The sequence below is a fragment of the Homo sapiens genome, chromosome 4 (genome assembly GCF_000001405.40).
Source record: "Homo sapiens chromosome 4, GRCh38.p14 Primary Assembly".
NCBI lineage: Eukaryota > Metazoa > Chordata > Mammalia > Primates > Hominidae > Homo > Homo sapiens.
This window is the reverse complement of record NC_000004.12, coordinates 164,807,924-164,917,418: the sequence shown is the minus strand read 5'-3', so window position 1 is coordinate 164,917,418 and position 109,495 is coordinate 164,807,924. Positions and strand designations below refer to the sequence as shown.

Below are 109,495 nucleotides of genomic sequence, written 5' to 3'. Positions count from 1 at the left end.
GAGTGCAATGGCGCAGTCTTGGTTCACTGCAACCTCTGTCTCCCAGGTTCAAGTGATTCTCCTGCCTCAGTCTCCCAAGTAGCTGGCATTACAGGTATGCACCACCACGACTGGCCAATTTAGTATTTTTAGTAGAGGCGGGTTTTTTCCATATTGATCAGGCTGGTCTCGAACTCCCAACCTCAGGTGATCCACCCGCCTCGGCCTCCCAAAGTGCTGGGATTACAGGCGTGAACCACCATGCCTGGCTGACCCCATAATTTATTATAAAGTAGGTCCTATAATCACATTTTTTAGAAGTTGCTGAAACTGAGATATAAACTATTCTTTTTTTTTGTGGGGAAAACTAGACAAATTACAGAATTATCAAAACTATATTCACTGGCTCAGTTATGTCTAATAGTTGAAAGAAAATGACAGTTTTTTAACAGTTCTTCATTCAGAATCTGTTACTGTAGAAATTTTAAGAGGTTTTGAGTCAGTTCCAGTATAAAAATAAGGCCAAAGTGCTCCTGTAAAGTTATCATTAAAAGTATAGAGAAGAGATCTATCATTCAAATTATAAAAGGAAACTTCATTCATTTCATAGTCTAAAAAAATGCCAATCTTACTAGGAATTACTTGTGGCAGCAGAATAATTTCCTTGTGGCCCAATACAATATAATTATTCTGACTAGATCTCCAAATTCCCCATAATCCATCCTGTACTAATATTGGTTGACTCTTCCTCCTTCTGGGAAGACAGTCATTACAGACACCAAGAATCCATTCAGGCTTGTCTTTCACTTCTACTTCCCAGTACTGCCTGCCACAACTATATCCCTTAGAATCCAGAACAGCTGGGAAGAGATAAAATCTTCTTGGGTTATGAGGTACATTTTGTGTTGTATTTTCATATTGCACAGTTTTTCTATCTTCTGAGACTATAAGTTCAGGATGTGCTGTTTCAGGATCTAGTATTACATCTATACTTGAAATTGCTTGATAATTTTGTCTAGGCCAGAATATTGTGGAGGCAGATGGTAACCATATTCTTTTAATTTGAATGAAAAAGGTTCAGGGAATTTTAAATTTTTATATCTGTGACAGATATCCTTAACATTTGCCAGTGATTCCAGTTCTGACTTTACATACATGCTCTCTACCTCCTTTAGTAGATATTTTAATGAGGAGGTATAATCTGAAAATTTTGTTAGGCTTTCATTTAGTTGTGCTAAAATATCCATCTCTTCATCTTGTAATTACCTAAGAACAGTCTCTTGCTCATTTTGGAGAAATAACCTAAGTTGCTCAAATTCAGACTTGACTTCTTCTGCCCTATGTTTTACCTTTTTCTTCAGTTCCAGTGATTTCCTGGTTTGCATAGTTATGACTTTTTCAATTAGTTCCACTCTCTCCTTCCACGGTGCATTGTATTCCTCCAGTTTTTTCCTATGATAGGAGGCAGCCTTCTTTATGGGCCAAACACAGTGATGCTGGTGATCAGTGGACAAACTGCACCTTGGACATAAAAGCTCTAGGTCTTTCTGACAGAAGAAAGTCAAAACCTGATTATGCTTCTTACACACATGCTTCTCTTCCTGCCTCTTCCTCTTCTTGCTTCTTATCTGGAGTTGCTTAGCAATTTCAGTCAAACTACCCAGCTGGGGATTGCTTATAAATTTCCTTTCTGGACAGCAAAAGTGGCAAAAAGGGCAGGGGAAACTATCATGTAGATCCTTCCAGGACATAATGATGCAGGAGAGACAGAAGTTATGCCCACAGCTGATGGTCACTGGGTCTTTCAAGTAGTCCAGACAGATGGGACAGCTAGCCTCTGCTCGGAGGTCAGCCAGGGCCGTAACAAATTCCACTGAGACTTGAACAAAGATGGTAGGTAAGGTAATTCTTTTATTTTAGCAAGGCCTAGCTCTCTAGAGCTCAAGACCCAGTACACAGTGGATATACTCCCCAGACCTTGAAATCTGATCAACTATCAGTTTTACTGACTTGGCATGTTGATGGCAGCTTCTAGAAACTTGTTAAGCCCTCAGCTCCTTAGCTTCAGAGTCTACTGCCACGAACACTTCACAGCCTGCAGCCTATTGCATATTAGAACTTAATAGCTGGGCTGCTGCTCTTCCCACTAAATGAAATAAAGTCAAGTTTTCTTCAAGAAAGCAGCCTCAGGTCCAAGATAGGGAATCCTTCCTATGAGTAAGAAAAGACACCACGTTAAAATTCCATAATCACAAATGTATTAAACGTTCACACAAGAATCATCAATGAATGCTAAAATCACGGGGTGGAAGTTCTTGGAAAAACAAGATATTCATATTGCAGCGATTCACCCCATACATTACTTATTTAAAAAAAAAAAACTAAAAAATATGGGACAAACTTATGTGCTTCCTGATAGGATGCTATGGCAAGTATACAACATTGCCTATATAATATTCTTTCCAAAAATATTGCCATTCAAGCTAACCATTAGAGAAAATTACTCTAATTCAGATTGTGGAGCATTCTTACAAGACAACTGGTATGCATTCTTCAAAAATGTCAATGTCAGGAAAAACAAGCATAAAAAAAAGGTTTTGATTTAAGGAGAGGAAAGAAACATGATAAATACAATGTGTGATCCCTGATTGAATCTGAGATCTTGAAATTAAAAAACAAAGAAACAAAAAAACTAAAAAATGCTGGGAACAGGCTAGGTGTGGTGGCTCACACCTGTAATCCTAGCACTTTGCGGGGCCAAGGCATGTGGCTCCCTTGAGTCCAGGAGTTCGAGACCAGCCTAGCCAACGTGGCAAAACCCCATCTCTACTAAAAACATAAAAAATTATCTGGGCATGGTGGCATGCGCCTGTAATCCCAGCTGCTTGGGAAGCTGAGGCAGGAGAATCGCTGGAACCCGGGTGGGGGAGGTTGCAGTGAGCCAAGATTGTTCGACAGAGCAAAACTCCGTCTTAAAAAAAAACAAAAACAAACAAACAAAAAAACACGTTGGCAACAAATAAATGTGAGAATCTTAGTATGGACTGTATATCACATACTGTTGTACCAATGTTAAATTGGGCACAATAAAATTATCATAGTAAGTAAAATGTGCTTGTTCTTAGGAGATATATATTGATGCACGGGGGAAGCCATTTGGAAGCCTGAAGCTTTCAGAAGGTTCAACAATTTAAAAAAATGTAAACAGAGAAAATGTGAACGTAGCAGAAAGGTAACAACTGGAGTGAGTCCAGAGAAAAGGTATAATCATGCATACCCTTTCAGTCTTTTTTTTTAAGTTTGACACTTTCAAAACAAAAGTGAGGCAGAAAAACTTCCTGGCTTGCTTTCAAGACACCCACAGGTACCTGATTTTAAGCAAGTCAAATTCCTCCATCAAAGCTTGCAAGCCACCTAACCATCAATATAGTATTTTTTCCCCTTCGCCTTCTTTCCCTAGACACTTTCTCAACTCTTCTTCTTCCTCTCGCTTTCCTCATAACCCAACAACAGTGAGAGTAATACTATGCGCATGGCTTTGATATGTGAAATTGGCTCTGTCTTGGTGACCTAGCAAGTTCTTTTACTATACAGAAATTCTCTTTAGACTAGCAGAATAGGAAAATATGCAGTAGCCCTAGAAAGTCACCATTTATCCATTGTTCCCAAACTTAAAGTTTTAACTCAGTGTCCTAGGACTGCACAAGCAAAAGCTATCACAGCAACATGCTACAGGAGGCAGTATTTCACAATGTAAGCACTAACATTACTGAGAGGACACCAGGTTTGAATCCTGGCTCAGCTATGTGCTGTGTATCTTTAGAAAACTGATGTGTTTTGAGGCACGCAGTCATTACTACTGCCATATTATGGCTGTCTTTTATTATTATTATTATTATTATTATTATTATACTTTAAGTTCTAGGGTACGTGTGCACAACATGCAGGTTTGTTACATATGTATACATGTGCCATGTACCATGTTGGTGGCTGCATCCATTAACTAGTCATTTAGCATTAGGTATATCTCCTAATGCTATCCCTCCCCCTCCCCCACCCCACAACAGGCCCCGGTGTGTGATGTTCCCCTTCCTGTGTCCAAGTGTTCTCATTGTTCAATTCCCACCTATGGGTGAGAACATGCGGTGTTTGGTTTTTTGCGCCTCATAGCCTGCTATGAATTAAAAAAAAAAAAGAAGGAAACTATATACTCAGACCTATGAACATGATTTTTCTATTTTACCTCTAAATGAATCATTTCAAGTTGAGGAATAGGAGGTAGGAAAAGTGATAAGGGCGTAGAAGAGTCTAAGCTTTTTACAAAGCATTTGGGCAATACATTTTATAAAGCATTTATAGTACTTTTTGTAAAGCATTTAGGAAAGCAATTCTTCTTATCCTTCAGGTCTTATTTGAAATGTCATCTTCTGAGGAAGTATTCCCTGATCATTTAAACCAAGTAACTCACCTGTCAGTCATACTCACTGTAAACTTCACTTTTATGTGTTTTATTACAATTGTAATAAAATTACTTTGTGAAAAAAAATTGATGTGTTTTTTTTTAAATCTCATTTCTTTGACCTGTAAAATGGGAAGTATAACAACCTCTTTTTATTATAAGAATATCATGTAAATGGTAGCTAATATGTGCCCATTCTTCTTCGCCAAAGGAGCTTTCTGTTAGATGTATTGGAATCTGGATCCAAACGAGAGCCACGTATTGGCATTTGCTTATTAGTTCTTTTAAATTTTTTTCAATCTAGAATAATGTTCCCTGCTTCCACTTTTGTCCATGTTGAACAGGCTGGACTTGAACTCCTGACCTCAGGTGATCTGCCCACCTTGGCTTCCCAAAGTGCTGGGGTTACAGGCGTGAGACTTCATGCCAGGCATGCTTATTGCTTCTTAATATCGTTTAACTTGTCCTTCAGGCCTTCACTTTTTTAACGAATTAAATATTTCCCCTCATTACAATCTGTTTATAACTCTGCATAAGTCAGGACAACATTTTTCACCCTTAGCTCACCCTTCAGAGCCCTTCATATTTCATTTTCTTCATCTGGCTACAGTCCCCTTAAAGTACTTGGCCAAAACAAACAAATCAACCAACCAACGTAGGTGCCATGCTTTCCCTCTTCACAAACCACTTGCTGCATAGATTACCCTGCCCTTACTTCTTTCCTAGGAATAAGTTTTGGTCCTTCTAGAGACTCAGCCCAAGAGAAATGTTCTCTAAGGTAATTTATTATATATCAGGCACTATGCTAAGGCTCTTCCACATAGTCACAGGTTCAACTAAACCATCAGAACAACTCCATAAGTTAGGAGCTATTATCCTCAATTAGAGCTATAAAAGCCTAGAGCTGTAAAAGCAGAGTCTACAAGAACCTGAACATACTTATCCAACGTTATGCTAATTGGCATAACTACTGGCATGATACTCAATTACTAAGTTGTACTGCTCCTTCTTTATACTCCCACATCATCCTGTGCATCCCTCTATATATCAAATCACCTTACATTTTTCATATTTGATATGTTCAGTTGTTCATATTTAATAACTTATCCCAATTTTTTTTCTGAGCTGGAGTTTCGCTCTTGTCACCCAGGCTGGAGTGCAATGGCTCAATCTTGGCAGAGTGTAGCCTCCGCCTCCGAGGTACAAACAATTCTCCTGCCTCAGCCTCCCAAGTAGCTGGGATTACAGGCATGCACCACCGTGCTTGGCTAATTTTTTCTATTTAGTAGAGATGGGGTTTCACCATGTTGGTCAGGCTGGTCTCAAACTCCTGATCTCAGGTGATCCACCCACCTTGGCCTCCCAAAGTGCTGGGATTACAGGCATGAGCCACCGCACCTGGCCAACATATCCCAAATATTTTAACAGGTTAAAATGGGCTTATTGATCCAACACTACAAAGGTGAAAAAAGAAAAAATACAAATTGAGAGATAGCAATACCTAACAGAATTGGGTATTCATCCAATGCTAACACTTAACTAGTTACATGCACTTAGTCAAGTTAATTTTGCTGAGTTTCACTTCTCAGAAAGTAGGAAAAAATACTGTTTTATGTTTTAAGCATAAATGAATAAATTAAGACACCTGCCACAGTCCTTGGCATTTAATACATATACAGTAAAAAGTATTATAGGCTGGGCACGGTGGCTCACACCTGTAATCCCAGCACTTTGGGAGGCCCAGGCAGGTGGATCACCTGAGGTCAATAGTTTGAGACCAGCCTGGCCAACATACTGAAACCCCGACTCTACTAAAAATACAAAAATTAGCTGAGCATGGTGGCAGGTGCCTGTAATCCCAGCTACTGAGGAGGCTGAGGCAGGAGAATCACTTCAACCTGGGAGGCGGAGGTTGCAGTGAGCTGAGATCATGCCATTGCACTCCAGCCTGGGTGACAAGAGCAAAACTGTCTCAAAAATAAAAATAAATAAAAAGTATTATAAGACTATCTCAGAAAATCTCAAGAGCTCATACAAATTTAGCTGAATCCATATACTTCTATTATCCCATGTTTTATTTTATTAAATGCAATATATACATATATCGAGATATGTATATTTACTTGCATATAAAGCACATTTGGCCAGGCGTGTGGTGCACACCTGTAATCCCAGCACTTTTGGAGGCCAAGGTAGCGGATCACTTGAGGTCAGGAGTTTGAGACCAGCCTGGCCTCATGGTAAAACCCTGTCTCTACTGAAAATACAAAAATTAGCTGGGTGTGGTGGCATACACCTATAATCCCAACTACTTGGAAGTCTGAGACAGGAGAATCACTTGAACCTGGGAGTTGGAGGTTGCAGTGAGCCGAGATTGTGTCACTGCACTCCAACCTGGGCAACAGAGCGAGACTCTGTTTCAAAAAAAAAAAAAAAAAAAAAAACCAGGCCAGGCACAGTGGCTCACGCCTGTAATCCCAGCACTTTGGGAGGCCAAGGCGGGTGGATCACGAGGTCAGGAGATCGAGACCATCCTGGCTAACACAGTGAAACCCTATCTCTACTAAAAATACAAAAACAAAATTAGCTGGGCGTGGTGGCGGGTGCCTGTAGTCCCAGCTACTAGGGAGGCTGAGGCGGGAGAATGGCGTGAACCTGGGAGGTGGAGCTTGCAGTGAGCCGAGATCGCGCCACTGCACTCCAGCCTGGGCAACAGAGCAAGACTCTGTCTCAAAAAAAAAAAAAAAAAAAAGATACATGCTCACGTATGTTTATTGCAGTATTGCAGCACTATTTACAATAGCAAAGACTTAGAACCAACCCAAATGCCAATCAATGATAGACTAGATAAAGAAAATCTGGCACATATACACCATGGAATACTATGCAGCCATAAAAAAGAATGAGATCATGTCCTTTGCAGGGACATGGATGAAGCTGGAAGCCATCATTCTCAGCAAACTAACACAGGAACAGAAAACCAAACGCTGTGTGTGTTCTCACTCATAAGTGGGAGTTGAACAGTGAGAACACATAGACACAGGGAGGGAAACAACATATACCAGGGCCTGTTGGGGGGCAGGGGGTGATGGGAGGGATAGTATTAGGTCAAATACCTAATGCATGCCTGTCTTAAAACCTAGATGACAGGTTGATAGGTGCAGCAAACCGCCATGGCACATGCATACCTATGTAACAAACCTGTACATTCTGCTCATGTATCCTGGAACATAAAGTAAAACTAAAAAAAAAACAAACAAAAACATCACTCAACAGGCCAGGCATGGTGGCTCACGCCTGTAATCCCAGCACTTTGGGAGGGCAAATCACTTGAGGTCAGAAGTTCCAGACCAGCCTGGCCAACATGGTGAAACCCTGTCTCTACTAAAAATACAAAAATTAGCCAGGCCTGGTGGTCGGTGCCTGTAATCCCAGCTACTCAGGAGGCTGAAGCAAGAGAATCACTTGAACCCAGGAGACAGAGGTTGCAGTGAGCTGCTATGGCGCCACTGCACTCCAGCCTGGGTGACAGAGAGACACTGTCTCAAAAAAAAAAAATATATATATACTTAAGATAGAAACCCTATCAGCCAGGCGTGGTGACTCATGCCTGTAACCCTGGCACTTGGGAGGCCGAGGCAGGCAGATCACCTGAGGTCAGGAGTTCGAGACCAGCCTGGCCGACATGATGAAACCCCGTTTCTACTAAAAATACAAAAATTAGCCGAGCGTGGTGGTGGGCGCCTGTACTCCCAGCTACTGGGGAGCCTGAGGCAGGAGAATCGCCTGAATCCGGGAGGCGGAGGTTGCAGTGAGCCTAGATGGCACCACTGCTTTTGTTTTTTTTGTTGTTGTTGTTTTTGTTTTGTTTTGGTTTTTTTTTTGAGACGGAGTCTTGCCCTGTTGCCCAGGCTGGAGTGCAATGGCACAATCTCGGCTCACTGCAACCTCTGCCTCCTGGGTTCAAACGATTCTCCTGCCTCAGCCTCGTGAGTAGCTGGGATTACAGGCACACGCTACCATGCCCAGTTTGCTTTTTTTATTTTATTTTTAGTAGAGACGGGGTTTTACCATGTTGGCCAGGCTGGTCTCGAACTCCTGACCTCGTGATCCACCCTCCTCGGACTCCCAAAGTGCTGGGATTACAGGCGTGAGCCACCGCACCCGGCCAAGATGGCGCCATTGCACTCCAGCCTGGGCGACAGAGCGAGACTTCGTCTCAAAAAAAAAAAAAAAAGATGAGAACCCCATCAATAGGAGTTCAACATACGCCAGGGCCTGTTGGCCTGTCGCCCAGAGCAAGACCTAATGCTATCCCTCCCATCACCCCCTGCCCCCCAACAGGCCCTGGTGTATGTCAGGAGGCACTGAATCCTCCTGCAAGGCTGAGCATACCTCATAGGGTACAGTGTAATTTAACAGGATGGAGCCCACCTGCTAGATGCTAATTAAATACCTGAAGCAATGTGATTCATTTAATTATTCTTCTGTACCAGTTGCTCTTAAGAATTATGTTCTTCCCTACAAAAAGAGGTCAGAAGCAATCTGGCTTTCTTTCTTTTTTTTTTTTTTTTTGAGACGGAGTCTCGCTCTGTCGCCCAGGCTGGAGTGCAGTGGTGCGATCTTGGCTCACTGCAAGCTCCACCTCCCAGGTTCACGCCATTCTCTTGCCTCAGCCTCTCGAGTAGCTGGGACTACAGGCACCCGCCACCACGCCTGGCTAATTTTTTTGTATTTTTAGTAGAGACGAGGTTTCACCGTGTTAGCCAGGATGGTCTCGATCTCCTGACCTCGTGATCCGCCCGCCTCAGCCTCCCAAAGTGCTGGGATTACAGGCGTGAGCCACCGCGCCCGGCCTGCAATTTGGCTTTCACCCTTACTCCTCCGCTGAGACTGTTCCAAGTTTATCAATGATCTAGTTTTTCAGCCAAGGAATATTTTTCATGCCTGTTAACATTCTAAGATGCTTTGTAGCCTTGCTCTGTGTCTGTTCAATCTGGATTTAGCAGATTACTCTCCCTCTTCTTGTCCATATGTATATGTAAAGGTCTGCAGGGACACATGACAGACTTTTTACAGGTAGTCTGAAATATATATGTATGTGTATATTAGTGTGCATACACATATGTGTGTCTGTACTTCTGCATGTTAGAGGAAGAAAATAGAGGTGGTGAAGGCTGAACTTTAAACGAGGCTTCTAGGAGTTCAAATCCATGCTCTGTCCTCTTCTACCTTGTGTGACCTTAGCAGGTTATCTTTTTCTGCCTTTCTCATCTAGTTAAAAAAAAAGAAGGGATGGGGCAAAAATAGTTCAACTTACTTCTTAGATTTGTTGAGTACTAAATGAGTTTTCATGAGTTAAAGCATTTTGAACAGTGACTGGCGTGGTAAATGTAGTGTAAAATATTCATAAAACATATTTTGTTAACATGAATACATACCAATTATCTATAAATTCTAAAGATTTTTTTTTCTGTTTCTGTCTGAGGGCAGAAGAAAGATTATAGAGGGAGGATGTTTGTGTACCATTTTGCTCTGTATCATTTTGAAGATTTTTTAAAGTATCAAAATGTGTGTATTTTCGTTTCTATTTGAAAATAATTTTTGAAAAAAAGTCAAGCTTTTTTGATGCAATTATTTCTAGAATAGATTGAAATATTCTGCTTAAATATGGTGCTAAACAAAAGGAAAAGGAAGAGCTGTGTCTGTGTGTGTGTGTGTGTGTATGTGTGTGTGTGTGTGTTTAATTGAGATGGAGTCTCACCCTGTCGCCCAGGCTGGAGTGCAACGGTGTGATCTCGGCTCACTACAACCTCCGCCTCCCGGGTTCAGGCGATTCTCCTGCCTCAGCCTCCTGAGTAGCTGGGATTACAGATGCGTGCCACCAAGCCCGGCTAATTTTTTGTATCTTTAGTAGAGATGAGGTTTTACCATGTTGGCCAGGCTGGTCTTGAACTCCTGACCTTGTGATCCACCCGCCTTGGCTCCCAAAGTGCTGGGATTACAGGTGTGAGCCACCAGTCCTGGCCAGAAGAGCTGTTTTTAGCAGATACTTCTTCTTTTTAAAAAGCAGTCAAAGCTACTAGGTGAGATGGCTCATGCCTGTAATCCCACATTTTGGGAGGCCAAAGCGGGAGGATTGCTTGAGCTCAGGGTTTTGAGATCAGCCTGGGCAACATCTCGAAACCTCATTTTGTATATATATATATATATATATATATATATATATATATATATATATAATATATATTTAAATAAACAAAAAATTTTTAAAAAAGAAAAAAATTGTTAAAACAAACAATAATGTTTACGTTTCCTTAAAAGGGAGAGAAGGAAAGTTGAAAGGGATTGAATCCAAACTTTGTTGAATTAAGTGTGAGTCATAGACAGAGAGATACACAGGTATCTGGCTAAACTATAGTGATCACTACACTGATGTGCCTCGTAGAGAAGTTATAAGTCTGTGTCCCAGAAAATAGCCTCCATTTTTTTAGTTGTGCGGGGAAAAGCAAGAGAGATCAGATTGTTACTGTGTCTGTGTAGAAAGAAGTAGACATAGGAGACTCCATTTTGTTCTGTATTAAGACAAATTCTTCTGCCTTGAGATTCTGTTAATCTATGACCTTACCCCCAACCCTGTGCTCTCTGAAACATGTGCTGTGTCAAACTCAGGGTTAAATGGATTAAGGGTTGTGCAAGATGTGCTTTGTTAAACAGATGCTTGAAGGCAGCATGCTCCTTAAGAGTCATCACCACTCCCTAATCTCAAGTACCCAGGGACACAAAACACTGCGGAAGGCCGCAGGGACCTCTGCCTAGGAAAGCCAGGTGTTGTCCAAGGTTTCTCCCCATGTGATAGTCTGAAATATGGCCTCGTGGGAAGGGAAAGACCTGACCGTCCCCCAGCCCGACACCCGTAAAGGGTCTGTGCTGAGGAGGATTAGTAAAAGAGGAAGGAATGCCTCTTTGCAGTTGAGACAAGGGAAGGCATCTGTCTCCTGCCCATCCCTGGGCAATGGAATGTCTCGGTATAAAACCCGATTGTACGTTCCATCTACTGAGATAGGGAAAAACCACCTTAGGGCTGGAGGTGGGACATGCGGGCAGCAATACTGCTTTGTAAAGCATTGAGATGTTTATGTGTATGCATATCTAAAAGCACAGCACTTCATTCTTTACCTTGTCTATGATGCAAAGACCTTTGTTCACGTGTTTGTCTGCTGACCCTCTCCCTACTATTGTCTTGTGACCCTGACACATCCCCCTCTCAGAGAAACACCCACGAATGATCAGTAAATACTAAGGGAACTCAGAGGCTGGCGGGATCCTCCACATGCTGAACGCTGGTTCCCCGGGTCCCCTTATTTCTTTCTCTATACTTTGTCTCTGTGTCCTTTTCTTTTCCAAGTCTCTCGTTCCACCTTACGAGAAACACCCACAGGTGTGGAGGGGCAACCCACCCCTTCAAGTTGCAGGTCACAAGACTATTTTTGTTTCATTACAAAATATGTGGCTTTAATAAATAATTTAAAACTCCCTCTTATATCTTAGAGCTTAAGCCCACAACCTGGCAGCCACTTGGGTTAGTATTCCAATTCTACCAGTATACTAACGTGTGATTTTAGGTTACCTCTTTTTTTTTTTTAAATTTCACTTATTTATTTATGTATTTATTTATTTTTTAAGAGACAGGGTCTCATTCTCATGTCTAGGCTGGAGTGCAGTTGCACAATCATAGCTCACTGCAGCCTGAATAACTACGTTCAGACCATCCTCCTTCCTTAACCTCCTGGACAGCTAGGACTGTAGGCACAGGCCAGCATGCCTGGCTAATTTTTTTTCCTTTTGTAGAGATAGGGGGCATCTCGCTATGTTGCCTAGACTGGTTTTGAACTCCTGGCCTTGAGCAATCCTCTCACCTTGGCCTCCTAAATTTCTGGGAATACAAGCATAAGCCACTGTGCCTGGCCACTTTTGTTTTCTAAGTTTCTATTTCTTCATCTAAAATGAGCAAAATAAGTCTTAATCTCACAGTTATTGCAAAACAGCTTTGCAGAGACTGAAGCCCTTCCTTCCTCCTTCCGTCTTTTTTTTCCTTCCTAACAAGTGCAATGACTTTTTTAATTAAACAAAATATCTTAAAATTTTTCCTAAAGGGCATAGACACTCTAAGAACCTAACTCCAAAAATTCTAATATGGAGAACAAAAACTATCTTCTACAATCCCATCATCTGGAAGAGCTTCTTAACAGAAAACATCATTTTTACTTTTTCCTTTTTCTTTGGGAGAGAGAGAGTCTCACTCTGTCGCCCAGCCTTCAGTGTAGTGGTGTGATCTTAGCACACTATAGCTTCGACCTCCCAGGCTCAAGTGATTCTCCCACCTCTGCCTCCCAAGTAGCAGGGACCACAGGAATGTGCCACCATGTCTGGCAATTTTTCTTTCTTTTTTTTTTGTAGAGACAGGCTTTTGCCATGTTGCCCAGGCTGGTCTCGAACTCCTGTGTTCAAGTGATCCACCCGCCTTGGCCTCCCACAGTGCTGGAATTACAGGCATGCACCACGGTGCCCAGCCTTAACACAAAACATCCTGATTTTCTGTGAAATTGCAAGTTAATCTTCAGAGGTAGCTACAGTAGGGAAAATAAAAAAGAAAAAAGTTTTTGTCTGGGCACGGTGGCTCATGCCTGTAATCTCAGCACTTTGGGAGGCCGAGTCAGGTGGATCACCTGAGGTCAGGAGTTTGAGATCAGCCTGGCCAGTGAAACCTTGTTTATACTGAAAATACAAAACTTAGCTTGGCCTGGTGGTGCGTGCCTGTAGTCCCAGCTACTCGGGAGGCTGAGGCAGGAGAATGGCTCAAACCCGGGGGCAGAGGTTGCAGTATGCCACTGCACTCCAGCCTGGATGACAGAGACTCCATCCCAAGAAAAGAAAAAAAGTTTTATTAAAGTTTTAAAAAGTTACAAGTTTAGAACTTTTTTCATTTTTCAAAGCTAATATTGTTAAAAGATTTTACCAAATGCTAAATAATTAGAAATATTTTTGCTTTTGATTTACTTGTAGTATTTGAACTCTTCATAACATTTATTATTCAGTTTATACAAGTCATATTTATGTATGCATAACTATTTGAGTTATGAAACACAAATGTTTTAGCCACCAAGTGGTATGTCAGTAAATTAAAAAAACAAAAAACAAACAATACAAACTCTTTGTTTACATCACATTGTAAGAGAAGAGAATAGTGCCGAAATAGACATAGTAACATAGCCTCCCAGGAAATGTTACATTAAAAATAGGAAAACTGAGAAATGGAGCTGGATTTGAACCTGGGCAATGGACTCAAATCCCATACTTCTAACACCAAGTTATGTCACTTCCCTTCTGGACATGAAAATAGTTGTGAACCACTCTACAAATAAGAAACACATTGGCCGGGCATGGTGGCTCACACCTGTAATCCTAGCACTTTCGGAGGCCGAGGCGGACGGATCACCTGAGGTCAGGAGTTCGAGACCAGCCTGGCTAACATGGTGAAACCCCATTTCTACAAAACATTAGCCAGGCATGGTGGCGCGCACCTGTAGTCCCAGCTACTTGGGAGGCTGAGGCAGGAGAATTGCTTGAACCCGGGAGGTGGAGGTTGCAGTGAGCCGAGATTGCATCATTGCACTCCAGCTAGGGCAAGAAGAATGAAACTCTAAAAAAAGAAAAAAAGAAAGAAACACAACAATTAGCAGTCATTGATAAGTACTATTTATTAATCAATAGTAAGACAAAAAAGTAGCAGGCAGAGTCCCTAACCCCACTCAGTGAGGCTGGGAAAGGTCCCTGTGGTGAATTTGGGAGGAGGAGGCAAGTGGGTGGAAAGGACATAGGAAGAGGTCTGTCTGGGGCAGAGAAGCAGGGGCAGCTGGCCAGTTCACTCCCCCACCACTTGACATTCCCATTTCTTGTCATGGCCCTTAAGAGGGGGAGCACCTGGACCCCACGAGACCACAGTTCCAGGGCAGGTGGGTACCTCGGGCTAGGCCAGTGAGTGGCCCTGCTCCCCAAAAATCCCTCCTGACCCTGTTCCCACTGCAGGAGGTATCATTGCACTAAATAACACCATGCCCTGCTGTCACCTCCTGCAGACAACCGATCAAGAGGATAGCACTGTAGGGTGTGCAGAGACCCCCTCTGGGGGGAAGGACTTACACTGGGTTCAGGTGATCTCCGACAGCAGAGAGAGACACCATCCATTGCTGAGCCAAGGCAGTGTGTGAGCAGTCTTCACGCATCAGCTCATTAATGCTCCCTAATGTCCCATGGGTTCCATGCTGTCTGACCCTGTTCATGGATGGGAACACTGAAATGGAGGCTCTGTGCCTTGCCTAAGATTTGAGCTGAGGTTTGAACCCGGGTGGACATCCTGAGCTGGGGCATCAGCTGTGGCATCCCTAACAAGCCAGGTCATCCACTTGCCGGTCTCTGCCGATGAAGCCCGGATTCAGGACGATGCACAGAGGACATCACCATTTGGACGAGGACCCCCTCCTGTTCCCAAATCTCTCCACTCCATCTTCACCTGCCTCATCTGAGGGATGAGGGGCACCTGCTGAGCTGCCTCTAGGAACTTCTTGGTCCTCACTATCCACACCCTCCCCTTGTTCCCTTCCTTAGAAGCACAGAATCTAAAGCTGCCACCTCTGTACCTAAAGACACTGAGATTAAGAAGGAAACAGCCTGGCCAAGACATCTTCCCACCAGTTACCTGTCCACTGCCTCAAGACTCCAGGCATGGAGCGGCGAGAGAGGCTCAGCAGGGGCTGGGATTGTTCATGGCCCTGGGAGCCAGGAGGGAGCAAGGGCTGCCCTGGGGTCAGGGGTAGGGGCTGCACTGAGGCACAGTGAGAGAAGTCACATGAGGGGCAGGGACTTTAGAAGACTCCTGAGGAGCCAAAGCTACATGGCAGAAGTAATAATAACTATAGTTATACCTTAGAAAACACCTATTGGGTGCTAACACTTGGTGGGGCTCTACACACTTTTTTTTTTTTTTTTTTTTTGGAGATGGAATTTCACTCTTGTTGCCCAGACTGGAGTGCAATGGCGTTAGCTTGGCTCACTGCAACCTCTGCCTCCTGGGTTCAAGCGATTCTCCTGCCTCAGCCTCCCAAGTAGCTGGGATTACAGGCATGCGCAACCATGCCCAGCTAATTTTGTATTTTTTGTAGAGATGGGATTTCACTACATGTCGGCCAGGCTGGTCTCAAACTCCTGACCTCAGGTGATCCACCCACCTCGGCCTCCCAAAGTGCTGGGATTATAGGAGTGAGCCACCGCACCCGACCTCTACACACTTTACAAACTGTTCATATCCCAGTTTAAAGAGGAGAAAACTGGGCCTTGATGAGGTTAGCAGCCCAAAGCCACAGAGTCAGCAGCAGAGCCCAGAACTGCTCAGTTGGCCACCAGGGCCATGTAGAGCCCAGGCAACAGCAGTAGCGTCAGATTCTGCCCACTCTCAACAATCCTGAAAGAACAGCCCCAGGCCTGCAGAGCTGTTAGGTGACCAGAGCAACACACTGGCTTGTCTCTAAGTGTGCCTCCTCAGACACATGCCCTTCAACAACCAAGTGTAGGCTGTCTGGCCCTGCTTGGTGTGACTGTAATTTGAGGCGTCACCAAAATTACAATCTAACACCACCAAAGAAGGACAGTTTTGGTGGATGGAGCAGCCAACCAAGGAAATCAAGTCTACAGGCCCTTCCAGAGCAAGAATGCAGCTAGTCAGGAAGGCAGATGGGTACCCAAGGCTCCTGGGGCAAGGGGACTACCGCTTTTCTTTTCCTGGTGGATGCCATCCCCAGCCTCGACCAGGCCTCCTCTTTCATCCCAGGAAGTTCACTCACCCTAAGTTCCACTCCCTAAGCCCAACAGCAGCTTCTAGGACTCCTTACTGGCCATAAAGCCTCTCTGAACTGGATTCAACAAGGCTTATACCCACTCCTGAGGTGTGGAAAGAGGAACATTTTTCCAATAGAGTGGCCAGAGATCAAAATTTCCAATCTTCCCAAAACGTCTGCCAATATAGACCTGCCCCACAAGCCCCTTTACAACGCAGCCCAGGGCTTTCTGAGATGCCCCGTGGCCGAGACGCACATTATTCATTCACCCACCCCGGAATGTAGAGTCCTCTATTCTCGCTATGAGCCCCAAGATCCCCAAAAGAAAGCTGTGCTTGTGCCCAGGGCCCACTGGACTACATCAACATGGGGACCTCGCCTTTGCCACTCCCAAGATGGCACCACCACCTCTCATGTCCCCCTATGAGCTTAGTCACTCCCACATCAGCACGACCCACAATATTCTTTTACTCTCACCTATTGAAGACTTTTTGTTTGTTTGTTTGAGACAAGGTGTTGCTCTGTCTCTCAGGCTGGAGCGCAGTGGCACAATTATGGCTCACTGCAGCCTCGAACTCCAGTAGCTTGGGACCATGGGTGTGTGTCACCACACCTGGCTAATTTTTTCTATTTTTCTACAGAGATAAGGTATTGCTATGTTGCCCAGGCTGGTCTTGAACTCCTGGACTCAAGTGATCCTCCTGCATCAGCCTCTCAAAGTGCTGGATTACAGGCACGAGCCACTGTGCCCAGCCTGAAGACTAGTATAAAGTTACTTACATGGTAAGTGCCACAAAACCAAGCTGATATGAGGTATTAAGAGAACACTTACAAAAATAGGGAGTGTTGTAGTAATTCTAAAAGTGTTCAGAATCAGGAGATGGTGTGGATAGTCCTTGTGAATTCCTAGTGTACAATCAGATGGCCGACTTCCAGATGGGATTAATAATACTTTTCTGCAGAGCAGTTGACAGGGGCCAGAGCCTCAAATCATCAACCTCACTTGACCTGTCTTACTCCTTGGAATCCAATAATATGATTTATAGTGAAATGAGAGTTTAGATATAAAAGAAGCCAGGGCTAGAATCTGGTCTTCTTTCCATGAACACTTTGGCAAGTGGAAGCCAAGAGTGGAAAATCATTTACAGACATGGAGTTTGGGGAGTGAGGTCATTTTGGGAAGTGAGAATGAAGGGAGGAAACAGAGGGCTGAAACTCGGGCCCAATATGCCTAGACAAGGCTCTTGTTACTGATGGGATTCAAATTAGTGATTTTTCCTTTTGCCAAAGACTCTAACATGGTTTAACTATTTTTCTTTTCTTTCCCTCTTCCTTTCCTTCTTTTTCTTTCTTTCTTTCTTTCTCTTTCTTTCTTTCTTTTCTTTCTTTCTTTCTTTTTCTTTCTTTCTTTCTTTTCTCTCTCTCTCTCTCTCTCTCTCTCTCTCTCTCTCTCTCCCTCCCTCCCTCCCTCTCTCTTTCTTTCTTTCTTTCTCTTTCTTGACAGAGTCTTGCTTTGTTGCCCAGGCCAGAGTGCAGTAGTGCAATCTTGGCTCACTGCAACCTCATCCTCCTGGGTTCAAGAGATTCTCCTGCCTCAGCCTCCTGAGTAGCTGGGACTGCAGGCACGCACCATCACGCCTGGCTAATTTTTGTGTTTTCAGTAGAAACGGAGTTTCACCATGTTGGCCAGACTGGTCTCGAATGCCTGATCTCAAGTGATCTACCTGCCTCGGCCTCCCAAAGTGCTGGGATTACAGGTGTGAGCCACTGCACCTGGTCCTCTCTCTTCCTTTCAACAGGGTCTTCCTGTTGCCCAGGCTAGAATGCAGTGGTGATCATAACTGACTGTAGCCTTCAACTCCTAGGCTCAAGTGATTCTCCCACTTCAACCTCCCTGGTAGCTTAGACTACAGGCATGCGCCACCATGCCTGGCTAATTATTTTGTTTTAGAGACGAAGACTTGCTATGTTGCAGAGGCTGGTCTGTAACTCTTTGCTTCAAGCAATCCTCCTGTCTTAGATTCCCAAAGTGCTGGGATTACACTTTGGGTGAGTGAGCCACCACACTCACTCCTGATATCCTGTGTTTATCTAAAATTTTGATGTTTTATTCATCATGTATTTTTCGTGGGTGTTAGTTTTTATTTTTTTCAAAAATGGAGTTCAAATGTTATCTTGATTGCTGAGATTTTCGGCACACTCTTCAGTTTTGTGCTCACTCGTTCTAGACCTGTCCCTAAACAGAGGGTAAAAATGATTCAGGACGGGACCGAAGACTTCACTGACTTCACTAATTTCAGTTTTTCTTTTTTCTTCTGATCAAATGTACAGCAAACAATGATTTTCATTCCTCAAAGGAAGCTGTAAGAAGGGCAAAACATGAAAGAAGGGATCAGCCTTTACAATTTGCTTTGGTCCACCACCCTCCATCTGGTCTATTCACTGACTCAACCCTGGGATCCAAATTGGGGTGGCACCATTACTACTGATCCCCTTAACCATCTTGATCAAGCTCTGTAAAGTCTTTTCCTTTGTGTTCTGAAAATGTTAGAAATTACAAATAACCTTTTTTTTTTTTTTTTTTGAGGCAGAGTTTTGCTCTTGTTGCCCAGGCTGGAGTGCAATGGCGTGATCTTGACTCACTGCAACCTCTTCCTCCCAGGTTCAAGCAATTCTCCTGCCTCAGCCTCCCGAGTAGCTGGGATTACAGGCACCCGACACCACGCCCAGCTAATTTTTGTATTTTTAGTAGAGATGGGGTTTCTCCATGTTGGTCAGGCTGGTCTCGAACTCCTGACCTCAGGTGATCCACCATCCTCGGCCTCCCAAAGTGCTGGGATTACAGGTGTGAGCCACCACGCCCGGCCACAAAGAACTTTTAATACAAAAATAATTAGGCTGGGTGCAGTGGCTCACGCCTGTAATCCCAGCATTTTGGGAGGCCGAGGCTGGCAAATCACTTGAGGTCAGGAGTTCGGGACCGGCCTGGCCAACGTGGTGAACCCCCGTCTCTAATAAAAATACAAAAATTAGCTGGACATGGTGGTGGGTGCCTGTAATCCCAGCTGCTCGGGAGGCTGAAGCACCAGAATCGCTTGAACCTGGGAGATGGAGTTTGCAGTGAGCTGGAAGCACGCCACTGAGCTCCTGCCTGGGCAACAGAGTGAGACTCTATCTCCAAGAAAGATAATTAAAAGAATACCAACCCATAAAAATTGTTGAGTTTAAAGAACACAGATTTGGCACCCCTCTGGTCTCATTTACCTCCCGGTGAATAAAAGATAGCTGTATGTCAAGGACCTGTTCTGGTAGGTCAACAAGCATATGTGCCACTGGTTATTGTGTTTTGGTAGACTTTGAGAGAATCTTTGCCCTTGCTCTGATCATCATGAATTATGTAAAAGATCTGCAGTGGTAAGGGCTGTATCGAGGCTGTTCAGTCTTAAATGCCTCAATTAATAGGAACAAACACTGGAAACAGAGACGGGCATCAGGAACATTTCTACCATGCTATACTCAACACTGAACATTTCTTATACAAAGTAAGGACAGCCAGACATGCAAATCATTGAGTGTTTTATTGAACAATTAAGAAATGTATAACCATTTCATTACTTTACAATAGTAAAACTGATTTGTAACTTTTTCTGTGAATATGCGAATTTGTATTTGAAAGAGTTTAGACTTGTATTGAATGAGATGTATCTTGACTATAAAGTGTTTTCTTTTTCAGTACAAAATATACAAACCAGTACATGTTTTAAACATAAATATAACTGAGAATAGGTTATGCTTCTACTCAAATGCACTTGTGGAAAGTACCATTCATCCGCAAAGACACTTTTAATAAGCTTTGACAGGAAGACAAACTCGACAGTGTTGTCAGATTTTCTATTTAAAATTACATTTATATTAACCCCAACCTTTCATTTTAGCAAAATGGTTTATGGTTTCTTCTACTTTATAATATTTACAAAGTAAAACTTCTACTCCAGATATGAACTTGTGGCCCAGCATGGTGGCACATGCCTGTAATCCCAGTATTTTGGGAGGCCAAGGAGGCGGATCACTTGAGCTCACCAGCCTGAGTTTGAGACCAACCTGGGCAACATGGCGATACTCCATCTCTACAAAAAAATACAAAAATTAGTCAGGTGTGGCCGTGAGTGCCTGTAGTCCCAGGTACTTGGGAGGCTGAGGTGGAAGGATCGCTTGAGCCAGGGAGTTAGCCTAGATCATGCCACTGCACTTTAGCCTGGGTGATAGAGCCAGATCTCATCTTAAAAAAAAGAAAAAAAAAGATATAAACTTGTAAATTTCTTATCTGGAATTAACATAAAGTAAGAAAAATTTTGTGGCACTAAGCTAACAATCCTTCAATAAATACAAATTAAGAACATCTTAGCATCTGGGGAACACCTAGTTATCAACACAATTCAAATTTAGACAGGATAGTTTCTTTTTTGAGTAATCATATCCCTAAATTCCTTCTGATTTTTTATTTCCATGTCTCAGCATCTCAGGATGAACACCACCAAGACAAAGCCTAATAGGATGATGAGCACTCATCTTTTAGATACAGATATCACCCTGAGTGGGACTTCATTGGCATAACTGTATTTTAGATGTCAACTTTAAGTAAGACTTTTAAAGAAATTATCCATACAAAATAATAAAGGACATAACAAAACTTCAAAGGAAATCAAACGTTGGGTTCCTATAATTACATGATGAGAAAGGTTAAAAAATGAATGGTTCCAGCCTGAGTTCAAGACCAGCCTGGGCAACAGGGTAAAACCTCATCTCTACAAAAAATACAAGAATTAGCTGGGTGTAGTGGTGCACACCTGTAATCCCAGCCTATAATTGGGAGGTTGAGGCACGAGAATCACTTGAACTCGGGAGGTGGAGGTTGCAGTGAGACAAAAGCGTGCCACTTCTCTCCACCTTGGGCAACAGAGTGAGACTCTGTTTCAAAACAAAAACAAAAACAATGGTTTCATTTGAACATAAAATGAACTACAATTAGGATTTCATGTTTTCTTTCAACTTCAAATGGACATTACTCATTAAATAAAAAAACATACTTTCATAAACCTTAAAGCTTATCATAAAATTGGTAGCAATTAATAGCTTTTCTTAGTCTTTCTCTCTATATAATCAATGAACCAATTATTTTCTCCCTATTGTGCGAAGCCAAATGGTCAATGCAATTGATTTCAGGTTGAGCAGTTTTTAGAAAATCACTCAAACATATACGAATTTAATACTTTTGGAGAATTATAGGAATATGAAAGCAACATTTTAAATTCTTGCACTTTTTACCATGAGAGAGTTCTAAAACACTAAAAGGTATTTTTCTTTTTAACCCATAAAAGAATAATAATGTGCAGGAAAAGATGAGATATTTTTGTTATGTAGGCAAACGATTTGGGCTTCAGATTGGAATCCTTTTGAATTTATGTTATTTTCCCTCCAAATAGAAGCCAAGAAGAATAAAATCCTGTGAAGCTAATAAACCATTCCAGGTGCTTTCAAATGATCCTTTTTTTGTGTAGGAACTTCTAAGCAATCACGCTGTTGGCATCATGAAGTTCTTTTGTGTGGCTGGGTGTCTTTCCTTCACTCCTCTTCTTCTTCTGATAGATCCAGTAAAGTTAGCTAGAGAGATCTATATTTGAGAGGCAAGGGAGAAACAAATACATCAAAGAAATACTATCCAGCACACCAATAAACACATGCCTAATTTTTTTTTTAATAATGAGTTATGGAAGTTTATCAGTGTTTATCAGTGCTGAAAGCAACTTTATATATTCTTACCTTCCAATAGAAATGCAGCACCTATGTGTCTTTAAAAGGCTGAATTTAAACTTTTATTTTATTTACTTTTTGAGACAGTCTCACTCTGTTGCCCAGGCTGGAGTGCAGTGGCACGGTCTCAGCTCACTGCAACCTCTGCCTCTGAGTTCAAGTGATTCTCATGCCCCAGCCTCCTGAATAGCTAGGATTACAGGTGTGCGCCACTGGTGTCAATGTTTCCCTAGGTAGTTTCTTTTGGGACCCCTCCTGAAGACATGAAGGCTGCTTCTTGCTTCATTTCTGGAAGCTTCCACCTCCTTCACATTTCACTTTCACTTCACATCTCACAGTCATAGTGGGGTGTTAACTATGACTAATTTAGCAATACAAATATAGAGATACCTCTTCTGGAATCATTTCTCTCAACTCGGATTGCCTAAATTTGAACATAAAAATGAAATGGGGCCAGGCATGATGGCTCACACCTACTGGGGAGGCTGAGGTGAGAGGAAGGCTTCAGCACAGAAGTTTAAAAACAGCCTGGAAAACATAGCAAGAGCTCATCTCGAAAAAATATATGTGTGGCTGGGTATGGTGGCTCACGCCTATAATCCTGGCACTTTGGGAAGCCGAGGCAGGTGGATTGCTTAAGCCCAGGAGTTTGAGACCAGCCTGGCCAACATGGTGAAACCCTGTCTCTACCAAAAATACAAAATTTAGCTGGGCATGGTGGTGCATGCCTATATTCCCCGCTGAGGCACGAGAATTGCTTGAACCTGGAAGAAAGAGGTTGCAGTGACCCCAGATCAAGCCACTGCACTCCAGCCTGGGTGACAGAGCAAGACTCTCTCAAAAAAATAAAAAAATAAAAAAATAAAGAAGAAAAGAAAAGAAAAAATATATATGTGTGTGTTTTGTAAAAAATAGATGAAAATGAGATGGATTTTTTTTGCTTATCAAACTTACAATATATACATGTTTGTCGCCCAGGTTGAAGCACAGTGGCACGATCTTGGCTCACCACAACCTTCACTTCCTGGGTTCAAATGATTCTCCTGCCTCAGCCTCCCAAGTAGCTGGGATTACAGGCGTGCGCCACGACACCTGGCTAATTTTTTTGTATTTTTAGTAGAGACAGGGTTTTGCCATGTTGGCCAGGCTAGTCTTGAACTCCTGATCTCAAGTGATCTGCCTGCCTCGGCCTCCCAAAGTGCTGAGATTATAGGTGTGAGCCACCACGCCCGGCCAAAAAATTGTTAAATAAATTAAAATGTTATACTGCACAATATTCTTATTTTTTCTTTCCTTTTATTATTTTTTTTTTCGGTGACCAAAATACAAACCCAAGAAAATATTCATTTAATGCAAAGAAAGCAGTAGAAGAGGAAGAGAGGAACAAAAAAAGACATGGGACATATAGAAAAGAAAAAATAAAATTGCGTAAGTTCAACCATATAAATAATAAAATTAAACATGAACTTACTAAATAATCCATTCAAAAGGCAGATTGTGTCAGACGGGGTAAAAAAACAAACAAACAAAAAACATGATTAACCATAGGTTCTTTGCAAAGGCATATTTCTGATTCAAAGCCAAAAATAGATTGAAAGTCAAAGGATGGAAAAAGAGATATCATGCAAGCAGCAAGTATAAGAGAGCTGAAGCGAATATACTAATAATGTCATAGTTTTAAAAATTAAGACAAAAATTATTACTAGAGACAAAGAATGACATTTATAATGCTAAAAGGGTCAACTGAGGAAGATAGAACAATTATGAAGATATATATACTTAGAGCCCTAAAATACATGAAGCAAAATCTGGCAGAATTGAAAGGAAAAATAGATGATTCAACAATGGAATCAAATTAGAAATCAATAACAAAAGAAATTTGAGAAATTCTCAAATATATGGAAATTAACAACACACTCCTAAACAACCAGTAACTCAAAGAAGACTCAGAAGGGAAATAAGAGAGTATTTTGAGATGACTGACAATGAATATTTAGGGAATACAGCTAAAGTAGCACTTGAAGAGAAATTTATACCTATAAACATCTATAGTAAAAGAGAAGAAAGATCCCAATTGAATACCTAACATTTCACTTAAGACCCTAAACATGGAAGAGCAAACAAAACCTAAATCAGGCAGAAGCAAGGAAATAATAATGATTACAGCAGAAACAAATGAACTGGAGAATGGAAAAACCATAGCAAAAATCAACAAAACCAAAGTTGTTTCTTTGGAAATAGCAACAAAATTGATGAACTTTATTTAGACTGACCAAGAATAAAAGAGAAAAGACTCAAACTACTACTCTGAAATGAAAGAGGGAACATCACTACTAACCTTACAGAAACAAAAAATAACTATAAGAAAATAGTATAAACAACTGTGTGCCAACAAATTTGATAACTTAGATAAAATAGACAAATTCCTAGAAAGACACAAATTACCAAAACTGACTCAAAAAGAAATAAAAATCTGAAATGGATATATAGCAAGAAAAAAGATCGAATTAGCAATTAAGAAACTTTCCAAAAAGAACCACATGGCTTCACTGGTGAATCCTATAAATGAATTAAAGAATAATTAGTATCAATTTTCCCCAAACTTTTCCAAAATTTAGAAGAGGAGAAAACACTTCCCACGTCATTTTATGGTTACCCAATACCAAAATCAGAAAAAGACATCATAAGAAAAGTGCAGACCAATATTTCTTATGAATGTAGCTGTAAAAATCCTCAGCAAAATACTAGCAATCTAAATTCAGCAACATATGAAGAACATTATGATTTAGTGGGATTTACCTCGGAAATACAATGTTAATTTAACATCTGAAAATCATTTAATGTGATGCATAGTATCAATAGAATAAGAGACAAAACACATAACACATGATAATATATATACATATATATGTGTGTGTGAATATATATTTGGTTTTCTGTATGTTTTTTTCTTTTGAGACAGGGTCACACTCCATTGCTCAGGCTAGAATGCAGTGGTTTGATCACAGCTCACTCAGCCTTGACTTCCTTGGCCTGGGATCAGGCGATTCTTTCACTTCAGCTTCCTGAGTAGCTGGGACCGTAGGTGCATGCCACCACACCTGCTTGGCTAATTATTTGTAATTTTTGCAGAGATGGGGTTTTGCTATATTGCCCAGGCTGGCCTCAAACTCCCTGACTCAAGCAATCTGCCCCCCTCAGCCTCCCGAAGTGCTGGAATTACAGGCATGAGCCACCACATCTGGCCACACATGATAATTTAGATACAGAAAAAGAAGGTGACCAAAACAAACATCCTCCCTTCATAATAACAACATTCATCAATCTTGCAATAGAAAAAGAACTTTCTCAATCTGATAAAGGTCATCTACAAAGACCCATAACTAACATAATACTTAATAGATGAAAGACTAAATCTGGGACCAAGAATAAGACAAACATGTTTGCTTGAACTACTTTGGAGGTTCTTATCAGGGCACTTAGGCAAGAAAAGAAAAAAGAAACCCAGATTAGAAAGGAAGAAGAAACTATCTCAATTTGCAGGTGATCTTGTACGTGAGCTTGTGCACAGCAAATCCTAAGGAACCTTCTGAAAAACCTATGAGAATGAATCAATAATTTTATTAAGATTTCAGGATATAAGATCAATAAAAAATCAATCATATGCCTATACATTAGCAATGGACAATTCAAAAATGAAATTAAGAAAATTCCGTTTGCAATAGCATCAAAAGAATAAAATACTTAGAATAAATTTAACAAAGGAAGTACAAACTTGTACTCTGAATACTACAAAAGCAATTAAAGTAGACCTGAACAAAGAGAAATACATTCCATTTCATGTATTGGAAGACTTAATTTTGTCAAAATGGCAATACTTGTTACATTGATCTATAGATTTAAAACTATCCCTATCCAAATACCAAATGGCTCTTTGCAGAAATTGACAAAGTAGATGTAAATCTTTGTGACCTTCGATTATTTTTTAAATATATAATATCTAAAGAACAAGCTACCAAAGAAAACATAGACTAATTTGATGTCAATAAAATTAAAAACTTTTTTGCTCCAAGGACAACACCAAAAAAAGACATCCACAGAATGGAAGAAAATATTTGCACATCATATTTCAGATAAGGGCCCTGTATTCAGAATATATACACACACATATATATATATCTTACAGCTCAACGATATAAAGACAAATAATCCAACTGAAAAATGGGCAAAGGATTTGAATAGCCATTTCTCCAAAGAGACACAAATATCCAATAAGCACATGAAAAGATGCTCAACATTTTAGTCATTATGGAAATGCAAATCAAAACCACAATAAGTTGTCACTTCACACCCTCTAGGACAGCTATAACAACAAGTGTTAGCAAGCATGTGGAGAAATTAAAACCCACGTATACTGCTGGTGGGAATGTGAAATGATGCCACTACTGTGAAAAACAGTTTGGCAGTTCCTCAATGAGTTACACATAGCATAACCATATGACCCAACAATTCCTCTCTTTTAATTCCCAGAGAACTGAAAACATATGTTCCAACAAAAACTTATACACTAATGTTCACAGCAGAATGATTCATATTAGCCAAACAGCCGGAATAACCCAAATGTTCATCAATAGGTGACTGGACAAACAAAATGTGATTTTTCCATATCATGGAATTGTATTCAGTCGTAAATTAGAGTGGAGTACTGATACATGCTACTACAGGGATGGGCCCTGAAAACATTAAGTGAAAAAAGCTAATTACAAAGACCACATATCACAAGAATTCATTTATATGGAATATCTAGAATAGGGAAATCTATAGAGACAGAAAGTAGGTTAGTGGCTGTCCAGGACTGAACAGCTGGGGAGAAATGGGGAGTGCCTGCTAATGAGAATGGGGTTTCTTTATGGGATGATGAAAATGTTCTAAAATTGATCATGGTGATGGTTGCACAACTTAGGAATATAGTAAAAGCCATTAAATTGTACACCTTAAATGGGTGAATTGTCGGGTGTATAAATGATAACTGAAAAAAATTAAACATGCATATCCTCATAATTCCACTTCTAGGAGTATTTTGCAAGAAAATAAGTGTACATATGTTCAAATACGTATGCATGCCATTCACTGCAGCGTTGTTCAAAATAGCATAAATAAATATTACAAAACATAAATATTGATCAATAAAGTCAAGATAAATAAATTAAGGCTATCCATACAGTGAAATGCAATCATCCCTCAGTATCCCTGGGAACTGGTTCTAGGATTTCCCTTGGATACCAAAATCCATGGATGCTGAAGTCCCTTATATAAAATGGTGTAGTATTTGCATATAAATTACACTTAGCCTTCCGTATACTTTAAATTGTTTGCAGATTACTTATAATACCTAATACAATATAAATGGTATGTAAATAGTTGTTATACTGTATTGTTTAGGGAATAAAGACAAGGAAAAAAGTTTGAACATGTTCAGTACAGATACTGCCATTCTGTTTTTTTTCCTGAATATTTTCAATCTGCCATTGGCTGATTTAATGAAAAACCCACAGATATGGAGGGCCGACTGGACTACAGTGTCATTCAAAGTGACCGTCTCTTAATGCCTAGGTGACGGTTGATAGGTGCAAGAAACCACCATGGCACACGTTTACCTATGTAACAAACCTGTGCGTTCTACACATGTATTCTGAAACTTAAAGTAAAATAAAAATAAAAATAACTTACTGTTTTCATATGTACAAATAAATACATCTAAGTAAAAGATAAACGTAGTAAATGGATTTCATATGTGTTTAAATAATGTGTATATATGTCATATTTATACAATATTAAAGTAAATTAGATTAAATGTCACTTAGATGCTAAGTAAAAGACAAAGCAGTAAATGGATTTCATATGTTTAAATAATGTGTATATATGTCATATTTATACACATATAATTTTCGTATATATAAAAATGTTGCTATTAGAAAAAAATGTGAAGACTAAGTATAAAATTGAACTAAACTCCAGCACAATTTTGACATAAATGAAATGTGATACCTAAAGAACTCCAAGCCCCCACATATCCCCCACCCTCATCCCCACTCCCACCCCACCCTCACCGAGGTTACTTTGGCCAGTGTAATAAAAGAAGTTATTGGGGGGCTGAGGCAGGAGAATCGCTTGAACCCGGGAGGCGGATCTAGCAGTGAGGCGAGATCACGTCATTGCACTCCAGCCTGGGCAACAAGAGCAAAACTCTGTCTCAAAAAAAAAGAAGTTATATATGGTACACACACACATACACACACACACTCTCAAGAGAAGTGACATTTAATCAAAATTTTCATTGAGTAGGAAAAAGGTGAAGAGTAGGAAAAAAGCACGTCTAGGCGGAGGAAATAATGTGTAAAAGCCCTGAAGTGGTAAGGAACATGACATATTTGACAAACTTACAGAGAAGTGCTTTTGTGGTTTACATTCAGAATTTTATTTCAATTGTAAGAGTAATGAGAAATCACTAAAGGACCTTAAGAAGTATAGAAGCCATAATACGAAGAATGGATAAAAGAGAAGCAAAAGTGGAGGTGTGAAGGTTGCTGCAAGGTAAACAGTCGTTGAGCTTGTGTAATGTGAACTGGTGACAAATTGGGAACTGGGAGACTGAATATGTACAAGTGTACAATGGCCAGCTCCTATATTAATGCTTTGACCCACAAACTGCAGCAACCAGCCCAGGAAGCCAAATCACAACCTCTGCAGCAGCTGGTCCCAGATGGTTAAGAACTACCAGTTTCCTTTTTATCCCTCCTCCCCTGATTCTAGCTTAGGACTAACTGAAGAAAACCACATATACTCCCCAAATTAAATAGGATATCATGCTTCTAGATAGCCTGCCTTCAGCTTTCCCATGCCAACAATCTCCAGTCACATCATACCTAAAGCCTTCTCTGTTTCTCACAATGAAGCTTTCCTGATTCTCTGCCTGTCTTGGTCCTCTGCCAAACTCAAGAGATGCTGGCTGACTCCCTTGCTATGTAAACTCTGAATAAATAGCCCTGGCTTGATTCATTTGAGTGGTTATCTTCTTTTTTTCTTTTTTTCCTCAGGAGTATGATACTTAAGGGTAAAGAGGTAATTGAGGCTAAAGGAATGGATAAAACAGAGCAGGAGAGAGTAGAGATACATTTTATTATACCTTGCAGGGTACAACAGCCTGTTTAGGAGGCAGAGGGTTGGCTGAGAACTTAGTGGAAATAAGTATGGTGCCCTGGAATTGAAGGGAAGGGACTTTTGCAGGCCAAGTAGCCAGCTGCTAAATTCTGCTGTGAAATCAGGAAGAAGACTAAAATTTGTCAATTAATTTAGAAAGATCAGACTGGGCACGGTGGCTCAAGCCTGTAATCCCAGTACTTTGGGAGGCCGAGGCAGATGGATCACCTGAGGTCAGGAGTTCGAGACCAGCCTGGCCAACATGGTGAAACCCTGTCTCTACTAAAAATACAAAAATTAGCTGGGCATGGTGGCGCATGCTTGTAATCCCAGCTACTCAGGAGGCTGAGGCAGGAGAATCGCTTAAACCCAGGAGGCAGAGGTTGCAGTGAGCTGAGATGGAACCATTGCAATCCAGCCTGGGTGACAAGAGAGAAACTCCATCTCAAAAAAAAAAAATTTAGTAAGATAAGGATAATTCTAATGGAGATGTAAGCAGATTAAAGTGGATTTAGATGTGAATACAAAATAATGAATCAGGGACAATGAGTACAGAAAAATCATGAGAGCATTGACTGAGGGGTATGTGGATGTGTATATGTGTGTTTTTTTTGTTTTAGGATATAGGCTTATCACCATTTAAACTTTCAAGTTGACACGATGATCCAGAGAGGTAAAGGTATAAGTACAGCTTGAAATTCCTAAGAAATCTTAGGGAGAGAAGGGGACCCACAGCACATATGAAGGATTGGCCATGTCTTCCGTAATACCAAGAAGGAAGAGGAAGATGGGGGTGGGTAAGGAGGGGAATGGATTAGATGGGATTTATGCTAAAAAGAAATTTTAGATTCCTGAACAACATGGTAGAGAGCAGCTAGTTTAGCTATCTATGGAAAGAATTATTACACATTTTGTAAGGAGAAATCAGTTTTTAAAATGAAGAAAACTGGCCGGGCGCAGTGGCTCATGCCTGTAATCCCAGCACTTTATGAGGCTGAGGTGGGAAGATCACCTGAGGTCAAGAGTTTGAGACCCGCTTGGCCAACATGGTGAAACCCCGTCTCTACTAAAAATACAAAAAAATTAGCCAGGCCTGGTGGCAGGTGCCTGTAATCCCAGCTACTTGGGAGGCTGAGCCAGGAGAACTGCTTGAACCTGGGAGGTGGAGGGTGCAGTGAGCCGAGATTGTGCCACTGCACTACACTCCAGCCTAGGCAACAAGAGTGGAACTCTGTCCCAAAAAAAAAAGAAAAGAAAAGAAAAGAAAACTTTGAAACTCTAGAACATTGTATACATACTTTGTTCAGAGGAATATACAATTATTGTAATAAATGTTTATAATATAAACATCACTATATTTATGCATTGATATATAAGTGTATAAGTAAATATATTCATCATTAAGGCATCATAATCTTTTTCTTTTTTTTTAGACGGAGTCTCACTCTGTCTCTCAGGCTGGAGTGCAGTGGTATGATCACAGCTCACTATAGCCTCAACCCCTCGGCTCAAGCAATCCTCCCACCTCAGCCTCCTGAGTAGCTGGAACTATAGGTATACACCATCATGCCAGCTAATGTATTTTTTGTAGAGACAGTGTCTTGCTGTGTTGCCCAGGCTGATCTCAAACTCCTGGTCTTAAAAGATCCTCCCACCTCAGGCTCCCAAAGTGCTGGGTTTACAAGTGTGAGCCACTGTGGCTGGCTGGCATCATAATCTTTACAGAAAAGTTTTATCTCATCAGTAAATTAGGGACATTAGGGATTTCCTCCAAGCATGACTTTTGGACACTGGGCTGTGATTAATTTAGAAAAGAGTAATTTTCAATATTTCATTTAGCTTTATGCAATATGTCCTGCAGATATTTCAGCCCACACAGGAATGCCCCATATTTAAGGCAGTTCTTGGGCCATTCACATTAAGCTTTAGGGGCTAAATCTTGTCTTCAAGGAGCTCATATTTCAATACTGATAAAAATCTAAAGAAACAAAGTCAAATGTGATAGATGGCTTTAAAAGCCTACTACTAAAAGTGCTGTGATTGTTAGGAGGATGAAGTTTATTTTAAACTAACTGAATTAGGGTGGTCGTCATGAGGAAAATAGGATTTATGAGAATTCTCAAGGAGGGAGAGAGTTTGGACTTGATGAGAGAAGAAATTCCTAGAAGAGGAAATATCTCCACCACAGAGATAGAAAATGATAGTTCCATCCTAGAAATATTAGAAAATAAATCTGAAAATGTGTGTGTGTCTAGTGAGAACAAGTCTTAAATTTATGATCTTAAATTGAAAGATAATGAATAAAAGCTTCATTTCATTTCATCTTTTTTTTTTTGAGACATGGTCTCACTCTGTCACCCAGGCTGGAGTGCAATGGCGTGATCTTGGCTCTCTGCAACCTCCGCCTCCTGGGTTCAAGTGATTCTCCTGCCTCAGCTTCCTGAGCAGCTGGGATTACAGGTGCCCACCATGAGACCTGGCTAATTTTTGTATTTTCAGTAGAGATGGCATTTCACTGTGTTGGTCAGGCTGGTCTCGAACTCCTGACCTCAAGCGATCTGCCCACCTTGACCTCCCAAAGTGCTGGGATTATAGGTGTGAGCCACCACGCCCAGCCTATTTTACATCTTTTAGCAACATTATGAGGCTGGGCACGATGGATCACACCTGTAACCCTAGCACTTTGGGAGGCCGAGGGGGGCAGATCACTTGAAGTCAGGAGTTCGAGACCAACCTGGCCAACATGGTGAAACCCCGTTTCTACTAAAAATACCCAAATTAGCTGAGTGTGGTGGCACAAACCTGTAATGCCAGCTACTTGAGAGGCTGAGGCAGGAGAATTGCTTGAGCCCAAAAGGCGGAGGCTGCAGTGAGCTGAGATCACACCACTGCACTCCAGCCTGGGCGACAGAGCAAGACTCTGTCTCAAAAACAAAACAAAACAAACAAACAAGCAAAAACACTTAGGCACTTTTTTTTTGGCTGAAAATACAAAGATAAATAAAACCTACCCTCGGCCTTCAGGGAATTTACAGCATGCAGAGGGAAGAGGGGAAGACTATAGTCAGTTAACACTTTCTAATGCCAGGCGTTAAGGACTTTAACAGAAGTATGTAACTAGTGCTCTGAGAGCAAAAGTGGGTATATCTATTGTAACTAATAGGGGTAATAAAATCAGAGAAGGTTTCCTAAAGGATGAATGATACTGAGAAAAAAAGTGAAAAAATTTGAGGCAAAAGCATAGCTTGAAGAACAGTTAAGAGGTGAAGAATGGACTGATTTTAAAGTAATAATAAGTCTAACTACTATTTATTTAGCACTTACTGTGTGCCAAGTATTGTTATGATAGGATAAGGGCCATAACAATTTCCATCTTACAGATCTGGAAGTGGAGGGAAGCTCAGAGAGAATAAATGACTTACCAACAATGATCACCAGAGAGTGAGCTGTGTGGCCAGAGCTTGAATCTAGTAGGTCCAAACACAGTCTTAACTCTTATCTCCTCTGGGACAGGCAAGGGGGAAAGAATAAGGTAACAGATGAAACTGGAAAGGTATATATTGTAAGGTGTTGTTTGTCAAATTATTGTTATTATTTTGTGTTCCATTTGACCTACAGCGGGATAACTGAGATCAGGACTGAAACACATTCACTGGATTCAGAAGAAGGAAGTCATAATGGACCTTCCGCAGAAGGAAAAGGGGAACAATGTGTTGAAAATAGTTGGGAGGAAAGAAAACAGCTGCCTTTTCAAAAAGTGTGGCTTTGAAGAGATGAAGAGAACATGGGCTGGTCGCTAGAGAGCACTATGGAGTCAATGGTGGAACTCTTCTTTCTTTCCTTCTCTTCCTTCCTCTTTTTCTTTCTTCTTTCCCTCTCTCTTTGTTTCTTTCTTCTCTCCTTTCTTTCTCTTCTCCTTTCTTTCTTTCTTTCTTTCTTTCTTTCTTTCTTTCTCTTTCTTTCTTTCTTTCATTCTTTCTTTCTTTTTTTCCTTCTTTCTTTCTCTCCTTCTTTCCCTGTTTCTTTCTTTCCTTTTTTCTTCCCTTCTCTTTCTTCTCTTCCTCTCTTTCTGTCTTCTTTCTCTCTTCTTTTTATTTCTTCTCCTCCTCTTTCTTTCTGTCTTTGTCTCTTTCGTCTTTCTGTCTTTTTTTTTTTTTTTAAGACAAAATAGATCAGTGTTGACATATTGAACATTCTGGGGGAGCAAGAGAGTATAATTGCTAGATCAAGGTCCTTGAGGTGTAGGGAGATTACCCATACTTGAGAGGTATTTTTTATTGAAAGACTAGGGGCCACACACAGTGGCTCATGCCTGTAATCCCAGCACTTTGGGAGGCCAAGGTAAGAGGATTGCTTGAGCCCAGAAGGTCAAGACCAGCCTGGAAACAAAGTTAGACCCTGTCTCTACAAAAAATCTTAAAATTAGCCAAGCACGTTGGCACACACCGGTACTGTCAGATACTTGGAAGGCTGAGGCAGGAGGATAACTTGAGCCTGAGACTTTGAGGCTACAGTGAACTATGATCATGCCATGGCACCCAGCCTGGGTGACAGAATGAGATCCTGTCTCAAAAAAAAAAAAAAAGAAAAAGAAAGACTAGAAAGGGAACATAAAAGAAGCATTGTAGATGTAGATGTCTGTAGTTTGAGGGCGAGGTTGGATTTTGAGGCTTAATGACCTCCTATTTCACTTGAAGTAAGAGGAGTTATCTTTTGCTGTGAGTTGGAAGAGGAGATTAAGAAGTGTAAAGAAACTAGAGGTTATTAGTTTGAAATAATAGTTGAATAGGAATATGAAGTGCAGAAGAGTTCTTCCCAGAGAGCCCAGCTAAAGTTGGAGATGAAGTGCTCCATGAAAGTAGAGATTCTATGCTGAAAGCAGAATTGGGTTTCACTTAAACCCAAGAGGTGGAGAGAATGGAGTGAGAAGGATGAAGATGCTAGGACAATTGCAGGAAGAGTTGGGAAGCAGGGCAGGTTTGGTTAAGGGGGTCAGATGCCCATGACTGCAAGGGGGTAAGAATAAGACAGAAAATAGGAAACTAGAAGCAAAGCTTGAATACCAAGTGAGGGTGACAAGAGAGTATCAGTTGGACTCAATTAAAAATAATGTATTAACACCATGGAATACCATGCAGCCATAAAAAATGATGAGTTCATGTCCTTTGTAGGGACATGGATGAAGCTGGAAACCATCATTCTCAGCAAACTATCGCAAGGGCAAAAAACCAAACACCGCATGTTCTCACAGGTGGGAATTGAACAATGAGAACCCATGGACACAGGAAGGGGAACATCACACACCAGGGACTGTTGTGGGGTGGGGGGAGTGGGGAGGGATAGCGTTAGGAGATATACCTAATGCTAAATGATGAGTTAATGGGTGCAGCACACTAACATAGCACATGTATACATATGTAACAAACCTGCACGTTGTGCACATGTACCCTAAAACTTTAAGTATAATAATAATGAAATTAATAATAATAATAATAATGTATTAAAAGACACTTTTTCCAAAAATATATTCATAGTCATTACCTCTGGAACATGAATATGGGCAATAGGGTAGGATGGGGAACTTGTACTTTTGACTTTACATTCTTCCATACTGTTAGAAATATATTCTACACCATGAAGATGTATTACAATTGTTATTAAAAAGCTAGCTAGACCAGGCGCAGTGGCTCATGCCTGTAATCCCAGCACTTTGGGAGTCTGAGGGGGGGCAGATCACCTGAGGTCGGGAGTTCGAGACCAACCTGACCAACATGGAGAAACCCTGTCTCTACTAAAAATACAAAATTAGCCGAGTATGGTGGTGCATGCCTGTAATCCCAGCTACTCGGGAGGCTGAGGCAGGAGAATCGCTAGAACCTGGAAGGTGGAGGCTCCGGTGAGCCGAGATGGCACCATTGCACTCCAGCCTGGGCAACATGAGTGAAAACTCTGTCTCAAAAAATAAAAATAAATTAAAAAAAAAAGCTAGTAGAGTATGTATTGACGGAGTATGTAGTTATCTAGAGTACATATTAAGTAAGTAATGTTTTAGAGACAGAGTCTAGGCTGGAGTGCATAATCATAGCTCACTGCAGCCTCAAACTCCTGGGCTCAAATGATCCTCCCTGGAGGCCTCAGCCCCCCAAATAGCTAGGACTAGAGGCACACGCCACCATGCCTGGCTAACTTTTTTTTTTTTTTTTGGTAGAGACAAGGTTAAATCATGTTGTCCAGGCTGGTCTTGAACTCCTGCACTCAAGCAATCCACCTACCTCTGCCTCCCAAAGTGCTGGGATTATAGGCATGAGCCACTGGACCTGGCCTTAGAGTACATACTTATAAATAAAAGCATTGATGTGCTGAGATTTTACTGTTGGAAGGGAGAAGTCATTCCAGCCTTAAGTCGCGACCTCATTTTCCACTCTAGGGCCCTCACATTAACCTGTAGACTTGCATTTCCTGACACCCCTTCCCTTGCTCTCCTTCACTCTAAATCACTTAGGACTGAAGGTGGTGCCAAAATATTTCTGAGAAAAAAAAATCAAGGAAATGAACGGCATACAGCATGTAATTTTCTGTGTAATTAATTCAGTTGCATAGGCTGGGATCATTGAGGATGACCCTAGGAGCTGGAAAAATTGACAGAGTAAAGATAATATGACATTTCTATTAAAAGAGCTAAAGGTCTGAACACTCTAATAAAGGGTTAATCTGGAAAACTTTCAAAGTCAATTGTTTACCTTACCTATCCTTTTACAAAGTCTTACTTGATCCTAACTGATCAAATAACCACATGTGATTTTATCTAAAGCATCCAAAAAATTAGAGGGGAAGAAGTGAAAGGGGTGTTTTGCCTTAGAGTCCACTACCTAGGTTTACAGTACATTTACCCAGTTATCAAAGTGCCTTTGTTGCAAAACATATAAAAAATGGGAAAGTATTTAGGACAGTGAGAATTATGTTATCAGATCTGAAGGTAGCACTTGTTATTATAGTGCTGGTTGAGCAAGGTCTTGAAAAATTTTCTAATGTTTATCTTACATTAACTCTTACAGTAGATTCCAACAGGTGACTTTTAAACATTCTTCAAAGAACAGTAGCTGAAATGTAGAACGAGTCTAAAACTGAGAAAATGGATGCTGTCACCCAAGCAGTTTTATAAGCTCTCAGCCAACTTTTGTAAAGAGTTGCTATTATTAAGTAGTTTGCATAGCTTTAATTAAATTTCCCTTTGGTTTACAAACTTGATTTGTAAGTCAAAATTCCCCTCAACTTTAAAAATTCAAATTTCACTATTCATGCTTACTTGTAACACTGGTTTTTATGGTATGTGATTTGAGGATAATATGTGGCTATCTAAAGACTTGTGTTTATATTTTGCAAGGTATCTTTCTTTGTATATGCAGGAATTCTCTTGCTATTGTGAAATGTGTCCTCTCCTCTTTGTTATTTATGAAGGAGTGCTGGAAAAATCTGGGGTGTCTCTATTCCTCTTAAGCACAGATTTTTACCATTATTTCATACATGACACTGAAATGCTCTGCTGGAAGCATTATCAACACACACCAAAGGATATTTTAACACAGAAAATCTTTTTAAAGCATGTTTCAATCACCATTAATTGGCTTCTCAGAAACCTCCTACTGTATCTTTCTGGATTCCTCCACCAAAGCTATTTTTCATATTTTGATAACAAAGATTAATTTGTTACAGATATAGACATAGAGAACTTGACATTTTTGTCTCAATCCTTTTGATAAATGTTTATTATGAAATTGCTCCTCCTTCATTTAATTTTCTACTACAGGGCTTTCCCCGGGTTTGGAAAGCATGCATTAAACAATAGATACAGCAACTGTTCTTTCCACTGAATGAATGGAACCGTAAAAGCTACTCTACAGGCCAACTGAATAAGCTAATTTTGCCATTGCCTGTGTATGTTAACCAGATGAGGGATATTTCTGTGGCATTTTTTAAGGAAGCTATATCTTAAATGAATTAATGAGCTTGAAATACTTACAATGGAATGCCAAACTGTGTATTTTTTAGTATGAAGTGACTTAAACTTGGACAGTGTTTGAAGTTAACTGATTCAAGCAGTATTACCAGTAATTGTGGTGGTCTAACATTATTTAACAAGTGTAAAAACAAGAAAAGGGAGGAGCAAAACTCTACCAGAATTTATCCTTAAGATGTGACTATCAAGATCACTACTATTGGTGAGGCTGGAAAGCTGCCATTTTATTAGTGTTAACTTTACTTTATCTATTAAAAGAAATATTTTCAGAAAAAATAAATAAACCCTGAGGGCAAATAATAGTTGAATAGGAATATGAAGTGTGGTGGCTTACATCTGAAATTCCAGCACTTTGGAAGGCCAAGGCGGGTGGATCACTTGAGGCTAGGAGTTCGAGACCAGCCTGCGCAAAATGGGGAACCCTCATCTCTACAAAAAATACAAAAATTACCCAGGAGTGGTGGCGCATGCCTGTAGTCCCAGCTACTTGGGGGGCTGAGGTGGGAGGATCACTTGAGCCCGGGAGGTTGAGGCTGCAATGAGCTGGGATCACATCATTACACTCCAGCCTGGGTGACAGAGCAAGACCCTGGGGGAGAGGGGAGAGGTAAGAGGAGAGAGGAGGAGAGGAGGAGAGGAGGAGAAGAAAAGAAACCCCGAAGTATTGATGGTAGTTCATTGCTGGTATGGGGCTGTTGGGTGAATACATCCAAATGCTTTCATACACACTGGTCTTAATAGGGGAATCGGCTCGTTCTGCATAACATCCGCAATAATATTAGCCCCCAAATAGCTGTTACTCAGATTCAACAGTTATCAAGATTTTCCTACATTGTCCTCATCTGTCTAATTTTCTTCCTTAACTATTAAAGCAATTCTCAAAAGTCATGTCATTCATTTAACTCTTTCATTTATTGGTATGCATCTCTTAAGTCTTGACATTGCCATAAGCCATTATCACATATTACAAACTGTGAAGAAACATTTCCTGGTATATCTAATTTGGAACACTGCCTAAATGTAGCGAATCTATTTTCTGTCAGAAATACCTCAGGGAAAGGGTACTCGTGAATGGAGAGGCATACATCTCCTCTGAAGGCAATTGTGTTTGCGCAGTTTTCTTCTCATGGTCAAATTAACTGAAGGAAAAAGAGAGAAGTATTAGGAGCATTTTTCAGAGGCTTAATTGTTGTTTAATCTAGACAATGCAAACATATTTTGGAGCCAAACTAGATTGTGGTTATTTGCCATTTGTTCAAATGTGATTATAAAATTAAAAACCAATGTGATGCATATACACAAGGGGTGTTCCTAACAGTTAATGTTAATAGCAAGATCTTCTTTTACTCCTATTTTTTTAACTCCATCGTTGAGCAACATAGCAACATCTTAATAGTAATATCCTCCTCCTTTTGAATGATTTTTTCCTAAATGCTCCTAGACCTTTTATTTTATGTAGTAAATTAATCACAAATATTTTGTAAGAACATTGTCAAAGCTACTGTGTATTTCTGAAAAGTATAAATGGTTTGAATAGTGACTGCTGTAAACAATGAGAAGGGATCAAGCTGCTTTCTCAGAGTTGCTGAATTGGAACTTTTTTCTTACTTATGTAAAAGCACAGACCAGGGGACATCATTCGAAATAAACTCACAGTGATCAAACTTCTAATTCACTAAAAAGCAAAGTCTGAATTTTTAACAAGTGATGCATCGTTTTCTGTTCTAACTGAAGAAGTATATTATCAAGTGAATAATTTAACATATTTGGATGTAAATATTACCACCTTTTTATTTAAAGTTGGGTTTGTGGTTCAGAAAACTTTAACTTTCTAATTTCTTTCTTTCTTTCTTTCTTTCTTTTTTCTGTTTCTTTCTTTCTTTCTTTCTCTCTTCTTTTCTCTCTTTTCTTTCTTTTTTTTTTCAAACTTACTGGTTCTTTGAAATCTTAGCTGTTTGGTTTTGAAGTAAAAGTACATTAGAATACTTTTGTGTACTAAATTTCTGTTGGTTAAGTACAATATACTTGATATCATCTTTGAAAACATGTCAAGTAAATTAATATTATGTATCTTTATCATACATATTTTTGATGCTTTTTAGCTGTATAAGCATAATAATAAAAACTGCACTTATTTGTTTTAAGTGACATGCCTAGTTACATAATTAGAAATGACAGCTATTGACCTGTTTTAAGATTTAATCTGCATTTTGTTGCATTATGCTTTTTGTATGTTAATTCAGCCCCTACTCTGGGCAGCAACATACTTTTTAAATAAACTGCTTTGGAGTTTGCATTTTACCTAAAAATCTATACATTTATTTACCTTTATAATGAATAGACGAACACTTCTGTTTCATTTTACTTGTAAAGACAACATAATCTGCAATAGCTTAGAGATCTATTTTCTTGGCATTTAGGAAAAATAGTGGTAAAATACTTATCATTTCAAAGTCCAGATGTTTTTAAAATATTGAAATAATAGACCCAACAGGATAGATAGCATACTTTCAAAATCCTACACATTTATCCCCAATACTACTAACTGCAAGCACACCTAAGTGGTTTTCAGATAAACACAATCATGCTCAGAGACCCAGGGATGCAAACAGGCAAAACAAGTTACTTGTACAAATGTATCAAAGGCCTACCTGGTCTCTGTCCGCTGATAAGGAGAAGACTCATAATAAAAATAAAAAATGCAAAAAGGAATTGCTGAAATCTCATTTTCCTACCGCACAAAAGTAGAGCAATGACTCTCAATGTAAACCAAACGATCTGTAAATAGTCTGTGCAATATCTGTGTGGCTGTCTTCACATTCTAGTGACAAACCTCAGAGAACTGCCAGCTGTGTTTTGCAGGAAGGTTAATGATCACATTAGACAAAGTTGCCGGTGCTCTGTGCTGTGGTCAGAGCCTCCCTCAGCCTCAAACCCCTCCTCCACTCCTCTTCTCCTTTCTCCTCGGCCACTCCCCTTTATTTCCATAAGCAAATATTGGTGAAATAAACCATTCAAGCATGCTATAACTTTAGTGGAAGTGTACTCCAAAAGCTCCAAGAAGAGAATGACTTAAATTCAATCTGGATATGAAGAAATACGTAAAACAAGACGTGACACTGCCTCCTCCCCTTACCATTTGCATCTGTTTAAACTTTGCCCATATTGGTCCCACATGCAGAAACCAGTGGAAATGACAGGAAGTCTCTCTTTTGTCTTTTTCAGAAGGAATTCTGAAGCTCTAACATAAGAGTCCCAAATGCTTTGTGGCAGAACATGTGCTGAAATGCTTTATCTTTACCAAACTTACTGCAAAGTAGTGCCTGTTTACACGAACTCTCCAAATTGCCTAATTCACTGGGTTTGTAACAGTAAAGATTTTTGGAATTTAGAATGTTTTGAAATAAATCTGCAAAACATATACATTTATATTAATATTTTGTAAAGTGCAGTTTTAAAAGTAACAGATTATTTTCATCTGCAAATGTCCAGGATTTTAAAAAAGGAAGTTCAGGCAAGCCACAAACTCATGAAATCTGTGTTCGGTTAAAAATTTATATGTGGTGGAATACCAGGCTAACATACCACAGTCACAGAAATTGGAGATGGAGAAAACAAGTCTTAGTTCATCTCCCAGTGAATTCAGAAAACACAAAAACAGTCTAGCCTTGTCTTTTACACACATGCACCAAGATCTCTTTTTGTTTCAAGTGCTCCCTTATATATCAGATACAGCTGTTATAAATGGAAATGACTATACTTATTATGTAAGTATAATAAATTCCATTTATAACATCCATATCGAACATATTTTAGGTAAAATGCAAAATGCCAAAAGAATAGTATAGGTATGCCTTGAAACACAAGTACAGCCAAAGTACTAGCTCTAAAGCATGTGTAATTTGTTTTGAACCATTAGGAATTTTGTTGTATTTGGCTTCTTTAGACTCAGGTAGTTGGTACATAACCTTGGGGCTTCCTGAGGTTTGAATTTAATGCACAATTTGTCTTGATTTTATAAGTCAATCTGTAAATTTCCCTGCCTGTCTAGTTAGGCATGAAGTTTATAATAGGCGATGGCATACAAAAATTCTTAAATTCACTTTATTGAAGTCTTGAGAATATATTGACCTGTTTGGGGACTGCAAGCATAGTGTTAAAGGGTCCTACTTTACCATGCTGTCCATTGCTTCATAAAATCAATGGAATACAATAGAGTTTGAACTCATGATATACAAGTGACTTAAGAATGGCAAAGAGTTTATTCAGATTTTTAAATCCCTCCCCATTTCCCGCCCCAGTCTTCTTAGTACAGCATTCAGGAAAACAGCATGCTAACAAAGTTGAATGTTAAATCAATAAGAGATCAATATAGATTTTGGCACTATATTTTCAGGCCAAGTTTTAAGTCTATTCAAAGGTTTAGTAGTGAGTCTTTATAGATAAGATAGAGACCTACCACAGAGAGCAAATATTGACTAAAATTTTTATATTTCATTACCAGGTGATCAACAATGAATTCCTAGAATATCACTAATATGCACCAGTGCTGTGGAAGATACATATCTCCACTGATCAGGACAGAGCAAACTGTTATATTTAAGTCATCTAACCACATAGAACATTATTTTTCTCATTAAAAGAAAAAAGATGTGATAAAATACCTGGTTTTCTACCTGAAAGAGTGATTATGTATTAAACTCATGAAAATTTACACATGATTTATTTACATGTTTTAAAATTAGTCTTTCAAAAAGACAAACAAAAAGATGTTGTTTAAATAGTTGACTTTTGGAGTATAGTAATAAAGTGATTATACAGTCAATGAGCAACTGAAATGTTAGACATGGAGGTACAATGAAAAGTGATCCAGCATTTCTGTGGAATGTGAGTCAACAATAGCAATAAATCATTCATCTTAGTACTGAATAACTAGGTATGGAGAAATATTGGTAGGAAAGTGTCAGAACAATGCAACTGGCTCTGCAAACAGCACTTTCAGCCTGCAAGTATAAGAGAACAAGGCATCTTCTTTGTTTACAGGAACACAAACCTAGACTTCTATCCTACAGACAGCCTTTGTGAGGGAGGCAAGGGCTGTGCCCCGGGCCAAATCCTATGTTAAGTGTGTTGCATATGTTACTTCGCATAATCCTCCCCAAAACACTCTGAAGTATCATGACTCCCTGTTTACCAGATGAGAAAACTGACAGCTAAAGAGGTGTAGCCTCCAAGGGCTAGATGACCGGAAGAGGAATAGATGGGATCCAAATTCCATAATCTCAGCCCTCAAACATTTCGCTATCCTCCCTTTTAAGGCCCCAATCCCAGTTCTTAAAAAAGAAAAAAAAAAAAAAAAAAAAAGCCTATTGAAGCTATTATAAAACAAAAGATAAGTTAGCAATATATTTCTTGTACGAGGTTGAATATTGTGCCCCATAAAATTTATGTCCATCTGGAACCCAGAATGTGGCCTTATTTTGAAATAGGGTCATTGCAAATGTAATCAGTTAAGATTGAGGTCATACTGGAGTAGGGTGGGTCCTAAATCCAATATGGCGGCTGTCCTTATAGCAAAAAGAAGAGACAGAGACACACAGGGACAGGTGGGGAGGAGCTCTGTGATGATAGAGGCAAAGATGAGAGTTATGCTACCGTGAACCAAGGAACCAATGCCAAAGATAGCCAGCAACCACCAGAAGTTAGGGGAGAGACATGGAACAAAATCATTCTCTGAGTTTCCAAAAATCAACACTACTGACACTTTGATTTTGGACTTCTAGCCTCCTGAATTTGAAAGAACAAATTTATGTTATTTTAAGCCACCCAGTCTGTGGCACTTTGTTATAACAGCCCTAGGAAATCAATACATTTCTGTACCTACATATATTCTATAAGGATATAAATATTCTCTGTATAATCCAATAAATATATACTTATTTTATAGTAGTATACTATATATGCCAGGTATTTAACAAATGTTATTTTGTTTACACATCATAATCTTATGATGTAAGCTCTATCTTCATTTTACAGAAAAGGCAACAAACTCAGAGGATTAAGTGATTTGCCCCAGATAAAATAGCTCATAGCAAAGTTAATATGAGGCCTGTGTCTCTCAGTCCTGGGCCTCTTATCTCTTTGATTTGGATCTTGTGCCCTAACTTTTCCTAGGATATCCTTCCCAATTGATTTCATCGTTGCCACTTGCATCTTCAGTCTTTCCTTCTTTTTTATTTTTTATTTTTTTGAGACAGAGTCTCACCCTGTCGCCCAGGCTGGAGTGCAGTGGCGCAATCTCGGCTCACTGCAAGCTCCGCCTCCCGGGTTCACGCCATTCTCCTGCCTCAGCCTCCTGAGTAGCTGGGACTACTCGCCACCGCGCCAGGCTAATTTTTTGTATTTTTGTAGAAACGGGGTTTCACCATGTTAACCAGGATGGTCTCGATCTCCTGACCTCGTGATCCACTCGCCTTGGCCTCCCAAAGTGCTGGGATTATAGGCGTGAGCCACCGCACCTGGCTTCAGTCTTTCCTTCTTTACTGCATCCCTCTCTCCCTATAAAAGTACTCTTTCCAACCTAAAATTTCTCTCCCTTTGCCCATTATCATTCAGCTAGATGTCTGAAATAGAGTCCAAGCATTAAACTAACCTCCCTTCCTTCCTTCCTTCCTTCCTTCCTTCCTTCCTTCCTTCCTTCCTTCCTTCCTTCCTTCTTCCTTCCTTTCTCCCTCCCTCCCTCCCTCTCTCCCTCCCTTCCTTCCTTCCTAGCCAGGCTGGTCTCGAACCCTTGACCTCAGGTGATCTACCCGCCTTGGCCCCCCAAAGTGCTAGGATTACAGGCATGAGCCACCATGCCTGGCCTAAACTTTCAAATGTGACTTTTTCTGTGGACACTGCACTGCATCCAAATTAGGCTACACTCCGCTCACCTTTTTCGCTTTTCTTGTTTTTGTCATGCTTTGTGTTTCTTTTCTCTTTTTCTTTTTTTTTTTGAGACGGAGTCTGGTTCTGTCACCCAGGCTGGAGTGCAGGGGCACAATCTTGGCTCACTGTAACCTCCGTCTCCTGGGTTCAAGCAATTCTCCTGCCTCAGCCTCCCGAGTAGCTGGGATTACAGGCATGTGCCGTCATGCCCAGCTAATTTTTCTGTTTTTAGTAGAGATGGGGGTTTCACCATGTTGGCCAGGCTGGTCTTGAACTCCTGACCTCAGGTGATCCACCCGTCTCAGCCTCCCAAAGTGCTGGGATTACAAATGGGAGCGACGGTGCCTGGCCTTGTGTTTCTTTTCTTTAGAAAAAAAATCTGCTGGGTTTGTTCCAATTTTCCTTAATTGAAGTCCTACAAGTTCTTCAGGGTTTAATCAATCATTCCAGATCAGTTCAACAAATATTTGTAGAGTACTTAAACTACTTTTGTGTCCCAGGCTTTGTTGTGCATACTAGGGATAAAATCAGGAACCAGACATGTCACTATATGATGAATATAATGCTCATTCATTAAATTTAATTAATTAAATTTTCTTATAAATTAATTGAATTTTCTCTATAAGCATTTCCTGATTCCTACCAACTGAAGTGATTTTAGTCATGTTTCAGGGATCTGGAAATTTTCCTGTTATCATAGCCTTTTCATCACCATAGCATTTAATGCGTCCCTCGTGGGCCATAATACATTCATCCTGGTCTGACAGTTTCTTGAGCACGTATGGAATCCTGCAGAAATAAAAACTCCTTGAATGAACAAACTTGTTCTTTCCCATTTTGGTGTCTTCTCCAGAGTCTAGAAATATTGAATCATATTCAATCGAGTATGAAAATCATGAGATATTAAAAAGAATGCATGGGTGAGAACTTAAAACCAGTATGGCTCCAGAAACGAAAGTTGTAATGAAGAAAAAGAATATGTGAAAAATATTTACCTGGAAAAGTGAAAAAGATAAAAAATGAGGTGAATTCAGGAATTAATTACAGCAAGTACTAAGATGGCCGTTTATGGAATTTATGGAACTTGACCTAAGTTAAGGGTAGAAACTAGGTTACCTTTCAAGTCTGAAAATCTGTGTCTTGTAACTACACTCTCTAACCTGGGATTTGTCTAACTCTATAGAATGTAAACTTCATGAGGGTAGGAAGTTTTAACTGCTTTCTTCACTGCTATATTTTCAATGTCGTACTTGATGAATCAGCAAAATTCCACGCTAACCACGCTAGTGTAGTAAAGAAGATCTTAATCTTATGAGGATCAGCTCATGATTCCTGGTTAGCACACCTGTCTCTATTTGTGGTGGGATTAGCTCCTGCCCTCAGATGGAAGCATTTAAAGCTAATCCTGGTGGAGACAGAATGTGGCTCAATTTAGAGTGTATCTTCTCAAGTGTGTTTCCTATTTGATTACTGATTGTTTGGATGGTGTTCACTACCCCTTGCCAATACTTTGTTTTAACCTCAGGTATCTGCCTGTGGCCTTCTTTCTTTCTGGCTTCCTATTTCTTCCATTTCTCTGCTTTCTGACCCTCGCTGGATTTCAGACCACTATGTTTTTCTGCTTTCTGACTCTTGCTGGACTGACCTGGTTTTGGTATGTATTTTTCTTTTGATCCTTTGTTCCATTTTGACCACTTCTTGGTATAGACCAATGTAATGCTTTTTAGTTTTCATTCTCTACATTAGTTCTTTTAGGCCTTCCTTAATTCTCCAATTAATTAACTAAGCATTTACTTAATTTTATTATTTAATTAATTCTTAATTAGTTCTCCTAGGCCTACCTAATCTACTGCCATTCTTGGAAGTGAAATAGCACCAAGTGGAAAGCTAACAGCCAAAGTTATAGAAAATAGCATCATAGTAAATCAAAAAATTGTTAGTTTTGAAAACTTGTGTGAGCAAAATTGGCATTCTCCTTGCTTAGAGGAAATGATGGATTAGATGTGTCGGACATATCAAATGTATAAAATTCAAATATTGAGTGTGGTAAAACATTTATTCAGTACAATGCTCATTCAAAAATTTTCCCAGGATCTCCTTGGGCACATGTGCTGGTTGAAAAAACATTACTGATCATAAATGCTGCATCAGCCTAATATCTGAGCCAAAACATATATTTTTGCAAGAACCCATAAGTCCAAAAAAGGCATACACTTTTGAGAGTATGAATACCTTCCTAACCCTCATATGTCTGGCAAACCTGAGAAAAATAACATAGGAGTACGAGTAATAGATTCTTTATATTGTGTACAAAAATAACAGAGGTAGCAACATATGCGGAATATTCAGACATCCCTATATTGTGGTGATTCTTACCCAGGCTACTTGACTGAAGTGATTGGCCAAATGGCATGAAGAAGACCTTCTGGTATTGTGAGAAATTAAAAGAGATAATGGTGATCTTTAGATGGTTTTCTAATGAAGAACAAATTATATATAAATAATTCAAGTGAATAAAAGAGATCCTATCTAGTAATACTTCTCTTTAAATAAAAAATGTGAGACACATTTGGGTTCATCCTCTCCATCCCCACTTTCAACATTGTTTAGGTGCTTATTTAGTCAAAAACAGTCTCAGGAATTTTCATAATAAACCCAAGTGATTCCTAAGCAACAATTATTGTTTACTGGATAAATTATATAAAATATAAAACTGCTAGTAAACTCTGGGCTGGAATTCTTTAAGTGCATATTTAAGACTTTGAAATACATGAAATTTTGAATCTTTTTTGAACTACACTGCTTGAATGGCCTAGTGTTTAGCATTAAACAAATAAATCAGAAATTTTGTATTTGAAATTAGGCTTGGTGATTTTGTTCATGAACAAAAGTGAAGGTAGTTTAGTATAATGGAAATAGGATGACTTGACTTTACAGGTAACACAACTTGAGTGTTTAGTCCTGGCTTCTGTCACTAAATCATTTGGCTTTGGTCAAATTATTTTATCAGATTCTTTATTTAAAAAGTGAGGCATTTAGACTTTAACTTTACAGATTTTTTTTTTTTTTTGAGACAGACTGTTACTCTGTTGCCCAGGCTGGAGTGCAGTGGTATGGTCTTGGTTCAATGCAACCTCTGCCTCCCAGGTTCAAGCGATTCTCCTTCCTCAGCCTCCCAAGTAGCTGGGATTACAGGCACTTGCCACCACACCTGGCTAATTTTTGTATATTTTTTGTAGAGATGGGGTTTCTCCATGTTGGCCAGGCTGGTCTCAAACTCCTGACCTCAGGTGATCCACCTACCTCAGCCTCCGAAAGTGCTGGAATTACAGGCATGAGCCACTGCAACAGGCTTTTTTTTTTTTTTTTTTTGAGACGGAGTCCCACTCTGTCATCCATACTAAAGTGCAGTGGTGTGATCTCTGCTCACTGCAACCTCCAACTCCCAGGTTCAAGCAATTCTCTTGCCTCAGCCTCCTACATAGCTGGGATTACAGGCGTCCACCACCACACCCAGCTAATTTTTTGTATGTTTTTAGTAGAGATGGGGTTTCTCCATCTTGGCCAGGCTGGTCTCGAACTCCTGACCTCAGGTGATCTGCCTGCCTTGGCCTCCCAAAGTGCTGGGATTACAGGCGTGAGCCACTGTGCCTGGCCTTGGCTGACTATTTAAGAGGGCTCATAAATTTATTTAATCAAAATGAAATGAATACTTAGTATATGCAGGGATTTTGTTGCACTTTATGAAAAAGAAAAATATAATACCAAAACATTATGTCCCAAACACATGAGGGTAATAGCATGCCAATTAATGTGTGATTAACAAAGTACAGAAAACCTTGTTGATCAGTATTCGAGACTTTCATTCTTTCTTTTTGGACCTTGATTTCACTCTCTAGTGAGATGCTGCAAAAATATCATTTCTCTTTTCCAGAGAATCTAGTCCAATTAATGTTATCCTGGGATACTCAGCCTGGTTGTCTAGCACTGCCATGCTTTGCCTGACTTTCATCCCGATAACTAGTCAAGAACGATTGCCAACTCTCTCCTTTTTTACAGTGAGTACCCACACAGGCTATTTTATAAGAATGTTGGATACAGTTCTCTGTTGTGCCTCCTGACCTGGCTAGAAGGTGTATTTTATTATTATTCATTATCCTATTACCTCTGCATTCCCCAAACTTGGTACCTAAACAAGAAATGTTTGTGATTAGTTACTCAATGACTATGAGGATTTTAGATTTGTTAAGCCCATATCACACACAACAATATTTAAACTATCTTGTGTACTTTTGAAGTCCAGTAAGGTCATAGAAAATATATATTATATATATGTATATATTATATATGTGTGTATATTATACATGTATTCTATCTATCTATCTATCTATCTATCTATCTATCTATCTATCTATCTATCTCTAGGAAGAATGTTAAAAATGAAGTCCAGGCCAGGCATGGTGGCTCAAGCCTGTAATCCTAGCACTTTGGGAGGACAAGGCAGATGGATCACTTGAGGTCAGGAGTTTGAAACCAGCCTGGCCAACATGGTGAAACCCTGTCTCTACTAAAAATACAAAAAAGTTAGCTGGGTGTGGTGGTGGGCACCTGTAATCCCAGGTACTTGGGAGGCTGAGGCAGGAGAATAGCTTGACCCCAGGAGGTGGAGGTCAAGTGAGCAGAGATCACGCCACTGCACTCCAGCCTGGGTTACAGAGGGAGACTTCATCTCAAAAAAAAAAAAAAAAAAAAAAAAATGAAGTCCAATCCGCATCCATTTTACAAATGAGAAAACTGGCATTAAGTGACTTATTGAAGTCCAAAGCAAGTTAGTGATAGAACAAAATGTGCCCCAGTAATAGGTTTTGTTAAAAGCAACCTTAATATGAAAGATCATCTCTATATCACCTGTTATGTACCAGGAATTGTTGTAGGAACTTTATTTGAATTATCTCATTTAATCCTCATAATATCCTCTTGTGCGTATTTTACAAATTAGGAAACTGGAGTATAGAGAAGAGAGATTTATCCAAGGTTACATATCTAGGAAACAACAGAGCTAGGATTTGAAACCAGTGAGACCCTAGAGTTCTTGTTGTTAGTTGCTTGCTACCTCTTCGCTGCTGCAGATATAAAACAATCCTTATTATACTTTAAGCCTTGTGTCGTTTCCTTTAATATTTATAGTGAAAATTATTTTATATTTTTATTGAAGCTTTATTTAAATTTTAAATTGTGTTCGTAGTTTTGTCTTCAAATATACATATCACATTGGATTTCTGACTCGGCTGAACTCCTAGTCAAATCCTATTTTGCAGAATATAGTAGTTATAGAGTTATAAAATATGTATGTACTAAATGAAAATTATCTAGGTTAGAATACTACTTTCTTGTAAATAGCTTTAAAACATGCAATTACTCTATAACACAAGTACAAACATCTATGGATACAAAATCTCCATTAAAGATTGGAGTACTTGTTCTGTGAGTTACTAGGAAAAAACTGAAAAAAAAAAGTGGTATACTAACTTGCCAAGAAGTAAATTAGATAAATAATTGTAGGTGTGTGCTTTTACATCTGCACCCTTTCTTACTAAAATCAGAGCTACGCGTTGAAGTTACTTCCTTTTTAAAAGCGTGTAAACCAGCACATATGGATCCAATTACTTCATTTTCTGTAGCGTTCTAATGACAGTTACTTCTACCAATTTCAGCCAGTCTGCCAGATCTTTGTATGCAAACTGAAGGATGGCTTCTCTAACTGACCCTTTGTCCTTTCAGAAGCAGCCAATCAGTAGCAGATGCAGTGGGGTGAGTGGTGCATGATGTGTGTGTGTGTGTCTTGTGTGTGCGTGTGAAGAAAAATGTCTATGGTAATCAACTCATTTGAAAAGTAAAAGAATAGAGTGGGAAGTAAAAAAAGGAAAAATGGGAAGATGTAGAAAGAGAATGAGAACTAGAGGGAGCAAGACAAAGGGAAAGCTATAAAGAGGGAGCTTGGGTGTGAAGGAATTTCAATGACTTCTTTTATTTGTTTACTTTTGGGAAGATCTGTTTTGCAAATTTAATTCCCACACAACAAAATTGCTCCTGGTAAAATGTAACACTAAAGTAATACCAATTTAAATGCATTTAAGGAAGTTGTAATGCTAGAATGACAATCTCATGGGAATAATTGAAATTTTGAAAATACTTTGCTAGTCATTTCATCACACCTCAGCATGAGAGGCAAAGAAGATAGTTAACATATCAATGTTTCTTCATGATTATAGCAAAGGACAACGGAATGTTATTTTTCTTTAAATCTCACCTTAAAGTTGACAAAGGAGATCAACCTCTTCCCTTGATGTTTTCTATTGAATCTCTGCTCTCTTTCGGATTCTTTTTTAGTCTCATTTATTTTTTTCATCTGATGCAGCATAATTTATATTAGAAAAGAGAATGGAAGGAAAACTTCAACACAAAGCTACTAAGGAGATGGCTGTATCCTCTACCCCTTTGGAGACGATATTCTTTTACTTTTGATAATTTTTCAATGCTACGTACAGGTTGAAGAAACTTTTCCTAAATTAGCAATGAAGCTCTATAACAACATAATTGTAATCAGAGAGGAGGTGCCCAAAGAAAAATAATGTGTACTCTACCTTAAGAATAAGATCAGAGGGAACCACATACTTATATTCTCTGAGGAGCATTTTTATGAGTTAAACAAGCACTAGAATTTTATAGTTGAAACCTGCAACATCGTAACATTATCCCAACAGATTGTCTATAACCTCGAAGTGTTTAGTTTGTATATATTCTTACAGGAAGTTATATGACATAATGGGTGCATTTGATTATAGGAATAGGACAAACTATTTTTATAGAGGCAAGTCTAGTAAGTAGAGTCCGCATTTAACAGAAGTAGTTTTATTACACATATTTAAAATTCAAGCATAAAATCCTTTCCACAGTCATAAGCATCTTTTCAACACTTGACTGTTTCCTGTGAAATGTATTTACCCTCATAATAGTTCTAGTAAACAGACCCTGTGATTTGGGTGGCTTGAGCCCATCCTGGCTCTTCAGCCAAGATGACAAATTTATAAATCCATTTTAATCACATCATCATTTAGCAAATGTTTTATTTCTGTATCTAAATTTACATGTCTACCTGAATCTAAGATTTTATGCTTATCACGGTTATGGAGAGAACATCTCTTCCTAAATTGTGAGCAAGTGATCCTAGAAGAATAAAGTGCTTGCTAAGGACCAGCCATGACTTACACTTCTGATGAGAGTAAAAGAGCTGATTTGGTTCCAAGTTATTCACTAAGGTGGCATTTTTATTTTAGGTATTCACCTTTGTTTACCTTAATACATTTAATGTATGGCGCACATAGTGGGTTTATAATTTAGTCTCTTTTTTGGAATGGATCAGACATAGTTTTTTGTTTTTTTTTTTTTTGTTTTTGAGATGGAGTAAGCCTGTTGCCCAGGCTGAGGTGCAGTGGTATGAACTTGGCTCACTGCAACTTCCACCTCCAGGGTTCAAGCAATTCTCCTGCCTCAGCCTCCCAAGTGACTGGGATTACAGGTGCCTACCACCGCGCCTCACTAATTTTTGTATTTTTCGTAAAGACAAGGTTTCACCATGTTGGCCAGACTAGTCTTGAACTCCTGACCTCAAGGGATCCATCCGCCTCGGCCTCCCAAAGTGCTAGGATTGCAGGGATGAGACACTGCATTGGGCCTAGACATAGTTCTTAATGTTCCATGTAACACCCCTTTAACCTTGAAAGAATCTTGGCCAGGTGCAGTGGTTCATGCCTGTAATCTCAGCACTTTGGGAGGCCGAGATGGGAGAATCACTTGAGTTCAAGAGGTTGAAACCAGCCTAGGCAACATGTTGAGACCTTATCTCTATTTAGATTAAAATAAAATTAAAAGAGAGCGAGAGAGAGAAAGAGACCTCATCTCTACAAAAAAATAAAAAAAATAAAAAATAGCCAAGAGTTGTGCCTTGTGCTTGTAGTCCCGGCTACTCAGGAGGCTGAGGCAGGAGGATGGCTTGAGCCCAGGAGGCAGAGGTTGCAGTGAGCCATGAACACACCACTGCACCACAGCCTGGGTGACAGAGCAAGACCCTGTCTCCAAAAAAAAAAAAAGTTTTCATTCTTGCTGTATACATTGTGATGAATACCACAAACATTAAAGAGCACTTTTTGTTCTTCATTGTTGTGGTTATTGTTTTTGGTGTGCTCCAAGTTATTTTTGGTGGCTTCATCCAAAAGTGGATGAAGATTCTTAGATAGATCTTTTTTTTCTCTCACAACTCTATTTCAGGCTTAAATTGTTCATTTCGGTGTCAAGTATAAGTCACTAATGAGGGAGGGAAAGTGATTGAAATTTGGATTGCTCTAAAAGAATGTTATTTAAATAATTTTAAACACTTTCTTTCATACATATTCAAGTGATTTATTTTAAAAAATAGGTAATCTTTTCAAGACCACTTTGCTTCAAACATTTCATAACCATCATAATATTTACCTTTTCTGCCATTTTACCGCCTTGCTTTATTTTTTCCCCTCTTACTTGAACTACCCTCTAAGTAGCATGGTAAATACTATACTTTCCATTCTTCTTCTTCTTCTTCTTCTTCTTCTTCTTCTTCTTCTTCTTCCTCTTCCTCTTCCTCTTCCTCTTCCTCCTCCTCCTCCTCCTCCTCCTCCTCCTCTTCTTCTTCTTCTTCCTCTTCCTCTTCCTCTTCCTCTTCTTCTTCTTCTTCTTCTTCTTCTTCTTCTTCTTCTTCGTCTTCTTCTTCTTCTTCTTCTTCTTTTCTTTGAGATAGAGTCTTGCTCTGTTGCCCAGGCTGGAGTGCAGTGGCACCATCTCAGCTCACTGCAACCTCCACCTCCCAGGTTCAAGCGATTCTTCTACTTCAGCCTCCCAAGTAACTGGGACTACAGCCGTGTGCCACCAAGCCTTGCTAATTTTGGTATTTTTAGTACAGACAGGGTTTCACCATATTGGCCAGGCTGGTCTTGAACTCCTGACCTTGTGATCCTCCAGCCTTGGCCTCCCAAAGTGCTGGGATTACAGGCATGGAATTACAGGTATTACCACCATACCTGGTCATATATTCCATTTTTCTTTTTTTTTTATACTTTAAGTTTTAGGGTAAATGTGCACAACATGCAGGTTTGTTACATAAGTATACATGTACCATGTTGGTGTGCTGCACCCATTAACTCGTCATTTAACATTAGGTATATCTCCTAATGCTATCCCTCCCCCCTCCCCCCACCCCACAACAGTCCCTGGTGTGTGATGTTCCCCTTCCTGTGTCCATGTGTTCTCATTGTTCAATTCCCACCTATGAGTGAGAACATGCGGTGTTTGTTTTTTTTGTCCTTGCGATAGTTTGCTGAGAATGATGGTTTCCAGCTTCGTCCATGTCCCTACAAAGGACATGAACTCGTCACTTTTTATGGCTGCATAGTATTCCATGGTGTATATGTGCCACATTTTCTTAATACAATCTATCATTGTTGGACATTTGGGTTGATTCCAAGTCTTTGCTATTGTGAATAGTGCTGCAATAAACATACGTGTGCAAGTGTCTTCATAGCAGCATGTTTTATAATCCTTTGGGTATATACCCAGTAATGGGATGGCTGGGTCAAATGGTATTTCTATTTCCAGATCCCTGAGGAATCGCCACACTGACTTCCACAATGGTTGAACTAGTTTACAGTCCCACCAACAGTGGAAAAGTGTTCCTATTTCTCCACATCCTCTCCAGCACCTGTTGTTTCCTGACTTTTTAATGATTGCTATTCTAACTGGTGGGATATGGTATCTCATTGTGGTTTTGATTTGCATTTCTCTGATGGCCAGTGATGATGAGCATTTTTTCATGTGTCTTTTGGCTGCATAAATGTCTTCTTTTGATAAGTGTCTGTTCGTATCCTTTGCCCACTTGTTGATGGGGTAGTTTGTTTTTTTCTTGTAAATTTGCTTGAGTTCATTGTAGTTTCTGGATATTAGCCCTTTGTCAGATGAGTAGATTGCAAAAATTTTCTCCCATTCTGTAGGTTGCCTGTTCACTCTGATGGTAGTTTCTTTTGCTGTGCAGAAGCTCTTTAGTTTAATTAGATCCCATTTGTCACTTTTGGCTTTTGTTGCCATTGCTTTTGGTGTTTTAGACATGAAGTCCTTGCCCATGCCTATGTCCTGAATGGTATTGCCTAGGTTTTCTTCTAGGGTTTTTATGGTTTTAGGTCTAACATTTAAGTCTTTAATCCATCTTGAATTAATTTTTGTATAAGGTGTAAGGAAGGGATCCAGTTTCAGCTTTCTGCATATGGCTAGACCGTTTTCCCAGCACCATTTATTAAATAGGGAATCCTTTCCCCATTTCTTATTTTTGTCAGGTTTGTCAAAGATCAGATAGTTGTAGATATGTGGTATTATTTCTGAGTGCTCTGTTCTGTTCCATAGGTCTATATCTCTGTTTTGGTACCAGTACCATGCTGCTTTGCTTACTGTAGCCTTGTAGTATAGTTTGAAGTCAGGTAGCATGATGCCTCCAGCTTTGTTCTTTTGGCTTTGGATTGACTTGGCAATGTGGGCTCTTTTTTGGTTCCATATGAAAACTTTAAAGTAGTTTTTTCCAATTCTGTGAAGAAAGTCATTGGTAGCTTGATGGGGATGGCATTGAATCTATAAATTACCTTGGGCAGTATGGCCATTTTCACAATATTGATTCTTCCTACCCATGAGCATGGAATGTTCTTCCATTTGTTTGTATCCTCTTTTATTTCATTGAGCAGTGGTTTGTAGTTCTCCTTGAAGAGGTCCTTCACATCCCTTGTAAGTTGGGTTCTGAGGTATTTTATTCTCTTTGAAGCAATTGTGAATGGGAGTTCACTCATGATTTGGCTCTCTGTTTGTCTGTTATTGGTGTATAAGAATGCTTGTGATTTTTGCACATTGATTTTGTATCCTGAGACATTGCTGAAGTTGCTTATCAGCTTAAGGAAATTTTGGGCTGAGACGATGGGGTTTTCTAAATATACAATCATGTCATCTGCAAACAGGGACAATTTGACTTCCTCTTTTCCTAATTGAATACCCTTTATTTCCTTCTCCTGCCTGATTGCCCTGGCCAGAACTTCCAACACTATGTTGAATAGGAGTGGTGAGAGAGGGCATCCCTGTCTTGTGCCAGTTTTCAAAGGGAATGCTTCCAGTTTTTGCCCATTCAGTATGATGTTGGCCGTGGGTTTGTCATAGATAGCTCTTATTATTTTGAGATACATCCCATCAATACCTAATTTATTGAGAGTTTTTAGCATGAAGGATTGTTGAATTTTGTCAAAGGCCTTTTCTGCATCTATTGAGATAATCATGTGGTTTTTGTCGTTGGTTCTGTTTATATGCTGGATTACGTTTATTGATTTTCCTATGTTGAACCAGCCTTGCATCCCAGGGATGAAGCCCACTTGATCATGGTGGATAAGCTTTTTGATGTGCTGCTGGATTCGGTTTGCCAGTATTTTATTGAGGATTTTTGCATTGATGTTTATCAGGGATATTGGTCTAAAATTCTTTTTTTTTGTTGTGACTCTGCCAGGCTGTGGTATCAGGATGATGCTGGCCCCATAAAATGAGTTAGGGAGGATTCCCTCTTTTTCTATTGATTGGAATAGTTTCAGAAGGAATGGTAACAGCTCCTCCTTGTCTCTGGTAGAATTCGGCTGTGAATCCATATGGTCCTGGACTTTTTTTGGTTGGTAAGCTATTAATTATTGCCTCAATTTCAGAGCCTGTCATACATTCCATTTTTCTAACTGGTGGTTAATATTAGGTCTCCCTGGCCGGGCACAGTGGCTCACGCCTGTAATCCCAGCACTTTGGGAGGCTGAGGCGGGCAGATCACCTGAGGTCAGGAGTTCAAGGTCATTCTGAACAGCATGGTGAAACCCCGTCTCTACTAAAGATACAAAGTTAGCCGGGCGTGGTGGCACATGCCTCTAATCCCAGCTACTCCGGAGGCTGAGGCAGGAGAATCGCTTGAACCTGGGAGGTGTAGGTTGCGGTGAGCTGAGATCGTGCCATTGCACTCCAGCCTGGGCAACAAGAGCAAAACTCCGTCTCAAAAAAAAAAAAAAAAAAAAAAAAAAAGATTAGGTTTCCCTAATGCCAAACATATGGATGAACACTGGAATTTTAATTTAAAAACAACCGGACATTTTATAGCTCTTAAAAGAACAGGGCAAACCTACTTCCTCTGTGAATCTAGATACTTGCTTTTGCATTGTTTCAGACCATGGCTGGCCTCATTAGTTTCTTTTGGTAGAATGATATAGAACTGCAGAATATTCTGCCACCTTTATTTTTATTTATTTATTATTATTTTTTCTTATTTATTTATTTATTTATTTATTTATTTTGAGACGGAGTCTCGCTCTGTCACCCAGGCTGGAGCGCAGTGGCGTGATCTCAGCTCACTGCAACCTCCGACTCCCTGGTTCAAGTGATTCTCCTGCCTCAGCCTCCCAAGCAGCCTGGACTACAGGCATACACCACCACGCCCAGTTAATTTTTGTATTTTTAGTAGAGACAGGGTTTCACCATGTTGGCCAGGATGATCTCAATCACCTGACCTCGTGATCCGCCCCCCTCGGCCTCCCAAAGTGCTGGGATTACAGGCGTGAGCCACCGCGCCCGGCCTATTTATTTATTTCTGAGGTAGAGTTTCACTCTTGTTGCCCAGGCTGGAGTGCAATGTCACGACCTCAGCTCACTGCAACCTCCACCTCCCTGGTTGAAGCGACTCTCCTGCCTCAGCCTCCTGGAGTAGCTGGGATTACAGGCGCCTGCCTCTATTCCCAATAATTTTGTATTTTCAGTATAGACGGGGTTTCACCAAGTTGGTCAGTCTGGTCTTTAACTCTTTCTTTTTCTTTTTTTTTTGTTTGAGACAGAGTCTCCCTCTGTCATCCAGGCTGGAGTGCAGTGGCAGATCTCGGCTCACTGCAACCTCCGCCCCTCAGGTGCAAGCGATTCTCCTGCTTCAGCCTCCCAAGTAGCTGGGGTTACAAGTGTTCACCACCACACCCAGCTAATTTTTTTTGTATTTTTAGTAGTGACGGGGTTTCACCATGTTGGCCAGGCTGATCTTGAACTCCTGACCTCAGGTGATCCACCCGCCTCGGCCTCCCAAAGTGCTGGGATTACAGGCTTCAGCCACTGTGCTCGGCCAGTCTTGAACTCTTGACCTCAGGTGATCAGCCCGCCTCGGCCCCCTGAAATGCTGGGATTACAGGCATGAGTCACTGCACCCGGCCTATTCTGCCACCTTTAGAGCCTCTTCCTCCTTAACAGTTCAGAAAATGAAGAGACAAGTTTTTTGAAGGGCGGTGGGCATTAAGATTGAGTGTAGTATATTCATATTCACAATGTTAATTTTACACATACCTTATGCTTCTTTATAATAAGGAGATTTTAGACATTCTGTTTGCAATCTTTGCTTTTGTTTTTATGGATTAACATATTTTATATCTTAAAAATTTTGAACTTGGTCTATCATGTGAAATTCTAGTCTCTGCTTTCAGAAGACTGTATGTTTAAAGTGACATGAAAAATTGCTAGTGAAAAAGTGGGCACTCTATCATTTAACATGATAACATTTAGAATTTTTTTTGTTGAGACAGGGTATCTCCTTGTCACCCAGGCTGGAATGCAATGGCATGATCATGGCTCACTGAAGCCTAGACCTCCTGGGTTCAAGCAATCCTCCTGCCTCAGCCTCTGGAGTAGCTAGGACGACAGGTACACACCACCACACACCTAAATAATTTTTATTTTATTTTATTTTATTTTTTTGAGACGGAGTCTCCCTTTGTCACCCAGGCTGGAGTGCAGTGGCACGATCTCGGCTCACTGCAATCTCCACCTCCCGGGTTCACGCCATCCTCCAGACTCAGCCTCCTGAGTAGCTGGGACTACAGGTGCCTGCCACCATGCCCGGCTCATTTTTTTGTATTTTTAGTAGAGATGAGGTTTCACCATGTTAGCCAGGATGGTCTCTATCTCCTGACATTGTGATCCGCCCGCCTCGGCCTCCCAAAGTGCTGGGATTACAGGCATGAGCCACCGCACCCGGCCACACCTAGCTAATTTTTAAATTTTTTGTAGAAATGAGGTTTCACTACACTGCCTAGGCTGATCTTGAACTCCTTAGCTCAAGTGATCCTCCTGCCTCTGCCTCCCAAAGTGCTGGGATCACAGGCATGAACCACTGCGCCTGGCCTCTTGCTTTATATTAATGAAATATTTTGCATCACTAAGGTTATCTAAACTAACTCAAAGTTGAATATATTACTTTCTAAAATAATTTTCTTATTAGTGATCATATTCTAACAGTATTTTTATATTACAAATAGTGGAATCGTATTAAAACATTCAGAAGAAGGCCATGAAAAACTTTTAATACTGTTAGAGAATTGTAAAATTTTGAAGTCTAAAGATTGATAGGGACCTGACAGGTTTCTAGATAAACATTCTTCTGATACTTGCATCTCATTACTAAGTAGTTTCGAAAACTGAACTCTTGCTATTCTACATAGAATGTTACACACATTGAGATTGGTTGTAAAACCTTTTAACCACTTGAAATTATAAAAGTCTAAATTTTTTTTATTTATGATTTTTACAAAGCTAAAACATGGTCTTATTTGTATCATGAATACTCAAATGTTTTATTGCAATTATAAGTCTAATTACATTTAAATTAATATATTATTTAAAAGCAAATTTAATTTCTATCAGTCTATCAGAATTTCAGTTTCAGATTTAGTCAATATTTATCCAATGAACAGAGATAATACTTTCATACTGATGATTTTTAAATTTCTGTAAATATTTCTATTGATAAATTTAGTTTACTTTTTTTTTTTTTTTTTTGAGACGGAGTCTCACTCTGTTGCCCAGGCTGGAGTGCAGTGGCACAGTTTCAGCTCACTGCAAACTCCACCTCCTGGGTTCCAGCCATTCTCCTGCCTCAGCCCCCTGAGTAGCTGGTATTACCAGAGCCCGCCACCATACTTGGCTAGTTTCTTTTGTATTTTTAGTAGAGACGGGGTTTCACCATGTTGGCCAGGCTGGTCTTGAACTCCTGACCTAAAGTGATCCGCCTGCCTCGGCCTCCCAAAGTGCTGGGATTACACGTGTGAGCCACCTCTCCCGGCCTAGTTTACCTATCTGCTTTAAAGAGTAGCTCAAGGATAGCTAGTTTGCACAAGAACTACTGTCTACCCCTACAGAGCCAAATAGGAAGGGAAAAAAGCTACTAAGTAGTTTACGAATAACTGTTGCCTGACTACTTGTACTACTAATACAGTTTGCAAAAATCACTATTCTGCATTCCTTCCCCAAATTATATATATATGTGTGTGTGTATATATATAGTTTGTATGTTTTTGAGATGGAGTTTTGCTCTAGTTGCCCAGGCTAGAGAGCAATGGCACCATCTCGTCTCACTGCAACCTCTGCCTCCCAGGTTCAAGTGATTCTCGGCTGCCTCAGCCTCCTGAGTAGCTGGGGTTACAGGCATGTGCCACCACACCCGGCTAATTTTTTTACTTTTAGTAGAGACGGGGTTTCTCCATGTTGGTCAGGCTGGTCTTGAACTCCTGACCTCAGGTGATCTGCCCACCTTGGCCTCCCAAAGTGCTGGGATTACAGGTGTGAGCAACAGTGCCTGGCCTCCCCAATATATTTAAGTGGACTTGTGCTAATATAATTAGTAATGTGCCAAGAACAGCGCATTGTCTCAGGTTAGGAGTGAAGCTCAGATGATTGCTAGGTATGGCCCAGATGACTGTTTCCCAAGTTCTCATATAGGTGGGTGGTAGCAAGATTCTTTCTGCTCTCAAATGCCCACAACTGTTGATTAATGAAAGGTGATAACTTTTTTTTATCTCCACACCAATGATTTTTCCATCTCCTTTCTGGGAGTGGGAATTGATCAAATACTAAGTAGTCCCTCTTGAACACAGATTAAGACCTAATATTTTCAACATCAATATACTATTAGTAAGTGCTGCTCTTCAAGTGGGATATTCCATGGGATACATTGATTGATAAATAAGAATGCCAACATGACATCATGGACTGACAGCAACCAAGGGCTTAACAAGCAAATGTACTTTCCTAATTATACAATTATAAGACAATGACTTACCAAAGATGCCACAGCTTTGTGGGCAGTTAAAGCAATGTCCCAGATATTATTTGGAGGGAAAATACACTTCATTGTTAACAAACATTTTAATTTAAAACATGGCAACCATTTACCAGGTCCATGGTATGTGAGAACACCTTGAAGGCATACATTCTTCTACAATATCCACCACATTAGGAGGTAGAAACTATTGTTGCTCCATTTTACTGGAGGAACAGTGCAATTGAACCACAGAAAGGTTAATAACTTGGCTGTCCTCAGAGGGATGAGTCAGAGTCAGAATTAGAACCTGGATTCCACATTGCTATCCACTGTACTAGCCTGCAGTTCCCAACTATGTAGGTGGTTTACCATAGGAACATTATTCTCAGCACACTTCCGCTATGCTAGACATGTACAAACAATGAATAAACATTAGAAATATCAAAATTTTAAAAAAAATGTGTCATGAGCTCAGATAAAATGGGGAATTCCTCAGGAGGTAGAAGGGTAAAGAAGAAAAAATGGCTTAAAGATTGCCTAAGCAAGGTGAAAAAACGGCACACACAGCATGAACTCAATTTGGTAACAAAAACAAGAAACAGACAAACGAAAACTCTCTCTCTATGTATTTATATACATTTTTGTTGTTGTTGTTTTGAGATGGAGTCACCTCACCTGGCCCTATATATTCTTAAAAATTGGAAGGAGATGTACCATTTTATTGTCATTATCAGTGGTTATCTCTATGTAGTAGAATTATAAGTGCTGTTTCTTCTTCGAGATTTTTGTGTTACCTGCAGACAGCATGTATTGCTTTTGTGATTTAAAATAATTAGTGGAGACTGGGCGCAGTGGCTCATGCCTGTAATCCCAGCATTTCAGGAGGCCAAGGTGGGCGGATCACCTGAGGTCAGGAGTTCGAGACCAGCTTGACCAACATGGTGAAATCCTGTTTCTACCAACAATACAAAAATTAGCTGGGTGTGGTAGTGGGCACCTGTAATCCCAGCTACTTGGGAGCTGAGGCAGGAGGATCGCTTGAACCCGGGAGGCAGATGTTGCAGTGAGCCAAGATTATGCCACTGCACTCCAGCCTGGGCGATAGAGCGAGACTTTGTCTCAAAAAAAAAAAAAAAAAAAAAATAGTGTATCATTGTTGAAACTTGGGATTTATTATACTAAATTTTGTTTGTTTATTTCAAAAACACTTATTAGTTTTGAAATAATTTTAGATAATACAAATTATTTGAAACACAGACCAAAACTATGGCTGGGGCTTGTTGGGGTATAAGTGTGGCTGAGTGAGCAGCAGGAATATGCTTATAGAAAAGAGTCTCTTCTCGAGAAAAGATTCTGTTGAGTCCCAGAAGCAAAGTCTTAAATGATGAGAAGTATTTTGGATAGATTTCCCACTCAAAGTCAAATATGGCACAAATTCCTTCTGAGTCCTTTGTAGTCTGTCTTTTGCCTATCTGTCTGTTGTAACCTCCTACTCCTCCTCTTCCTTTGCTATGTTCCAGTCTTGTGAAACCCACACATACAGTATTTGCACCTGTTCTTCCCACTTCATGGGATTATCTTCCCCAAATCTTCACATGGACAGATTTTCTTTCTGGTCTCAGCCACTCTCTCTTGTTAAATTCTCTCATATTATTGTTTTCTTCTTCTTCTTCCTTCTTCTTCTTCTCCTTCTCCTTCTTCTTCCTCTATTTTGAGACGGAGTTTCACTCTTCTTGCCCAGGCTGGAGTACAATGGTGCAATCTCAGCTCACTGCAACCTCTGTCTCCTGGGTTCAAGCGATTCTCCTGCCTCAGCCTCCCAAGTAGCTGGGACTACAGGCATGTGCCACCACGCCTGGCTAATTTTGTATTTTTAGTAGAGACGGGGTTTCTCCATGTTGGTCAGGCTGGTCTCGAACTCCCGACCAATGGTAATCCGCCCGCCTCAGCCTCCCAAAGTGCTGGGACTACAGGCGTAAGCCACCGCACCCAGCTGTTATTACTGTTTTCTTATCTTGGGAACATTTAATAAAGGTTACAATTCTTTGTATGTATTTGTTTAATGTTGGTGGTCTCTCTCCATTAGAATATAAACTCTGTGAAAGTGGAGATGTTGGCCAGGCATGGTGGCTCACACCTCTAATCCCAGCATTTTGGGAGGCTGAGGCGGGCGGATCATCTGAGGTCAGGAGTTGGAGACCAGCCTGGCCAACATGGTGAAAACTCGTTTCTACTAAAAATACAAAAATTAGCCCCATGTGGTGGCGGGCGCCTGTAACCCCAGCTGCTCGGAAGGCTGAGGCAGGAGAATCGTTTGAACCTGGGAGGCGGAGGTTGCAGTGAGCCAAGATAGCACTATTGCATTCCAGCCTGGGTGTTGCAGCAAGTCTCTTTCTCAAAAAAAAAAAAAAAAAAAAAAAAATGGAGATGTTGTCTCTTGTGCTCATCACTCTGTCCATAGACTCTAGAATACTGCCTGATACATAGCAAGCAGTCAAGAAATACTTGATGAATAATTGAATGAATGTAAAGATGGCCTCTGAATGAGCTGGACTTCAAAATGCATCTGGGTGTGAAGAAATGGGTTTGAAGACTTAGCTATCACTCAGGAAACCCTCCTACTTTTGCTATAATATTGAATGATAATACTTTACCCTTTGCTCATAAATACTAACCTTTGTAAGTTCAAAAAGCCTAACTCCAAATAACAAAATATAAATAAGTTATAGATGCATATGAAGGAACTAATGAACTTATAGTAGTCATAAGGCAAAGAAATGTTGAAGGGCAAAGAACAAATGGAAGATAATTTAACATTTCTGCAAAAACAGCTAATGTTTGGGAGCCTTTACCGTACTAGAAAATGATATTTTCCAGAATAACTTCAATCTGACTTGTATCTGCTTCTATATTTTGACTACCCATGCTACAAACCATTTTTATGGCTCAACTACATTAAGTTCAGGGGTGTTTATATTGTTATGTGGTTGAGAAGTTATTTTTCTTATTTGATGAAATAATCTAATTTGCACAGCCTCCAGACAAAGGTTAAGAGTTAAAATCCAAGAGGACACTGTCACTGTCCACACAGAACAGAAAATGTAGCCCAGGGCTGACTGGTAGGAAAGACCTGCCTGGTGGGTCACAAAATGCCACACAGATTGAACCATTCAAATGTCTTGTCCGCTCCCTTTATGTCCAGAGAACCAGAAAACAACCACCAACTGGCAAAGTTCACCTCAAGATTAATGACTGGTAGATTTAATTTATGCAAATGTATAAGCTTCAATCCATGTGCTTTACAAATTAGATTAATAGTATCTATTTTGGAGATTTTATAAACTCTGGGAAATTAAAACACCTTGGTCTGAAGGCATCAATTATTACTTTGAGTTAAAAACTATATCCAGGTTTTCAAGATAATAAACTCACAGAAGGGGTATTGAAAAGGCCAGCTCTTACATATTATTTTTATTTTCTTTGAAGTCTTAAACAGGAGGAAGGGTTTTAATTCAATTGCAGTTGGCCTTTAGAATCCCTGGGTTTCACATCCCCAGTTCAACCAATGGAAATATTTGGGAAAAAATTACAAAATAACAATAAAAATGATAATAATAATACAATGTAACTAATTTACATAGACTTTACATTGTGTTAGGTATTATAAGTAATCTAGAGATGATGTAAAGCATACAGGGGGGTGTGCATAGGTTATATAAAAATACTACATCATTTTTTCTATATTGCCCAGGTTGAACTTGAACTCCTGGGCTCAGCAATCCTCTCTCCTCAGCCTTCCAAATATCTGGAACTATGGGCCTGGCCCACCATGCCCAGCTTACTACCTCATTTTATATAAGAAACTTGAGGATCCACAGATTTTGGTATCCATGGGGGTCCTGGAACCGATTCCCCATGGATACCAAGAGACCATTGTATTACTGTGTCATGTTGGCAAAACTGCCTGTATTATCTTTCATGAAAGTTGCCTGAACCAAAAGAATAGTCAAATATGTGATGTATGACAGTTATTTACCTTAATAGTTTGGCACTACCACCCCCAACCAAGATCATTTGAGTCTTCTTTCAGATCTGGAAATTTTAAACCATAGATCCTTCCTTTCCTCTTTCCTTCCCTCCCTCCCTCCCTCTCTCCCTCCCTCTCTCCCTTCCTTCCTTTCCTCTTTCCTTCCTTTCTTCCTTCCTTCCCTCCTTCCTTCTTTCCTTTTTTTCCTTCCTTCATCCCTTCCTTCCTTCCTTTTATCCTTCCTTCCTTTTTTCCTTCCTTCCTTCCTTCCTTCCTTCCTTCCTTCCTTCCTTCCTTCCATTTTTTCAAGATAGGATCTCACTCTGTTGCCCAGGCTGGAGTGCAGTGGTGTTATCTTGGCTCACTGTGACCTCTGTCTCCCAGGCTCAAGTGATCCTCCCACCTGAGCCTCCCAAGTAGCTGGAACTACAGGTGTGCACCACCACACCCAACTAATTTTTGTATTTTTTTTTTTTTTTTTTTTTTTTGTAGAGATGGGGTTTCATTATGTTTCCCAGGCTGGTCCTGAACTCCTGGGCTCAAGTGATTCACCCGTCTTGGCTTCCTAAAGTGCTGGGATTACAGGTGTGAGCCACCACACCTAGCCAACCATAGATCTTTCTGCACCCACTCCAAATTTAAGTCTCATGTAGAAGAAGTATGAGGAAGAAGAAAAAGTGACTCATAATCCCACCACTTAAAGACAGCCACTGTAATTTTTTTTTTTTTGAGACAAAGTTTTGCTCTTGTTGCCCAGGCTGGAGCACAATGGCTCGATCTCTGCTCACTGCAACTTCCGCCTCCCAGATTCAAGCCATTCTCCTGTCTCAGCCTCCCAAGTAGCTGGGATTACAGGTGCCTGCCACCACACCTGGCTAATTTTTGTATTTTAGTAGAGATGGGTTTCATCATGTTGGTCAGGCTGGTCTCAAACTCCTGACCTCAGGTGATCTGCCTGCCTCGGCCTCCCAAAATGCTGGGATTACAGGTGTGAGCCACTGCGCCCAGACATGAATATCTATTGACTATCCCTTCTCTTCTTTAAAAATATTTTCTCCTATTCTTCTCATCCTAATGTTGCCCTTTATCTTCTAATAAAAATATCTCACTACACACTTTATGATTGATGTGTTAATCTATCATTTTATACACTAGAAAGGTGTCAGGCATAAGAATGTAGACATGAGACTCGGTTTCATCGGGGGGTGGGGAAGACTGGAAAATAAAGTGAAAGTAAGAAAATAACAACTAAATACAAGTGGAAAAAAGAATTAGGGATGTACCACTAATAAAAATATTTAAAAAAAATTGTGCCAAGCTTCTGGATGCTTCTCTTTTTTTAAATCATCAGTCAGAATTAATTTATAAAGTAAATATTCTTCTATGAAATTGTATACTCCAAATTAGGGCAACATGTCATATTCCTCTCTAGAGAGAGACACAAAAACTTGGGAAAGGTAAAAATATTCCCCCTAATTAATGGACTTGTTTTGGGAAGTAATCCACGTTTTGTGCACACTCTATGGTAAAGGAATTAAGAAAGGACATTTAATGGTTTCCAGCTAATCAAAAGTGGCACTTAGATTTATTATAGAGGACCAGTGTTCAACTTCTTACCAATTTTCACTTGTGTATAAAAATAGAAGCTGCAGCTGGGTGCAGTTGCTCACGCCTGTAATCCCAGCACTTTGGGAGACCGAGGATGGCGGATCACCTGAGGTCAGGAGTTTGAGATCAGCCTGGCCAACATGGTGAAACCCCATATCTACTAAAAATACAAAAATTAGCTGGGCTTGGTGGTGCGTGCCTGTAATCCCAGCTACTCAGGAGGCTGAGACAAGAGAATTGCTTGAACACGGGAGGCGGAGGTTGCAGTGAGCCAAGATAGAGCCACTGCACTCCAGCCTGGGCGACAGAGCGAGATTCCGTCTCAAAAAAAAAAAAAAAAAAAAAAAAAAAAAAAAAATATATATATATATATATATATATATATATATATATATATATATATATGTAAGTTGTGAATGAAACCTTACATCATGGAACATGAGTCTATGAGATTTGCCTTACTTAGCTCCACATCTTGTTTGATTGCAAAGCTGTTTCTAGTTTTCTTTGTCCTATCATATCCTAAGATAATCTAAGTGGCTTTTGGTGGTGTTGGTGTTCGTTTCATCCCTTGTCAAAGAAAAATTTTGAACCTGATCTTTTATCAGAATATGTTGACTACCCAGTGAGAATGGACAAGTCAATAGGGCTTAGGCAGTGTGTGTGTGTATGAATGTGTGTATGAATTTGTGTGTACAAGTATGTTTGTGTGAGTGTGCATGTGATTGTGTGTGAGTTTTGTGTGTGTGTGTGCTGTGAATGGGTATGGCAGGGGACAAATTAAGATTTCACAGAATTGTAGGCCTCCTTCTTTGACCATCACCCTCCTCAGCCATTTCCCAATATGGAGTTCACATATGAAATATTGAGTTAATTTGTAATTTAGATAATTTAAAAATTATAAGGTACTTATTTTTTAGGACTAAGGTAGATTTCTAGAGATGTAAGAAAAAGAAGAACCAATATCATCACTGAAAAAGAAGAACCAATATCTGTATGTTAAGGGACAAAGAAATGACAATGAAATGAAATGGTTCCACCATCACCTCTTGAATTACTATGGGGAAGGAGACGTAGTCAAGACCTGTATTGGAGAAGGGAAGTTTATTCCCCACTGTCATTCACCCCAGAGAATGTTAAAATTACATATCAGGCAAAGATCTGTTTTTAAAGGTGTTTTCATATTGAAGTCCTTATGACTATTTCAGTGTTTTCATGGCTGTACTTAAACTTATAGATTTGTAATTTCTCTTTTTTTGTTCCTTTTCTTTTTTTTTTTTGAGACAGAGTCTCACTCTATCTCTCAGGCTGGAGTGCAGTGGTGTGATTTCAGCTCACTGCAATCTCCGCCTCCCTGGTTCAAGCAATTCTCCTGCCTCAGGTTACTGAGTAGCTGGGATTACAGGCGCACGCCACCACACCTGGCTAATTTTTGTATTTTTAGTAGAGACAGGGTTTTGCCATGTTGGCCAGGCTGGTCTCGAACTCCTGACCTCAAGCAATCCACCCACCTCGGCCTCCCAAAGTGCTGGGATTACAGTCGTGAGCCGCCATGCCTGGGCTAATTTCTCTTTTAAAAGGCTTTTTAAATGAAATTGAGTAAAACATTTGAAATAGACTTAGCTATTGTCAGAGTAGCCAACAAACATACTGACTTTAAAAATAATTCAACAAATAACTTTATACATCTCTTAATTACTAAAATGCTTATTAAGGCCACCAACACTGTTTTGGCATCAGATGCTTTCAGGAAGCTCAACTCTTCTAAAAGCATTAGCATTTCATGACTTAGAATAATCCACACAAATTTAGCCATCCATTTGTGATTTTATTTCCAAAAGTTTTCCGTTTGATCAAATAGGCTTTAACAATCAATCTAGAAGTAGCTAATTGCACAATGGTAGTGGTCAAATTAAAGATTAGACATAAAACCACCTTTACTTTTGCAGACAATAAGGCCTTCTCTTTCTCTCTCTGCCATAGAATCAAATTATTCTTGCCAAAGAAGACTCTTATGCCCCATAAGTATTCTTCAAACAGTAGCGCTTTTCAGCTTTGGAATGTAGCTAATAATATATACTGATTTTCTCCCAAGAGGACGAAGCCCATACCTCTTTATTCCTTCTATGTACATTACATATTTTAACTCCTGCCACTAAATCAAGAAGAATTAAAACATTGCAATTTGCAGTGACATGACAGATATTTATTTTACCATGGATATCAGGTCAGAGGAGAGCACTAAAGACTCTCCATCCTCTCCAAACTATCTGTGTTAGCTGGTCCCAGGCACACACCCCATTTACCCAACTGCGCAGCATGCATGCCGTACAGAAAATGCTTTATTGATGTTATTTACAGTGACATTTTGAATGTGTCACAGGAAACATCATCTCCATGTTTCACATGGGAATGGAATTTGCCTTTTTGAAGGAATTTGGAGAACATAGCCTCATGCATTTCTTTCCTTTTTGATTTCCCTTTCTTTTCATTTATTTCAATTTTTAGGCATCTCATTTTATTTCAATAAAGACAGTATAATGTAGTAGTTAAGAGCCCTATATTCTGGGATCAGAAAGATCTGGGTGCAAATTTTAGCTCTACTACATGTTGACTGTGTCCTTTAATTTCTTCTCTGTAAATGGGAATAAAGTCTGATTGGAGAAGGATGAGGAATGAGTGAGAATGCATGTGCTGGGCCTGTGAGCAAAACGCTTGCTTTGATTATCAATGGCAGCCCTATTGCACTTAGAGTCACATTCAGGTTGAGACAACAATAGCAGGTGAATGACATACTCAGTGGAGGGTGATCATGCAGCATATCCAGTTTCTTTATTTTTAATAACGTGGCTCATTAGTCTCATTTCCTGCTGCCTGCTTCACCTGTCCTGCTGTAGGGTGTGTGGGGAAGAACAGAAGATTTGACTACAAGAAAAGGGAACAGAACAGTGGAATTTTTATTTGGTGGCAGAAGTTAGAGAGGCATCACATCACACATTGAATTGGGTACCTTTAAGTTTTTCATGATTTATGGGGTCCTTAACAATCTTAGTGCTTTGACTGTGTATATTAATGATTACCTTTGAAAGCTCTGACTTCAGTCCTCTACCAGAAATGCAGTGTGTTGGAGCATAGTGAAATCTCTGAAACTCAGTAGTGTGACTTCTGTTTCCTCAATCTTCTGTTCTCACAAACACTCAGGTTCTCTTGCTGCTTCCTAAAGTGATGGATTTTAATGTCTACCTTCACCATTTAGCAGGGATTTGACTTTGCAACAGCAAGCAGCATCTTAGCTCCTACATTTATTTTTTTACTTAAAATAATTTTTTTAAGTTAAAAAATTTATTTTTTGGAAACGGTCTCACTCTAACACCTAGGCTGGAGTGTAATGACACCATCGTAGCTTACTCTTGCCTTGAGCTTCTGGGCTCAAGTAATCCTTCCACTTCAGCCTCTTGAGCAGCTAGGACTATAGGTGCTGGCCATCACATCCACCTAAGGTTTAATTTTTTTTGTACAGATGGAGTCTTGCTATGTTGCCCAGGCTTGTCTATGACCTCCTGGCCTCTAGCAATCCACCTGCCTCAGCCTCCCAAAAGGCTGGGATTACAGGCATGAGCCACTGCACCCAGCCTACTTTTTTGATGAATCAGTAAAATGTGGAGAAGTCTTAAATGCAAGGAAAGAGTGTGGGTGAATGTAAGAGAATACACTCACCTACATCTCCTGTTGTATTTTAACATGCCTGGCTGGCTGGATTAAGCTGTCATGAATGCCTCATTGGATGAAAGGCAGTTATGGACTCCTGCCTCTCTCTCTGCTGTTACAACCAAACCTCTTGGTTCCAACAACTTGCTGATGATATAAATTCCAGGGCACAAAACCCCACAGTTTTTATAATGGGTTTCAGGCCCATTACTGGTAATAATTTTAAATTGTTTGAATTCGTGGCCCAAGAGAGAACTTTCTGCTTTTCATTAAATGTTGCTGAACAGGTGCTGAGCTCTGCAGAGTCTTTAATGTCTTCCAGTCTCTGCTAAGTCACACTTAAAAATAAAATATTTGAGTTTCTTCCAAATTTCAATAGTCACACTAGTGAAAGAGTTCAGACGAGCACACATTTTGCAACCTCTATTTTGCGTCATTTGGTTTGGATTTGAAGGACAAAATTATCTTCTGATGGAATAGTGAATGGAGATAAAAGGTTGGAAAAAATTACAAATTTGTCTGTATTACATATTTGGTTACACAAAATTTCTGGGAACACCATCTTTTCTTTCTTTCTTTTCTTTTTTTTCTTTCCTTTTTTTTAAAACTGCACCAAGATGTATTGAAAGGAAAGCTGCTCTGCTGGGAAATGTTTGAAGTAGATAAATTTGTGCCTAGGAGATGGGAGGTAATTACAAGACAAATGACTCGCACATCCGGTAGATTCATGGAGGGTTAAACTAAATATTTCAAGCTGTTATTTGGTCTGTTTACTCATGTTTATATGAGGCTAACAACTTCCACTACAGCCTTTCAGGCAGTTGTTCCCAGGTGTCTCCTGTTTAGCTGTTGGGTTCATTTGAATTACTTTATGAGGAATATTTAGAATAGAGAGAGACGGGATGATCAAGGGTGACGAGAGCTTCTCACCACCTAGGGAGAATTCCCTGGTTCTACTGATCTTCACTGCAGCTGTGGTGTGAAGTGGGGAGAATAAGACTGCCAGTGGCAAAAGTAAATTTCTTTTTTTAATGATTTCTATAGATTGTTACAGGCTTGCTAGAAAATTTAAATGAAGAATTGAGTCACTGAAAGCCATCTTCTTTGATTTTGGATACTAACAGACTTATTTATTTTAATGTTTTTATTGGTACATAATATTTGTTCATATTTGTGGGGTACATGTAATATTTTATTACACACATAGAATGTGTAAAGATGAAATCAAGGCACTTAGCATATCCATCACCATGAGCATGTATCGTTTCTATGTGTTGAGAACATTGCAAGTCCTTACTTCTAGCAATTTTTAAATGTACAATATATTATAGTTAACTATAGTCACCCTACTCTACTATCAAATATTAGAATGTATTCCTTCTATCTAGCTGTATGTTTTTACCCATCTAAATGCTTTAGATGGGTGCAAAGTTTTTAGTGAGACAACTAAAAACTTCTCTACATTCGTGGTAGATGATATTTGGGCAGGTGATGATTTTGTAGATATGTATGAGAATGTCTCGATCTTAGGAGATGCAGGTTGAGTGGCATGATGTCTAAAACATATTTTGAAAAGTTCCAGCCAAAAATATGGAGATAAAGGAAATAGGATAAATTGCTAAAATGTTGTTAAATCTAATTGTTTGATAAGTGTGTGTTCCATGTACTTTTCTTTAAACTTTTCTGTATTTGTAAATTTTTTTCTTTTTTGAGATAGAGTTTCACTCTTGTTGCCCAGGCTGGAGTGCAATGGCATGATCTCGGCTCACCACAACCTCTGCCTCCTGGGTTCAAGCTATTTTCCTGCCTCAGCCTCCCAAGTAGCTGGGATTATAGGCATGCGCCACCATGCCCAGCTAATTTTTATATTTTTAGTAGAGACAGGGTTTCTTCATGTTAGTTAGGCTGGTCTCAAACCCCCAACCTCAGGTGATCTGCCCACCTCGGCCTCCCAAAGTGTTGTGATTACAGGCATGAGCCACCACGCCTGGCTATAAATTTTTGTAATAAAAAGTTGAAAATAGGCCAGGTGTGGTGGCTCATGCCTGTAATCCTAGCACTTTGGGAGGCTGAAGCAGGTAGATCACTTGAGGCCAGGAGTTTTTTTTTTTTGAGATGGAGTCTGGCTCTGTCACCAGGCTGTAGTGCAGTGGTGAGATCCCGGCTCACTGCAACCTCCGCCTCCTTGGTTCAAGAGATTCTCCTGCCTCAGCCTCCTGAGTAGCTGGGACACAGGCATGTGCCACCACGCCCAGCTAATTTTTGTATTTTGAGTAGAGACAGGGTTTCACCGTGTTGGCCAGGATGGTCTCAATCTCTTGACCTCGTGATCTGCCTGCCTCGACCTCCCAAAGTGCTGGGATTACATGCGTGAGCCACCACACCCGGCTGAGGCCAGGAGTTTCAGACCAGCCTGGGCAACATGGCAAAACCCCATCTCTACTAAAAATACAAAAAATAACTGGGTGTGATAGCACACGCCTGTAATCCTAGCTACTCAGGAGGCTGAGGCAGGAGGATTGTTTGAGCCCGGGAGGTGGAGGTTGCAGTGACCCATGATTTTACCACTGCACTCCAACCTGGGTGACAGAGCGAGACTCTGTCTCAAAAATAAATAAATAAATAAACTTAACGTTATAGACATATGCTCAAGTCTTTTTCTCTCTTAAAAAAAAAAAAACTGAAACCAAACAACCAGAAAAACTCTAGCAAAAATTTTCTCTGTATTCTGTTTCCTCCTTCAACAAATCGTTTACCTTTTCTTTTTAAAATAGTTAAGTCAATTCCTACCAACTTTAGGTCCTTCTCTCCTGTTTGCTCTTCAATCTCCTGCAATATCATTTCTGTTTGAAATCAACCTGGCAAAGCTCTCTTATTCACAAATCGAATGGCCTTTTCTGACTTTTTCACTTATATCCCTTTTTAACTCAGTTAACTGACGTAGTCGAGTAAGACATCCTTGAGCTTTTTCCTTCCGTAGCCTCTACCATTTTTTTTCTGATTCCATTTATTACCCCTCCATTTCAGTTTTCTTTGTTGCTCTGTGTGGTGAGCTGATAATGGCCCTCAGATATATTCACATCCTAATCCCCAGAACCCGTGAATGTTACTTTCTATGGCAAAAGAAACTTTGCAGATGTGATTAAATTAACGCTCTTCAGAGGGGGAGATTAGTTTGGATTAACCAGTAGACAAGTTGCAATCACAGTGTTCTTTATAAAAGGGCTGCAGCCGTCATCAGAGTTGGAGTAGGAGAGGGCAATGTGACAGCATAGGCAGAAACTGGAGTAGGTGCTTTGAAGTTGAAGGCGGGGCCTCAAACTGAGGAATACAGGTATAGCCACCAGAAGCTGGAAAGGGCAAAGACGTGACTGTCTATTCAGAACCTCCAGAAGGAACAGGCTTTTTCCATACCTTGACTTTAGCCCAGTAATGCTCATTTTGGACTTCTGACCTACAGAACAGTAAGATAATACATATTTATTTTTTATTATTTATTTATTTGTTTTTTTTAAATTTTATTATTATTATACTTTAAGTTTTAGGGTACATGAAGTCTCACTCTGTTGCCCAGGCTAGAGTGCAGTGGCACAATCTCAGCTCACTGCAACCTCTGCCTCCCAGGTTCAAGTGATTCTCCTGCTTCAGCCTCCCGAGTAGCTGGGATTACAGGAGTGCACCACCACGCCTGGCTAATTTTTGTATTTTCAGTAGAGATGGGATTTCACCATGTTGGCCAGTTTGGTCTCAAACTCCTAGCCTCAGATGATCCACCCGTCTCGGTCTCCCAAAATGCTGGGATTACAGGGATGAGCCACCATGCCTGGCTGATATTTATTATTTTTAGCTACTTAATTTGTGTAATTTGTAACAGCAGCAGTAGGAAACTAACATACTGTACCTTTATCAGTTCTATCCTAAACCCTTGTGTTACCCCAGAGCTCCACATGGGACCCTCTTTTCTCCTTTCTCTACATTTTCTCACTTGGAGATTTCACCTTCTCTCAAGGTTTCAACCATGACCAATGATTCCCCGGGCTATCTTTCACAATCTACAGACTCACAACTTCAACTCTCCACATTACATTCTCCTTTGGTGTCTTGCAAGCAACTCAAACTCATTATCCCATATGTTATGCAAAGGAGGAGTCACCAGGAAGCTGATGAAGCTTAGTTAGGCTTCAGGTTTCTTCACTTGCACAGGTCTCTTTTAAGATTCTGGGAGGGTCCTAGAAATTTGCATTTGTAATTTTTAAATTATTTTTCTTTTCTTTTTTTCTTTTTTGAGACGGAGTCCCACTACTGCCCAGGCTGGATTGCAGTGGCGCGATCTCAGCTCACTGCAGCCTCCGCCTCCTGGGTTCAAGCGATTCTCTTGCCTCAGCCTCCCAAATAGCTGGGATTACAGGCATATGCCACCATGCCTGGCTAATTGTTTTGTATTTTTCATAGAGATGGGATTTTGTCATGTTGCCAGGCTGGTTTTGAACTCCTGACCTCAGGTGATCCACTTTCCTTGGCTTCCCAAAGTGTTGGGATTACAGGCATGAGCCATTGCACCTGCCCTTAAAATTATTTTTCATGGTAAAATTGGCCATGGTCATAAAGGCAGTAAGGTGCATTTTACTCCGTAATCCCAGAGACAAAACCAGCATTTGGGTATCCTAAAGTTTGTACAATTGCATGTACCTGACATGCAGTAGGTTGTCAACAAATCCTAGTAATGTTATCTTCAGATGCTGCATTTGGTTAATAGCATCACAATCTTGCCTTACAAAAGCTAGTGACCTCATAGTAATCCTTGATACTTCCCATATCCATTTCCTACATCCAAGCCAGAAAGTCCTATTGACTTTACCTTTCTCAATTTCCTTAATTTTGGTGTCACCATATCTTGTCACTTCAATCTTTGACTTTATTCAGGTTTTCATCATTTCTTGATGTATTCTAATAGTCATCTCTTTTGTTTCTGTGCTCCTCTACTTCATCCAGTGTAATCTGTTTGCTGCTGACAAATAGATCTTCCTAAAGCCAAAAAGGAATCAGACCTCAACAGCTTAGTGCTTTGCAATGTGGAATCTATTGTCCAATATAATTGACAATTAAGTCTCTAGAGATTAGCGAACTAACAAGCATGATAGTCACTGATTATTAGTGCTTCTGTTCCAGGCATTATGTTTTGCCTAGAGTGTACTTTCTCAATTTAAATTTTATTCCTTCAGATAAGAGTTTTCCTGATGCCACCAACCAAAACAGGCAGCCCCAATTATTGTCATATCACCTATGTTATACACATCATTGCTTATATCTCAATCTCTACTTATCCTGGTTATTGGTTAGTTTCTTAGTTTACTTGTTTATAATCTGTGTCCCAACTGGAATGTAGCTCTGTGAAGAGAAGGACCTTTTTTTTTTTTCTTTTTCCAACTCTTGTTCACTGATGTATCTCCAGTGCCTAGCACTGTACCTGGTAAAAAAGCAGAAGCTCACTGACTATTTGCTGAGTAAAAGTACTAGGCTGGGATATTAAAAACAAACAAACCAATCCATAACACTATTATTATTATATTTATTTAATAAAATAAGTGATATTATAATACCAACAATAGGAAGATCTTGATTGCACAGTAAATAACATTAAAAATTGAGTCAAATTTACTTTATTAAAAAATTCTGGTCAGGCACAGTGGCTCATGCCTGTGATCCCAGCACTTTGGGAGGCAAAGGCGAGCAGATCATTGGAGCTCAGGAGTTCGAGATCAGCCTGGGCAACATAGTGAGACCCTCATCTCTACTCAAAATACAAAAAAATAGCCAGGCGTGGTGGTGCATGCCTATGGTCCCAGCTACTTGGGAGGCTGAGGCAGGAGGATTGCTTGAGCCTGGTGGGTGGAGGTTGCAGTGAGCCGAGATTGCACCACAGCATTCCATCCTGGGTGCTTGGTGGCAGAGGAAGATCCTGTCTCCAAAAAATAAATAAATAAATAATAAAAATAAATAAATAAGATAAAATAAAATTTCTACATTGTTCTTATTTTTGAGCTTCACCTTTGATGAAAACATTTCACATTTGACAAAAACACTTCCTCATATCTAGCCCCATGGCTGTCATCAAGAAGAGCTTTTGAAAGTCCAGGACAGAACCCTTTGCTCTTTCCTGACAGTGTCATGTGCTAAAATAATTCTAGTAAGTGGCTGGTACAGAGGACACAGTAGGCCCATAATACGTGTTCACCGTTGCATTTATTTTACACATTTCTTTGCACTTGAGCACAAGCTTTGCCTCTCCACCTCTCTCCTCCAGCCTGCCTCAAAATTTGATTTTCAGCTCACATATCAGTTGCTCTACTAGGCTTTCCTGTGTATCCTTGGGTAACATGAGTCTATGACATGTTATTAATACCCTTGGTTTTTTGTCTTTTTTCAGAGACAGGGTCTAGCTCTGTTACCTTGTTGTCTAGGCTAGGGAGCAGTGGTGTGATCATAGCTCATTGCAGCCTTGAACTCCTGGGCTCAACCGATCCTTTTGCCTCAGCCTCCTGATTAGGTAGGACTACAGGTGTGTGCCGCCTCACCCCCTACTTTTTTATTTTTATATTTTTGTAGAGACGAGTCTTGCTATGTTGCTAAGGCTGGTCTCCAGCTGCTGGCCTCAAGCAGTCCTCCTGCCTTGACCTTACAAAGTGCTGGGATTACAGGTGTGAGCCATTGTGCTCCACAATACCCTTATTTTTACACTTACTGTGTTGAATTATTATTTGTATTTTAAAAATTTATTTCCCTAAATTGAGCGTTCTATTATAGGAGGAGAGTGTTTAAGTATTAGGAGTTCTGTCAATATTTGAGGAATGGACACCCCAAGCCACAAATTTAATCTGACTTTGTTTAGTTAAGAGATTTGACTAATCTGCATTGAGGAGTGTGTAATAACAACAGCTATATACCAGTTCTACTGTAAACAGTATATGCCAATTCTTTTTTTGCTCTGTCACCCAGGCTGGAGTGCAGTGGCGCAATCTTGGCTCACTGCAACCTCCACCTCCTGGGTTCAAGTGAATCTCCTGCCTCAGCCTCCCATGTAGCTGGGATTACAGGCGCCCACCACCACGCCTGGCTAATTTTTGTATTTTTAGTAAAGACGGGGGTTTCACCATGTTGGCCAGGCTGGTCTCGAACTCCTGACCTCAAGATCTGCCCACTTCAGCCTCCCAAAGTGCTGGGATTACAGGTGTGAGCCACCACGCCTGGCCAGTATATGTCAATTCTACTGTAAACACTTTATATACTTAATCTCATATAACACTCAATTCTGTAAGACTAGATACTGTTTTACTCACATATTAGAGTTGAAGATAAAAATGACTCGAAGTTTAAATTTAATTTGAATGAAGTCAAATCAGTGGCAAAGATGAGTTTAGAAACCAAATCTTTCTGACTCTTGCTTAGACACCATGATATAATATTGTGTAGACCTGCACTGTCTTAGCCAGACAACAGCTACTAGCCACATGTGCCTGTTCAGCACTTGAAATATGGCTACTTCCAACTGAGATATGCCATAAATATAAAATACATGCTAAATTTTGAAGATTGCATATTTTAAAAAGAATGTAAAATTCTCATATTTATTACTAGACAATTTTTCAATTTGATTACATGTTGAAATGATAATGCTTAGAATATATTACATTAATAAAATGTATTATTAAAGTTAATTTATTTTTTTTACTTTTTTAATGCAGATACTAGACAATTTTAAATTGCACATGTGGCTTGCATCATATTACTGTTGGGCAGCAGTGGCATAGACTGCTGCTTTTTAAACTGTGAGTTGGAACCCATTAGGAAATCTAAAATCAATATAATGCGCCACAATCAGAGGTTTAAAACTGGATGGATTAGAATAGAACAGAATGGACTAGAATAGAAAACTGAGTGTATCATGTGTAGTAAGGTAAGTACTATTTGGTGAAACTTGTTTCAGTGGTTGGGCATGGTGGCTCCTACCTGTAATCCCAACACTTTGGGAGGCAGAGGCAGGAAGATAACTTGAGCCCAGGGTTTTGAGACCAGTCTGGGCAATATAGCAAGACCCCATCTCCACCAAAACAAAAAAACAAAAAAACAAAAAAACACAACTTGTTTTCATTATAGACATGTATTTGTAATAGCCATAATGCAAAATGTATTTCTAACCTTCTCTCCTTTCATAAAACACTATGTGAAATGTATTTCTTAGTGTGAATCTCTGTCATGAAAGTTGGAAAATAACTGGTATAGATAGCCATAGTCTGTTTTGTTCATATATAGAGTCCTCTTCCATTAGAAAAAATTTTCAATTTTCTCAAAATTATTTATTTTCTTTTTCAGAATCACTCTAGGATTCTGGATGGAATAGGTCCCTGTGGTTTTGCTGTCAATCCTTCAGCCTCCATCATAGTTTTTACAGACTGTCACTCATCATTTTTTTACTTTCCTTCTTATGCAGCTGATATTCCATGGTTCATCACTTTAATAGCTCCTTTGCACACAGTCCATTGCCTCTCTTGCTTTGACATATAGCCCTGGCAAAACACTAACTCCAGTTAAAGCCTCTCATCTACTCATGCAGCTGCATGTCATTGGAGACGAACACAACTTTGTTGCATGGTCTCACTTGCTCTTCACACTCCTCTGCAATTCTACTGTGTCTCCCTATCCAGTGGCTGTCTAACATGCATCAGAATCTCGTGTGTTTTATACAGATTGCTGGACTCTACCTTGAGTTTCTGATTCAGTAGGCATATTGGCTATCTAGTACTGTGTAATAAATTAACTGAAAACTTAGCACTTTACAATGAACTTTAAAAAGAAAAATCTCACCATTTCTGAGGGTCAAGAATCTGGGAGAAACTCACCCTGGTAGTTGTGGCTTAGGATACCTGGTGAAGTAGCAGTGAAGATGTTGGCTGGGGCTGTAGTCATCAAAAGGCCTGGGGATGCACTCCAAGGCTCACAGGAATGGCTGTTGGCCAAAGGCTACAGTTCCTTGCCACGTGGGCCTCTCTAGGCCAGCTGGTTTTGTATAGAACAAGTGATAAGAGAGAGAAACATACAGAGAGAAAGAGGTGTAAAGGCAGAGGCCTCAAGCTTTTTTTTTTTTTTTTTTTTTTTTTTTTTTTTTTTGAGACGGAGTTTCGCTCTGTCGCCCAGGCTGGAGTGCAGTGGCGCGATCTCGACTCACTGCAAGCTCCGCCTCCCGGGTTCACGCCATTCTCCTGCCTCAGCCTCCCGTGTAGCTGGGACTACAGGCGCGCGCCACCATGCCCGGCTAAGTTTTGTATTTTTAGTAGAGACGGGGTTTCACCGTGTTAGCCAGGATGGTCTCGATCTCCTGACCTCGTGATCCGCCCGTCTCGGCCTCCCAAAGTGCTGGGATTACAGGCGTGAGCCACCGCGCCCGGCCACAAGCTTTTAAACCTCTGTCTTACTCTGTTGGTTACACAGACCAACCCTGGTACGATGCAGGATGGGACTACACAAGGGTGTGAATACCAGGAGGCAGGGACCATTAGGGACCATCCACCACAGCAGTCTAAGGTGGGGACTGAGAACTTGCATTTTTTAGCAAGTTTCGAGGGGATGCTGATGCAGTTGGTCTAGGGATCACACTTTGAGATTTACTAACCTAGTCCATTCACTCTCCTACTCTAAAGACTGATGGTTTCAAACTGCTATCCATTAAGACTTGGAAGCTTGAGTTTCCATATCCTCAATTTCTATATTTTATATCTATATACACACACACATATATACATATATTTGCACACACACATGTACATATATTTGCACACACACATATATACACATACATATGCGCGCACACACACACATATATATACATATCTTTCCTAAAATCCATCTGCTTCAGAATGTTCCTGTGCAAGAGGAATGACAGTCCCCTTTTCCTGCTTTTTTTTTCCAGATTTTACGTTGTTTTTATTCATTGTGTACTGATAATAGTTAGCAAACTTAATATAGAAGAATAGTTTTTTTTAAACTTATGAGCCTATGACCAGAAAATAATCTGATTTAAATACCAGTTATTATTGCAGAGAATAATGGAATGATCAATAAAAGACAGTCAAACATAAAAATATATAAAATTATTTGTTTAGAGACAGGGTCTTTTTCCTGTTGGCCAGGCTGGAGTGCAGTGGCATGATCGTGGCTCACTGTATCCTCGAATTCCCGTGCTCTGGTAATCCTCCCACCTCAGCCTCCACAGTAGCTGGGACTATAGGCATGTGCTACTATGCCCGGCTAATTTTTTTGGTATTTTTTGTAGAGATGGAGTTTCGCTCTATTGCCCAGGCTAGTCTTGAACTCCTTAGCTCAAACAATCTGTCCATCTCGGCCTCCCTTGGGATTACAGGTATGAGCCACTGTCCTGGGATTACAGGTATGAGCCACTGTGCCTTGGCAAAAATATGCTAAATTAAAATAAATTCTTTGGTGAAGGTGAATAGAAATACCATTTCAAGTAGAAAAAGGAATAATGTAAATTATTCTGTTGATGAGTCTTGTATTTTCTGTATTTTCTTTTGATGAGTCTTGTATTTTCTTGTATTATTCTGTTGATGAGCCTTGTATTCTTAAAATGAATGATTCTGGGTGTCAGATTATTATGCTGTTTTGATTTGCTAAGAAATAAAATATGTAAAATGTGAACAGGTAGAAGAATGATCACTTTTTTTTTTTAACTTTTTTTTTAAACAGAGTCTTGGTCTGTCACCCAGGCTGGAGTGCAGTGGTGTGACCTCGGCTCACTGCAACTCTGCCTCCTGGGTTCAAGGGATTCTCCTGCCTCAGCCTGCCAAGTAGCTGGGATTACAGGCGTGCACCACCACACCCAGCTAATTTTTTTCTTGTTTTTTTTTTTTTAGTAGAGATGGGGTTTCACCATGTTGTCCAGGCTAGTCTCAAACTTCTGACCTCAAGTGAGCTGCCCACCTCAGCTTCCCAAAGTGCTGGGATTACAGGCATGAGCTACCGTGCCCGGCTGATCACATGGTTTTTTAATATATTGGAACATTTTCTAACAGACTTACACATGAATTATCTAATTTTCTGGGGATACATACCTCTTTTAACTTACTATTTCCTATTGATCAAATATATATATATACATATACATATATTTATGTATATATATATATACACATATACATATATTTATGTATATATATACAAATATATATACACATATATATTTTTTTATGTGTGTGTGTATATATATATATTTTTTTTTTTTTTTTTTTTTTTTTTTGAGACGGAGTTTCACTCTTGTTGCCCGGGCTGGAGTGCAACAGCACGATCTCAGCTCGCTGCAACCTCCTCCTCCTGGGTTCAAGTGATTCTCCTGCCTCAGCCTCCTGAGTAGCTGGGATTACAGGCATGTGCCACCATGCCCAGCTAATTTTGTATTTTTAGTAGACACAGTTTTCTCCATGCTGGTCAGGCTGGTCTCGAACTCCTGACCTCAGGTGATCCACCTGCCTTGGCCTCCGAAAGTGCTGTGATTACAGATGTGAGCCACTGCACCCGCCCAAAATATTTTATAATTTAAAAAATTTACCAATTCTCTAAGGGTAGATGCAGAATTTTAAAAGACTAATAGCACTATAAAGATTCTTGTCCAATACAATTTTGTCCAGTAGATATGTGAATGATTTCTGTCCTATAGAAAAAATAACTCAAAGGTTGCATGTGTATTGCCCTGTAGGGCATTAACTCATTTTATATCTAATTTAGCGGTTTTATTCATCACACTTCCTTTCAGGAGCTATACACATGGCCTCTCCTATCACCCTTTGGGTTTGCTTTACCACCTTGCTAATTCCCGCATTAATGGTTTCCTCTTTAAATACATCTTTGGCACCTGCTCACTTTATATTTGTATGAGCCATATTTTTAGTTTTTGTAAAGTAGACTTTGTCAAATTCCAATGACTACCCTTTTAAAAGTCTTATTTAAAATATCTATATTTAGAATATACCAGGCGTTACATCCTTAGCAACTTTAAGAAGTCACAATGAAACATTTTAAATGTCAATTGAAAAATGTGTAGGCCGGGCATGGTGGCTCACGCCTGTAATCCCAGCACTTTCGGAGGCCAAGGCAGGCAATCACTTGAGATCCTTTGGGAGGCTGAGGCAGGTGGATCACTTGGGCAGGCTAGGAGTTGAAGACTAGCCTGGCCAACATGGCAAAACCCTGTCTCTACAAAAAATATAAAAAATTAACTGGACAGGGTGGTGCGTGCCTGTAGTCCCAGCTACTCGGGAGGCTGAGACACGAGAATTGCTTGATCCAGGGAGGTGGAGGTTTCAGTGAGCTAAGATCATGCCACAGCACTGCAGCCTGTGTGACAGAGCGAGACCTTGTCTCAAAAAAAAAAAAAAAAGTAAAGACATAATTTAAAAAAATTATCTTAGAGTGTATTTTAGGAAAAAAAAATGTCCTGGGTGATTATTTCATTACTTCTTATGCCTTAAGCTTTCAACACCTTCTTCCCTTCCTCTTAATCATTCTCAGTTTTGACTTTGCTTCTTTATTATTTCACTGATTAAAATGGGAGCACTCACAGAGAAAATCTGCCACATCTCTTCGCCGTCCACCTCAGTCTGTGTAGACTGTTCTTTTCTGATGCTCCTAGCCTGTTGCTACGCTCCCGCCTGTCAGTCTGGTGCTGTTCATTATTGTGTTCACGCAATGATGGTCTTCCGAATCTAGAGCCAACACTTTCCGTGTCTGTCTACTGTAGCTTTCATAGTTAAAATTTTCATTTATGTAACAATCCTCATTTATTAACATATCTTCATAATATTAACATTTTTAGAGATGACAAATAAAAGGTCATGAGTTGAAAGAATCAGAGTGTATGTGTGTTTGTGTGTATTTGTGTATATATGTGTGAAAAAGAGATTTTGCTAGGGAAAGAGCAAATGACAGAAAATATTTATTCATTTCTTAATTATTATTTTATTTTTATTATTTTTTAATTTTTTGTTTGCTTGTTTTATGAGACAGTGTCTCACTCTGTCACCCAGGCTGAAGTGCAGTGGCATGATCTTAGCTCACTGCAACCTCCGCCTCCTGGGTTCAGGAGATCCTCCTGCCTCAGCCTCCTGAGTAGCTGGGACTACAGGTGCACGCCACCATGCCTGGCTAATTTTTGTATATATTTTTTTGGTAGAGATGGGGTTTTGCCAGGTTGTCCAGGAGGGTCTCCAACTCCTGGGCTCAAGCAATCCACCTGCCTCCACCTCCCAACGTGCTGGGATTACAGGCGTGAGACACTGCACCAGGCCAGTATTTATTCATTTCCGAAGATTGGGACAGAGACATAGAAGTCAACTTTTATTTCAGATTTCACTCTTTCTACTAAATGTTTATATTCTAATTATAAAAGCAAATTGAAAGGAAAATTGGCATAAATAAATAAATTTTCCCATCATCCTTTGTACCCCGACCCCATTCTGCCCTTAGGTCCATCAGACTATGAAATTCCCTCGCCAGGTACCTTGTCTTATTACTCTTGCTCTATTGCTCAGGCTGGAATCTTGCCTTGTCACCCAGGCTGGAGTGCAGTGGTGTGATCTTGGCTCACTCCTGGGTTCAAGCAATTCTCCTGTCTCAGGATCCCGAGTAGCTGGGATTACAAGCCCGCACCATCACGTCCAGCTAATTTTTGTTTTAGTAGAGACGGGGTTTCACCATGTTGGCCAGGCTGGTCTCGAACTCCTGACCTCAGGTGATCCACTCACCTCGGCCTTCCAAAGTGCTGGGATTACAGGCGTGAGCCACTGTGCCCAGCCTCCTTGTCTTATTACTCTTGGTGTCTGCCCAGTTTCTGTGCCTAACACACAGTTGTTGTTCAGAAAATATTTGCTAAATGAATAAATGTATTAACTTATTTCAATCACTTTTTATACATTATCTTGTAAAGTGAGGAAATTTGTATTTTTAAAATTTATTCAACACATTTATTATATTTTTACTATATTTTAGCCATTTGGATAGATCCTGGGATTGGATTCAATGGTGAACAAAGACAAACATGGCTTAGTAATGGTCTGCATATTCAGGGCTCATAAATTCCAAGATACAGGCTAGATGAATTATTTTATGCTGTAACTCAATAGACGTGATGAAAACTCACAGCTGGAAGGAAGTTTAGGTAGAATCTAATCTAATGGGCTTATTTCATAGATGAGGTAACTGAAGTCAAGAAAGTTTAAGTGATTTGCTCTTATATCATACAATTGCAGCTCATATCATAGCTGTGAACTCCCTTCCATGGCTTTATCCACCAACATTCATCTTGTTGCCAAGCATTCGAATATGTAGGCAAGCTTTTTGTTGTTGTTAATAAATGGATTCTTGTGAATTGTGAATTGTTTGCATCTGAATTTAATACAACCTTTAACTTTCAGGTTCACGTGGTCATCTGTTCTTTGCAACTTGTCATTTATAGAGTATTTATGATAATATCTTCATTTGGGAAATTAGATGAGCTGTGTTCCTTGGAAGTGCTTCAGAAATGCTGATTCATTTCAAAAAGAAACACTTGATTAATCTGTTGCAGCAGCAGTGGGCAAACTATAGACCACAGGCCAAATCTGGCCTGATACTTATTTTTGTACAATTCAAGAGCTAAGAATGATTTTTATGTTTTTGAATAGTTAAACATGAAAAGAAGAGTAGTATTTTCTGACATTTGAAAATAACATGAAATGCAAATTTTAGAATCCATTATTACAGTTTTATCAGAATGCAGCCATGTGCATCTGTTTAAGTGTTGTCTATGGCTGCCTTCTGAGTACAACAGCAAAGTGAAATAGTTGCAACAGAAACTATATGGCACTCAAAGCTTAAAATATTTATCATGGTGGGCGCACTGGCTCACGCCTGTAATCCCAGCACTCTGGGAGGCCGAGGTGGGCAGATCACTGAGGCCAGGAATTTGAGACCAGCCTGGCCAACATGGCAAAACCCTGTCTCTACTAAGAATACAAAAATTAGCTGGGTGTGGTGGCACATGCCTGTGGTCTCAGTTACTCGGGAGGCTGAGGTAGGAGAATCGCTTGAATTCAGGAGGTGGAGGTTGCAGTGAGCCAAGATGACACTACTGCACTCCAGCCTGGGCAACAGAGCCAGACTCTGTCTCAAAAAAAAAAAAAAAAATAGCCAGGTGCAGTGGCTCACGCCTCTAATCCCAGCACTTTGGGAAGCTGAAGTGGGCAGATCACCTGAGGTCTGAAGTTTGAGAGCAGCCTGACCAACATGGAGAAACCCCGTCTCTACTAAAAACACAAAATTAGCCAGGCGTGGTGGTACATGCCTGTAATCCCAGCTACTCAGGAGGCTGAGTCAGGAGAATTGCTTGAACCCAGGAGGTGGAGGTTGTGTGAGCTGAGATCGCGCCATTGCACTCCAGCCTGGGCAACAAGAACAAAACTTGGTCTCAAAAAAAAAACATATATATATATACACACACACACACACACACACATATATATGTGTGTATATATACATATATATGTGTGTGTATATGTACATATATGTGTGTGTATATGTACATATATGTGTGTATGTGTGTATATGTGTGTGTGTGTATATATATATATATAGACCTTTACTGAAAAAGTTTTCTCACCCCTGCATTACAGCAACAAATACCATACTATACTTCCCACTCACTCCCAATGCTTAAGAGACATTTAGACAGATATTTAATAGGAACCAGTGATTTCCATATCTTTGAGGAGTAATCCAAAGGTTTATCCCTAAATTGCAAGTAACCCAAAATTAGTCTAGATTTATTTTTACTTTCTCTTCTTCCTTAATACTGTGCGTAATGTCTGTGTTTCTTTTCCTTGAAAAATTAAAGCTTACAAGCAATGTTTACATCTATCTGTCAGACATAAAAAGCTTTCTGCAGCATACCAACAGAAGGTATGTATTGATGTAATCTGTAAAAAGACAGCAAAGAACAGACTTGCCATGGGATGTGACTGTGTTGTCTGCAATAGGTATGTTTCTTTGTGATTACTGTGTCTCCAGCTTCTTACACTCAATGCCTAGAAAGTTAAAACTAAATATTTCACATGGGTTTAAAAGCTTAAGGTTCTTTGAGAAAGGAGTTCTGGGCTGATAATAGAAACAGCCAGATACAGTTTCTTCTTAGACTTACAGAGACTTCTTCTGTTACTAACACACACTGAACAACAACTTCACCTTAGAAACTTCACCAATAAAGTTTACTAACAGTCCAAATACTGAAAGTGAATATACATATGGAAGTGTTTACCCTCATTGGATGTTAAATAAAAGCAATCTAAAACAGTGATGAGATACCAGTTTTTATATATTGAATTACAAAGAATAGGAGATTATACTTTCTTTTTTAAGATAGGTTTTCACCGTGTTGCCGAGGCTGGTCTCTAATTCCTGGGCTCAAGTGATCCTCCTGCCTTGGCCTCCCAAAGTGGGGATTATAGGTGTGAGCTACCACACCTGGCCAAAGATTACACTTTCTGATATTGGCTGTTATATAGTGACATCATGAATGTTGATATTCTTTTCTGAGACAAAGTTTACTTTTTGACACTCAAAGGATTTCCAAAAAAGATGTAAAATGCCATCAAAATAATTCACTCGAACACTGAAGGTTTTGGTACAATAAACAAATACCAGGCCAGGGGCAGTGGTGCACACCTGTAGTCCTAGTCACTCAGGAGGGCCAGGTGGAAGGATTGCGTGAACCCAGGAGGTTGAGGTCAGCCTGGGCAACATAGTGAAATCACATCTCTAAAAAAAAAAAAAAAACAGCGACAACAACAAAAAATCAAGAGTAGATGGAAATTCACAGTCTAACTTAAATCCCATTTTGGATATGCTGTCGTTTAATCAAAACACAAATCTACCATGCCACTCGTCTGCTTAAAATTCTTTGAAGGTTTCCAGTAACCGGTTGAGTAAATCCAGTTTCTCTATAGAGGGATTTAAAGTCTCTGTCATATTGTCCTGGACCTCTCTCCTCTTATGTCTTGCCATTCTACCTGCCCAATAAATTCTCTTCCCTCTTACCTGTGTAAACTCATCACTGCAGCAATTGTACCCCCAATCACTTCTGCATTTTTCTTTAAATTGTTTCCTGGATCACTTGCAAATGCTGTACTTTCTCCTATCTTAAAACCAAATTCTCTCTGGATAGTCTCCAGCTATCATCCTATTTCTCACCTTTAAAAAAAAAATAATCTTTTGAAAAAGTTGACTATACATTTTGATGATTTGTCTCCAATTTTACTCCTCTCATTTTCTCTTTAGCCCACTCATTTTTTATTGTTTATTATAGAAAAATTTAAGCATAAGCAAAAAAAGAGAGACAATTTGTAAAATGAATACTCCAACACCCATCAATTAGCCTCTACCAGCTTATTTCAAAGCCAATCACAAATATGTGAACACATTTAAACAAAATTTCAGACTCATCACCCTACCAAACTGTTCTTGTCGAAGTTAAAAATGACCTTCATATCATTTACTTGATGGAGTAAAATGCACACGTATATAGTGTTCTGTAAAGCAATAGTTTGGATTAAAAATATACATATTTATTAAAAATAGAAAATACAGAAATTCTATCACTTAGAGATAATTGACTGAGATTTTGTAATGCAAATTCACATGTATTTAAAAGATAAGATTATACTGTTTGTATCTTAAAAAAATTTTTTTTGAGACGGAGTCTTGTTCTGTCGCCCAGGCTGGAGTGCAGCGGCACAATCTTGGCTCACTGCAATCTCTGCCCCCTGAGTTCAAGCGATTCTCCTGCCTCATCCTCCTGAGTAGCTGGGAGTACAGGCATCTGCCACTGCACCCAGCTAATTTTTGTACTTTTAGTAGACACAGGGTTTCACTATGTTGGTCAGGGTGGTCTTAAACTCCTGACCTCAAGTGATCTGCCCACCTCGGCCTCCCAAAGTGCTGGGATTACAGGCGTGAGCCACTACATCCAGCATTAAATGTACCTTTTATCTTTTAATGTTCAATGTTACAAGTCTAAATAGTCATTTTGCAGAGCTGTTTAGCACTCCATCACTTTTATGTTGCAAATAATCTTCTCCATTTGTACATTTTGTGTTTCCAATTTTAACTTTCATAAATATTACATGCATATCAACCTTTTAAAGATCTGTATGCACATGTGCTCTATTTCTTCAGGATAAATTTCTGTAATAGAAGTGGAATTTTGAGTAATGCATATTTTTAAAGCTATAAGGCAGTATTTTTTCAAAACTATACACATTTAATCCACAATGTACTAGCCAGCTGGCAAAAGAAGTGTTCTTACTGGTAACAGTTGGTCATGGGGAAAATAAAAAAAACAGATGTGAAAATGGCGTGATTCTTTCAGTGTCATGCCGTTTACCAAGAAGGCTCTGTGGTGCCTGGGTGATGAGCCTGAGTTAGAGGGTTTCTCTAAGCCCATACAAGTCTAACAGAGTTGAAGTTTCATTTATAAGCAGCCTCAGATCTTCCATCTAATAACGGTGGGTCATGGAAACTAACCGGCTCTTTGCTCAACATGTATACTCGACTTTGATAGAAATGGATTATCAGCAACAAAAACTGAGAACTCTTATAGAATGAGCTAGTTTAGGAATAAAATCTTCAGTCCATTTTTTCAAATTAATTTCATTAGCCATAATTTATTTTATTCATGGTCTATATTTAAGACCCTTTATATATAGTCTAGCTCAGAAAATGGCTAAAGAAGATTTGAGAAAATATCAACAGTATCTTCTAATAAAAGCCCTACTCTCTAACATGATAAAGATCAAATAGAAAGGAAGGCCACACCTACTATGTACCCACAAAATGTAAAAAAAAACAAAAACAAAAACAAAAACAAACAAATACAGAAAAAATAAAGAAAGGAAGAGCAAAGAGCAAAAGATTTGTCACCAAAAAACACTCCCCAAAGAGGCTGTGGTATAGGTAACCAATTCCCCGTAGATGCTATCTAAGGAACTTCTCTTTGTAGGCAAAAACAAACAAAACCCCTGAAACTAATTTTACTCATGTAAAGGAGGCTGGATCTCATTCAAAAGCTCCAAGGCCAGCATGCTTTATGTGTAAAAAATACTTAAAGAAAGACATACACTTCTATTTTTGAGGAAATAAACAGTCATGGTGGAGACTGTTCATTCCTCTCACAAACTCTCAAATAACCCTTAATTCTGAACTTGTGGAAAGGGGCCTCAGTATTGTCTCTATGTTTGGTTCTCTACCCAGTATTTTCAAGACGTAGAGAGAAGCCTAATAAATGAAATTTTGTCCAGAGTTTACATAACCATTTTCATCAGCTTTTAGAGAATGCTCTTGAAGTGGAGAAAGCCAAATTAGGCTTGACATTGATTAGCATAGTTTGAATGATAACAGAAACTTAAAAACAAATCAGTTAACAGTAAGTCTGCCTTTTACTTCTCTCACTGCAATTTTAATGCCCAAGCAACATTTTAAAAATGAGACAGGCTATTTATTTATTATTACATTGTATCATAAGGGAGGTAGGAATTGATGGGTCTGGATTCTGTGTCACAAAATTGCTTTCAATTAATTTCTTTAATTCAGGATACAATGTAAGTTTCAATTCCCTGGGATTGGTGAATTCTGAGTTCAGTCTGTGGTTTAGATAAGAGGCTCAGTGAAGTCTGGAATGTTCAGTTTCACATGAGCTGAAAAATTGGTCTGACATCCTAGAAAATACTTTCTGGGGAGAGTGATGAGGTGTTTCCTAAAGTAGATATTATCAGGTCCCATCAGCCTTAAGATTTTCCCAGTACATGTCCAAACTTCATCGTTAGATGAGAAGGTGAATGACTTTGACGAGAAATGGAAAGTCAAAGTTGACCTGTCATCTTATCATTGCAACTTTCTCAGGGGTTTAATGAGACCTAAGTCATAACTTTTCACAGAGTTATAGGGCTAGAAAATACTTCAGAGTTATTTATTCTTGTGTTCCAACTAGTGGAATAAATTATTTTATAATATCCTAGAGAGATGATCATTCTCAACCCTTCCAATTATAAATTAATTAATTTTTAACATATTTACTTTTTTAGTTATGAGGAAGACCATTTGGAGTGATTTACATTTTTAATTTTTTTAAAATTTTTAATGATATTATTTTCTTTCTTTTTTTTTTTTTTTTTTTGTTTTGGGACGGAGTCTCGCTCTGTCATCCAGGCTGGAGTGCAGTGGCGCGACCTTGGCTCACTGCAAGCTCCGCCTCCCTGGTTCACAATAAAATTATTTTCTAAGATAATAAATTATATCTTTCTGAAATATCTAGCCATCGTTTCTAGTTCTGAACTCTATAGTATTTTATAATAAATCTATAATAGTTCCTATTTATTATTTATTTTGCCTACCTTTCCCCTGCAGTATCTATTTATTTATTTTTACAGACAAGGCCTTTCTCTGTTGCCCTGGCTGGAGTGCTGCAGCACCATCATAGCTCACTGTCACCTCAAACTGGTAGACTCAAAGAATCCTTCTGCCTCAGCGTCCTGAGTAGCTGGGACTGCAGGTGCATGCCACCATCCTCAGCTATTTCTTTAAATAATTTTTTTTTTTTTTGAAGAGATACGGGTCTCATTATGTTGCCCAGGTTGGTTTCCAATATCTGACCTCAAGTGATCCTCCTGCATCAGCCTCTCAAAGCACTGGAATTACAGGTGTCAGTCACTGTGCTGGTCCCTAGTTAGTCTTTTAAAATAATATTTTAAGAAAAATATCCCTCTTTCTTTGCCCTTCCTTCCTTCCTTCCTTCCTTCCTTCCTTCCTTCCTTCCTTCCTTCCTACCTTCCTTCCTTCCTTCTTCCCTCCCTCCCTCCCTCCTTCCTTCCTTCCTCTCTCTCCCTTCCTTCTTCTCTTCTCTTCTCTGCTTTCTCTCTCTCTTTCTTTTTCATTCTTTCTCTCTGTCTCCCTCCCTCGCTCCTTCCGTTGCTCCTTCCCTCCCTTACTCCTTCCTTCCTTCCTTCCCTCCCTCCCTCCCTTCCTTCCTCTCTCTCCCCCCCACTCGCTTACTCCTTCCTTCCTTCCTTCCTTCCTTCCTTCCTTCCTTCCTTCCTTCCTTCCTTCCTTCTTTCATCTCTTCCTCTCTTTCTTTCTTTCTTTCTTTCTTTCTTTCTTTCTTTCTTTCTTTCTTTCTTTCTTTCTTTCTTTCTTTCTTTCTTTCTTTCTTTCTTTTTGTTTCCTTCATTTGTTCTTTCTGACAATGACTTGCTCTGTCATCCAGGCTGGAGTGCAGTGGTATAATCACCATTCACTACAGCCTTGACCTCCCACACTCCAAGGCATCCTCCCACCTCAGCTCAGCACCCCAAGTACCTGGGACTACAGGCATGCAGTACCACTCCTGGCTGGTTTTTTGTTTGGTTTTTTAAATTTTTCACAGAGACGGAGGGGTCTCACTGTGTTGCCTAGGCTGGTCTCAAACTCCCAGGATCAGGTGATCCTCCCACCTTGGCATCCCAAAATTCTGGGATTACAGGAATGAGTCATAGAACCTGCCCAAAAATATCTTTCAGCATTTGGAGAGAAACTTCATGCCTCTCCCTGAGCTTCCTCTTCTTCTGAGTGTACATCTCTAGTTTCCTCAGGAAATCTTTATGTGACAATGGTATATTTATTTATCCTTTGCCATTCTGAGGGGGTCCTAGTTTGTTCCTGGACCTTTTTATATGTAATGTCAAACATCAGAAAACAAGGCTTTTGCCTTAGATATGAATTCTGTCAGGACCACTGTGAATATTTGTTGCCATAATATATGCGTGTCAGTGTATGCTGCAAATGCACTTGTTAGTAGTTTATCTTTTAATAGAGCCAAGTACTTGTTTTTATTCCCACTGATTTCACTAACAAGTAAATGACTTTGTTTTTTTCTGACAAGAGGCATTGATGTAGTTGATTTTTAGAAAGATCATCATTTTTTTCTGATTAAAAAAAGCACATGTGGTCAAATATTATGGTGGTGCAAAAGTAATTGCTGTTTTTATCATTTTTTTAAAATATAAAAATAATGGCAAAAACCACAAGTACTTTTGCACAAACCTAATATTAAAGAAATGTTGACTTAGAATATGAACTTTTCTGTAATCTCTCTCCTCCTCACATATGAATGTAAATAATAGGTAAATAATTTATAGATTCCCCCTACCTCCCACATATTTCTATGTAGTAGTGCACACTTTGAAGTCTGATTGTCTTAAATTCTGACTCTGCCACTCATTAGCCAATGCAGTTTTCTCATTTTTTAAAGTGATTATGATGTACCTACCTGATCAAGATGTTGTGACTATTCAGTGAGATAACATTTAAAATGCTCCATACACATGGCATAATATTAAGTCTTCACTTAAAGTAGCCATTTTTATGTCTCTGTAATACATATTATGTATCAATTTTAGTGACATGGGCATCACACAGAATTTTATTTTTACTTAATAATATATGCCTTGAAGCTCTTTTCATATTATAGAAATGTAATTGTTAATTTCAATTACATTTTTTAATGGCTGCACAATATAGCAGGTAGTATTGCAATATTATGTAAATGTGTCTAGGTTTGTTTAAATAATGCTTATCTGATAAATGTTAAGTGTAGCCTCAGTGGTATGCCGGAAGTTGTTTGTACCCCCTCATAAGAGATGATTGTCATACCTCTTCACACGTTCAGATGACGTCACACGAGTAGCTTGAGATCAGCTAGTAGTAGTATTATTTACACTATGGAAATTGGCAAATGCTAGATCAGGAGTTTAGGACATACTACCCCAAAGTACAGCATCTTAGCATATTTAATATTTTAAGCTGATGGAATTGGAGAAACAGCATGTGCAGGAATTTATAATCTTTTCCTGAAGCAGGTTGTAAGACTCCTCATGAAATGTGCCCTCCCTATACCCAAAGAAAAGGAATATCCTTATCTCTGAAGACACAGGAACACCAAGGGGAATCTGAATAAACAGATCGGCTGTTTTCACACTTAGGAATTTTTTGTCTATTGCGTTTCTCCATGACTCTACTCTTCACCAAACCAAGCATAAAAATACTCAGGTTTAACTGCCTCTTTGGGTCTTCCTTGTCTAATGAAGGCTCCTGTACAACAGAAAATGTAGTATTAAATAAATTTCGGTGCTTTCCTTTTGTTATTTTGGCTTTTGTTACATGGGCCTCCCCTAATGAAACTAAGATGGGTAGAAGGAAAAGATGTTTCCTTCCCTACAATCACCACCCTCACATACATCATTTTCCAGCACATGGTTAATGAAAAAATTACTATTTTTTAATAGATAGTACTTTTAGCCTTTGTTTTTTATTTTTTATTTTTTTCTAGAGATGGTGTCTTGTTATGTTGCTCAGGCTGGTATTGAACTCTAGGTCTCAAGTGATCCTCCTACTTCACCCTCCCAAAGTATTGGAATTACAGGCATGAGCAACCACAGCCAGACTAAAAATTTATTTTATAGAATGCTTTTTCTGTGTCTGTTGAGATGATCATATCGTTATTGTCCTTCATTCTGTGGATGTGATGTATCACATTTATGGATTTGTGTATATTGAACCATTCTTGCATTCCTGGTATAAATCCCACCTGCTTGTGGTGCATTATCTTTTTGATGTGCTGTTGGATTTGGTTTCCTAGCATTTTCTTAAGGATTTTTGCATCTTTTTTTAATTTAAGGATTTTTGCATCTATCTGATTTTGCATTAGGAATATTGATCTGTAGTTTTCTTTTTTTGTTGTTGTGCCCGTGTCTGGTTTTGGTATCAGGGTAATGTTGACCTCATACAATATGTTAGGGAGAATTCTCTCCTTTTCAGTCTTTTTGGAATAGTTTCAAGAGGATTAGTATTAGTTCTTTGAATGAAAAAAAATATTCATGACACTTGTTGAAGGCAGTAAGAAAGACTTTATTCAAAGAGAGACTATTGAGATAGGTGTACAGAGCTCTTCTGGGGTCTTGCAGTGGGGTGAAAGATTGAGCTCAACCATTAATACAACAGGAAAAAGTGAGAATTTATAATCAAAGAGCTGGGTAGGATTCAGTGGGTGGAAACTAAGCAAGAACATCAAGGGTAAGGGGGGATTCTGGGTAAACCAACTTAACAGGATTCTTGCTGAAGACAGGCCTGGGTGATCAGACATCACCTGGGGGCTGGTGGAGGATAAGAAACCTAATTCGGTGCGTAGAGTGATCAGATATTGAAGGTGGGAAGTTCTGGTTAAACTGACTAATGAGAATTTCTGCTAAAACTGGACAATGAAGAGGCCAACACTGCAGGGTCACTCTCTGGGTTGCCTTAGACTGACCCGGCTTTCACCCTCGTTCTTACCTGCAGTTCTCAAGCATAACTGCAGAATGCACTGGGAGTGCAACATCCTGAGATAAGGAGGAGGTGGCTGGAAGAGCCCAGGCTCTGTTCCAGGCCCTCCAGAGCAAGCTGTCCTTTAATGCATTAGCCTAGTATATCAAGAGACCCTGGAATGTAAAACCCAGGGTGGGTGGCTTTGCAGGGTTTCAGCTGTGGTGGAAGTGGGGTAGGCACAAACAAGACTCCATCTACCCAAGGGAGATTTCCACAGCCTTGGAGGACTCATAGCCTTCTGCATTTCCTTGCTGCCTATCTGTAAGTAATATAGCCACTTCATGTAACTGTGGAGTGCGTGGGTGTTCTGTTGTACTGGACTCAGACAGGTTGGCAACCAATGCACCATGAACCTGCTTCACAAACACGGAAGCCCCCAAATCAGGGCCTAGTGAAAAAGAGCTCAGAAGAGCGTGAATGGAGTTTGGCCCAGGAGAGACTCTTTGTCAACACCATTGTGTAGTTTCCTTTTTTTGATTTGGACATGTAATTATTGTTCTGAAACATTTAAGTTTGCACATTAGTGAGGGTATTTCCAAAGCAATATCCTCAAAGTAAAAAGAAGAAACAAAACAACAGAAAACCCACATAAAACTTGATTTGCTCCCTACAGTAATTCTTTCCTTCCCCTCTACTGGTAGTGAACCAGAAAGTGAAGGAAAGTAGTTTGACTTCTGTGTAGGGTGTTTTTCCCTTCACCTGCTAGATCTCACCAGTGCTGGTCCTCGTTTCAAGGAATTATGGTGACTTATCATTAATATTGTCACTGCTTTCAATTAATATAACATCCTGTGTGCACAAAAAAGCTTGATTGAAATCTTTTGGCTTTAGAAATAACTATCAGATGGTCACTGGGGGTGAAGAGATGCTTTTCCAGATATATCTTCTTCCAGTTTTTTTTTTTTTTTTGAAGTAGATGGATCACAGAGAAGGTGAAAGGAGATGTAAATTTGACCCCTAACTAGATTCCATCCCTATTCTCATTACAATGAGAAAGTTTCTGTCACATCACAAAAAAACCTTCTTTTTACTTATTCTCTGAACAAGAACTGGGCTTGTAAAACGCAGATTAGTTTTTAAAGGTACACAGAGATATACAATAGAGAAGATCTATCAAGGAAACATCAGGAGGGCCCATAAAAGATGAACACAGAAGAAAGTAAGCTAATCCTCTGTGTTCATTGCTGTTATTCCTCCCATTCTCTCACCCCCATCCAGGAAGGTATTGTAAAAGCAGTAGAGAGCTGAATGAGAAACAAATGGCTAGTTTGTGCTGAAAGGTTTTGTGCTATTCATACTTGCCCTACTTATTGTGAAAAAACCCGGATAATTTATTTGACAGTTTTAGATAGGGTTGTCGCTTGGCGGTAAAAAGAAGGAAGAAGAAAAAACCCAGAATCTAGGCTCTGGTCTGAAGGGTAAGGGGGCCAGACATTGAAACCTCATTTGCACACCACAGCTGCAACGGTACAATTGATTTAGCTACAATCTAAAGTGCACAGCAGCAGTCTTAATATGAAAATAGTTATATATTTTGTTTATAGTGAAATTTCAAACAAAAATTCCAAATTTTAGAGAACAAAAATGTCAAAGTGACCGTGTGTACACAACGTATTCTTCTAGGTAAATATTAGAGCAACCAGTGTGATTTTTACTCTCATAAAGCAGAAACCACAGACTGCTAAAAATTTATGATTTTTGTTTCTAATTGCTTTATAATATGAATAATGTATGTTTTATATAATATTAATAAGATAATATGTTTTATGATATGAATAAAATAATGTATTTGCTCTGGGCTGGCAAATGTTGATAAAAGGAAATTGCTAGAAAGTTTAAAGAAATTGGAAAATTTATAAACATTAAATTGTATTTATCTTTAGGGAATGCTAATCAGGACTTGACTACATATCAAATTTTTGGGAAAAAAAGGTGGACCTAAAATGCTACTTACAAATAATTTGAAGAAAGCTTGAATATAAATGAAGTACCTTTCTTTCCCCTTGTAAATTTTCCTTTGGGTTCCAGTCCATGAGGTCTCATCCTCATGACCCTTTATGAAGCTGAGTGACCTCCAACAAAACTTAGGCAAGATTAACATTTAATTAAGCAAGAGGGGATTCACAGAGAATATTTATAGAGCTTAGGACTGGAGTTTTCTATCTGAAGTTACATATTATCATTTATCTTCATATAAATAAGTGTAAAAGTGTTCATTTGTCCATCAACCCAACGATTGGCTATAGCTGGTTTGGGTGGGGCCATCTAATAACTTGCCAGGTAGACTTGGGGATAAAGGCAATTCTTATAAAATCAAAGATTCCTTCCCTTCCATTAAAAAAAAAAAAGCGTGATGCCCAAAATAATTGTAGAAAGCCAAATCAAATCAACTGATTTCATTCAATGTTACTAAGTTTTCCATCATCAGCCTGTGACAGTGAAAATTCCTGAATGTTCTCAGCGGTCTTATATTTTAGAATGGTTACGTCATGTAATTCGTATGTATTTCTTTTAAAAAGGGGCTGCTTCATCTGGTTTCTCGCTAATGTGCATTGTAGGTACTTTTTTTTTTCTTCTAAATCCCTTTGGCGTAGTTTTCTCTGACTCTGAGACACATTTATTTTTAATATGAATAACAGTCAGTATTCATGATGACAAAAAAACTGTTGGGAAGGCATGAAAACCCCCAAAAGTAAACATACCTGTGGCCATCTCCTGTGGAATGATCACAGCTTCCATAAAAACACATTCCTAGGGTTTAGCCTGGGAAGTTTGCAAACTAGTTAAAAAGGCACATTGTCCCTTTCTCTTCCTGTCATGTAATCTACAATATAGCTGTCTAAAAGGCACTGAGCACCCTAGTCCTTGGAACAGGATGGAATTGTCTTCTTCTAAATAAAGTGCAGCTCTATGTCAACTCTTCTGACTGGTTTTCTTGCCCACTGAACAGAATTGAATGTGGTTGAGATTAATACTTGTGCTCGGGTCTGTTGCCTCCATGGTTCATTTCCACATGCTTTTCAGCTGTTTTTGTATTTCCCGTTCTTAGTAGTAATATTACTTATAAAAGGTAAAGTAAAAGCTTTATTCACTGCCCACAATGTCTGGGAATGGGAAAAGGAGTTCAAATTCTTTGACATTTTGAATTATCCTCAGAAGTCCTTTTGTGTATTTACTACACATAAAAATGGGTAAAGGCATATTTGGAAGAACATTTGTTCAATATTGGAATGAAGAAACAGTTTCAAAGAAGAAAAAGCAATCATGAATTGGAGAATTAAAATGGTAACACAAACAAAATTGCCTTGGAGACAAAATTTAAACAATAGGGCTTGGAAAAACTATCAAGATATTTTATAGGATGGTTACTGCTAATGGCTGCCATTTACTGATTTTTTTTTTCTTATGGGCTAGTCACTGTGCTTTATATACACTATAGCTTTTAAACTTCCCAAAAGTAATGTTAGGAGTAGGAGCTGGTTGTGAATTGAGACCATTATATTTCCCATGATGAAACAAAGATGGGCTGAGAGATGTTGAATAACTTGTCCATGGTCTTAAAGACAGTAACAAAGCTAGGATTGTCTCAAGATGCTTAACTACATACTATACTGTTGATCTCCTTTGATGATTGTCTTATAAAATATCAGAGGAAAAAAGGTTATAAATAGCTTTATTAGTTCAAATGAGATTTTATTATCACATTTGGCAAGGTTTTCGTACCTTATGAATGCAGAGGAAACTTTTGATTTTCAATTTTTGGATTTTGGAATTATGATAAGGGATATGAACCTGAACTTAGTCTTTAAAATGCAGTATTAAAAAATGGTCTTGAGAATGTTACCATTTTGGAAAGGAACATGCTTTCCCAGAAAGACAAAAGCAGTCTCTGAAGCCCCGTGTGCAACCTCGTATTTGGAAAAGTAGTCCCTTTTACACAAGAAGTGTTTTATATCTGTAGTTCATCATCTATAGAAGTCTTTCCTTGATAGAAAATAAAGCTGTTAAATGCATCAGGTTATTTCTTATTTTCTCACTTTTTGAGGGGACAGTTTGAGGTTTCATATATATTAATCAGTACATCATCTTCTGGAATCCATTTTAACTCTACTCTAGAGCCAATTCTGCCTCAAAAACAGTATTTCCTCTTTTGAAACATTCAGCTTAATTTAAATTTAAATTGGGAAATTTTACCTTATCCCTTTAGTTACTTGTACTAGATTTGGTATATCACTAATGTAACTCCTCTCCCCAAACCTAACTCAAACAGATTTACTCATACACTGGAGAAATAGCAGAGAAAAGCTGAGAGGTCTTTTAGTACATTTTATGGAGCCTGTACAAATATTGGGAAATTGCAGATTTTTAACTTTTTTTCATGAATGTGCACTGAATTCATGTCAGAATTGTTGCTATATAGGTTTCAAGTATGAACCATGTTCTTTATGAGCTTAAAGCACAATATGAGGTGATATATGCAGTGGTTACCTGATATTAGGCATCTATCATGAGACAGAATAAAGTGACTGGAAAGTGATTAGCTCTACTAGAACACACTGGAGCCGAGCGCGGTGGCTCACGCCTGTAATCCCAGCACTTTGGGAGGCTGAGACGAGCAGATCACTTAAGGTCAGGAGTTCAAGACCAGCCTGGCCAACATGGCAAAACCCTGTCTCTACTAAAAATACAAAAATTAGCCGGATGTGGTGGCGTGCTTCTGTAATCCCAGCTACTTGACAGACTGAGGCAGAATTGCTTGAACCCAGGAGGCAGAGGCTGTAGTGAGCTGAGATCACACCACTGCACTCCAGCCTGGGCAGCAGAGTGAGACTGTCTCAAAACAAAAAGCAAAAAACAAAAAACAAAAACACTGGAAACCAGGAATTATGGTTTGTTTGTAAAGTGCTTATGGACAAAACTCTTCCTGGTTGATGTTTATATGTGTTCATTTACATTTTATTGAATAAATTAAAATAATGTTTATATTATTTTATTTATTTATTTCTTAGAGACAGGGTCTTGCTCTGTTGCCCAGGATATAGTGCAAATGGCATGAACATAGCTCACTGCGGCCTCGAACTCCTGGGCTCAAGCAATCATTTCACTTAGGCCTCCCAAAGTATTGGGATTATAGGTGGGAGACACTCTACTCAGCCAATAGAAGTTTTTAAAGTACCAAACCAGAAAATATTTTGGCAATTGACATACAGGTTAAGTTACATGTATGTATGTATCATCTATTATTTTATGATTCATATCTTTTAAAAATTATGTTTTTATTTAATAAAAATTACTACACAGCCAAATAAAATATAGAGAATATTTTAATTTTTTACTTTTTCCCAAAAGGCATCATATATAAATAATATGAAGTCTTCTCCCTTCACGGAGCCATGACACAATTCCACATCACATATAAGATGTTTTCCTGGTTGGGCGCGGTGGCTCACGCCTGTAATCCCAGCACTCTGGGAGGCCGAGGCGGGCAGATCACAAGGTCAGGAGATCGAGACCATCCTGGCTAACATGGTGAAACCCCGTCTCTACTAAAAATATAAGAATTAGCCGGGCGTGGTGGCAGGTGCCTGTAGTCCCAGCTACTCGGGAGGCTGAGGCAGGAGAATGGCGTGAACCCGGGAGGCGGAGCTTGCAGTGAGCCGAGATTGCGCCACTGCACTCCAGCCTGGGCGACAGAGCGAGACTCCGTCTCAAAAAAAAAAAAAGAAAAGAAAAAGATATTTTCCTGTCTGTCACTTTAAGGCCTTGCAAAATGAAATAGTAAAATGACAGTATGGTTTATCATGTAGTAGCCTGAAATGGTAGGTAAAATAGTTAATCCTGGACTTATTAGAAATGATTAATTTGTTGATATTAGAAAAATTTTTAATTTATGTGTATCTCAAAGTCATTATAAAAAATGTCTTTGGAATTACTTGGTAATTGCGGTGCATAATAGTAACAACCACATTTTAATAGAGCTTTCCTTTATGTTACTGAAAACTCAGGCCAGGTGCAGTGGCTCACGCCTGTAATCCCAGAATTTTGGGAGGCTGAGGCAGGTGGATCACTTGAGGTCAGGAGTTTGAGACCAGCCTGGTCAACATGGTGAAGCCCCCATCTCTACTAAAAATAAAACAGTAGCTAGTGTGGAGGCACGTGTCTATAATCCCAACTACTTGGGAGGCTGAGGCAGGAGAATTGCTTGAACCCAAAAGGCAGAGATTGGAGCGAGCCAAGATCACACTACTGCACTCCAGCCTAGGTAACAGAATGAGGCTCTGTCTCAAAAAAAATAAAAAAAAAAAAACCACAAATGGTTACAAGCTGAGCCGAGCTATATGTAGCTCAGTTTAAGACCTAATTGCATGTGTGGTTTCATCTGTTATGTCTGAATGCTATGCTATTATTTTCATTAACTGTGCGACATTTTATTCCAGGGGTCGTTGATTTTAGTTATTTGGGTATCATTTATCAAACTTAACTTTACAACCTTTTATTTTTGTTCATACATTTGTACAAATCTACTTTAAAATGAAAATTTTTCATATTAAAAGAGAGCACAATGGTTTATTTGGTAAATCATCAAAGCCTGGAAATTAAAAAGAAATTTAGATTTTTCTGAGTAAGCTACCTGATATTCTAGTTTTGTGTGTTATTAGATTATGTGTATAATCTGGTGACGTTTACCGTGCATCGTCTGATCCTGACAGAATAAACCTTTGATTTTGTGCTAAAGTTAAAACAGAATGTGTTCCTAGGTCCAGATAAACCCAGCTTTTAATATTTTGTTTAAGTTATATTTATCATTATGCTTTCAAAGAAGAAATAAATCATCACCATTCTTCCATACAAATCAAACAAATGAATGTGAAAATGTCACTACCAGTTTCATGATTTGATCTATTTCAAGATATGATCGCAAAACAGTACCCAGAAGTACTCAATGCCTTTACCCATCAATTTACTTCTGGTCTCTATAGATACTTTAAACGGTCTTTCTTAAATCACTGAGGAAAAATGTAGATTCTATTGATCTACATTCCCAGACCCTTTGCCACTCACTTAAGAGACACTAAAACAATGATATGGAGTTTATCTAACTACTGTCCCCTGCCACCATCATTAACTAACAAAGACAAGTAAACACTGATAAGTCATCAGAGGGCCTTTTAGGAATGTGATCACTCTTGGAAAACTTCAGGACCTCATTCCTCAGATTTGGTAGAAGAGAAAGAACTTCTTCCACCTTGCTGTTGGTGAGCACACCTGACTTTCAAGATTCAGGTTAATGGTGGACTTGCTTTCTTTACATGTACTTCCAATTCAAGAGATTAAATAGTGTGAGATCCATTTCCTAATTGGGCCCATTTCCTAATTGGTGTCCATTTAACTGTGGTGAAGGGAAATGACAGATTTCACAAGACTGCTCAGATAAGCCTTCACACACTTGCAGGTTATCCACATTTCTTTATTCCGGCATATGAGTGGCAGATTTTTTCCCCATCTGAGTCTCACTTTGCATTCGTGTTCCTGCTCCTTTATGGAACACAGAGGTTCAGGTGTATTACAAGTTAAAAACATATGGCATGTGAACACTAGCTTTACTTTTATTTTTATCCAGAGGGAGTCTCATCTCATTTCTTCAAAATCAGAATTTAAAAAAAGTATTTTGAATGCAATCGTGTTTCATACCAACATGAAAGTACCATTATAGTTAGTGGAACAGAAGTGAAGTGTTCATTAAGACAAATCAATCAAGAAGACATCCCAATAGCATCCACTAGAGATTTATTCAAAACACAGAGCATTGACATCTGTGGAAAAGTGCCACAAAAGATAAGTCAGCCTGACGGAGGGAGGAAAGAGCATTTTAGGCACAAAGAAGTGTAGGCGGAAAGGTGAAAGAGCCTAGAGAATGCCAGGAACTTAATAAAGATGATCAATGGGACCAAGATTGGGAGTGAAGGCGGGCACAGTCTGAGATGCGGGCAGGAGCCCTCACAGACACCAGATTTTGCACAGCTGTCTGGAGAAATTAAGGAGTTTTAACTTCATCATAACTACAGTGGAAAGACTGGAGAGTTTTAGGGTGTGTCTGTTGTGGGATAGGGAAGGTTGGGAGGTAGATGGGATGACTGGGAGTCCTGTGAGTAATGAGCGAATTTTTGAACAGTACACTAGCTCCATGGTGGAGAACACGTGGAGGAGAGCCAGTGAGACTGGGAGGCTGCTTCCCACATGTTAGTGAGTGATTATTGTCGCCGGGGCTCAGGCGGTGGTGGTACAGGGAAGAAACACAGATGCTTCAGGTCTCCAAGGTTCTTTGTATACAGTTTCATGAAAAGACAAAGGATGGCCAGGCGCAGTGGCTCACGTCTGTAATCTCAGCACTTTGGGAGGCCAAGGCAGGTGGATCACCTGAGGTCAGGAGTTCGAGACCAGCTTGACCAATATGGTGAAACCCTGTCTCCACTAAAAATACAAAAATTAGCCAGGTGTGGTGGTGTGTGCCTGTAATCCCAGCTACTAAGGAGTCTGACACGGGAGAATCGCTTGAACCCGGGAGGTGGATGTTGCAGTGAGCTGAGATTGTGCCACTGCACTCCAGCCTGGGCCACAGAGCAAGACACCATCTCAAAAAAAAAAAAAAAAAAGAAAAGGCAAAGGAAAGTAATTTGATGAGTAATGGAGGAAATACTGAAGATAAAGTGGGAATATTGATGCTTTCTTTTGGTATATGGAATGAAGCCCAGTTTTTAATACTGTTTCTCATCTCTAATGTACAAAGGGTAAAATGTTATAATTCGTTTTAGGAAAACTGAAAAAAAAATCCAACTGAAATCATTTAATATCCAACAACATACACTGCAAAATGAAGATGAATGAAGACTTTCTTTTTAGACATTTAATTTTAAGTTTCTTAAGTGATTAGGCCAGGGAAGATATATTTTGGTATGCATAGCAAGAGACTTAATTGGATACCTAATCAAAATTACAGATTTTTTTTCCCCTGAATTCTTTCCTTACATGATGATGCTATGATGTAATTGGTGAAATTACTCCTAGTTGACCCACAGAACTAATGAAAGCTCAAAGCTGAGAAGCCTGTATAATTTGATCTACAGGTTTCTGAAATGTGTTCTCCATATGGTCTAAACTATTTAGAGTTACATTATTTAAACTGCAACAAGAGTGCAATGACAGCAAAGTACTTTTGTTTTTGTATTTTTTCCTAAGCGCAAAGGATTTTTTTTCTTGATAAAAAATGTTTGCTGTGGCCGGCAACTCTTTCAGTACAGGCATTGTGTTTCTAAGAAGAGCTTTGAGTTTCCTACACAGAACTAATTCCAGGACTTAGACTGACAAAGGGACAAGTAAACATGTTCTCTTTCCAGAAAACTCCAAGGTCATTCTGTCTTTTCCAGGCTTTTATTTAAAATATATCTGTTCAAAATGTAATCTTTTCTTTTCTTTTTTTTTTTTTTTTAATATAGAGATGGGGTTTCACCCTGTTGCCCAGGCTGGTCTTGAATTTCTGGGCTCCAGCAATCCTCAGGCCTCAGCCTCCCAAAGTGATGGGATTATAGGAGTGAGCCACCGTACCTGGCCTGGAATGCACATAATTTTATTCCCTCTTCTCTCCCTGTTTGTTGCAGAAAATCACACAAGTCTGAGGACCTGTAAGGCAAATGATAGGAGCAATCTTGAGTTCTTTTTTAAAAAAGATGTTGTTTTATTCTTCACAGCAGCCACCCTGGGGCCTGTATGTACAGGGGCCCCACCTTTGCCTGTGACCCCCAAGGAGTAATTTTTATCTCTTGTGCCATATGTTAGATGAGTTGTTAATTCTTTCATTGAGCCTGGATATTATTATGAGATACTCATTCAAGTTCCCAGACCCCTCAAAAAACTTTGCAACTGCATAAGGTCCTAAAATCACTCATGGAACATTTCCAGTGAAGTGAGGAGGAGGCAGAAAATCCCCAAGGCTAAACCCCTGAGGTTAAAATTTTCAATGCCTCTCTTATAAACACAAATTTGTGGTCTGAGATCTACGGACTGAAATCCACACCTATAAATTTATCTTATTTATGATTTTCTGAGCCTGTTTCTATCTCTCTTTTTGGAGAATGCCTTTCTTCTCACTGAGAGGTAATTTGAAATCTTAGATGTGGGTAGAAAGGTTTTTCTTACTTCAACCTGAATGGTTTGATTACTTTACCTATAAAGGTCAGTTTTTTAAATGTTTGATTTCTGAATGTAATTTTTAAAATCTTATGTAATCTGAGCTCTAACTTGCTTCTCCTTTTTGAAGTCTCGTATGAGCAATGTTGTGCTCCTACAAATGTTGTCTTGCATTGATGTTTCAAGGAGGGCGAGTAGTATAAAGCAGTGCTTCCTAAATTTGGCAGCGTGGCAACCTCCTGGACTTTTCAGAAATATAAATTTCCAGGTTCTGCTTTAGACCTACTAAATCATACCACTGGGGAGCAAGACTCTGGAGTTTATGTTTTATAAAGGCTTCCCAAATGATTCTGATGTAACCATCGACTCATTTACAGATTGCCTTTAAGAGCTCTCTAAGCATTTTCTTGGACAGAGTTAATTTACTTAGAAGACCTCTGTATTTGGATGTGAAACAATTTTAGGAGGTCTTTTGCCATTAGGAAGGGTCGTATGACAGGGCAAATACAGATTTTCATTTTGGTGGTGACCACAGTGTTAATTTTTATAAAAGTTTAAAAAATCTAACCACCAGAAATTAAATCTATTCCTGATATTCAGTTCTCAGGCATTTAGTTATGACACGATGGGATTAAACATTTTAAAAACATGCATGGAAGCCTATAAGGTCAGAACTCTTTTTTTTTTTTTTTTTTTTTTTTTGAGACAGAGTCTCACTTTGTTACTCAGGCTGGAGTGCAGCGGTGCAATCTTGGCTCACTGCAACCTCCACCTTCCGGGTTCAAGCAATCCTCCTGCCTCAGCCTCCTGAGTAGTTGGGACTACAGGTGCGCGTCACCACACCCAGCTAATTTTTGTATTTTTTAATAGGACAGGATTTCACCATGTTGGCCAGGCTAGTCTTGAACTCCTGATCTCAAATGATCCACCCACCTTGGCCTCCCAAAGTGCTGGGATTACAGGCATGAGCTACTGCACCTAGCCCAAAACTCATTTTGACCTTACATTTGCAAATCTATTTTTAATGATTCACCATATAAGCTTAAACAATTAAATGTGCTTTGATAATTCAGACAGTCACATATTGAAGGCATAACTATATAAAGTTCCTAGTATTAAGGTTCATTGATTACTGGATTTAAAATGAATATAGTAGTCCAATTCTTGATTAAGCTGAACAACAAAAAACATATCACAAGCTACAAACAAATAATGGGTATATACAAAAGTACTCATTTTGTCAGCAGAGTCTACAGTCTTGCTAGAAGGTGAGAGAAGACTAAACGTATTTCTTTTTTTCTTTTTTTTTTGAGACAGAGTCGCCCAGGCTGGAGTGCAGTGGCGCGATCTTGGCTCACTGCAACCTCCACCTCCGTTCAAGTGATTCTCCTGCCTCAGCCTCCCAAGTAGCTGGGATTACAGGCACCTGCTACCACACCTTGCTAATTTTTGTATTTTTAGTGGAGACAGGGTTTCACCAAGTTGGCCAAGCTGGTCTTGAACTCCTGACCTCAGGTAATTTGCCTGCATTGGCCTCCCAAAGTGCTGGGATTACAGGCGTGAGCCACAGCGCGTGGCGAAGAGTAAATATATCTCTTGCATATGATGTTAGGTTCCTTGAAAAGAAATGGGATAGGCTTTGTAATGATAATGGCCTGAGACCTAATTCAACCCAATATCATGTGGTAGGACGTTGTTAATTATTTCAAGCAAAACTTTTGCAGGATCTCCTTCTCCCTCTCCCTCTCCCTCCCCCTCCCCCTCCCCCCTCCTCCACTTCTTCTTCTTCTTCTTCCTCTTCTTCTTCTTCTTCTCCTTCCTTCCTTCCTTCCTTCCTTCCTTCCCTCCTTCCTTCTTTTTAGACAGGCTTTCACTCCCATTGCCCAGGCAGTAGTGCAGTGACACATCACTGCTCACTGTAGCCTCAACTTTCCAGGCTCAGATGACTCTCCCACCTCAGACTCCTGAGTAGCTGGGACTACAGGCATGTGCCACCACACCCAGCTAATTTTTTGTATTTTTAGTAGAGACAGGTTTTCACCATGTTGCCCAAGCTAGTCTTGAACTCCTAGACTCAAGTGATCCTCCTGCCTTGACCTCTCAAAGTGCTGGGATTATAGGCATCAACCACCATGCCTGGCCTCTTCCTTTTATATCCTCTTCTAGGTATTTCCAGATTCACAATACTGTTGATATCACACACATTTATTACAATAAATATTTGTTTACTAAATCAATGTGTAACTGAAACAAATGTAATTTAATTTCCCTCATAATTTATGCGCTAAAAATAAATATTGAAGTGCAACCTAAGGTCTCTTGAGGACGAAAAGTTCTATCTTAGTTAATCCTAGCAACACTGATACTATACAAAGAACTATTGGAGGATAAAAGCAAACATTATGTTTTTTGCAAGACACTCACAATTTCATTTAAAAAATAAGGCACACTTACACAAAGTTAACTCAGAATAATATATGAAGGTTTACATATGAATGAACATTATGCACTTTTTTTATAATTACACTTTAACAAATTGATGCAAATGTTACTAAATTTTAAAACAGTTTATACTTGCTTATCTATTTCTTGAGTCCATATTTGTCCGCTATAAATGTAAAAAGGTAAGCTCAGGAATCAACCTGAGAGGTATTTGAGAATCCATACAAGTTAAATGTTTCTTTAAAAAAAGCAAATTCTTGGCTGGGTGCGGTGGCTCACGCCTGTAATCCCAGCACTTTGGGAGGCTGAGGCGGGCGGATCACCTGAGGTCGAGAGTTCTAGACCAGCCTGACCAACATGGAGAAACCACATTTCTACTAAAAATACAAAATGAACAGGGCATGGTGGTGCATGCCTGTAATCCCAGCTACTCGGGAGACTGAGGCAGGAGAATCAGTTGAACCTGGGAGGTGGAGGTTGTTGTAAACCGAGATCGTGCTATTGCACTCCAGCCTGGGCAACAAGAGTGAAACTCTATCTAAAAAAAAAACAAAAAAAAAAACAAAAAAAACAAAACAAACAAAAAAACTTAGTGAACGCTGTGAGTTAAAATTTCTTATCTGCATTAATTTCCAGTAAGATCATGTGAGTATTCTGATGACAATAATAATCTATGGAAGATCATTTTGAATTTGGCAGTGTTAAGTAAAATCCATTATTGAAATGTATTTAAGTTGTGTGTTTTCTTGATTTCTCAACCGGACAAAGACAATGCTATGTGTTCATCAAACCATTTTATTTTTGTCCTGAGCACATTGGAAGATGCATTTCCCAGTTTTCTTGCAGCTAGGTAGGATATCATATCACTAATTCTGGCCAATGGGATATTGGTGGCAACGATGTATGTATTTTCAGATCTGGTTCATAAAAATCTCTCACTTACACTTCTCTCCCTTTCTTATGGATGACGTGTTGAAGTGGCAACATCACAATGGAAGTAGTCTTGGTCTCTAAGTTCCCACTTGGACGTAAGTAACCCGACCACAAAACCAAATTGTCAACCATATTCAACATGAGAAATAATATATGCTCTCAGATGCTGAGATTTTTCTTTTTCTCCCCTTTTTAAATTTTTGTAAAAACAGTATAGCATAGCTTCCCCTGACTAATTCCCACTTCAGCCTGTGTGCTAAGGATAAGCAGGTTTTGTCCTCATATTGCTCAGCATTTTCATATACTCTGAAACACTCTCAGGTTGGAATAATATCTTCTCAAACTTTAACATCTTTATTAATCCTTATAAAATTGGCTGTATACTTTATTTTCCATGTGTTGTTGAGAAATTTGTGACTTACAGAATGTTAAGTGAAAATTGTAAGTAGTTAAAAGAAAAGATAAATTATACAAAAATAGACTTAAGACTGCCAAAGATTTGAAGAGAATTACAAGAGAAAGCAAGTGGCAAATTCCAAGGGAGTAAAAGTTTATATTCGATAACTGAAATTGGATTTCTTTTATATTAGAAGGGGATGAACTTGAAAAAAAGAACTACCAACAGACACTTTTTGGGAGTTAATCCAATCTTTTGTCCATTTTTTCCTTTAATTATTTTAAAACGGCTAGTTAATGGATACGTAATTCATACAAATCATACAGCATATTTTACTTTTTTAAATTTTAAGGATTTAATTTAATTAAAATTAATTTGTTGAATTATATATTATATCACATGGTTTGAAGTTCAAAAGATACTATATATGTATATCTATGTATATATCTATCTCTCTATGTATCTATCTGTATATTTTTTGTTTTGTTTTGTTTTGTTTTGAGATGGAGTTTCACTCTTGTTGCCCAGGCTGGAGTGCAGTGTCGCAATCTCAGCTCACTGCAACCTCCGCCTTCCGGGTTCAAGCGATTCCCCTGCCTCAGCCTACCAAGTAGGTGGGATTACAGTCGCCCGCAACCGCATCCGGCTAATTTTTGTATTTTTAGTAGAGACAGGGTTTCACCACCTTGGTCAGGCTGGTCTTGAACTCCTGAAATCAGGTAATCCACCCGCCTGGGCCTCCCAAAGTGCTGAGATTACAGGCGTAAGCCACTGCGCCCAGCTCTATCTCTATATATTTTTTACATACACAAAACAGATTTAATGAATCGGTATTCCAAGAAATGCCAAAGTGAGGTACCAAGACACCGGGGAAATTCCTTAAACACTCTATGCCCCAATTTCCTCTGTGAAGCAGAGGCAGCTATGGAGTCTTCAGGAGGATGGCATCGTGGGAGAACTCCATGAGGCCAGGTAAGGCAAGCACTTAGTCTTGCTCACAATAAATACTTAGGAGTAAAATCTACCCAAATGCAAAGACAGGATGCCAATGTAGTTCTTCCAGTATCAAATGAAGGTAATGGTGGCATTTCAAAAATCTAACCAAAGACATCTGCTTAGGGAATAAGAGGCTCAGGGTAAGATCTAAGGAATTCTAGCAAAACAAAAAACAAAAAAGCAAAAAAAAAAAAAAAAAAAACAAAAAAA

At 39.5% G+C, this 109,495-nt stretch overlaps 1 protein-coding gene and 1 pseudogene across 2 annotated transcripts, besides 2 other annotated features; both read right to left on the bottom strand.

The window, feature by feature from the left end:
• TRIM60P14 (tripartite motif containing 60 pseudogene 14) lies at positions 439-1,853 on the bottom strand (annotated as a pseudogene).
• Positions 18,412-40,241, bottom strand: APELA (apelin receptor early endogenous ligand). 2 transcript variants are annotated; one of them, XM_017007623.2, is made up of 3 exons: positions 40,012-40,241; positions 38,410-38,499; positions 18,412-18,693 (listed from the first exon to the last, which is right to left on the bottom strand). In XM_017007623.2, exons 1-2 carry the CDS (start codon positions 40,085-40,087, stop codon positions 38,411-38,413), a joined length of 165 nt encoding a protein of 54 aa, XP_016863112.1. In that variant the 5' UTR covers positions 40,088-40,241; the 3' UTR covers positions 18,412-18,693; position 38,410. The 2 variants fall into 2 exon arrangements, with proteins under 2 accessions (XP_016863112.1, NP_001284479.1); NM_001297550.2 differs by lacking the exon at positions 18,412-18,693 and adding an exon at positions 19,892-22,003.
• Positions 22,234-22,433: an enhancer, noted in NCBI's record as "active region_22107". NCBI's record gives its function as "activates an Ori minimal core promoter by ATAC-STARR-seq in GM12878 lymphoblastoid cells {active_cell/tissue: GM12878}" and the evidence as "EXISTENCE:reporter gene assay evidence [ECO:0000049][PMID:35858748]".
• Positions 43,909-44,409: an enhancer, noted in NCBI's record as "H3K27ac hESC enhancer chr4:165794162-165794662 (GRCh37/hg19 assembly coordinates)". NCBI's record gives its function as "activates a minimal SCP1, AML or CMV promoter by ChIP-STARR-seq in naive H9 embryonic stem cells {active_cell/tissue: H9 hESC(naive)}" and the evidence as "EXISTENCE:reporter gene assay evidence [ECO:0000049][PMID:30033119]".

Coding starts and splice junctions, on each gene's coding strand:
- APELA (XM_017007623.2), bottom strand. CDS start 40,087: ATGAGATTTCAGCAATTCCTTTTTGCATTTTTTATTTTTATTATGAGT. Junction 38,500..40,011: donor TATCAGCGGACAGAGACCAG/GTAGGCCTTTGA, acceptor TTTTTCCTTCAG/TTAATTTGACCATGAGAAGA.